Source organism: Pempheris klunzingeri, chromosome 12 (assembly GCF_042242105.1).
Source record: "Pempheris klunzingeri isolate RE-2024b chromosome 12, fPemKlu1.hap1, whole genome shotgun sequence".
Taxonomy (NCBI): Eukaryota; Metazoa; Chordata; class Actinopteri; order Acropomatiformes; family Pempheridae; genus Pempheris; species Pempheris klunzingeri.
Genome location: NC_092023.1, coordinates 22,580,687 through 22,724,201, shown reverse-complemented (window position 1 = coordinate 22,724,201; position 143,515 = coordinate 22,580,687). Strand labels below are relative to the sequence as shown.

General features: G+C 43.1%; 6 protein-coding genes across 7 annotated transcripts; 5 read left to right on the top strand and 1 right to left on the bottom strand.

Moving 5' to 3' along the window:
- Positions 1-3,782: 3,782 nt before the first annotated feature.
- Positions 3,783-6,730, top strand: sdhaf4 (succinate dehydrogenase complex assembly factor 4). Its single transcript, XM_070840606.1, has 3 exons — positions 3,783-4,000; positions 4,457-4,570; positions 6,339-6,730. Exons 1-3 carry the CDS (start codon positions 3,931-3,933, stop codon positions 6,446-6,448), a joined length of 294 nt encoding a protein of 97 aa, XP_070696707.1. The 5' UTR covers positions 3,783-3,930; the 3' UTR covers positions 6,449-6,730.
- Positions 6,731-9,323: 2,593 nt separating this feature from the next.
- cep68 (centrosomal protein 68) lies at positions 9,324-19,827 on the top strand. The gene is made up of 8 exons (XM_070841281.1): positions 9,324-9,439; positions 15,023-15,289; positions 15,603-16,661; positions 17,952-18,132; positions 18,298-18,494; positions 18,850-18,972; positions 19,255-19,351; positions 19,443-19,827. The coding sequence occupies exons 2-8, from the start codon at positions 15,035-15,037 to the stop codon at positions 19,583-19,585; spliced, it is 2,055 nt and encodes a 684-aa protein (XP_070697382.1). The 5' UTR covers positions 9,324-9,439; positions 15,023-15,034; the 3' UTR covers positions 19,586-19,827.
- Positions 19,828-32,558: 12,731 nt separating this feature from the next.
- On the top strand, positions 32,559-42,467 carry LOC139210558 (ras-related protein ORAB-1-like). The gene is made up of 6 exons (XM_070840605.1): positions 32,559-32,845; positions 38,531-38,603; positions 39,037-39,132; positions 39,733-39,828; positions 40,451-40,582; positions 41,217-42,467. Exons 1-6 carry the CDS (start codon positions 32,832-32,834, stop codon positions 41,415-41,417), a joined length of 612 nt encoding a protein of 203 aa, XP_070696706.1. The 5' UTR covers positions 32,559-32,831; the 3' UTR covers positions 41,418-42,467.
- A 2,315-nt stretch (positions 42,468-44,782) lies between these two features.
- Positions 44,783-58,483, top strand: hells (helicase, lymphoid specific). Of its 2 annotated transcripts, none has more exons than XM_070840802.1 (23): positions 44,783-45,000; positions 45,580-45,677; positions 45,943-46,061; positions 46,362-46,484; positions 46,579-46,611; positions 46,721-46,754; positions 46,853-46,911; positions 46,999-47,040; positions 47,130-47,357; positions 47,953-48,135; positions 48,262-48,405; positions 49,079-49,275; positions 49,470-49,563; positions 50,098-50,259; positions 50,439-50,581; positions 50,800-50,944; positions 51,139-51,222; positions 55,377-55,496; positions 55,631-55,747; positions 55,844-56,003; positions 56,166-56,262; positions 56,372-56,444; positions 57,802-58,483. In XM_070840802.1, the coding sequence occupies exons 1-23, from the start codon at positions 44,993-44,995 to the stop codon at positions 57,820-57,822; spliced, it is 2,484 nt and encodes an 827-aa protein (XP_070696903.1). In that variant the 5' UTR covers positions 44,783-44,992; the 3' UTR covers positions 57,823-58,483. The 2 variants fall into 2 exon arrangements, with proteins under 2 accessions (XP_070696903.1, XP_070696902.1); XM_070840801.1 differs by having other exon boundaries at positions 56,372-56,448.
- Positions 58,484-60,152: 1,669 nt separating this feature from the next.
- On the top strand, positions 60,153-99,041 carry LOC139210911 (cGMP-dependent protein kinase 2). Its single transcript, XM_070841115.1, has 19 exons — positions 60,153-60,274; positions 64,815-65,180; positions 69,290-69,456; positions 71,619-71,732; positions 72,073-72,178; positions 77,724-77,787; positions 77,917-77,994; positions 78,814-78,908; positions 79,292-79,360; positions 80,389-80,487; positions 80,692-80,839; positions 82,870-83,006; positions 85,587-85,676; positions 94,025-94,166; positions 94,269-94,432; positions 95,415-95,537; positions 95,940-96,002; positions 96,114-96,180; positions 98,946-99,041. The coding sequence occupies exons 1-19, from the start codon at positions 60,153-60,155 to the stop codon at positions 99,039-99,041; spliced, it is 2,310 nt and encodes a 769-aa protein (XP_070697216.1).
- A 6,583-nt stretch (positions 99,042-105,624) lies between these two features.
- LOC139211127 (uncharacterized) lies at positions 105,625-142,117 on the bottom strand. Its single transcript, XM_070841396.1, has 8 exons — positions 141,955-142,117; positions 129,943-130,772; positions 118,558-118,719; positions 116,769-116,931; positions 111,499-111,626; positions 110,890-111,011; positions 109,827-109,931; positions 105,625-106,700 (listed from the first exon to the last, which is right to left on the bottom strand). The coding sequence occupies exons 1-7, from the start codon at positions 142,031-142,033 to the stop codon at positions 109,835-109,837; spliced, it is 1,581 nt and encodes a 526-aa protein (XP_070697497.1). The 5' UTR covers positions 142,034-142,117; the 3' UTR covers positions 105,625-106,700; positions 109,827-109,834.
- Between the last annotated feature and the right edge of the window lie 1,398 nt (positions 142,118-143,515).

The following is a 143,515-nucleotide window of genomic DNA, read 5'->3' as shown; positions in this document are numbered from 1 at the left end:
CGGGGTGACCCCGCCCCTCACCCAATGTCAGCTGGGATTGGCTCCAGCCCCCACCAACCCTTAAGGATAAGCGGCACAGAAAAAGATGGATGGATTCATGACTTTAAATAGGATTCTGCATTTTTTGCCAATCTTGAGGCCCCCTCTTGACTCTGTATGTTATTGTGCCAGTTCTATTATTTGTGAATACGTGGCACATTTTCTTCTATTAAATTGTGATTCATGGGGCCACAGCAGGTCGTTTCTTCAGTCAAAAGTGAATATGGTAAGCAAGTCACAGAAATATAAATTAAGAACATTAAGGAGAAATCAAATAAAACACAAACTTAATTCACTTATTAAAGAAAAGAAAAACATGACAAGTCATGAAATAAATAATAAAAATGGAGATAGAATATTAAGAGGGTTCTCAAATCAAATTTAAAATTGAGACCTTTTGGGGATACTGTCAAGAGTCTAGATGTAGAAAGCCTCTTCCCCTAAGTTAGATGAATGACTGTGATTCTGATGTTTCACAAGAGAAATGCTGGGTTTGGTCGGTTCATTTGTTTAAATGTTCTGAAATCTTTGGACGTTGTCTCTCCCTGTGACAGGCCACTGTCACTGAGCCTCTGAATCATGGAAACCTCATTTCTGTGCCATCAGACGTTGTTTTCCAGAGTGCAGGTAGCTGAGAAGTAGCATTTTGAGACAGTTGCCACGTGGGGAAGAAGACAAGAACAGGCCAGTCTGCAGGAGAGCCGGCTCTCACGGTATAAGTGTGAGGAGCAAATTTGTATCTGAATATAGAATGTGACAGTGTTTGTTTCGGGTCTTATTTCACAGGGAAGAATTCTGTACAGAAATACTGTCGTGTGTCTTTTCGCGGACATCTGACTTCACCCAAACCTGGATATTTTTATGCACATTATAAGCGTTCTCTGAAAAAAAAAGTATAAATGTAGTTTTTGTCCAACAACGTTTGGGCGTGCTTCGGTGTCGGGTGTGTGTGTGTGTGTGTATTGGTGTGTGTGATGTGACATTCTCCAGGACTGCTTTCGGAAAGGTTGAAGAGGAATGTAAAGGAGAATTTCATCATCCACTCAGAAATATCACTGCAGACCTTCTGGAATTTTTCTCATGCATACAAACACACACACACGCACGCACACACACACACACACACACACACACACACAAACACACACACACAATATTTTACCCTGAGTAGAAAAAGTGGTCACCAAAGCTGATTGAAAATAAAACAAGTTGAGAGGAATACACCACTCACACACATGCATGCACACACACACACACACACACACACACACATACACATAAACAGAATGACAATAAAAGCCGACATTATGTCCTGTCCTAACAGTCTAGATCTATTTTGGGGCCTTTTCGTTCCAACAAAGAGAAATCTGAACGCTCCAGCTCACAGTGATAGTTTGATGTTGCCCCTTTGCCGTCCCATCATGACAATGCCCCGGTGACACAGCTCCTTCATCAGGACATCTACTGTGGAAGAACTCACAAACAGAAAACAAGTCCTGATGTGCCCACACCATCTCCTCTGCTGACTGCGGCCTGTGGACTGCTGCGTATTATACATGTTTGAATGTTGTGCAGGAAGTGGAGCTCGCCGTCCCACACAAGCATCCCAAGCATGACGTGCAGTGAGCATGCAGGTCGCGCAGAAGCTGGGCTGTCTTCGGCTTCCAGGAATTGTGTACAGATCCTTGCAACATGTGGCTGTGATGGCAGCGGGTCAAGGGCACAACAATGGGCCTCAAGAACTCATCAAGGTACCTCTGTGCGTTCAGTCACTGCAGCAGCTGTGCCACTGTGTTGTTTGATAGAAGTGCATATTTTAGAGTGGCTTTTTTTTTTTACTGTGAGCAGCCCAAGGCACACCTGTGTAACAGCCACGCAGAAGTGCTCATTAACACAGATTTGGACAAATGAGTGCACCTTTTGTGTGCACAGACAAAGTCATGGACCTTTTCTCTGGACTCATGAGAAACTGGAGTGAAAAGAGCAGCTGCTCCTCTCATCTCATGCATTTCATAGCACAGCACAACATGAAAGTTGCACAGTCTTTATTTTTCAATAAATCAAACTGTTTTGTGGATCCATAAAATCATTTCCTGTCCATTTGTAACTGTGTTGCAGTGAATCTGATGTTCTCTGTGGAGGACTCATTCCACAGAACAGTATAGACAGAGTGCAGTGATGGGATGTAACTAAGTACATTTACTCAAGTCCTGAACAAGTAAAGTACACGTTTGAGTTGGACTTACTTGTACTTCACTTGAATCTTGCTACGTTATACATTTCAGAGGGTCACCGTGCAAGATGCCAACTATTCACACACATTCACAGCGCAGACTTATTTCAGAATAACCTCAGTTCTTCTTACTAATGATCACATTTGTTTATCACTTCGTATTTGGTCATAATGTGATCACGCCGGGATAATTCGCTCCAGGTGGGATCTGGACAGTAAGAGGTAGAGGAATAGTCTCCTCCGACTTAGGTTCCTCCTGACTGAATGATGTGTGAATGAGGATGTGATGTACAAAGTGCTTTCAGTAGTCGAAATGACTAGAAAGAAGCTGTACAAATACTGAGCGTTTAGGCATTTAAGCAATTTCCTTCGGGATCAATAAAGTTGATCTTATTCTTATTCTTGATCTTATTCTTACCATCTCTAGGTGCTCATGTGAAAAAAAACACATTGTTTCCCTGAATTCCATTATTCTACAAAGTCCAAGTTCTCTTGTTGTGGTGGTGTTTGCTGTGAAACAGGCCTGCTGGGGTCTTCTTAAAGTCTACACTGTATATGTCAAACTCAAGGCCCGCGGGCCACATCCGGCCCGCGATACAATTATATACGGCCCGCGAGATAATTTCATGTGACTATTAAGAATGGCCCGTCGGTAAACAGCACTCCCACCTCTAATACTACAAATCCCACAATGCACTGAACAGCTGCCGCGCTAGTCAGGACCCGTGCAGCAGCCCCTCCTCCTGCAGGTATAATGACACACCGATCAGCGGATCAATACCTCGATCAGCGCTGTTATGGCGCGTTTCCACTAGTACCTACTGAGCTCTACTTGGAGTAGGTACTAGTGGAAACGCGCCATTAAGCTACCCCCCCCCCCAAAAAAAAATAAATGGCTAAACGAAAAGTGGACTTTGAAAACAGAGACTTTCAAAGCAGGTGGGTGGTGGAGTTTTACCTGTTTGTCTGTCGGAGGTAAACCTGTGTGTCTTGTTTGTGGAGCTGATGTGGCCATAATTAAAGAATATAAATATAAGAGACACTATGAGACAAAACATGAGGATAGTACAAAAAATAAAAAAATAATTTAAAATTCTATTTATTTTATTGAGGAAAAGTTGTTTGTAGTTTGGCTGTTTAAATTCATATTTCTGGATAAAATATATATTATTATTATTATATTATATTATATACTATAATAAAAGAGTCACTTTTAGAGTCCTCACTAAATGTTGAGCCCGTTTGGCCCGCGACTTAGACCGTGTTTTAAATTTTGGCCCTTTCTTTGATTGAGTTGGTCTACAGCATTACTAATAATGAGAATGGAGGCACACGCTCATGACTCGGTGAGTTGATCCACAGCCCCCGGCAGCTCGGTGAGCTGATCCACAGCCCCCGGCAGCTCGGTGAGCCTCCTCATCATCTCAGCGCCTTGTCTCCACCTGCTGGTTCCGCGGAAACGTCACACCAGCTCGTCGCGTTGCGGTGATGCAAATTGCGTCACTGAAGCGCGACGGAGGACGAAAACAAACTTGTGTAAGCTTTGACACAGAGACACAGAGGATATATCTTCTCTGCACCAGTGTGTGTCTGTGTGTGTCTCTCTGTGTGTGTGAGAGAGAGCTGAGCCCGGCCTTCACTCTGCTCGCTGCTGGGACATGTCGGTCCTCCGGGTGTGCGCTTCGGCCGGCAGACATGCCGCTCGGCAGAGGCTGGCAGTGGACACAGGTCAGTGTCGGGCTACGGCGCCCATCTTAGCTCATACTGAGACAGTGTCCGCTAATATCACGGCTCTGAGCTCAGGCCACGTTAGTAAGTAAGTAAGTTATCATCTTCATTCAGTCAGCTGGTCTCAATAGAATTAACTGAAGACTCTTCCAGACCAAGACATTTAGACAGGATGAAGAATTAAAGGGGCAGTTACACAAAACGGTTACCAGAATCAATGAGGACGTGAGGTGATGGCGATTTAACATCTGCACGGGTGCCATCAATGAATGACTCCAGTTTGATTGCAGACTGCAGTTCAAGGTCCATGGAGCATGTACTGAAGTAATCTGATGTGGATTTAAGTGAGTGAAGAGATGTTAGGTGGTCTGGAAGCTTTGGAAAGTGGAGGTCCAGTCAGAGCTGGAGGTCCATCACGGCGGTCTGCAGACTGTGATATGCGATGTGTCTCTCCAGGGTGTTCTCGGGCAGCCAGCGGATCGGTGAAGGACAAGGAGCCGCTGAAGAAAGCTAAAACCCCGCAGGGTCGCTTCGACAGCCCAGAGGAGAAGCGCACAGATGTCCTGGAAAGTGAGAGTGATGCTTGGGACTAACTGTCTTTGATTTGGGCACAAACTGCACTCAGGGAATGAAAGATGAAAACCTTAGAATATCAAACAGGGAAGAAAACGCAGAGGGAAATATCACTTGTGTAGTCTGCTTGTCTCCATTAGAATCACCTACAGATCGAACATGAATTCAACTAGAATCAAAGTCTGACCAACTTTGTAGCAGTGTTCAGATGGTCATTAGACACAAAAAGTCCTTCAAATCAGGGACACTTGGTATATATGGAGGTGATATGTTCCCTGGAATAAAAGAAAGAAAGAATTTTTATTTTTCCAACAATTGATCTTTGGCCATAATGTTGAACAATAGCTGCAATTCTTCTGTGACAATGGGCGAACACTTGTCTAGTTCTACTTGTATAGTGACATAAAACAATTCATCAACGGCTTTCACAATGATGTCATTGGAAGAATACGAGAGAGGAGCCCAGTGCATCATGGGAGTCCCCCGGCAGTCTGAGCCTATAGCAGCATAACTAGGGGCTGGTCCAAGGCCTGAGCCAGCCCTAAACTATAGGCTTTATCACAAAGGAAGGTTTTTAGTCTACTCTTAAATGTAGAGAGGGTGTCTGCCCCCCCAAACCCAAACTGGAAGGAGGTTCCACAGGAGAGGAGCCTGATAGCTGAAAGCTCTGGCTCTCACCTCCAGTAGCAGCTCCACACAGCAGCATTCTAGATCACCTTTAGAGTCTTTACAGACTTATATTTATAATAAGGAGTTGCAATAGTCCAACGTGGGAGTGATAAATGTGTGGACTAGTTTTTCTGCATCATCTATAGACAAGATGGGCCTGATTTTAGCAATTTTACGCAGATGGAAAAGGCCAGTTCTGGAAATATGTAATGTGGGAGTTCAAGGACAAATCCTGATCAAAGATAACTCCCAGATTCCTCACAGTGGAGCTGGAGGCCAGAGTAATGCCATCCATAGCAGTTTATGTCCTTAAGACAGACTTGGAGTTTAGTCAACTGATTGGATTCATCAGGCTTTATTGATAAATATAATTGGGTATCATCTGCATAACAGTGGAAATTAATGGAGTGTTTCCTGATAATATTACCCAGAGGAGGCATATATAAGGTAAATAATATCTGTCCAAGCACTGAGCCTTGTGGAACTCCATGTCTAACTTTAGTGTGGACAGAGGACTCATTGTTAACATGTACAAACTGAAATCAATCAATCTAATAAATAGGACTTAAACCAGCTTAATATGGTTCCTTTTATGCCAGTGAACTGTTCCAGTCTCTGTAACAGGATGTGATGGTTAGTGGTGTCAAAAGCAGAACTCAGGTCTAACAAGACCAGTACAGAGAGAAGTCCTCTGTCTGATGCCATAAGGAGGCCATTTGTAACCTTCACCAGTGCTGTCAATGATGCATAGTCCAGTAATAGGAAATCAAATATTATTATGATATTATTATATTATGTGACAATGTTAAACTTGAAGCACTGAACAGAGGTTAAAACTGCATCAGCTAAGGCAGACTGTGCAATGTGGTTGAAGGCTCAGGAAAAGTTAGTAAGTGAGCCTTCAGTTCAGACATGTTTGTCAAAGCGACAGAAGTGAACATTGTACCGTTAATGAATACGAGAGGCAGGTGCTGACGGCGTTAGTTCCACTGTGTCGACTGTAAAGTGTATAAAGAAAGTATCACAGTTGTGGAGGGGGATTATCTTAACTGAAGCAGCATTTTTCAAACTGAATCGTTCTCTTGTCGTCCTCCAGAGTTCCCTGAAGACGTGAACCCTGTGACCAAGGAGAAGGGGGGTCCTCGGGGTCCAGAGCCCACTCGCTATGGAGACTGGGAGAGAAAGGGCCGCTGCGTTGACTTCTAGTTCATCAGCCATAAAGTGGCTCTTTTTAAAAAGTCCGAGTTTGTGATCAGAAGATGAGAACGATGGGATGGAGATACAAACTGTGTTTCTGACCGTGACTGGATTCATAGGAACAGGGAACAAAGAGAATTACAAGCTTCGGACAGATAAACTAGCTGTAGAAGTGTGTCCTGGCTGTGAGTGTCGTGTATTTTGTTTGAAGGTCATGACTGATGGTGACGCTGAGCTCACTGCGTCCTATCCACAACTGTGAATGTTAAGATGATTAAAAAAGAAAGATAATTCCACGTACAAGTTTTGTGGTGCTTGATTTATTTTGAGAGTCTGACTATAAGCTAAATGCATATACTTGTCTAGCGCCTGTCTTATCTTTTTGAACACATTCACCCATTATTCGTACACTGACGCCAGGGACTACCATGCACGGTGCCAACCATCACACACATCTGTTTCACATTAACCTAATGTGTCGTCTTACTAAAGATCACTTAACATTTGATCACAGTTATGTTGACCTCTGCAGCTTAACATAATGTGATCACTCAGGGACACTACTGGAACAGACAGGAGTTTGGAAAACACTTTGAACACAGTTTCTAATACATTCTCATTTTCAGTCGTCTCCCCAGGAATGTTGTTCCAGGTGGGGTCTGTGGGTGCAGATGGAAAAAGAAATACACTTTTCTGCAGTCATTTTTTTTTGGACATCGTTTTCTCTGAATACCATTAGTCTAGTTCAAGTTCTTTTAGTGTCAGATACACAAAAATGACAATGAAGCAGCTGTTGATCTCAGGCTCCATCTAGCTATGTTCATACTGACATACATTACAGAGCATATAGAGGAAAAGATAAATGGACTTATATAATCCTGAATCTGGAAAGTTCACTTGTCACAGCAGCTCAATAGTAGGACAAAAAGAAGATAGAAAAATATAAGAGATATAAATGACAAATATATTATCAACATAAATGCACTATATACAGACACAGGATAAATAAACTGCACATGATGAATATGAATAACTGACTGGTCAATACGTATAATTTCACATCGTGGATTGTGTGGAGTAAAGTGATTACAGTAACAGAGGGGACAAATGGTGATGATAACCAGTAGTGCTACATTATGTTGTATTAAAGAGGGTGAACAGAGGGGGAGAGGGCACCGTCCCCTGAGGTGACCCCGTGCTGCAGATCACCACATCAGACACACGGTCATGATGCTCACTGTACTCCCAATGTTCTCCAGGTGGGTCATCTACCCTCCAGGCCAGGCTGGTAGGCAAACTGCAGGGGGTCCAGTTTTGGGCTCACCAGGGGGCGAAGGTGCCTGAGTAAGAGTCTCTCCATGACCTTCATCAGCTGAGAAGTTCAGGCCACAGGTCTGAAGTGGTTGAGCTCCCTGAGATGCGTGGTCTTAGGCAGGTAGGCTCAGGTTGAAGATGGACTGGGCCACCTGACAGAGGTGGTCCACACAGTCCCTGAGCAGTCTGGAGCTGCAGCCTTCTTAGCCTTCTGCTTCTTTAGCTGCATTCTCACCTGATCAGCTGTTAGGGGGAGACAGGGCTGGGGTGGGGGACAGGTCCATGTTGAGGGGGGTGCAGCTAATGACCCAGGAGCCAGGGAGGAGGGGGTGAGCATTGGCCAGAGAGGCAGAGGTGAGAATCAAATCTGTTAAAGAACAGATTAAGATAATTCGCCCACCTCCCATCACCAGGCTCTGGACCCCTCCCACCACCTTTGCTGTGGCCTGAGATTCTTTCCAGGCCTCTCCAAACCTCTCTGACACTTTTCTGCTGAAGGTGTTCCCCCACCTTCCTCCTGCAGCTGCTCTTACATCTAATTAATTATTAGTTATTAATATTGGTATACAGTAAATCCAGTGTCCTACTGCCTGATGTGGCAATCAGCATAGTGGGTGACGGTGAGGAGAGTGGAAGAGAGGGGAGAGGCTGAGGAGGAGGGATTGAGGAAGAGAGACTGAGGAGGAGAGGCTGAGGAGGAGGGATTGAGGAGGAGAGACTGAGGAGGAGAGACTGAGGAGGAGAGGCTGAGGAGGAGAGGCTGAGGAGGAGGGATTGAGGAGGAATTCCAAAGTTCGATCAGCCAGTCTCTCCTCTTCCAGCATTTGGAAATAAAAGAACTTCTATAGAACTTCACATATGAAGTTGTGTTTGGGGTGAGGAGCCCCACCAGGCTGCTCCTGCTGTGTCTGACTGAAGGCAGACACGTATCATGATGCCTTCACTTGCTGTCAGACTTATTGGAATGTCGACCTAAACCAACAAAATCAACATAACTGGCGCGTATTTTCTGTGCCGTGTCTGCTGTGTGAATTATTACTTCTGTATCCTCAAAACTGAGTTATATCCTACACACACTGTCCTTGCTACATGCACATCATAAATAACTGTGACCCTTCTTTTCTAGACAAGAAGATATTATGTTCGAGCCATAAGTAAAGTAACTGAGCAAACAGCGCCTATGACACTGTGAGGGTTTGCTAACTGCCAAAGAGACTTGTTAGGCGGGTGCTAAATGAAGATGACTTTTAGTACCGGACAGGAAAGGAAAGTTCACAGGAGCACGTGAAGGCAGCACGGGCAGAGGCAGGAAGCAAAGCCGCCGTCTGAGGAGGAGGAGGAAGAGGAGGAGGAAGGCAGGACGCTGCTGCTGCTCCAGCTTCACTGCTAACGGCTGTAAGTGTGTAAGTCTGTCATTAGCATCGTTTTAACACCGAGAGGCTTGGAACGACCGCGGGAGGACATTTTCAGTCAGACTGCTTTGATAGACTTACGATGAGGGACTTCTGGTGTGACTTCCGTCGACAAACACAGTGACGGTGGAGGGTGGTGGGAAAGCGGCCAACACAAGTTACTATAAATGAGGGATTTTATGAAAAAGAAGCCCAGTCTGGTGGAGGGGAAGGATGCCGAATTTACCAGAATATCCCAAAGATTTGCTACAGGGCCGAAATTGGATTACATTTGGTATGTACGTTTATCGACGAGCAAGGGCGCACCCAATTGCAGGGTTTTTGAGTTTAATACGTTTTGTACCGTTTTCTTTGTAGTGACAATGGGATCACGTCCTCTGTATCTTTTCAGGAGAATGGGGAGAATAATTATCATCTGTAAGGTTACATGGTTCAGCTGTTTAGCAGCAGGTCTGAATTAAAGCTTGTAACACTTTTTTGATGGCTGATTCCAGTGTTTTTGGACCCAGTATTTGCAGAACAGCATTTAGATCTGATGTGGTGACACTTCATGGGTCTGTGATTTTCAGATCATCTCCAAGTTTCCTGACACATTTTTTTGAAGATGATGCAAAGTACAGGGAAGTGATGAACTGGTGGAAAAATGAAGAGTGAACCCAAAGTTGAGCAAAGCTTTTTCCCAGCAGACAGACATGTCGATGTGTCAAACACAGGTGTAACATAACCTAATGACTGTCTGCTGTGAGGAAAGAGCCACGGGCCTGCTCTGTCTTTACATCTAGAGCTGGAAAGTAAATGAACAGGAAACAACTCTTTCAAATGATCAATCAGTTGATCTCCTCTGGTTCCGGCGTTTGCAGAGTAAGGCTTTTCTGCTGCAAGTACTGTGTATCTTATATAGTTGTTGCATATTGTAGAGAATCTGACTTGCTGCTGTCTTCAAACAGAAAGTGAAGCTCTGCACAAGCCTAACGTGCTGTCGGTCTGAGTCAGGTGTGCTGGAGGAGGCAAACGTCTAAAACATACTGATTTCAGCTCAGACTTGAGCGTCTTCTGCCGTGATGCTGCTAAGATCACTTCTGTTCAGAGACATGCACTGCAGCCATCACTGTGGCGGTGCACACGCGTGTCTGATGCTGATCAACAGGAAGTGCAGGCTTTAAGGAGCTAACAGTGGTGCAGTACGTCATTATTTATCCCTGCTGCTAGAGAACTAGAGTTCCAGTTCTACAAACGAGCCAGTTTAGTTATTCTTTGTTGTGTTGTAGCATTTGATTGGCGATCCCTCTCGAGTCAAGCACCACCCTCTTCTGGCTCTCACCATGGAAACCAGGCACATCATCACAAAGGGGTTCTACCACCACCCCAAGTCCTGACAAGTGCACTATACATGGAGCTTCAGTCGATACTGACCCACATCCACACATAGTTAATGTCATCTTTACATGAACATGCCGTATTTCTACGTTCTCTGTAGGGGATCTGGTCTGATCACTACAGTAAACCTGCGGAGTTTTTGCCGTTGTATATTTAAGAATATTACACCTTAACGTTAAACACACATATTTATGAAACCATTGTGCAATGTGTTCATTAGGTTTTTGCACCGTATTGATCATTTTTTATTCTTATACTGTGTGTTTTTATACTTGCACTCTATATATGAGCGTTCTTTCCTGCTTTGTACTGCACAATAACTTCCCTCGGTCTGAATGCAGTATTTTTCCTATTTGATCCTCTCCTACCTTATCTGCTGTCTCCACTTCTCTGATGTACAGCATGCAGATTTACACACAGGTGGTACAATTGGGACTTGAGGTGCTCCAGAGAGGATTTTTGGGGCTGATCACTGGAAGCAGTAACAGCCGATACTTATCATGAGGTCTATCTGAAGCCCTCTATTTATCATGGAGCGTCATTTAATTATTGAACTATTGTGAACAACATTGTATATTAAGTGTTAGGAGGTGAGAAAGTGTCATTAATTGACAGCTGTTTATTGGCATGCAACTTGTGGAACATATTTTACTGTCTCTCTGAAGAGACACAACTCAAACCATAGCAGCCTCTGCTTCGAGCTTAACAAATAATTAATAATCCATCCATTATCTATACCGCTTATCCTTCAGGCTTGCGGGGGGGCTGGAGTCAGTCCTAGCTGACTTTGTGCGAAAGGCAGGGTACACCCTGGACTGGTCAAATAATAGGAAAGAATGAAATATATAAAATGTTATGGAATAGAATAGAATAAAAGCTAAGCGTAGTTAACAATAGTTATTTTTGTGTGCACTAAAAAGAGTCATTGATGTGTAAATCCCAAACATCTATCTGTGTGCATTCATTGTATTGTATTGTTGTAATTCTGAGAATTATTCAATTCAAGCTTCAAATGAACCAGATTTTCGAAGGTGCTCAGAAAGTGACTGAACTTTGCACATGCATCAGTAGTGTTGGAACATTCTATGTTTTATGGTTCTATGACATGGGCATATCAGAATGGCTCCACGCACCCCCTACAAACTGTCAAAGCAACAAACTCACCGTTCTGTTGCACCAAGATGTACAAAGTTTGGATGGGATGTTTGTCACGTCCACACTTAGAAGAACGTCCATTAGAGTCAAACCCTGCAACAAACACAGTGTCTGTTAAACGCTATGGGGTTATGATGTCCCTCTGTCATGGATAGGTAGAAATAGCCTAATTACAATGAATATGCTCCCTAGGATATTATCCCACATAAGATCAAGAGAAGAGCTATTTCAGATATTGAAAGATTTCTCTCAAAAGGTAGATTGCATGGAAGCATAGATTAAATATGAAGACTTTATAATTCCCAATAGATATATTATTTATTATGACTGGGCTTGCTATGCTCAGACAACATCAGGCTGACTACATCAAGGAGAGCCCCCTGTGGACACATGGTGTTTTATTGATATGGGTGAACTTCCAGCAGAGATTAAAGACAATCTTATTGTGCTTGGCACACTTGAGATTTGATATGATATTGCTAAACATGTTGGCCAGAGATGTTTGTCATCAGCGCTGCAGCCTTTAACGCAAAAAACAAAGCCTTCTCTTCTGATCCAGGAAACAGTATTTTCAATGACTGGTGAGGCATTTTGTAAAATCCAAGACCTTTCTGTGTCTGTTGCATCAAGTACTGAAAGCTGGTTTAGAATGTCTGGTGAGATTCATCATTTTGTTGATTTAGTCTTTGATCAGGTAGTTCCAGATTTAAATCCAAATGTCACTATTTTGAGATAATTTAACTTGTGCTGGCGTCAGATCAACTGTATCTCTGTCTTCTGATGGTCATCATGCCAGATTAGGCGATCGTGAGGTCATAAATTATTGCTCAATTTCGCAGACCACCCGACACAATCAGGCCTTCAGACCATCTTCCACAACCTGCGTGAGGCATTTAAGTCATCAACCTTTTCCACAGCAGACACTTTAACTTGACAAAACAGGAACAGCATCGCTTAATCTTGAAAAACTGATCTTGAAATATAGATTAAGTTCATGGTTATTAAGATGTTTCATAATAACATGGTTTCAGTGACGTTAGCCAGCGGGAACGCTAACTTGCTTGGTCGACTGTTGTGTCGGCAGCTGTTTGTAGACTTGAACCCAGCTCTTTACGAACTGCTGCTGGGATTTATATTATTGGAACTCATGTTGGTGTACATCATGTGCTGAGTAGGTCTAGGTACCATTCAGAACGTTAAATACCTAGAACATGTCTTCAGCACCAATTTTTACATTACACATTTCAGTGTGGGTCTTTGATTTTATTTTTCAGCTCCTTGCTGTTTTTACACACTCAAAGCAGTTTCTTAATGGAAAACCTATAAACCTACACTGATTTTTAACTTGTCTTGGTGAAGTTGTTTTATGTTTCTACTCAAAGCAGTTTGATAATATAGAAAAGCAAAACTATTCATCCCAACATGAAGTTGTCTAATAAGATGGAATTAATAAATAAAAATGCAGAAAACTAACTAACTAAGAACTAACTTAACTAAGAACCTTCAGATTACCATGTGACCACTCTACTTCCTGTGCCAGAGCCACCGCCTCGCTGCCCTGTCTCAAACAAAGCCAACAGTGCGAACAGAGCTAATGGAGTGGAGTCGATTTCTCACCGGGGCAGCCTGGGGGGGGGCAGAGGAGGTCACCGTGTTTGTATAGACCACATTTGTTTTTCTCAAAGTAGCCTAATGTATCAAAGAAAGGATGCTTTGGGTACTGTTTCTGAAATCTAAGTATCGTATTGATTTATTACATAACCCTCCACTGATCATGACCTCTCTTTCACACAGCTCCATGGTTGCACTTTATTGGACAACTTATTTTTTAGCCATATTTCACGTTTGTCAGCACAAAACGCAGCGAAGCCAGCACCTCTTCCACAAAACACTGATAGCGTGAGCGTGATGTTCCCCGAAGCGATGCTTCCACAGCTACGACCCAGACTGCTGCAGTTTAGTGAGCAGAGCCACTGGACAGCCAGTATCCTTCCCATTTGGGTTGGTGAACACAGGCAGGTCCCAGCATGCAGTCTTAATGAGCTCAGTCAGGTGAGGAGCGAGCATATCATTACACCACCTAGGCCCAACTGGATGCTTATCAGGCCTGCTGCCTAGTGACCCCACAACAACAGGTAGACATTCCACTCGCTAAGCAACCGGAAGTGTGTTTGTGCCGCTAAGAGGTGTGTGTTCATCTGGAATAAATGTTTGCACTATCAGTTTAAATCTATAATCTCTATTTATGTGTGTTCCCGGGTGTCTCCAGGATAAATTAATTTTTTAGATGAAAGTGAGTGTTGTAGCTGGAAACACATCGTACAGCTACACTAAATATGTTTGTATTAACTATGGATCAAATGAGCGTGTGCTTTTTAGTGTAGCCCAACTGATTCTGGACTGTCGATGCAGATACTGATATTCATATTTTGGCGTTCTACAAATCTGATAATGATTTAGTTCATCTTTTTTTCTTTTTTTTTGTCGTGAACTCATACTAGACCACACATACCTTCTTTGTTTGTCCAAGACACATTAGTACAGTACATTTATAGAGTTAAGATTAACCAGCACACTGTTAATGACCTTCAACAGTTCAGCATTTCTTTACTGAGATTCATTCTTACATATCTACCAGTTTATTGTGCAATATAGTAACATTGGCTGACAAATCTGCAGAGCCAGTATATTGCTGTAGCTCTACTTTTTACCCCCTTTTAGTTAATTGTTGTGGTTTTACAGCACTGTTTGGATGCTGTAGAGCTCTGGATATCAGTGCTTGGGTCTGGCTTGGTCAGGGTTCAGAGCTTTTTTTTTTACTTTTGCTATTGCTTGTTTTTTGTTCAGCTGGAAACATCAGATATGTTTCTTGATAAATTATTGGCATTTAATGTTCTGCTGATCGACCAGTTGTCTCACCACTAACAGCTATAATCAAAAGATCCCTGCGTGTGACATCACAAGCGGGGCCAAAACTTAACAGAGCATTTTGTTTTGGGTTGACCATTCAACCTTCTTTAAAATGTTATTATAGGTCATACATTTTCAGTGTTTTCTGCTTCTCTTACTTACTCTTACTATGAAAGTGTTCTGTACTTCTTTACTGTATCATTACAGTGCTCCTGTATGCCTCAACTCAGCAGCATGATTTGTGTTTGGGAGACACGGGACAAAAACATCCGGCACAACAACCGAGCAGCTCCTACAAGGTTCATGATTCAAACCGAAAGAATCAAAGAGAGAAAGCTTAATGATAAAATAACAACTTGTTTTCTGTGTCTTGTTTTGTAACACTCAAAGTCACAAAATTGTTATCTTTCTTTAGTTGACAAGGACAATGGAAGCCAAGGGATGCAGCCAGCGAAGGAGGATGCATCTCCCAGAGTTCAAACACAGCAGGAGATGTCTGAGTCTGACTGCAAAAGAAGATGAAAGAGGGGAGACGGAGAGACAGAACGCCAAAGAAGGGCTACACAAAAATGTCACTATGGCGCCAGCCTCCAGGTATCTGACAGGCAGACAGTACGTCAAGAGAAAGCCCCTCTTCTCTGCAGAGCAACACACATCTATCTTAAAGAAGCACACGGAGAAGGTGAGTGTGGCGGAAAGTTAATGACCTCTTAGAATAGAATGAAACAGTAAAGATGATTCAGCATCTTTTGCATTCTAATAACTCCAGACTGTTTCAGAAATATGCTTTATTATGTAAATGTGATGGTAAATTACATGTCAGGCCCAAGGAGTCACTTTTCACAGCGATCTGAGGACTGACCTAATAATATTTCCACAACACTTCTAGCACTGGTGGAATATTACGGTCAACGTTTTGGCTTTACTGTAACAGTCAGATGAAGCTGACAGTGTCATGGTATCCTTTCTAATTCTGTTAGTTTCCTGCCTTGTAGGACAAGCAGTCGGCCGTTAGCAAAAGAGAAGGAAGTGAGCGACACACTGACATGAACTTCTCGACCAAAGCCAGAGGGGAGCTGACCCCAGAGAGCTTCAGCCTTTCCCACAGTGACACCTCACCAGCCTCCGCCTCCAGAGAAGACCTCGGCTCACCCATGGGTGCGTCAGAGCTCAGGAACAGGTCCTGCCATCAAGAGCGAACTTTCGGATCACCCTTCCCTGGCAGCAGGTCACCTGAGCGAGGCCTCTGGAGCTCCATCCTGGAAGGCCAGAGACTGAACCCTCCTCTGAGGCCGAGACTGACCTCCACTGTCCTGTATCCTACCTACACACCTCGCTCGGGGCATTCCAGGCCTGGCCAGCTCAGGGTGGGTGGGAGAGAGGGGGTAGGTGGGGCAGAGACTAAACTATGCTCTTCTGGAGGACACTCAAATGGATACCCAACATCTCCCTATCAGGCTAACTACTGGGCCTGTGCCATCCCTGAAGCTTCGCCTCCGTCTCCCGACAGGCACTGCGCAGGCTGGGACCCAAACAGGGAGTACCAGGCCCTGCTGGACTACACCTACCCTCTTAGACCAGGACAGGTGGTCAGTGAGTGGGACAGGTCTGAGCTCCAAGGAGAATCTCTCCTCCAAACAGATCCCAACCTGCAAGACTCAGGGATTGAACTGGACCACCTTTGTAGCTCCACCAGTCTGTCAGGGTTGGGCATTACTGTGAGCAGTGTGGGGCAGACGAGAGAAAGGAGCTCTCTCAGTGTGGATCAGAGGTCACCTGATCTCCAGGGCTTCAACAAATCCTCAGACGGGCTGTCCTCCGGTACCCTAACAGATCCCGTGGGTTTGTCCTGGGACAGTCTGGACCGCAGTAAGACTAGAGGTGGCACGAGTGGTCACCACCATCAGCACCGTGCACCACCCTCCTCCACCTCCAGCGCTTATATCCGCTCCACGAGTGTTCTTCCACGCTCCAGAGGTGTGTGTGGGGACGTGGACGAGGAGTTCTGGCCTCTCCCAGAGCAGCTGGAGGAGCTGCAGTTGCTCTCCAGACAGGTCAGTGCTGCGGACAGTCACAGACGTTAAGTCAAGGACCACACCGGAGCTTTAGCAGGAGGAAACAGATTCATTATTACACTTTGAGTTATTCCTCATCATGTATTTACATTTCACTGTGATCTGAAAAGCCACCTGCAGAGACAGAGTAGTTTATTCCTCAGTGTGAAACAGTCACTGCCTCCAGTTATTACTGTGTGTGTGTGTGTGTGTGTGTGTGTGTGTGTGTGTGTGTGTGTGTGTGTGTGTGTGTGTGTGTGTGTGTGTGTGTGTGTGTGTGTGTGTGTGTGTGTGTGTGTGTGTGTGTGTGTGTGTGTGTGTGTGTGTGTGTGTGTGTGTGTGTGTGTGTGTGTGTGTGTTGTGTGTGTGTTGTAGAGTGGACTCATGTGAACGTGTTTCTGTCAGCACGGCCACTATGGTGCATTTAAATTGGTCAGGTTACAGTCACAGCAGTTACTCTTGGTTCGGTCATTCTGGCCACGTGAGACCGACAAACACTGAGTCGTGAAAGGCTTTGACTTCTTCCAGTTATGTGGTGTGGTTCTATTAGGCCTGAGAAGGGTTCACTTTATGGATTGGCTTTGCATCAAAGAATGTCATCAAACATCTAACCATTCATTTCAGTAGTAGGTTCAAACCTAAACCTAACCCTTCGTGGTGTGTGTATGTGTTTTAGCTAATTAACACATTCATTTCTTTGTTAAGTGACTAAAGAAATCTCTTTACAAACAGGCGAAAATCTAATTTTAAAAAGTAGCACAGAAACTAGGTCATGTTTGGACGAAAGACTCAGCATTTGCAGAGACTTTTTCATTAATGGTTTGGATTGATGTGCAACATATCAGTAAATGTTCTACTTGACTAGGAATGTTTAGAGCTAACTAAGGTTTTTGTGCATTTCTACTGTTTTTTTAAAATAATGCTCATTTTACTAACTAAATGATGTATTATCTCATCTAACAGTACTTTTACTTAAATATTCTATCCCTGTTTTAAATGCCATCGAATGATAGTTAGACTGATCTACTAATTTCAAAAAGTTGAGGTGTGTAAATGTGGAAAGGCTGATTTACATCAACAGGAGGAGTGTTGGGATGCAGTGAATAGATCCTAGTTAGTTTGGTTCATTCTTCCATATGATATAAACACACTTTACATGTCCTGTTACATGGATGGCCACAAACATGTCTTCTGTAACGTGTAAAACACTGCAGACCTGCCTCGTCACCTCGTCGAAAGTTTCTGTGTTTCCTCGGCTGAAGACTGAAAGGGTTTGGTCCCTGTGTGCAGGTGAGGGAGGCGACGGCACAGCTGAGCCGGCCTGTCACAGCCAGCTGGGAGTCTCTTGGGCCAGACACCAACACCAATCTCTCCTCCATCACCGTGCCTGAGAAACAGGAAGCTGCAGTTAAAGAGCCAGAGGAAGGAGAAGATGAGAAAGGCCGACTGGATAGTAGTGCAGCTCAGACAGGTATTTATATGGCAGTGTCGAATGGAAGGTCATATTTTGGGCCAGTGCACTCATGCAAATTACAGCTGAACTACTTCCTCTCTAATGGTGTTGCTCCGTGTATATAGTTTTGACTTTTGAAATAAGGTGTGGCCGTCCTTTTTCTGATCAAATGTCATTCAGCAGCTGATCACGGGGACTCGAAGGCAGTGAGGGGGAGTTCTGGTGCCTGGGTAGAACCTGACGGGGGCGGGCTGGGCTGGTCTAGTGTCAGGGAGGCGGAGGCTTTGGTGGAGCAGCTGCGTGGCCTCACTCTGTCCGGCAGCCAGAGGACCAGCCAGGACGACCAGGAGCAGTGTGACTCCCTGATGCAACACATCCAGGTAGAGACACCATCTGACAGGTCACGTAAGTCTGACTGTAGCCCTGAAATCCCACTGGGCTCATCTGTGTCCGGTGTGTATCTTCAGCTGGGCAGGGTGCCAAGCTGCTTTTAGGACTCTTCTGGTGGAATTAACTAGACTGGGCATGATCCGCTCCAGTAGCCGCGGCACAGACGCTCCCAGTGGGATTTAGCCTAAAGTCAAACTGCAGTGTTCCTGAAACTGAACCTTCGTCATGACGCCGAGCGTTTTGACTGTAGAACACTCTTAAGTTCTGCAGGGTTTTATTTTTGATTCACATTGTCACATGAGCATCATGCAGTAAAAGCAGCTGTGGATGTTGTGACTGTTCCAGGTCTTCTGTTCACACCTGGAGCAGCTCATCCAGCGGTTGTATGCAGCGTCTGAGAAGATGGAGCTGCTGGCGGCGCCCACTGTGGACATAGACAGCGTGAAGTTGTCTCTGGCTCAGTACCAGGTGAGGGCTGAGCCCCGAGGCGCTCTAATACTCCACCATGGATTTCACCTGTGGTTTACTGAGGAACCGTTGCTCATCTCTGTTTGCCAGGAGAACTTTTGCTGCTGCTTCTAATAATCCACTTGGTCACTTTTCTGTAAAGTTGGCTGCAGGCCATGTGTCCGTCTGTATAGTACCTGTCGTTTGCAGTTTAAGCTGTTGTCTTTGGCTCTCTGCCTCTACCTCTCTACCTCATACTCATTCCGCTGTGCTGACGGCGTCATGTGACTGTGTCGTTGGCAGAGTTTTCAGAGAGAAGTGAGCAGCCACCAGCCCCTGACCTCCTGTGTTCTGCACACCGGACAGCTTCTCCTCAGCTGCATCAACACCACGTCTCCATGTCAGTCTGTAACCTCGTGACCACAACCTGCTCCAGCATTCGTCTCATTATTTTCCCACCGTCATTCAGCATTCTCTCTCTCTGTTTCCAGTTTTAAGAGAGGCCCTGCTGCTGATTGAGAGGCAGTCTGGAGCTCTGGAGACCCACACCGAACACTTTTTCTCCTCCATCCTGTCTGCCATGGACAGCCTGACCCAGCCCGGTCCAGACAAGCAGAGCACAGACCAGGTTTAGGGGTCCACTCTGTGCACAGACTGTAGGACAGGTCTTTATACAGCCACGTCACGTACTTAACTTATTTTTTCTTACTTTCTTGAGATTCTGTGTTTTAATACAAGACTCTCATTCGTGTTGCAAGTGGAATTCATATGCCGTCTCACTGTGTGTCTGCTGTGATTACATTCACACCACATTTGCTTGGATTTTCAGATGTGCCACCCTGGGTCTGAAGTGAAGTTAGAAAGTCCACATTATAGCAGCAGGAACTGATTGGTACGCTGGAACATGCTGGCAGCAGCTGAGCTCAACGGGAATAAGACAAAACTATTTAAAAGTCTTTTCAACATTCATTTTGTGATTGGATAAACTCCAGTATTTATACATTTGGGGCCATCTCTCCAAAGTCCATCTCTGTTACAGACACTAAGAATGAGAAGATGAACCTCAGTGGCAAAGACAAGCACTTTGACCCCAAAGGATCACGTTGCAGCCATTCTCATTTACAGCTGCCAGCTGAGGTGATCTAGTGGACCAATTCCAACACTTTTAGTACCTACCAGTCAGTCAGACACCAGGATATGCACAGAGAGGACCCAGGGCTAAAAATACATACTATCATATTTGTAGCTTCAAGTTTATTAATGCATCATTTCCAGATGATTTAAGCCCTTCCTGATAGCTTTATCTGAAAATGGATCATTTCTAAGGCAGCACAGTCCTGTGACGTCAGAACGATCAGGAGAACAGCTCTGTCTGTCTTTTCAACATGATCATGTTGGCAGCTAAAGGGAGGCGGACAGTTACAGCCATGCACAGTGTGCTGTACAGTACTGTAGGGAATGACTACTGGCACTATGATCAGGATTTTTACAACCAAAGTTTCTCACAGGGATCAGTGACTTTGACGTTATCAGCTGGTTTAACAAAGTACATGTCACTGTCCACATGTGGGACATAACACACAGAGCCTTAAGACAGACTTCAGGTCTGTTCTCACTACTGTCAGTATGGTGTTTTCTAATATTAACGAGTCTGTTTAATGGCCAGTTCAAATTTTCACACTAAACTGTGGTATGTCTGCGCTCACATACCGTCGGCTGTGTTAGAGTGAGGGTTTCTGCCTCTGCCTACAGTGGAGGTGCTCATAGTTTGGAAAAAAGATCCACCATAACACCTCTGTTCACAGTCTCTATACTACTATCATCACTGTTATTATTAGATTCAAATTGCCTTCTTCCTAAGATACACTACTCACTAAAAGTTAGGGATGTTCAGCTTTCAGGTGAAATTTCAGGATGAACCTAAAATGCATTCTAACCTTTCCAGGTGAACTTAATGTGACCTTCTCTAAACCTTTGAATGCACATGTCCAACTGTTCAGTGTTTCAGTACTTTTTGCACAAGTTGCTGTTCTCTAACAAGAAGCTTAACAGCAACATTCACAACAGGTTTGATCCATGAATCCACCAATACGTTTCCTGCTTCAGTTAGAATTGGTATTTAAACAGTCCTCCTCATCGTGCTGTTCACATTCTGACATCATGAGACCAAGACGACACCTAACAGTTGATCAGCAGCACCTCAACACTGGAGGCTTCAAACAGGAAGTCCTCAGACGGAGGTGTTCACTGAGCTTAGAGGGTCACAGAGTGTCATCAGGAGGTTGTAACAGTGATACAGAGTGACTGGAAGAGTCACAGAAAGGAGAGGAGTGGACGTCCTTTGGCCACATCCCAATTTATTGAGACACTGAAAATGTTTTGTTGTGGTATACCCTCCACTGTTGGTAGATTTTCTTTCAATAAATTGTTTAAGATGAAGAAATCACCATTGCATGCTTCTACCTAAATGCCCTACTTTCATGATATAATATCACTGTAGCATTCACTTTTTCCATTTTCCATATATTTCACCTGAAAGTCGAATATCCCTAACTTTTTGTGAGTAGTGTATTCTGCAGTCCCTCATGACATGACTGGATATATCCACTTGAGTTTTTTTGTCATCTGGGTGAATGTACCGGCCTTTACAACTCATAAAGCTCAAACGTTTCACTGCACTGTAAATTAATCAAAGTCACCGAATAAATCGGATTGTTTAAAATCTTCTTTCTGGTTTGCCATTTTCTGTGCTGTCTGCTGTGCACATTTAGAGGAATGTGGAGAAGCTGCAGCACTGACGGGTTAATTAGGTCCGATTTCTCGACGTTCTGTCTGAAATGCAGATTGTCCCGTGTAGACCCTGATAATAGCCAAACACACAATCATTTTATTCAAAAACTTTATGTTAAGCGTGGTCCAAATGACAGACAGTGCAGCAGTGAGGCCTGGTTACTGGTGTTATCGACAGACTCTTGTTGACCACAACGTAAAGCGAGACCACTGCCAGTTTGAATGAATTATATCAAACTGTTAAGCAAGTAAACTCTTCAAATGATGACGTCTTCTCATTCAATGATCTGGAGGTCTGGCAATAGGATGATACAGATAATATACTGTGTGTGTGTGTGTGTGTGTGTAAATGTTAAATTCTGCTGAGATAAAGCTCAAACTGAATTCATGGGACCACAGACCTGCATGACAAAACCCTACATGTAATGTGGGTGAGACATATTTCATGTTTGATCAAGGTCAGGCTGCAGAGGCCTCCTCTCAGGATGAACAGGGGGGGGGGGGGGGGGGCAACGGAGAGGTGAAGGTCCTGTCTGTTGTTCCAAAGCACCCAAAGAGTGTGACGTGATTTCTGGTTTTAAAGACTGTGAGTCACTGAAGGTCAGACCGGTTGGTTTGTTCCCTGATCGTCTCCTGGTTCCTGTCACTGTTGAGATAGGAGTCCCTTTTGAGCTTCATCCATATCCGGTGGATTTCTTCCAATGAGACCCCGTGATTTGAATCCACACCAGACCTTCCGTTTGTAACATCCGAGGGAGTTTTGGTGTCTGTGTCTTTGTTTCAGGGTCTGTTCCTTGGATTCAGGCTTTGGAATGTACACGTAGGCCATTCTTTGTTCCCCCACGTGGTGAGGGCCCAGCACTTACAATAACTATAGTAGTTACTAACATAAAAATGATAATTGCAGAATAAGAACTTTTTTTCCCCGCATACATTGATCTGTTGTTTTTTTTCTTTCATACTATTCAATTCAATTCAATTTATTTTGTATAGCCCAATATCACAACAGAGTGTCTCATAGTGCTTTACAAAGTTCACTGAAATAAACAAGTGTAAGCGAACAATCTAATAAAGAGTCCAGCAGTCGATGAGGCCAATGGATCAGTCCGATGGATCAGTCCGAGGCATCACCTGCCCTTTATGACCCTCCTTCTTCAGGAAGGAAAAACTCAAAAAACCCAGTGGGAAAAGAGAAACCTCCGGGAGCACCACAGTGAAGGAGAGATCCAGCTCCCGAGGACGGACAGGCTGTAGCCTTGGACAGACGCACATCCATTGGCTGATGGAGAACCAGCGGTTCTCCATCAGCGGGACCAGGACCAGGATCCATAGGAACCAGGGAACCACATCAGCAGAACCAGGACCAGGATCCACAGGAACCAGAGAACCACATTAGCGGGACCGGGACCAGGACCCACAGGAACCAGAGAACCACATCAGCAGGGCCAGGACCAGGACCAGGACCAGGATCCACAGGATCAACAGGAACCTGAGAGATGAGAAAGCACAGAAAGGCTCCGGGGAAGATAGCAAGTTAGAGGCAGACATTTGGCTGACATGAGACATAATGATGGAGAGGAAGAGGAACTTTCACCACAGGATCAGATTACTATTACAACATATGAGCACAAAGCCACAGCAGCATGAGATGCCCCCCCCCCCCATGCTATCATGGATGAGCTGGAAGAGATGTTCATAACTGAGACATTTACGTTGCAACTCTGTCTGAGGTTTAGGTGTAAAGTTACAATTAGGGGTGGGGTCTCCTGTAAGTTTAATCTTAGGCTGAAGGAAACGATTATATTAAAAAAAAAAATTCAGGTTACAGTTTTGTTAGTGTATCCAAAGAGTGACAGCAGGACCCAAAGCAGGCTGATGAGAATGTGCACTCAGACAGCTGCTTTATGCAGACAGGACTTATGTGCAGATTGCAGTTAGATTTGTGAGTTAATCCGGTCATACAAATGAACATTCTGATAAATAGTGAATGGGTAGCAGGTGGTGAAATACCTGCAGCAGAAACAAGTGCATCTCTCTTCAGACGCCGTACGCATGAGCCATAGCAGCGTAACATCATTGATTATTTAAATCTGCAGACACGCCAACAGGATCTAATGTTAATTAATATTCTGTTCCTCTGCACATCCAAAAGGTCACACGCACAGTCCTGGCTTATAAAGTGACATCGTTTGGAGTAAAGTCTGTCCTTATGATGAATCCTACGCTCCATAACAGCTGTCAAAAACATTTTATTTCAGTAGCCTGTTACTTCGTTTCATTTCTGTCATGTTTGTAACACAGTTTAAGGTTTTGCTGCTTATATGGCCCACGATATTTCCTGCAGTGACATTAGTGCATGCAGGGAAACTACAATGACCGAAACAGAGAGGAGACATGGGAGGAGAGAACACCAGGAGAGCTAGTGCAGCTCTCCTGGCAGCCAATAGTGCAGAGTTGAAAATGAAAAATAGGCGAATGGCCTCCAAGGCAACACTTTTTCAATAATATTCAAATTTAGCACTACGGACTGCGACGATCACATGAGCAAAGTTCAAGGGTCATGTTGAAGAAGTATGTCCCAGTTGTCTGTGGAGTGTATAGAGAGTATGTACTCTGTGAGGGCAGCTGCAGTATTTACTAAAGTAAAAAGAAATGTATTCAGTCTGGAACGCAGGGAGTTCCACAGTCCCACACTGATGATGTCATGGCTTTGGCCAGAGTGTTGAATGTCCCTGGTTTGGTCTTGTAATCCCATCAGATCTGTACTCTTTAACAGCGAAAAATGGACAGGTTTAGCAACAGGCTTTGTCCTACAGTTCTGGAGGTGTTTCCGCAGGGGTGCACCCACGATGACCCAACTCTGTCAGAGGGTCAGATGGGGAAACCTGAGAGAGCAACAGAGATAATAACTTGAAAAAGAATGCAGTGTTTAACACCTCAGGTTTCTCCACAGTGGAGCTCCAAATCCAAACCTTGTGACAGTCACATGTTGCCCTATGTAGCTCTATGGAAGCTTTTACTTGCATGACAAGTCATGGATTTGTCATGGAAAAATCTAATAACGGAGGGACTGAGAGCACCAAAGTTGTCTTTTGTCTTTTTGTTCTTGTACCAGAGGAGCGAACAGTTGGCACAGAGACGGTGGTCTCTGTAGAAGTGTGAGCTCCAGAGAGTTCCACACAGGATATTTATACCACACAGTGCGTGGGGTGAATCATCATGATGTACACCAAAACAGCTTATCTTGTGAGTGCAGCTGGGGTAGTAGACTCAGCTCAAACCAGTGCTAGGAGGAACATGTAGTTACATATAACCGGTACTATCACATGAAGGAGGTACAATCAGCACACGCAGGAAGGCACAGTCAGCACATTACAGTTTCCTTCGCTGGGCGGGTTAAAGGGATGGAACATCATGCCTGAGCAATGAGGGACCAGCTGTGTCTGCAGATTTAGCTTCCTAACTGCTAATTCAACATCTAACATCAGCTTCCCTTGGTTTATCTTCCTAGCATTGAATGAAAGATCATACAAATGCCATTGGAGTTGGAAGAAAGAAAAATCAACCAATCAATCTTTATACAACATCAGTTCATAAAAGTGTTATCTCCAGACGCTCTCCATAAAGAACAGGTCTACACTAAACTCTTCAATGAATCAATGAGTCATTGAAAATGTCCAATCTTTGTGCATCCATCCTTTGTGCAGTCTTTTGTAGAGAGCGTTTACCTGTGCATTCTAACAACGCTAAAGTGAACTAAAGGGGTGATTCTGGAACATTGTCTTCAAAAGTTTACATGACAGATTTGAACTTTTTGGCTTGAGCACAACGCTAAAGGAGAGGTGATGATATTTGTCTCAGGTGATTCACCTCAGCAGCTGTAACAAATCTGTGAGGAATTAAATATAAAAATGGCCAAATACTTTATTTTGTCTAAATCATTCCTGGTTTGAAATTGGATAGGGACCACAGAAAGCAAAGGCCTGAACTGACAGACAGCAGGACAGTTTCCACTCAAGTTCTCATTTGTAAGTATACATCTCCCTGTATGTTAAATAATTCAATAAGTGTGTTGATAATGTACCATGATATAAATCTATCCATCTATCTGTTACCGTGGTGTAGATCCTGTGCTTGCTCTATGGTACAATGGCAATTCGACCCTCTAGGCTTTTAATTTGAATTTGCTACACTTCACATCTGCTTCCAGTCTGCCCACTGGCAAAAAGCAAAATAGGACCATCGGAGAACCCCAAAAACCAAATCAATTCAAAAACAAATCATGACAAAAGGAATTGGGCAAGAACAAAAAACAAACTGATTATGGTTGTTTTTTTGTTTTGCAGGCCTTTGGGGTGGTTACCTTGATAGCAGACATTGCAGAGCTGTGGCACAGGAAAGTACAGGTTGAATTTCATCGCAGGTTATTCAATATTGTAATGTCCACTTGTGAAGAGACTTAGCTGCTGACTTGCTTGTGGAATAATCAACACTCACTACGTCTTTCTGTCTTTGCTGCTTGGTTGTTTGAGATGACTTCCCTTTTTGCTGAAGACACTGACAGCCTCTTTTTGCCATGCTTCTGTCTCTGATACTCTCCCTCAGGACAGGACAAGTGGGATTTGCCCCTTTGTGAATTTATTCTTAAGCATTCTCAGCCAAGACTCCTGTGAAAGACGGTACAAAGAAATGGCTTTAGTCTTACACACGCCACATTAAGCTACACGCCAATAGAAGTGGAACCATTCAGTGTGAAGAGCATGCTTTTAACAATTTACTTACATATCCTGTCCTGTGTGATGGCGGAGGAAAGGATGTTAAGACACAGCAGGAGCACAAACGTCATGGTACTGCATACTGGTTGGGCTCCTTTGAAATGAAACACAGAACATATCATTTAAGTGACTAATTGATAAAGTCGCAGAATTTCTCTGTAAATGTTATATATTGAATAAAACTAGCACTGTGGGCTTGGATGGACTTCTGATAGACGCTGACCTGCAGTACATCATGCAGTTCTGTTTAGTTCTCCACTTTCCTTTGCTGTGGGCCTAATGTAGTTCCCTGGTGGTCCCCCCATGACTGAATGAATGCAGAGGAAACCCATTACAGAAACATTCACTCAGGATAAATGTAGTGACCCCTTTTGCCAATCGATCAGGGGCACCTGGTAGCATATGTTGAGGATGTTTTGACGCGTGTAAATTACCTGTCCACTCCACTGCTTGATCCACAATATGGTGCTGTTTATTGCTTTTGTTCTTCGGTTCCAGTTTCCATTAACAGATTACCAATTCTGATTTAAACAAACAAACCTGACACCACTCCACGTCACGACACGGTCTAAAACCGTTTGCCTCTCTTCATCAGCCACACCTGGGTGCATCACCTGGCTGATTATATGCCCTCTCACAAGCGGGGATGCCCCAAGTGGTGGGAAGCTCACGGCAAAAATAAACAAAGGAATCTAAAGCAAAACAAATGAAACACATGCACAGAAATGGCTCTTACAATAAACTTACCATGTGTACGTACAAATTGTGTCAAACAAGACTTGTATGATCTGGGACCTGCACTTTGATCTGTGGGCAGGGCTGTGAAAACTGTTGGAGTTGAAAACAACGAGGAGAGCCGAAACATTGATGACTAGTGTGACTTCACTTCTGTTTTGTGGCTCGCAGATTCTACAACATTAAGTTTAGGGAGCTCATGAGTAACATCTAAATCATCCTCTTCATTATAATCCAAGAGGCGCTCAGAGTCAGATGGACACTAAGTCTATGTGCTTTCTATATATATGGGTTCTATACAAGGCAAAGCAAAGGCAGGATTTCATCCATCCATCCAGACACAGAAACATTACCTAAGTGACTTGAGACTTGACTGGCTAGTTAGAGGGCTAGTTAAGTAATACCATTAGTGAGTTAGCTTGACGTCTGTTTTTTTTTGGGCGACTAAGCGCGTAAAGGCTATCACGCCATTTTTATTTAAACCAAACTCAGCTTTTGAAGTTATAACGTCTTTAGCTAGCATAAGCTTAACACAGTCCCCATCCGTCTCCATGGAAACTGATAAGGTCCCATCTCTTCCTTCACAGCTGGCTCGGCCCCGTACGATCAGTCCACAGCTACTAGGGACACATGGCGCTATGTGTGGCATCTCTCAGCTTTGTGACCAACAAGGACAGGAGATGAGTGCATCCGTCCTGATGATAGCTGGACTGACGGTGAAAAGCATGGCCTCTATGAGACTGACGCTACTGGCTAGTTGATCCAACAAAAACACAAAACTGCAATGGTTATTAGCACGGATACATATATCCAAATATAGTAGCATAAAGATCCTCTAAGAACCTTAGTTCAAATGGGTTCTTTCAGGAACCAGTTCATACTGAGGAATCCTAAAGGTTCTTGCAGGCACCTCCAAGAACATCGAGGAACGCCCAAGTTCTTGGAGTAACCTGAAGGTTCTTCAAGGAACTACTCAGTTTTTACAGCGGCAGGGACCTTTGGACTGTGAAGAACCATAGAATGGATTACACGGTCAGTCAGAGGCAGATGTTGCTGACGTGCCGAGCATGACTCTAACCCTGTGACCACTTTGGATGGCCCAGTACATGTGACATAGCCAGACCCTGGTCTCGACACAATACATATCTGGCACACACTGTTGATCGGACCTCACCCAGGCACTGTGGTATGTCTGATGCACAAAAAGTGCTTTCTGTAGTTCTTACTATGTAGTTGATGCTCACTTTCAATAAAATTCAGCAGGGATGAGTGTAGAGTTAAAAACGCACTTAATTAATCTTTATTTCGAATTTTATCTCAAATGAATTATTTGTAGATAAAGACTTTTTATTGATCCCCATCTGGGGGGGAAATGTGCATGTTACAGCAGCAACATAGGCCTGAATAGAAAAAATAAAGCAATAGTAGGAAAGCAGGACAAAAAAGACTGTATGTATTTACTGTTATTTCTTTTATAAATGTTTCCTGTGGAAATTACATAGCTGCATACTACCCTTTTTGTGCCTCCTAAGCCTCCGTAGTGCCCTTTGCACCTTACATAGCTCCACCTCCCTCACACTGCCGGTTTGCATTGTTTGCATTGCTGAGGGGAGCAGAGGTGCAGCTGAAAAGAGACCAGAAGGCATTTAATGGGTTATATGTCTTCTGCAGGAACAAATAAGTGCTGGAAAACAATCCCTTAAGTCTTTCCTTTCCATGCCCTATCCACCTCCTCCACCGTTACACTTACTGAACTTCTAATAGAACAAGCCCTCATACAGGTATGAAAACAACTGGGGGGATGACAGATGGAAGGGGTATGTCTGAAACCCAACGTTTGGTGTTGGTTTTTACCAAGACTACAACAGTCAGCGATGTCATGCAAGGACTGACAGGGGCAAATTATGAAACTAACTGCACAAGGACCATTCTGCATCAAGGCAGGGAAAAGACAATGCTGACAATATCAAAACTCTTAGTCTGTTGGAGTCCTTCAATGCTTAATCACTGGTGTGACAGAGCATAGTGTGGTGAAGGTGGACCATTCAAAAGAGGCTGGTAGAAGGTAGGGAAAAGGGAATAGGGCAGAATATACGTTGACGAGGAGCAAATGCAGTCATTCTGAAAGTGAAGCCATAGTCCAAACTGAACAAAGAAGAAGTTGTCACGAAAACGGTGCTTCTCCCAGTGAACAAACCCATACTGTATAAGTGATATGGAATGCTGTGCCTCATGATGATATCCCTGAAGAGACACCCCGTGTGTCTTAAATGGAGACAAACAATTTTGCACTGCCCAATTTTGCACCTCTATTTATCTATTATCTATTTAGCTGTACATTTTATTTTATTTTATTTATTATTATCATTTTTTTGTTGTTGTTGTATATACCTATTTTATATTACTTACTTGCTGGTGTGTTTTTCTTTAACGATACTGTTAGCAGTACCAGAGACACAAGAATTTCATGTAACTGCTGAACATGTGACAATAAAGTCTTCTTGATTCTTGATTCTTGATTGGAGGGGGCCTCCTATGCCAAGTAGAGATAGGAACAACAATGTAATGACGGTTCCATATGAAAACATTATGTGCAATCAGTGGTGACTGTGTTTGCCGAGTCAGCAGCCGGCTGGTTCTGGTTCCCACGAAAGGGGAATTACAAAGAATGGCCGAAGGGTTTCGTTCAAATCAACAATGTCACTGAAGTAGAAAAAGCAGCATTTCTGTGAGAAGGTGAGCGCAAACAACATTTCATAAACCTGTGGCGGGAGGGACTTCCACTTGCATTGTTTGCATCAGAACAAAGAGCCGTCCTTGTTGGACATGTCACATGACACTGGACTCCTCTGCAGTTACACCTCACAGCAACATCAAGTCAGGCTTGGCTGTGATATAACATCCAGAGTGTTAAACAACAATGTCTTTAACATTACCTTATCTTAATATTAATACTACGCCTCCCCAGTGCCATTGACTGCATGAATGAAGCAAGTTGTAGCTCAATAAGCAAAGTCACCACTGGAAATGTTCATAATCTTTGTCTTTAAATGAGATCTACTTTTTACCATAATAAAGGGGGGATATATAATTAATCCCAAATCCCAAATGTTATACTCATATTAGCTTATTAACAGGAAGCTATGTTGACCAAACCACACAATGGAGCATACATGCAGGGTGGCTACTCTATAACTCAGCCCCCCCTCTAGCACAAGAAGCCCCTGAAACAAAATAAAACGGAAAATGCACACTAAACCGAATAAGACAGTGGTTGGCAAACATAGATCGATAGATGTCTGATGGCTCTGGGGACAAAGGATCCTCTGTACCACCCAGTCCTCAGCTGCAGTGAGAGGAAGCGTCCACTGCTCCTTCCGTATATATATATCAATTCTTCTTCTAATTCTTGTTCGGTATTTTATTGAACAATAAACAAACAGTATACAGCAATACAGGCAATATGATATTCAGTCCAGTGTTCCACCAGAGGGTTTTTTCATTCCATCACTTACATACAGAGAGTTACCGAAAAGACTGAAAACATTTGTTTCATCACATTTAAGTGACATACTTGATATTCAATAGTTTAAAATACGTCATTGTTATCAAAAATCGAATGGCTCGTACTCATTTGAAAAGCTTTAACAGTGCCGTATTCTTTTGTGAGTTTTTAAGCAAAATACACAAATATCAGACTAGTCGCTTCCTAAGTGACCGTTGCAAAGACATCTGTAATAAAGAACCGTAAAGTGAACTTCTAAGTGAACCTAATTACAAAAGCAGTGTTTGTGGAGAAGCACAGCATTCTTTTAAACGACACGATGATATCAGGGGTGCGCTGGTTAGCACTGGTGCCTCACAGTAAGAAGGTTCCAGGTTTGAACTTTGAGCCTCTCTTTTTGACTTTGCATGCATTTGCATGTTCTCCCCCTCCTGCTTGCGTGGGTTCCCTCCTGGTTGCTCCCACAGTCCAAAGACATGCAGGTTAATTGGTGACTTAGGTGTGAGTGTGAGTGGTTGTCTGTCTCTTTGTGTCAGCTGTGACACTGGGATAGTCTCCAGCCCCACTGCCACCCTTAAGGACAAGTGGTGTAGACAATGGATGGATGGAGGAACATATTATCTCCATTTTATCACTCAATCGACAGACATTCAATTCAATTCAATTCAATTCAATTCAATTTTATTTGTATAGCCCAATATCACAACAGAGTGTCTCATAGTGCTTTACAAAGACATCTGTATGATATGAGATATAAGTGAATTAGGTCTTTTACATATGATGAATTATCAGATTAGACACCTATGACATTTACAAATCAAAATGCATTTATAATTAAATGAAATGTAATTACTTAACGCAAAGTCAACTTATTAGTTTGGTATGTTGTGGGGTTGCGAGACGATAAACATTTAACACAAATGTATCTTTCTGTACAGTTCAATTCACATAGGAATGTACTAAAATACATGTAAACGGACCTGCACCTCTCCTCTTGTCCACCCATCATCCGTCTGATCGGGTCATCCCAGTCAGCTGTAGTAACTTTGCTATGGTCTGTAAACTAAACCTAAATCACTGTACACACTGTCAAATATATATATATATATATAAGACCATAGATTTCACAAAAGAAGTTCTATTATTTTCATTACATCCGGTCTAAAGTATTTGAAAATCTAAGTTTTGCATAAGGTCTTTGAAATCTTCTTTTTTCTGAATTGAAAAATAAAGGTTTACTGTGACCTGCATGGAGACACTGAATGTCTGGAAGCCCATTTCATCCTTATTGTCATTGAAAAGAAACCCACAGTCTGTTTTATTGGCCTGCCTGTGTACAGCTGCTGATCAGTGATCACTGACAACAAGCATGACTCATGACACCCACATGAAACTTCTGGCTGCACCCACGGGGTCCAGCAGACCCAGCCGGTCACCCTCTGTGCTCGGGGCTGCTGTGTCCTGTGGAACCAGCGTCCGGCCGGAAATAAAAGCGCTCTCTTTGTAAATAAAAGCCTCGCTGCAGAGCACGCGCTACTTTCACCAAATGCACGTCGTTGAGGTTTATGTTGGAGTCCGTGTCCGGAAGTGGTGTGTTGCGCGTGGAGGCTGACACGGGACACAAGCTGACTCCTCTTTGCCACGTTTCACTAAATGACGTAATCCCTCCTCCGGCTTGACAGGTCGCTGTTGCGGTAACGACACACACACTCAGACCGAGAGGAGAGGAAGGATTGGCCGATTAGCCAGACATCTAACCGTACCCTGTGTTTATCCGCGCGCGGCTGTTCAACGACTCAACAAGCTGTTTTAAAAAAAAAAAGGCCGTCACAAAACGGAACCACGTATTTTTGTTATTCCCGACTAGAGTAACCAGTTGGCTAATGTTAGCTGTTTCCTCGTTGGAGTTGCAGCCATTTTGGATTTTTACCGAGAAACAACTAGCCGGCCGTGGTTTAGGAAGCAGTGTAAGCTAGCCACCGCTCCCCGTTGCGTAACTAAACAGCGGTGTTTATCAGCAGACAGGGAAAAAAGAGACGTCTCCTGAGAGGATTACACCACACAACGAGTCAGCCATGAATCCCGAATAGTGAGTATGCTGAGGAAGTTTGTGTTGCATCCGACCAGTCAGCAAAGGTTAGCCGTATGCTAACAAGTAAGTTAGCGCTGGCAAACAACTTAATGTTAGCAGTTGAGCTAAGTTAGCAGCTAGCATCATCTGACACTAGCCTTAATGTCCACCTGTGCCTGCCCGAGATACTATGAACAGCGATGTATTTGGAACTTTGGTGTGGATGCTGTTGTAGTTCGGGGTCGACGCGTTTCACACTGACATGACAAATAAAGGACAATGGCACCGAGTTCCAGTTTGACTGCTAATTGGATCGTAAGCCTCTCTGTCTTTGTTCTCAACAGTTTTATTATTGTCAACGACACCAGCTAGAATGAACGCTAGCGAAGTGAATTCGTAAAATCCGAGTGAATATGACTGTAAGGGTTCCCTTTATTTGATCATTATGGCAGATACCTCTGACCCTGGTGCCAGTATTTCCTCACTGCCACTGACTAACAAACATGTGTTGTTTACATCCAGGTGAAAGGCTTTAGGCTTTACCTGGTGCTCACCATGACTCAGTTTGCAGTCATCCGGTGAAGTAATGCTGAAGCAGCCCCTCCACAGCCTCTCAGTCATGTGTAGGTCACATGCCATACGACAAGCCCTCGATTTCACCACAGCAGCATTAAGCAATCAGTCTCTTCAGCTTTCTGTCTGTGGTTGTCCATTCATAAATGGGTGCACCTTAGCACAGAGTAACTGCAAGCTGTTACACAATACTATTACAGAATCAAAAAATGTACAGCCTAGTTGTTTTCATCTTGCCAATACTTTAAAAAAAGTGATGTTTGAGGCTAGATATTCAAAGGCAACGTCCAAGACCTCCTCCAGGCGAGTCAGTGTAGGAAGAGGTGGCATCTTTACCCCTCAGTATGGTTCAGATCATAACTCTGTGTGCTGAACCTGACAAACAAACAAGTACTGAAATCTCTAAATTCTGCAGACTCTTACCAATGACACATTTTGGATTCTTCTGCTGAAGTGGACAGACCAGAGTTAGGAGAGTGATTGTAATTGGATTTGCCAGTTTGCGGTAAGAGAAACTTGGCACATTGAATAAGTTGAGTCTTTACTTAGTTTGGACTTCAGATTTTTTCCAAACTCATGTTTTTGATCAACTTGCTTTCACTGTCAGAGTTGTGATGAATAGGCGGTCCTGGGAGGCAGGATAATACTCAGACTACCAGGCTCAGCTGCCATGTGTACAGTACAGTGTGTACAAGTACAGCTGTACAGTTGTTACTACAATACTTGACTATTAGTTTTGGGTTATTACTAATGTGTGTGAATAAGACCTGCTTCTAAGTTTTTGTGCTGCTGAGATTTACTTGTAACCAGAACACCAGTATACTACTCAAACTAGGAGTATCACAATATCCTAATAAATAACATAAGAAGTCCACGTCTTTTCTTAGGGTTTCACATCTAGGAGTCATAGCAGGAGAAGTCCTTTAAATGGAAACAAAAGTATTTGTATTATTTATTTTGCCTGCTTAGGCGTGACACATTTTGGATTTTTCTGCTGAAGTGGATACTGTGGTGAATAGACCAGAGTGTCGCTACTGCCTCCAAAAAAACACGACGGTAAGGGCCATGAAAACAAGATGGCGGTGCCCATAAAGCCAAATTCAGGGCTTCAAAACAGCAGTCCACAAACCAATGGGTGCCGTCAAGGTGGTTTGTCCTCTTCATATATATAAAGTTTAAGGGAGCTGCAGAGGATCAGTAGGAGAGGGAGGAAACGGAACAAGGATGAACAGTAGCCTGGTTGTCAGACAATCAAAGCAGTTTGTTTGAAGTTTGTAGAGCTGCTCTGTCTATGCTTTTGGGAAGCGAATTATTATTATTACATTGGATAATTTTATATGGGTTTACTTTAAGTTGTGCAGCACATAGTGTAGACTTGTATGTTGGCTGCAGGCTGTCTAGACCTGCCCTGTTTCATAGTTGTAAGGTGGATTGTTGTGTGGGAATCAATCAATCAATCAATCAATCAATCAATCAATCTTTATTTATAAAGCGCCAATTCATACCAAGTTTTATCTCAAGACATTTTCCATTAAGGATTCAAGAATCCCCACATGAGCAGCATCAGATGTTATATTAGGAAACAGTGGAGGAAGAACTCCCCTTTAACAAGAAGAAACCTCGAACAGAACCAGGCTCAGGTGTGGGCGGTTTTCTGTCCGTGTTGGGTGTGGGTTTGACCGGGGGGTGATATTTTACTAATATCAGTAAAAAGTGGCGGCGGCCGACGATCCACAGTAGTGATTCATGAAGCCAGAGAACCACAGCAGGAGGACCAGGATCCACAGGAACCAGAGACATGAGAAAAGCACAGAAAGGCACCGGGGAAGATACCCAGTTAGTGACAGATATTAAAGAGACATGATAAGGATGGAGAGGAAGAGGAGGAGAGAGGAGCCCAGTGCATCATGGGAAGTCTCCCAGCAGTCTGAGCCTATAGCAGCATAACTAGGGGCTGGTCCAAAGCCTGAGCCAGCCCTAAACTATAGGCTTTATCAAAAGGGAAGGTTTTAAGCCTAGTCTTACATGTAGAGAGGGTGTCTGCCCCTTTATTCCTTTGTCTGAGTTTAGCAGTAGAAAATTGCAGGTCATCCAGAGCTTTATGTCCTTAAGGCAGACTTGAGGTTTAGTGAACTGATTGGATTCATCAGGCTTTATTGATAAGTATAATTGGGTATCATCTGCATAACAGTGGAAATTAATGGAGTGTTTCCTGATAATATTACCCAAAGGAAGCATATATAAGGTAAATAATATCGGTCCAAGCACTGAACCTTGTAGAACTCCATATCTAACTTTAGTGTGGACAGATGACTCATTGTTAACATGTACAAACTGAAATCAATCTGATAAATAGGACTTAAACCAGCTTAATGTGGTTCCTTTTATGCCAGTGAACTGTTCCAGTCTCTGTAACAGGATGTGATGGTCAATGGTGTCAAACGCAGCACTCAGATCAAACAAGACCAGTCCAGAGAGAAGTCCTCTGTCTGATGCCATAAGGAGGTGGTTTGTAACCTTCACCAGTGCTGTCTCTGTGCTATGGTTCGCTCTAAAACCTGACTGAAAATCCTCAAATAGATTATTGCTATTTAAAAATTCTCGTCTCTAATAGTTATTGTATGAAGTTATTGTTTCTGTGTTCTAAAGGAATACAAAGATCAATAGAGTTCTGGCACTGTGTCAGCCTGGCTAACGTGCTGAAAAGGAACCGAGCTGTTTTGACTGTCCTTTATTCCTCTGGCATTAGAGGGCCTTTCTAAAGGTTTTAAATGGTCCGTATTTGTATGTCATTTTGACTACTCAAAGTACTTTTACATTCACTCAACCACACAGTAATCTAAGTTACAGGAGGAGTCTTAAGTTTCACAACCATTCACACACTGAAGCTATGCTTGCTTCAGGAGCCAGTGGGGGTTCAGTGTCTTGCCCAAGGACACTTCAGCATTAGACTGACTGGAGCCGGGGATCAAGAACTGTCAAGCTGAAGCATATTCGAGTGGTGACATACTAAAAAAACAGAAGTTTGGTTACAGCTTGGTAGAGCCATTTTAGCAAAATGCCATCTCGTGGTCCTTTTCCATTAGCTATTGTGAAGATGTTTCACTCTTCAACTCAAATAGAAGAATCGATCACAGTTGGAGGCAATGCCCTAAATCTTTGAAATGGTTATGCCACGTGTTAGAGATGCTGGCATCTGTTGATCTGAAGCAGCAACAGGCAGAAATGAATTTCATGCACCCAAAGGGACCGTCCACATCATTTCCTTTGCCAAGACATCCTGATCTACTTGTGGCTGAATGTGCGCATGTCAATGAAGCCATACACAGCAACAGACAGAACATATTGTCCAACTGTCCAAATCCAGATGCCACTAGCAAAGCATCATCCGTCCTGGATGAGTTGCCTCAAATGTCAAAGGAAAGATCCTCGCACCTTCACATGGCTTTGCATTTCACAAAGTCCCACACAGGTGTGCTGACTTGTGCTTCATTAGTATTAGTATTATTATTATTATTATTATAGACCCTGACTTTAGTTTATTTTTGAAGAACATATCTGTGTCTGTAGGTGTCTGTTGTGTTCTAAGTCTCTCTGCATTGTTGTGTGTGTAGGGCTGTGTGATACTGGTAAAAACTGACATTACAATATCCTTTTTTCTACAGTTATATATTGCCATATGAAAAATACAAGAAATGTATCTATATGTGTGTACACACACACACACACACACACACACACACACAATTATCAATTGGACGCTTTAAAACTCTATCCTCTTCTAACAAAACTCCCCCTCCTACTCCTACCACACATGTTTTAACCCCCTGCCATCCCTCCAGAAATCACCTTCACTTTCGGTTTCACATATGTGCCAAAGGCCTCCCGGTGTGGCTGTGGATGATTTAAGTTTTTGTGTGTGTGTGTTAGCATTTCTACATTAGGCCATGGTGCAGCCATAGACTAACTTCTTAACTTTTAACCTGCACCAGGATGAGCAGCCTCTGATAACTGCAACATATGCACTCAAAATCCACCTTACATAACTGACTGCCGGCCTCTAGCATCCTGGTGACATTATCTGCACACCAGATAAGATGATCCTTTATTGATACCCATGTGGGAAATTCAGGTTTTGCAACAGCCATGGCAGGATATATGAATACAGAAATTGAAATCGCAATAGCAAAAAGAAAAAATACACACATTAAAACGAATACACAAATTTACACAAGTAGTAGTGCACCCACTCCTATGTGAAGCTAGAAGTGCACCAATTTATAGGCAGGTGATCGGCAGACTCTGCCAGCAGTTTGCTGTGAGCTCTGGTGAAGGGGTGCACAATTATGTATTGTAATGTCAGACGGACTTGTAGATCAGTCATGGAAGATGGACATGATAATCAACATCTCAGTACTTCAGTAGTTGAGTGGATCGTACCTAACTGGATTTTTTTTTATTAGGCTGCGAAAGTGTAATTCACCACTAGGGGTACTGGATTGAAGTGGGTAGTTGATAGAGCAGAAGAAGAAAACGTGTGTGGAGATGACAGTACAGTGAATGACTTCAAGTACGTCTGTTACGAGTGGCTGCATGTTTTCATAAAAATAGTGATATTTGGTGCCAATAATGCTAACTGCCCCACCCCTAATATGAACCGTTGAGCTGTTCTATCAGCTCAGTAAATGTGTATAAGGCTAAACTCAGAGGTAGAGTGGTACAGCATGTGGCTTCTATTCTGCTTTGGTCCTTTGAGCCGGCATCATATGTCCAATCACATGATCCTTTCTTCTGAAAATGTGCCTGAGCTCAGGACGTTTATTGTCTAGATGTTTCCCCTCCGTGTAAAATGCAGAGCTTTCAGCCTCTCTGCCAAATGATGTAATGCCACTAATGCGGATGAGCATATTTGCATCACACTGAAACTGACATTGAATCAAAGAATGTTTTCGAAGGGTCCATCACTGCTGTGAATAAGCAGTTTGAATCTTTAATCAGACTTGTGTGTGCCCAGGCCCTTTCTATGTCAGCCTTTGATATAATCACATGAATAATCTGTAACTCACTTGGTTACCAATTCCTAAATGTCTTTTAACCAGAGTGTTTTTTTTTTTTTTACCATTTCCTCAGTGACTATTTATTCAAGCTGCTCCTGATCGGTGACTCTGGTGTTGGAAAGTCTTGCCTTCTTCTCCGATTTGCAGTAAGTTTCCCCAAAATAGCACATTCAGTATCACAGTATCTTAATATTAATTTCATTTTCCCCTCAGGATTTAGTTTTTCAGTATTTTACTCCACAGTTATTTCATGTAGACTGTTGAAAGCTGTCTGGAGTTGGACAACAACCTATCCTACCTGTCTTATTGGGTTTCTTATTAACTGAATAAGAAACATCTATTTTAAACAGGTCATGATTCTTACAAATGCAAACTTAAGCCATTAACTTGTCTGTACCTCATTCATCTATAGTGTAACATTCCAGTGTGTATACTATTGAATCTTTGAATGTATCAGCACCGTGGCTACTTCCCGTTAGTGTTAGTACTGACTAGCACTGATGGCACTGATTTTGTGTGTGTGTGGCGAAGCCGGAAGTGAACAGGATGAGCTTTCTAACTGACTGTTTCTCTCTGCAGGATGACACATACACAGAAAGTTACATTAGCACTATTGGTGTGGACTTCAAAATACGAACCATAGAGCTCGATGGAAAGACCATTAAGCTTCAGATTGTGAGTAACCTCCAGCTTTACTTGAACTGCAGTGCTTTCACATCAACGTCCTTCAGTAACCTTGGCTCACAAAGAAAGCCTGATCTGTACCACTTGAAACATTAAAGCAGAAGTCTGCTGTTTTTTTCCTTATAGTCGACACCCAAATGAACAATGTGTTAGTCCATCACTCAGTATATTACCTAAAACTGCTGATCACTGCAGTATTTCCAGATGGAAATGTGGCATTAGTTGGGTACTGTTTTCAGTGGTGGATTAATCCACTTGGGTGCTGTACTGAGTGTTTTGGTGTTTGTGTGATTAAATCAAGGCAAACAACAGTGTGTGTGTTCGTGGTAAAGAAGGAACACATCACTGTGGCTCATTGGTGTTTTTAATAGTTTAACAAAGGAGCTCTGTGGCACAGAGGGCTTTAATAAACACAATACTTTGATCAGCAGGCTTTTGTTTTTTTTAATAAATATGAATAAGCATGGAAAGACTGCATTAATGAGGTGAACCATGAGCGCTGCATGACGTTGTTCTCATGGCTTTCAGACTTATTTAAAGAATGCACTTCTATTGGGAAGCACTAAATACTTGATCTTTTTCTTTCCACAGTGGGATACGGCAGGTCAGGAGAGGTTTCGTACAATCACATCCAGCTACTACAGGGGTGCTCATGGTATCATTGTAGTGTACGATGTCACAGACCAGGTCAGTACACCGTCACACCGTTTCACACCTATGACAACCCATAATGCTGTCGGACACAAGACCAATACTGACCTACTGACCTACCTACTGATCTATGTAAATCACTTCTATGCTCACATCTACAAGCACGCACTACGTCATGCATCAGCATTAAGGATGCTAATCAAGAATCTTCTAGCTGACTGATTCTTGTTAACTGATCCTTAACTGTCAACCAACAAGATTAAAATGTACGATTTAGAATAGACAAATGTCTGTGGGGTTTAAAAACTCTAGCAGCAGCTGAGCAACGCTGCTCACACTGGCTGTGCAGCTGCTCTATCCTGTTTACCATGGGCGCCGACAAAAAGGTAGAGACACCAGAGAGTCGCCCATATTTGTCTTCAGAACATGATGGAAGTTTGTGAAGTGCTCGAAAGTTGATCAGCTGTAGCATCTCTCTGCAGTGTGTTCTAACTTGCTCCCTTGAAGTGTTTCAAACTGGCTTTCTGTTAAAAAAAGAGACAAAAACCTTAAAAACATTCATATTGCATTAAAAGCCTTAAATTTGGCTTAGTGAATGCTGATGCTGCCCTGTACCAGATGTAGCTCAGTGCTAATGTTTATCTGCTTCCTTTGCCAGGAGTCCTTCAACAATGTCAAACAGTGGCTACAAGAGATCGACCGCTACGCCAGTGAAAATGTCAACAAGCTCTTGGTTGGGAACAAGTGTGACTTGACGACAAAGAAGGTGGTGGATTACACAACAGCAAAGGTAAGAAATGTGTGGCTGTCGCATAGGAACTCTTTCGTGCTCATAAGAGTCTTTGCAGGGTCTTGGCTTTAGACTTGGCTTTAGTATGACATGTAGGAGATAACTGACAGATGTCTTATTTAATATGGACACAAACGTGGTCCAGGGAAGTACAATCATGACGATGCTTCGAGGTACACAAAATCAGTTTCACGTGACTTTGTGCCTCCTGCAGTCTGAGTGCTGTAGCCATGGAACCTTTCTCTTTTCTTTGAGTTTGAGGACATTACTCACTGATTTCACGTTCTGACTCTGTGATGCTTTCACTCAAAACCCTGCCCTTGCATTAAGCTATTCACCTTGCTGTAGGTAGAATTTAGTCTTGTAGTTCTAGTCGGTGCTTAAATTGAACATAACGTGCTGGGAAGTGATCTATTTTCGTTTTGTCCTGAATTGTGTTGACTGAAGCCAAAGTGGCTCATACATGCACACATCCCCTGCCATCTTTATATTAGGTCACAGATTACCATATTGTTTGTTCAGTTTCATGTCATTTTGTTCTGATGTTATTTGTGTGATGTTATTTACAAAAGTGGAACCTTTAGAGCTGAAGATGCCTAAACTGCTGCCCTCTGTGCCCCTCTGTTGACTCCAGGAGTTTGCAGACTCTCTGGGTATCCCCTTTTTGGAAACCAGTGCCAAGAATGCCACCAATGTGGAGCAGGCCTTTATGACCATGGCTGCTGAAATCAAGAAGAGGATGGGCCCCGGGGCCACAGCCGGAGGGGGGGACAAGCCCAACGTGAAGCTGACCCCTGGCACTACTGTCAAGCCTTCATCAGGGGGCTGCTGCTGAGAGAGAAGCCATTTCTTCCACTTCTTCCACTTTAACCCCCCCCCTGCCCCCTTACTCTGCAGGCCTGTCAGCCTGGCCACCATCCCTCTCAAACTCCACTGTGTCCCAGCAAAGCCCCCCCACAACCGGACAGGACAGGGAAGACATGATTGACAACATGTCTGTGTGAGAACAAGACGAAGTTGCCTGTATTTGTACTGTAAATAAACTAGTCGCACTACCAAAAACAAATGAAGCATCCTTCTTGTCATACTGTCCTGTTATTGACAAATTCTACTGACAAGCGATCATTCTCCCAGCCCAGACCCCCACACCCCCCCACCCCCATCTCAGCTCTCTCAGAGACTACTCTTTTATTTTGCCCTCTGAATGCAGGTTCATGAGAACTTATGGGAATGTGTGTGTGTGTGTGTGTGTGTGTGTGTGTGTGTGTGTGTGAGAAACTGTCTTTCTCTGCATTCCTACAGTGGGGTTGGTAGATCAATCGGTTTCATTAAGGTTTCTGTTGGCATGGACTTTTTTCTCTCTCTTGTCCTTCAGTGATTATTTTGCTGTTTGTATCGGCGTGCGTCTGTCAGTCTGTCCCCATTCGAAGGTGTTTTTTATTTGTCTCGCCAACCTCTGCACAGCACTGTCTGTCAGTCCAGCATCTAAAGTCCAGTGCAAGAGTATATGTACATAAACATTATGTATATATTATATCAGATCTGATTTGCCAGCTCTGTAGTGTTCAACACATTATTGGGGAAGTCCTGACTCTTTATCTTTGCATTAAATTTGTGGCTGAAGACAACTGTAACTTTGTTGTTCAACATGTAACACTGAAAATAAATATTGTACTACCGGACTGTATGAAATGAGGGGACCTGTCTGCGATTCTTGGTGGGATGTGTAGGAAACCTGTTGGAATTATTTATTCTGCATTCATTTGGCACATCTACTGCCAGTTACATAGGGTCTCTTTGCAAATTGCTCTGTAATTTCAATACAGAATTGCATATCTAAAATACGATGTTCTCTTGTTTTCATAATAAAGGCAACTGAAATTAGTTTGAAAGGACCTCTGGGGCTGGTGTTTGCTGCACGGATAACAGCGTTAGAACAGTGCTCCTTTGCACAGCTGTGTAGAAGGTCGGCTCACGACACAGTGGCCATAGATATGTGTCTGTGGATATGCAAGCCGCTCATTAGCTAGTTAACCTCAATCCTAAACTGCCAACAGTGGCCCAGTTTCTGCTGAACACAAGTCAGGAGATTTCACAGAGAAGCCCACACAGTCCCAGCAGGCTGCGCAACAGACCAGAATCACCAGAGTGTCAGAGAGAGGAAGCATTCCAGTCAGCACTTCTCTAAAGACGTGACGTCTTAAATGTTGCATGGAACGCATCACCAAAGAGAACCAAACTGACCGTCATCTGATTAGACTTCCCAGAACCTTTAAACACAAGAGCCAGTTGGTCCAGCGCTAAAATGTCCACAGTGGGGACGATCACGTGTTCTACCCACATTTGGAATGCACCTTTAGTCAAATGGGAAGCACAGTTATGCTGAAAATGAAAATGTACATGTTTGTTGCTGCACATCATCTGAGGCAGGAGTGTGACTGATGGGACTAGTGAGGCTGCACCACAACCACTTTGATAAGGACACAGTTTGAATATTTTCTCCTCCCAAGGGAAGTGACTGTTAAAGCTGCTCTTATAAATTACAAAAGCAAACAAAGTAGGTATGCAGGTAGGTAGGTGGATATGTATTACAGAAAGAAGGTAAAAAAAAAGTAAAGAATGAAAAAAGGCAAGCCGAGATGAAAGAAAAGACATGAGGGCGGAAGTAAAGGGATGACAAAGTTAAGACCAATGAAAAATCAGCATGGGAGAAAGAAGGGACACAAATGGGGAGAGGAGGGGAGATTAAAATGGGTTAGGGGCAGAAAGAATGTGTCACATTACACATGGACAAATAAAGCAGAGATAACGGAGGGATTCATCTTCAGATGTGTTCTGCTAATAGAGCAGCATGGAGAGGAGTTCACCTGGGATCTTCATGGACCTCTGTTGGCAACAAGCAGGAAGTGACAGAGGCATCGGCTCACAGTCACTTGAGGCCACTTGAACAATGTGGAACAGAGGCCAAAGAGAGAAAGTCTCAACAGTTGGACTGATCAATAGACCTACGGCCCGTGATGAGGAGACTGCACAGGTCAGGTGTAGCTGTATTAGGGAATCTTACATTTACATTTTGATATGTAAAGTCAATGTACATGACATTATTGCCAGAGAGGCAGGGGTGATGGATGCTGTGGTGTCCTGCTTGTTTCTGCTGCCTCTTAGTGGCTAAACATGTTCTTGCATGTGTCAGTGAGAGTTGAAACACAGTAGTTTTATCTGTAATGGAGTGTTTTATTTACTGTTTTGTACATTCAATTACTGAAACTTTCAATTTGAACTCGAAATGGATCTAATGCTGGACGCATTAGATCTTGTCAAAGATCTCCAGTCAGTCAGAACCATGCTCCAGCTCATGAACTGAGACTAACAGCTATCAAAGATTTGGTTTTATTGATACCTTTATTGTCCTGCTGAATCTAACTGCCTGTGAGATAAACTAAGAGCACTTTGTCATTTCTTAGAGGAATTATTTCTTACAACTTTCTTAAACCAGAGAAAATGTAAGCAATAATTCCTCTAAGAAATGACAAAGTGCTCTTGTTTAAGCATTTTCTCTGGTTTAAGAAAGTTGTAAGTAATAATTCCTCTAACTTTCTTAAACCAGAGAAAATGCTTACACAACAGACATGTCAGGTGCGGACTATGAACTGTATTACACAGAGGTGGGGACAAACCGGGGCTAACACACACTCGCGGGAAATATTAGATGAGGTGTGACACATATTTCCCCTCAGAGGGATGCCCGTGTGCTGAAACTGTTTTCTCTGTACATAAAATGCCCTGGTGTCTATAAATAATTCACTCACTCCGCTCCTATCTAATAACTAAGTCTCTTACATGTACTGTGATGTTCGTATTTTCTTCTAAAATACAACACTACCTCCGCTCTAATCACACCAAACCACCCCATTTTAGCGACAGTGGTTTCGTCCTGACGAGCGCGAAACAGAACAGCCCCGCCCACAATAAAACTCCTCGCTGCGTCAAGTGAGCCGAATTGACGTGGAAACGGCGGAAGTACGTCAGCATTATCACCAAAATAAAAGGAAATAACGAGCTCCTGGGGCGGTTCTCGGGCGTAACGTTCGCGTTAGTAGTTTTATTTGGAAAGGAATTGACCGGACGTCCGTCCCTTGTTTCTAGCTGCAGACCAAGCCACACGTCGGGCTCATTGTACATGCCAAACGTGGAATTTAAACTGGTCTGATAGCGAACACTCCTAACTAACACCATATTTTCACACTTTAGTGGGATATACGCGGCCTTAGCCCCCCCACTGACTCTATCGGTGTCTGCTGCACTGGAGTTCAACAACTGCTCGAAAAACTTTCTTTTGTAACCGGAGAAAAAGTTCCAGAGACTGTTTGTGATAACTAGCTCGAAGCGGTGATTCAGCCGTCGGAGACCATGAGCAGGTGAGTGAGATAACCTGCAGTTTTCATGGAGCTTCGTGTTGGTGGAAGTTGACGTCGAGCGTCGTGTCTGAGAGGCTCTGCTGAAGGGGAGTTTGTACAAGCAAACCAAGAATTTGACTTGTCTCTCTATGTACAGTAGGAAAATTAGAAATACACTACAACAATAAGAAAAGAACAATATAAGTACTCCTAACAACATAACAACAACAGTATAGAATCAGAATCAGAATTCCTTTAATCATCCCCAGGGGGAAATTGCTTTTTGTTACACACAGCTCCAAAAGAATAAGAATACACTTCAAACACAAAGTAAAATATAAATATATAAAAGTATGAATAAAAAAAAAAGATGTATTAAAAATTATGTGTGTGTGTGTGTATATATATATACACACACACACACACATACATTCAATGGAGCCCTGCTGGTGTCATCTTTAAAGACATGGATGAGAGAAATCCTCCCCCTGGACTGTAAATGTTCTGATCATGTTCTGCTGATAAATGTGAATGGAAGTGCCCCCCCCCGTAACCCCTCCAGGGGAAGCTCAACCTGTGTGTTCTTTCTCATGCTGCCAGTGTGAAGGAAGAAGCTCGCAGTGTGTCCCCTCACTGCCCCAAGCCTGACGAACCTGAGGGGCCCCTGGGCACCACCGTGGAGACCGGAGCTGCCGACGGTCAGTCACAAGAGAACCCAACCTGTCAGCCCCCAGGGTCCCCCCCTAAAGAGCTAATCAAGTTTTATTAAGTGTCACCATTATGTCATTTAAGGCTGAGCTAATGAGGTGAGGTGTAGCTTGTCAGATGAATCTCCAGCAGGAACAGGGCGCCGTGTCGGGTCGTAGCTGATCAAATGTGATCGGCCTCTGTGTCGCGGAGATGTGGACTCCTTCAGGCGGTGAGCCAGCCGGCCTCTTCACCAAGCCTGTGGTTTCTTTGCAGGTGTCGGCAAGAAACCTGAGAACATGACATCTGCAGTGGTCATCACCAAGGAAATGGAGGAAGAAGAAAAGCAGCTGATGGAGGAAGGGGAGCGGAAAGAAAAGGAGATGAGGGAAAAGGTGTGCAGTCATCAGGATGTGTGTCCACACGCACACACACACATGCACACACTTTTCTTTATCTAAAACCTTGTTTAAAAAATACAAAATCTCTGTAAAACTGAATCACGGCTGGGTCCAATCACCTGTAGCACCGACTCAGATTAAAAAAAAGTTTAGATTAAATTACAACTAAAATGAAGAAAAAATCTCTCAAAAAGTCTCTCATCCGGACACAGTTCTTGTGTTCAGACAACACTTAGAACATAGTCACCAGCTGATATCCAGTCCCTAAATGTCTTTTGTGATGCTCCCCACCAGGCCCGGGAATCATGGGACAGGGACTCTCATGACATGCGGTTCAAGAGGCTGCAGCATTTGCTCCAGAAGAGCAACATCTACTCCAAGTTCCTGCTGACTAAAATGGAGCAGCAGCAGAGCGAGGTACACACTGAGTGAACACACACACACATGTGACACAGCTGGTCCCTGAGCTGAATCACTGCCTCACACTCTGCCTCTCTGCCCACAATTTCAGGAGAAACTCCGGAAGGAGAAGCTTGAAAAGAAGGTGACCGATGTTGTGCTGAAAAACACTGTAGCTTAGCTTTCAAACACACTCACTCCCCGTATTCACATAGATGGATGGATGCTTTACTCAGGCCTGTTTGTCTTTTTAGGTGCAGAACACAAAGCGTGCAGAACCTGAGAAAGGTGAGTTAATTCTCAAAGTAATACGGTTATTTCCAAGTGATTATTAAATCCTGATGTCTATAAATGTGACGTTTTGACTGTTTTCCTTGTTGAACCAGATAAAAAGAAGAGGAGGAGGGACGAGGACTACAAAATCGCAGATGTCATGTCCAAAGAAGTAAGTAGTGAGGTTTCCTTTGACTTGTCTGTTTGGCACATTAGTCCTTTACTCATCTTCTGCTTCTGCTTGGTTTTTGTCTTCCAGGAAATAATTTCACAAGCTAAGAAAGCCAAAGTGGAGGAAGCGGTAATGGTTCATTTTGTTTAGACTCTTCTCTCCTGTGGGTGGATAGAGGATGTTAGTGATGCATGTATATACCAACCTACTGTTCTCAGGACGCGGTGCCGGCGCTGAAGAAACTAGAAGCTGAGGACATCGAGAAGCTGAGCGACTCCAACCAAGACATCAAGAACCGCCTGTCGGAGACGGTGAGGGACAACGCCAAGCACCTCCTGCATCCTGACAGGAAGGTCAACGGCCAGCCGGTCCCTGCCCAGCAGCCGCAGTACTTCACCGGGGGTGTCATGAGATGGTACCAGATTGAAGGCATCGAGTGGCTGAGGGTCAGTAGGGCGCAACCAATGTGGGATTGTGGGAAATGATTATTTGTTTGATTACAGTTTTCAGCTGTTCCCAGCTCTCTGAGTCATGTAGGTTCACAGGGAGCAGCAGTACGATGGAGAACAGGTCTGCTCAGCAACTAGAGATACTACAGATGGTTATCTTCTGATTGTTTTACAGCGCACAAATAAACATGTTCACTATTTCATTGTTTTTTTTAGTCTATACGTTGTTTTTAGGGAAATTAGACTCTTTGTGCCTTTTTAAAAACGGTGGCCTGATCAGACATAACAATACGTCTTTCTCCCGATGTAATACCATGAGGCATATTTCCAAAAACCTCACTGATTACTCAAATGATGTGATCAGCCAGTGTGTGTTGCCCATGACCGCTCTCTACTCCGTTCAGTACTTCATGAAGTAAAGCTGCAGACACAGGATTACAGGATCTCCACATTAGCCTGTGTAGCCTTCGCAGTGAACGATAAATGGTGTGTTCTAGCCAGTGGGGGTCCGCAGTAGAACCCAGCGAGTGCCTGGTGGCGCTCCGTGCTGCTCAGTGTAAAGCAGCAGGCCGTGTTCCCTCTGTGCCGCCAGATGCTGTGGGAGAACGGCATCAACGGGATCCTGGCCGACGAGATGGGACTGGGAAAGACCATCCAGTGCATCGCTCACATCGCCATGATGATAGAAAAGAAAGTGATGGGTCCCTTCCTGGTGGTGGCCCCCCTCTCCACTCTGCCCAACTGGATCAGCGAGTTCAAGCGCTTCACACCAGAGGTAGGAAGATTACACTCATTCAAACACTGTCAGTCTTCAAAGTATTGATACTTATGAAGGCAGAACCTCCCAGTATCGGTGTATCGGCTGTTATCTTGTCTTAGCAGTGTCCTGTGTCCATCCCAGGTGTCTGTGCTGCTTTACCACGGCCCCCAGCCAGAGAGGGCCAAGCTGCTGAAGCAGATCCGCAGGCCTCAGGGGCCCCTCAGCATGTGTCCTGTGGTTGTCACCTCCTTTGAGATCTCCATGATTGACAGGAAACTCCTCCAGGTAGGATCCCTGCTCGCTATCATCAGTCATCATACCAACTATTACTACATTAACTAGTAATTATACCAGTGACCCAAACATGCAGGTTTACTGGGACATTTGTTTTCATAGCAGATTTTCTATGAAGTTGTCTGAAGGCTCTGAAATTAAAGTAGAGCATTACAGTGTGTAGTATGACATCACTGTAACTCCTGGGTTACAGTCGTGGACAGTGAAGGCAGTGAGATGATGTTTGAAGCACTGGTGCTTCATGTGATGGCTGTCAGCTTTATTTTTGTAAAACTACACCTGACACATAACTCTCTTTTAAAAATGTTATATGACTGCCTAATGAAACACAAGTTATGTGTCACAGGCAGCCGATCAACTTGCCAACATTTATGACCGTCGAGCGGCAACCATTAATAAGCCGATAGTTAATTTGATACTCTGCTAATCGTTTGTCAACACTTCTTCTTTCTTTGCCATCTGATTGTTAACTGACTGTTTTTAGGCTGTTGGACATTAGACCAGGCTCCCTTCACTTTTCTGACATTTTATGGACAGAACCTTTCATTGAGAAGATTCATGGTGACATTAATCGATATTGACAATAATTGTACGTTGCACCTGTATGTTACTGTTGTCATGAGTACTGTATGAGAGCCCAGGCCATCTGTGTTCTCTGCTCCAGCACTGCCAGTGGAAGTACCTGATAGTGGACGAAGGCCACAGGATCAAAAACCTCAACTGTAGGCTGGTGCGGGAGCTGAAAATGCTGCCCACCGACAACAAGCTGCTGCTGACGGGAACACCTCTGCAGAACAACCTGGCTGAGCTCTGGTCCCTCCTCAACTTCCTCCTGCCGGAGGTCTTTGATGATCTCAAGAGGTATGCAGAGTTTTGGTCTCTCACAAAAGTTTGATGTTAAAGAAGTTCATCACACTGTTTTAGCTCTGCTGTACAGAAATCAGTGCATCATGGGAAATAGTCTCTTTAAACATGTTCATTTAGATTCAGATTGACGTTGAGTTTGTAAGAATTGAGCAAGCAGCAGGTTTGACCCCTCCACTTTTGCCGTGTAGCTTCGAGTCGTGGTTTGACATCGACACCCTTGGCGAGGCTGAGAACGTGGTGGCCGCTGAGCGCGAGCAGAACATCCTGAGCATGCTGCATCAGGTCAGGGTTTCTAACCATCACCACACGAGAGACGTTTGACCGTGATGCTGTGTGTTTGATATGAGGGCTCAAACAAAAGCACATACACACAGTCACAGAGGTACAGAGCAGTAGAGGATCAGTATTTACCGGAGGGATGAGTAGAGTGAAGGAGGGCTCAGACCACTTCTTGTAACCAGTGCCCCCCCCCAGTCAGGACAAGTCTACTCTTTCATATAGTACACAGTGATCTGCTGTAATGAAACACAAGGCACAATAACAGACTGTGTCATGCTGAGAATAAAGTGTCTCCATAGTCCAGCTCTGACATGATGGTTGACTGTACAACCATTTTCTTGTCATTAAGACCGAAATATGAATTATTCCAATATTAGAAACCTCAGCTGTGTCAGTTAACTTGTCATTTCCATCTGTATAGACTTCTTTTAATTGGATGGTGTCAAAAACACACTTGGATTGGCTTCCCTGCGGTGCGGCTGAGGTTTGTGGTGACACAGAAAATGAGCGTTTTCTAAAGATTTTCTCTGACTTCAGATTCTGACTCCGTTCCTGCTGAGGAGGCTGAAGGCAGACGTGACACTGGAGGTTCCTCCCAAGAAGGAGATCATCGTCTACGCTCCCCTGACAACCAAACAGGAGGCCTTTTACACCGCCGTGGTCAACAAAACTATTGCCAAGATGCTTGGCCAGGAAAAGGTAACACAGTGTAGTAACCAGTGATGTAGTTTCGGGGTGGACCGTAGCCTGGGTGGACCGTAGGCTGGGCTCTGTGGGCTCATTCTCCGCTGGTCACACAGCCAACCACCGTGACACAGCTGCAATATGTCGTTATTGTTGAAAGGCCTTGAAAATGATTGGAATTATGGCTTGTGTAGACGGAAGCTCCTGTAGCACTGACGTCGAGCGGCAGGCCGAAGCGCCGCAGTCGAAAGGTGGTAGACTACGCAGAAAAGGGTGGAGACACACCGTACGACCTGGAGAAATATCTGGAAAGGGTCCAAAAGGAGCTTGAGCTCAGGTCAGCACTGTCTACACACGTCTCAGTAACTGGATATAACTGATGCTTACTCAGCGTCATGAGTTTTATTTCTTTACCTCATTACTATCACATACTTATTTCATTGTTCAGTCCTCTGTTACCGTTACTCTATATTCTAACCTGTGTTTGAAGGCGCTGGTTGTGTAACAAACCCCGTGGCTGTCTGCTCACGCTTCTTTTCCCCTCGTCTCCTCCAGCGCTCCCCCAGTGCTGGAGGTCCAGAGCCCGCTGGACGCTCAGATTAGCCTGAAGCTGCAGAACATCCTCGTCCTGCTAAAGAGATGCTGTAACCACCCCTACCTGGTGGAGTACCCCCTCGACCCTGTGACTCAGGAGTTTAAGGTAACTCGCTAACCTCCACTTGTATGGTGGAGTTCACCATAGCTCCAGCTGCTGTGGTGTGGTGTGGTGTGGTGTAGAGATAGGGAAAGTAGGCGAAGAGCAGGAGTGAAGCAGATGAACGATGTTCTTTCAGAGTGATGTTAAAGAAGCAAAGTTAGCGTGACAGTTAATCATGTTTTCTTTTTGTCCTGCAGATCGATGAGCAGCTGGTACAGAGCTCCGGGAAGTTTCTCATTCTGGACAGACTGCTGCCGGCACTAAAGAAAAGGGGGCATAAGGTGAAATGGGACACTAGGGGCCAAATATGTAACTACATGTCACTTCATCAGCAAAGGTGGAGAATTAAGTGACTAGTGACTAGATGTGTGGCCTGGTGCCATCAGCTATGAAATAATATTGATGTAGTGTCTCATGGCTACGGATGCCTCTCCCTAACATGTATTCAGTAACCACCCCGACCTCACATGTCTGGTCGTGCACATCAACAAATAATTTCCACAATACTGTTTTCTCTCTGATCCTGGTCCTGGAGCCCAGAGACACAAGTGGGGGTTCTATTAAATCACTAAGCCTAGAAAATATAATGAACATGGTTATCCATCCATCCATTTTCAACCGCTTATCCGGGGTCGGGTCGCGGGGGCAGCAGTTTTAGCAGAGATGCCCAAACTTCCCGGGCCCCAGACACCTCCTCCAGCTCATCCGGTGGGACCCCGAGGCGTTCCCAGGCCAGCCGAGAGACATAGTCCCTCCAGCGTGTCCTGGGTCTTCCCCGGGGCCTCCTTCCGGTGGGACATGCCCGGAAAACCTCCCCAGGGAGGCGTCCAGGAGGCATCCGAAACAGATGCCCGAGCCACCTCAGCTGGCTCCTCTCGATGTGGAGGAGCAGTGGCTCTACTCCGAGCCCCTCCCGGATGGTCGAACTCCTCACCCTATCTCTAAGGGTGAGTCCGGCCACCCTGCGGAGGAAACTCATTTCGGCCGCTTGTATCCGAGATCTTGTTCTTTCGGTCATGACCCAAAGTTCATGACCATAGGTGAGGGTAGGAACGTAGATCGACCGGTAAATCGAGAGCTTTGCCTTTTGGCTCAGCTCCCTCTTCACCACGACGGACCGATACAGCGACCGCATTACTGCAGACGCTGCACCGATCCGCCTGTCGATCTCACGCTCCATCCTTCCCCCACTCGTGAACAAGACCCCGAGATACTTGAACTCCTCCACTTGAGGCAAGGACTCTCCACCGACCCGGAGATGGCAAACCACCTTTTTCCGGTCGAGAACCATGGCCTCGGACTTGGAGGTGCTGATTCTCATCCCAGCCGCTTCGCACTCGGCTGCAAACCGCCCCAGTGCACACTGGAGGTCCCGGCCTGACGAAGCCAACATGACAACATCATCCGCAAAAAGCAGAGATGCTATCATGCGGTCCCCAAACCGGACCCCCTCCGGCCCCTGGCTGCGCCTAGAAATTCTGTCCATAAAAACAATGAACAGAACCGGTGACAAAGGGCAGCCCTGCCGGAGTCCAACATGCACCGGGAACAGGTCTGACTTACTGCCGGCAATGCGAACCAGACTCCTACTCCGGTCGTACAGGGACCGGACAGCCCTTAGCAAAGGGCCCCGGACCCCATACTCCCGAAGCACCCCCCACAAGATGCCACGAGGGACACGGTCGAATGCCTTCTCCAAGTCCACAAAGCACATGTGGACAGGTTGGGCAAACTCCCATGAACCCTCGAGCACCCGATGGAGAGTGTGGAGCTGGTCCAGTGTTCCGCGACCAGGACGGAACCCGCATTGTTCCTCCTGAATCCGAGGTTCGACTATCGGCCGTATCCTCCTCTCCAGTACCCTGGAATAAACTTTCCCGGGGAGGCTGAGGAGTGTGATCCCCCTATAGTTGGAACACATCCTCCGGTCCCCCTTCTTAAAAAGAGGGACCACCACCCCGGTCTGCCACTCCAGAGGCACTGTCCCCGACCGCCAGGCGATGTTACAGAGACGTGTCAACCAAGACAGTCCCTGTACATCCAGAGACTTGAGGTATTCAGGGCGGATCTCGTCCACCCCTGGTGCCTTGCCACCGAGGAGCTTTCTGACCACCTCGGCGACTTCGGCTTGGGTGATGAACGAGTCCACTTCTGAATCCCCAGCCTCTGCCTCCTCAATGGAAGACCTGGCGGTGGGATTGAGGAGATCCTCGAAGTATTCCTTCCACCGCCCGACGACATCCCCAGTCGAGGTCAACAGCTCCCCACCCTCACTGTAAACAGTGTTGGTGGGGTACTGCTTCCCCCTCCTGAGGCGCCGGACGGTTTGCCAGAATTTCCTCGAGGCCGACCGGTAGTCCTCCTCCATGGCCTCCCCGAACTCCTCCCAGGCCCGAGTTTTTGCCTCCACAACCGCCCGGGCTGCAGCACGCTTGGCCTGCCGGTACCTGTCAGCTGCCTCAGGAGTCCCACGAGCCAATAAGGCCCGGTAGGACTCCTTCTTCAGCTTGACGGCATCCCTTACTTCCAGTGTCCACCACCGGGTTCGGGGATTGCCGCCACGACAGGCACCAGAGACCTTACGGCCACAGCTCCGAGCGGCCGCGCCGACAATGGAGGTGGAGAACATGGTCCACTCGGACTCAATATCTCCAACCTCCCCCGGGATCTGTGAGAAGCTCTCCCGGAGGTGGGAGTTGAAAACCGCAGCGACAGCGGGTTCCGCCAGACGTTCCCAACAGACCCTCACGATACGCTTGGGCCTGCCGAGTCTCTCCGGCTTCCTCCCCTGCCAGCGGATCCAACTCACCACCAGGTGGTGATCAGTTGACAGCTCAGCCCCTCTCTTCACCCGAGTGTCCAGAACACACGGACGGAGGTCAGATGACACGACAACGAAGTCGATCATCGACCTCCGGCCTAGGACGTCCTGGTGCCACGTGCACCGATGGACGCCCTTGTGCTCGAACATGGTGTTCGTTATGGACAGTCTGTGACTAGCACAGAAGTCCAACAACAGAACACCACTCGGGTTCAGATCGGGGAGGCCGTTCCTCCCAATCACGCCTCTCCAGGTCTCACTGTCGCTGCCCACGTGGGCGTTGAAGTCCCCCAGTAGAACAATGGAGTCCCCAGTCGGCGCACCATCCAGCACCCCTCCCAGGGACTCCAAGAAGGCCGGGTACTCTGCACTGCTGTTCGGCCCATAGGCCGAGACCACAGTGAGAGACCTGTCCCCGACCCGAAGGCGCAGGGACGCGACCCTCTCGTTCACCGGGGTAAACTCCAACACATGGCGGCTGAGCTGTGGGGCTATAAGCAAGCCCACACCAGCCCGCCGCCGCACACCGCGGGCAACACCAGAGAAATGGAGAGTCCAGCCCCTCTCGAGGAGCTGGGTTCCAGAGCCCAAGCTGTGAGTGGAGGTGAGCCCGACTATATCTAGCCGGTACCTCTCAACCTCCCGCACAAGCTCCGGCTCCTTCCCCCCCAGCGAGGTGACATTCCATGTCCCTACAGCTAGAGGCTGTCTCCGAGGCCCAGGTCGTCGGGGCACTCCGCCTCGACCGCCACCCGTGCCACATAGCACCCGACCCCTACGGCTCCCTCTGCGGGTGGTGGGCCCACAGGAGGTCGGACCCACGTCATCTATTCGGGCTGGGCCCGGCCGGGCCCCGTGGGCAAAGGCCCGGCCACCAGGCGCTCGCATGCGAGCCCCAGCCCCGGGCCTGGCTCCAGGGGGGGGCCCCGGCTGCGCCATACCGGACGACGTCACGGTCCTTCGTTGTCTTCTCTTCATAGGGGTTTTTTGAACTGCTCTTAGTCTGGCCCGTCACCTAGGACCTGTTTGCCTTGGGAGACCCTACCAGGGGCATAAAGCCCCAGACAACATAGCTCCTAAGGATCATACGAGCACTCAAACTCCCCCACCACGATAAGGTGGCAGCTCCAAAACACATCCTTCAGCGGCTACCTGGGAAATACTCTAAATATTACTCCTGAAATTGATAGAAACTAAGTATTTACACAGCAGGAGGAGATTCTGTTCATGAGAAAGGAAAAGGGAATAAAGTGATGAAGCAGTTCAAAGGTGCACGTAATGTCACAGAAGTGTGAGAAAAGAAACTCCACTGGAGGTTAAATATATCTGAATGTCGTCAGACAGGCAATAAACATGAAGACAAAGAAGGTGGTTCAAATGTCAAACAACCGTCGCTTTCTATCTGGAATACAATACAGTTGTTCAGAATAGAATTATTAGGCAGAGAGGGAGTTCTTGTAATATAGTCAGCATATCCTGTACTAGTGTTAATTGCCATTGGTGATTGAGTGCAGCAGTCTGCCCTCACTGTGGTGCTACTGTGTGTCAGAAGTCCTCTGCTCATGCTGTTTGTTTGATTTCTCACGAGTGTGTGGTTGATTTGTTCTTGTCCAGGTTCTGATTTTCAGTCAGATGACATCCATCTTGGACATTTTGATGGATTACTGCTACCTGCGGGACTTCCAGTACAGCCGACTAGATGGCAGCATGTCCTACGCCGACAGGGACGAAAATGTGAGTTTTGAACTGGACGAAGAAGACGGTGCACTTGGAAAGCCTTGAGGCTCTGGTATCGATCCAGAAAGGACAACAAACAAACAAACATGTTGCTGTGCACAACCGTGAAATGTCGTCTTCTCCTCCCCCAGATGACCAAGTTTTCCAAAGATCCAGAGGTGTTCCTGTTCCTGCTGAGCACCAGAGCAGGAGGACTGGGGATCAACCTGACAGCTGCCGACACCGTCATTATCTTCGACAGTGACTGGGTGGGGGCACATTACACACCACTGAAACATTGTCATAGTAGTTATTTAAAGTGACCCCAGTACATCATTTTGTGTGATGCTTCCTTCCCCTCGTAGAACCCGCAGGCCGACCTGCAGGCTCAGGATCGCTGTCACCGCATCGGGCAAACCAAACCGGTGGTGGTGTACCGCCTGGTCACGGCCAACACCATCGACCAGAAGATCCTAGAGAGGGCGTCTGCCAAGAGGAAGCTGGAGCAGATGGTCATCCACAAGAGTCAGTGGCTTCACATTTAATACGACACAGCCTCCTCCTGACACCCTGCACTGCAGCAGTAGATCAGTGTTGTTTTCTGTCTCAGTGCGCCACACTGTGAACTGTAAATATTCTCTATTTCTATATATATTCTATCTTCTCTGTTCTTGCTCTCCTCCGTAGATAAGTTCAAAGGTGGGAAGGCAGAGTTGAACCAAAGTAAAAGCTGTATGGATTTGGATGAGCTGAGGGAGCTTCTCAAAGCCAGAGGCACTGAGAGGTAAGAAACCACCCTCCCCTCCAACAAGTTTAATGTCCAATCTTATGTTCAGAGAATGCAATGGAGAATGGAGAGAGTGACGTTTGGCTGTAACCTTTGTTCCACTCAGGGAGGTGAAAGCATCCAGGGGGAAGGTGATCAGCGATAAAGACCTGGAGGCTTTGCTGGATCGCAGTGACTTAGTGGGTGAGGAGAGACACCACGCAGCACCTTTCAGGGAGATTTCCTTGAATAAATCATGGTGGGAACAACACAGGCCAGATCACCACCCCCCCACCAACAACAACACGACCTGTAAAGCTATCATTAACAAATGATCATACTTTGTGTTTAACTGAAGACGGCCTTTGATTATTATTTTTTTTTAATATAGCGCCAATTCATAACCGCGTTATTTCAAGATGCTTTCCATAAAGAGCAGGTCTAGACCAAACTCTTTAAGAGAGATTCAAGAATCCCCACATGAGCAGCATCAGGTATTATATTAGGCAGCAGTGGCAGGAAGAACTCCCCTTTAACCCTAGAACACTAAATTAACAGTAATGGCACGTTTCCACTAGTACCTACTCAGCTCAGCTCGGCTCGACTCGGCTCGGTTTGGTTGCGTTTCCACCAGCACTAGTACCTGGTACCAGGTACTATTTTAGTACCTCCTCGGCCGGGGTTCCAAGCGAGCTCAGTCCAGCTGAAAATGCGACGTCACCAGACTGCAGGCCACTGATTGGCCAGAGAGCGGCGTCACTTGATGAGTCATGAGAGCGACTCGTTCACAAGAATCAAACCTGCCGTTTTTAAAACCCCGGAAACAGAGACCGGGTGTTTTTATTATTTCTGTGAACGAGGTAAACGGATACACGCAAACCAAACCCTCCATGTGCTTAGTTGTGTTTGTTTGTGCCGTATACAAATTACGCTACTGGAGTTTCGGCCCGCCTTGCTATGACGACCCCGCCCACTTTGAGGTGGTACGCTACTGTACTGGAAACGCAGTCGAGCCGAGTAGAGCCAAGTAGGTACTAGTGGAAACACGCCATTAGTGACACCATCACTGACGTCGGGTATATTTTACCCGATTAAAAAAATACTTCTCATCAAAATATATTAAAGGAACATTCAGTGCTTTTGCTGTCTTTTTGTATCCTTGTCCTTGTTTCTAACATGCAGCTGTGAACAAACCTCTAGCCAGTCCAGGTATTTGATGTGTTACCTACCTCAACCACACCTGATGCAACTAATGAGGCCCTGGATTAGTTACATCAGCTGTGCTTGAGACAACACCTGGTTTGCAAATGAGTGCTCAATGAGGGGTTGTGTTCAGGGGGTGGAATCATTTCGAGATTGCAGTCGTACATTTTGCATTGCGTTTGGAGAAACCACCTGTAATGTTAGTTGAGCTGTTTCAGTTGTTCTTGTTTGAGTTTCTAAAGAGGACAAAGCCCACAGATGTGTTTGTAAGGTGCACTTTGCATTTACCTCAATAGCTATGTGGAAGTATTGACCATGATTTCATGAACTGAAGTCAAGTATTTATGTTTCCAGATAAAGACCAGGGGAACATGAAGAAAGAGAAGGTGGGAGTCTTCAGAGTGATCGATGCCAGAGAGTCGGAGATCACTTTGACCTGAGGATGGTTGAAATCGTCCCATGAACCTCTAACCACGGTCCCTCCACCTACACGGCTCACAACTACTGTCACTTTTAGTAGAGACTGAAACTTAAATATCCTGAAACTGCTGTTTGTAGCCTTTAAAGTGTATTATTTTTTTTTTTGTCTTTTACTTTCTTAACTGCCTGTTAGACCTGATAGCTTTTTTTTGTTCTTGTGCTGATATGGTGTTGAAGATGGCCTGTGGTGTTTGGAGGCAGTCAGTGAGATCTGCATGTCAAAAGATGAACTGGGAAAAAAGTTTTGGTTTCCCCAAGTTCCTCAGCTCATCTCCTCCCAGGCAGCGGCACTGAGACGGTCACTGGACAATAGAATCTTCACTTTCAGGAAGCTGTTCACAGAGAACCTTTTTTTTTTGTTCGCTCCATCTGTCCTCTGGCTGTTATGCATGGAGTCTGTGTAAGAAGACGCCGCAGTAGGGACGGGATCTGGTCAGGTCCGTCAGCTTGATTCTCATTGGGCCATTCGAAGCAGTTCTCTTTAACCATGATGTAATCAAAGCACTTTCGTGTTCTTCCATGTCTTTTTATGTAAATAAACTATAATTTGCTGTCATTATGTGTTTCTCCCCCCTCAGAATTTAATCAACAATATTGCTTTGATTTCTAGTATTGAATAGAAATATATATAGAAAATCTGCTTTTTAGTTTTGGCTCCCTTTATGATCTCTTAAGGTGATCTGTAGATCATGTGATCCCCCCCTCCAGCCCCTCAGCAGGCCGACTGTCTCCACCCATTGAAAGCCACCTGAATCCACTCAGGAGTCCACCATTATTCTAACATTATGTATAACTGCAGCTCTAAAGCAAAGCACATAGATGGTAGCAAAGTGGAGTGTGCAGACGGGCTGTAAACGGCTGCTGCAGCCATGTCTGGTGTGAGAAAACATTCAACTAGAAACTATGGAAATCTGTTCTAGTAGGACCTCAGAATACAGGATGAGCTTTAAAAGTGTTCTAGTCTATTAAAGTTTTAATTATGTTCCACCTGTCTGCCCAGTAAGAGGTCCCAGGCCAAGCCCCCTCCTGACGTCAGAGGGGGGGCCCGTTTTGAGCATGCAACCTCTTCCAGCAGGCTGACGGTCCCAACCGCTGAAATCTGAATCCACCTCGCTGTCCTCCATTGTTTTCTGCCTGCTGAGGCTGCAGCACATGTCCTCCCACCGTCTGAGGAGGTAGAGACTGGAGCGTTTACCTAAACATTGAACTAAGACTGTACTTATATCGTGCCTTTCTAGTCTCCACTACCATTCAGGGTCCATGAAGGGTCCCAGGCTTCTTTCATGGCAGAGTCCAAACCAGGACAGTTTGAGGCACCTTGGCCTTTCTGCCAGAGTCACTCTCTCTCCTGCACATTATTTTAGTTTTCACTCATCACTTCCTCACACTACATGTTTCACCCACACATGCACACACCCTCACCACTGATCATACTGAGAAACCACATCCCATCATATTTTCAGTTCATTTTGTGATCAAGATTATTTCTCTTATGTAAATAAATGACTCCTTATTGGCCCTCAGGCTGCGTCTTTCTCCCTCTACCGTCAGTGAGTCATGAGCCATTAGCTACAAGGCCACCAGGGGTTGCCAGATACTTCCACTTCACCAGCAGATCCAGCTCACGGGCACAAAGAACCCTCCCAGCATAGGAAAATGTCATTGTGCTCGTAGACGGCAGCCAAAGAAGACGCAGCTGAATTCTCTGGGAAGTATCAAACAGTGATCATGTAGTCAGTGTTTCAGAGCGGGACTGTCCTCTTCAACACTGTCCTCTGCCACTCTGTAAGTAAACCATGGAAAAGGATCTTTTTCTTGATAAATATTGTGGGAGAATCTGAAGACTGCATGCTACAGAAACCCGACTTGAGACACAGATAGTGCAGTGGCAGGTGTAGCAGGTGCTGTTTTTTAACATTAGAGACACAAACTACGTGTGACATTTTATCCAGCCGTGAGCAGTGAGTAAAAGATGATTCAAGGCAGCACTGTTGGTGACAGCATTCTGCACACCTGAAACAAGATATTTGCAGAGTTTCATTTCATATTAGGCATCATAACGCATTGAATGACATCTTAAGTCAAGAAGAATGGTTGTCATTTTCATTTCTGTAGAACATTCTAACACTTCAGAAAAGAGGCATTAAAGAAACAGAGCACTTTGCCCAGTTGCAGGACTTCCTCTGTGTCAGTCATCGAGTCAGTCGGACCTGAGGGCCATTTCTATGGTGGCCAGCCAAAGCCTGGCCATGGGCAATGGTTCGATAAAAGCCCCACAGGCTGAGGAGAACAGCTGCCTGGCCCCCATCCACACAGACCCTCCTGGCCTGGACACAGACGTCCTCAGGTTAGCATCAAATTCCATGTTCTCTGTTAGTATGCTTTTCATACTTTGATTTCATACTATTCTATTATTTCATCCTATGTGTTCTGTTGAGCTTTTCCTTGTGTATGTGTGTGTGTGTGTGCTTTGTTGCATATACCTTTTATTTGCTCCACTGGGGATGAATTGGGTTGAAAAGATCTTTCAATTGAATTACTACATGGTATTTCCAGTATGTCAGTACTTGTGTATTTCTGATCACAATTCAGGCAACATGCAGCGTACATGCAGTTTAAACACAAACACAATCTACATCTACAACAACAAGATGTCCTCCAAACTGACAAGATCTGTCGTTTATCAGTGCCTTCCAACACAGCTGTTACAAAAAACTGGCTCAGGTTTGGTTCGATTTAGGCTCAAAGTCGATTTGATGTGGGTTTTAAAAATGACTTCGTTAAGGTTAGGAAAAGTCAGGTCGTGTCATAGTCAAACAAAAAAGTTGTTGATTCAGGGGAGGGAACTGGAAACTGCCAAGTTCAGTCCAATCGAATGTGAGCCAGCCGAAGCAAATACAGTAACATGGAGAATGCCCGGTGTCTGCTCTTGGCTCGGGTGAAGACAGGATTCAGACATACAGTGGGGCAAAAAAGTATTTAGTCAGCCACCAATTGTGCAAGTTTTCCCACTTAAAAAGATGAGAGAGGCCTGTAATTTTCATCATAGGTACACTTCAACTATGAGAGACAGAATGGGGGGAAAGAATCCAGGAAATCACATTGTAGGATTTTTAATGAATTAATTGGTAAATTCCTCGGTAAAATAAGTATTTGGTCACCTACAAGCAAGCAAGATTTCTGGCTCTCACAGACCTGTAACTTCTTCTTTAAGAGGCTCCTCAGTCCTCCACTCGTTACCTGTATTAATGGCACCTGTTTGACCTCGTTATCAGTATAAAAGACACCTGTCCACAACCTCAAACAGTCACACTCCAAACTCCACTAAGGCCAAGACCAATGATCTGTCAAAGGACACCAGAAACAAAATTGTAGACCTGCACCAGGCTGGGAAGAGTGAATCTGCAATAGGTAAGCAGCTTGGTGTGAAGAAATCAACTGTGGGAATTATTAGAAAATGGAAGACATACAAGACCACTGATAATCTCCCTCGATCTGGGGCTCCACGCAAGATCTCACCCCGTGGTTTCAAAATGATCACAAGAACGGTGAGCAAAAATCCCAGAACCACACGGGGGAACCTAGTGAATGACCTGCAGAGAGCTGGGACCAAAGTAACAAAGGCTACCATCAGTAACACACTACGCCGCCAGGGACTCAAATCCTGCAGTGCCAGACGTATCCCCCTGCTTAAGCCAGTACATGTCCAGGCCCATCTGAGGTTTGCTAGAGAGCATTTGGATGATCCAGACGAGGATTGGGAGAATGTCATATGGTCAGATGAAACCAAAATAGAACTTTTTGGTAAAAACTCAACTTGTCGTGTTTGGAGGAGAAAGAATGCTGAGTTGCATCCAAAGAACACCGTATCTACTGTGAAGCATGGGGGTGGAAACATCATGCTTTGGGGCTGTTTTTCTGCAAAGGGACCAGGATGACTGATCCGTGTAAAGGAAAGAATGAATGGGGCCATGTATCGTGAGATTTTGAGTGAAAACCTCCTTCCATCAGCAAGGGCATTGAAGATGAAACGTGGCTGGGTCTTTCAGCATGACAATGATCCCAAACACACCGCCCGGGTAACGAAGGAGTGGCTTCGTAAGAAGCATTTCAAGGTCCTGGAGTGGCCTAGCCAGTCTCCAGATCTCAACCCCATAGAAAATCTTTGGAGGGAGTTGAAAGTCCGTGTTGCCCAGCGATAGCCCCAAAACATCACTGCTCTAGAGGAGATCTGCATGGAGGAATGGGCCAAAATACCAGCAACAGTGTGTGAAAACCTTGTGAAGACTTACAGAAAACGTTTGACCTCTGTCGTTGCCAACAAAGGGTATATAACAAAGTATTGAGATGAACTTTTGTTATTGACCAAATACTCATTTTCCACCATAATTTGCAAATTAATTCATTAAAAATCAGACAATGTGATTTCCCCCCATTCTGTCTCTCATAGTTGAAGTGTACCTATGATGAAAATTACAGGCCTCTCTCATCTTTTTAAGTGGGAGAACTTGCACAATTGGTGGCTGACTAAATACTTTTTTGCCCCACTGTATTTATGGTACATTAGGTCAAAGTTAAAATATGATGCAGGATCTGATAAGATAAGATAAGATATACTTTATTTTCCCCGTGGGGAACTTTTTCCTGGACTCTGTCCAGCTGCAGTTTACAATATAGAAAAACAACACTAACAACAATAGAAAGAATTAAAATTAAATAAAAGTGCAGCAGCAGCATACTTCACAGAAGTAAGTATACATGTGTAGAGAAATACATACATAAGAAATGCACACATATACTGTATATACATACACACACATACATACATATATATATATATACATAAGTATGTACAGCACTGCTGCATATATTCCACACACATGAACATTGCACCATGTAGCTTGTGGTTGTTAAGCAGTTTGATGGATGTTGGCAGGAATGAGTTCTTGTAGCGGTTCAGCCTGGTTCTGGGGACCCTGAATCTCCTGCCGGAAGGCAGTAGCTGGAACTCATGTTGCAGAATGTGAGTTGGGTCAGTCACAATTTTCTGTGCCAGACCGGTGACGGACCGCTCATAAAGCATCCGGAGGGAAGGAGGGTTCCTGACCCCCATGATCTTCATGGCAGTCCGCACCAGACCGGTAATTTGTGACCTCGACTGCACAGTCAGGTTGCCGTACCAGGCTGCAATGCCGTATCTGATGATACTTTCCAATGCAGCCCGGTAGAACAACAGCATGATCCTCTGCTCCACTCCATAGACCCTAAGTCTATGTAGGAAGTAAAGACGCTGTTGGAGTTTGGAGCAGAGACTTCCAACAGGTACCCTCCAGCTGAGTGTGTTGTCAATGTGGACCCCCAGATACCTGTATGAACCCACCTGACTGATGTGTTTGTTTTTAATGATGACTGGCCCGTGGTCACCAACAGTCTTTGGATCAAATATCATCTCCTCTGTCTTCCCCACATTGAGCACAAGATGATTTTGGTCACACCGCTGGACAAATTCCTCTATTTCTGAGAAATAGTCCAGTGGGCTACCGTCAGCGTGCTGACGATAGCTGTGTCATCAGAGAACTTAATAATAAAGTTCTCTGGGTGTGTTGTAACACAATCATTTGTGTACAATGTGAAGAGGACCGGGGACACAGCCCTGTGGGGCGCCTGTACTTATCAATCTGGGTTCCGAGAGGGAGCTGTTGACCCTGACTTGCTGTGTGCGCTGTGTCAGGAAGGAGTGATACCACCTCAGGATGTAAGGGTTCACGTTCATCTCTTTCAGTTTTCCCAAAAGCAGGTGCGGCTGCATTGTGTTGAACGCTGAGCTAAAGTCAATGAACAACACACGTGCATAAGCTTTGGGGTCATCGAGGTGTTTACTGACCAGATGTGTCATGCTGTTGATAGCGTCATCAGTGCCGCGACCCTGTTTGTAGGCAAACTGAAAGGAGTCTAAGTGTGCATCCACACCGCTATGAGCTCCTCTGCACAGGATTTGAGCAGAAAGGCAGATATCCCATCCGGTCCTGAAGCCTTTTTTGTGCAGACAGACCTGAAAGCGGATTGGACATCATGGGGATGAATCACCAGCCTTGGGTCCTGCTCAGTCACTGAAATGGACCTCAGGACCTCCTCACATTCAGAGGAGAAGTCCTGGGTTTCGAATCTTAAATAAAAGTCATTCAGCTCCCTTGCCTTCTGAAGGTCATTTAGGGTGCTGAGACCTTTTTGAGCAGGAGTCATGTTGGTGATTTTCTTCATGGTGTCCCACATTTTTTTGGAATTGTTAGCAGCAAAGTGTTGTTCTATTGTCTCTTTGTGTTTCCTTTTTGCTTCTTTAAGCATGTGATTCAGTTCCTTTTGAACCAGTTTGAGTTGGGCTCTGTCCTGGTTCTTGAATGCTCTTTTTTTTACGGTTAATACAGTCTTTAACCTCCTTAGTAATGTACGGTTTGTTGTTGGGGTAAACAGTTATTTCCTTTGTTGGTATAATATTGTCCACACAGAATTGGATATAGTTACAGTCTCAGCAGCAGTGTCCACATCCAGCCCATGAAAGGTATTCCACTCTGTGCAGAGAAAACATCCTTTAAGGGTGTGGTGATAGGTCAAATATCCTGGGTTTCTTTGCTCATCCAACTTTTGGCACATTCCACATACAGTATGTATTCTTGTTTAAATTACACCAAGTTTAAGTAGGTGTTACAAGAGTAAAGAGTTTTGAGAGTCATGTTTCAGTCTGAACTTCCCCGATAATTTACTGACTGACGTGGTCAAGCTCAACATTTCTTGTTAGATGCTTTCCACACTTGTCATGAAGACTGAGGTTGTGTACAGCAATGTGGCTTTGTGAGGCGCTCAGTGACTGAACCAATGCCCATCCTTAGGTTGCGGATTACCCACCTAGAGGCAGAGCTGGTGCGTCGGGAGCAAGAGTTTCAAGCCCAGGGGCTTCAATTGCAGCATCTTCAGAGGGAGCTGGAGGCCAAGATCTCTCAGATTGACAAGCTCCAGGATGCTATTGGCTACAACAACAGCCTGGGCCACTCTCCACAGGCCCTGTGCGACCACAGCCACCACCTCTTCAGCGTCATCAACCAGGGCCCCTGCCGCTTCCACAGGGTGGCTGTGGAGGTTCACCGCAGGCTCAAAGCAAAAGAGGGCGTCTCTGCCGAACCCACCTCAGACAACTTCTATGGAGGATTGAGAGCAGCACACACCTCCATTGCAAAGGCTGTGCGCAAGGACTCACAGTAAGTTAAAGGGACACGACACACACAGAGTCTGTGCTGCAAATGAGAAACATGGCAGCTGCGACGGACCGTACTGGTGACGACTTTTCTCACTGCGGCTCACTCACACGTGATTGTATCAAGCCCACAGTGGGGGGGGGTTGTTTGTACACTTTACGCAGAATTATTACAGGATTATGAGGTGGTAAGTCACAACTCATGATTACAAGCTAAGTCCTATAACTTCTTTGTCTCTGGTGAATGCACAAGGCTGATGTGTTGTTTGACATCTTGCAGTATACACTACTCACAAAAAGTTAGGGATATTCGACTTTCAGATGAAATATATGGAAAATGGAAAAAGTTAATGCTACTGTGATATTATATCATGAAAGAAGGGCATTTTAGTAGTAGCATGCAATGGTAGTTTCTTCATTTTAAACAATTTATTGAAAGAAAATCTACCAACAGTGGTAGGTATACCACAACAAAACATTTTCAGTGTCTCAATAAATTGGGATGTGGCCAAAGGACGTCCACTCCTCTCCTTTCTGTGACTCTTCCAGTCTCTGTATCACTGTTCCAACCTCCTGATGACACTCTGTGACCCTCTAAGCTCAGTGAACACCTCCGTCTGAGGACTTCCTGTTTGAAGCCTCCAGTGTTGAGGTGCTGCTGATCAACTGTTAGGTGTCGTCTTGGTCTCATGATGTCAGAATGTGAACAGCAGGATGAGGAGGACTGTTTAAATACCAATTCTAACTGAAGCAGGAAATGTATTGGTGGATTCATGGATCAAACCTGTTGTGAATGTTGCTGTTAAGCTTCTTGTTAGAGAACAGCAGCTGGTGCAAAAAGTACTGAAACACTGAACAGTTGGACATGTGCATTCAAAGGTTTAGAGAAGGTCACATTAAGTTCACCTGGAAAGGTTAGAATGCATTTTAGGTTCAACCCGAAATTTCACCTGAAAGCCGAATATCCCTAACTTTTTGTGAGTAGTATATATTCGTGCAGGTGCCAGTGATGCCGTGTCGTTTGTCTCTGACTGCCCCAAACTGTAAACTAAATGTTGGTTCCTGACACCCCATGTCTGGTGGTTGGAATCAGTGTTTGCCAGGAATCTCGTAAAATACATAATGCAAATCTAAAATATGCGTGTTTTAGACTACATAGGGAAAAAAATCATGCCAGTATGGCCCAGTATGGCCCAGTATGGCCCAGTATGGCCCAGTATGGGATGTGCAGCTAAGCAGAAGTTAAATTAGTGTAATTACTGGAGGGAAGAAGTTGTTTGTTTACGTCGAATGGTGAATATCATTGCCTCGCATTCTGAATGAAAGAGCACAAACAGGAAGTAAACCGTGCTGATTGAATTCAGACACAAATCTCTGTAAGACGGAGATATGTTTACTACAGAAACAAACAATGTATTATATCAGTGGAAATCAACAAATCCTTCAATTGCTGTCTAGTTTCAATTAAACAGTTTGATTAATTGTGATCAGCCCAAACAGAATATCACTGGCAGGAGAATGAGAGAGTTCTGGCCAGCTTTTGTAATATCCCCCACATCTGAAAGGATACATTAGCATGGTAGGATAATAGAAAGACGTGGAGGGAAACAAAAGGCCACGGGATCTAAATGCAGGGTCTGGGTCATTATGGGCTTCATTATGAGCTTCAATTACACACAACCTATGCTGCCTCACTTGTCTGCTACTCTCAAACCTATTCAGCACCCTCCCTTTCACTGAATGCACTAGCACATCATTTGTGTGATATGGTAATCAGGGACACGCACAAACACATGCTCAGGGAAATCATTTGAATAAATTAAAACTGTACCCAAAATTGTAAGACTATTGGTGTAGCGATCACATCTGCTAAAAAACCCAACGGTGTTAATGCAGCACTGATGTGATCACATTTATTATTATTTCTTATGGCCATCTAATTCAGTGTACCATGAGGCTGACAGCTGGGTTACGGCTCGAACCTGCAAACGAACAGGAGCACGTAGTTTTACACCAAACATCTCTTGCCTCACTTTTTAAAATGCTATTTAACAAACAGTAAGAACTGATGGCTTCCTGTCCCATCTTACCTTATTTGGTGTAAACTAATGTTTATGGATGTGGGTGTTCAGGCAGTGATGATGCCTAGAGGATGTTGTGACAAATATTACATGAATAACATGCCAGCTTTTGAAAAATCAAACTTGGCATAACTGATTCCTTTTCCTCATAATTGCATGAATCTTCTAGGACAAACGTGTGATCTTTAAAAAGGTGCACATGGCGATGGTGTAAGAACTAAATATATATTCTCTTCTCTCTGTAAGAGCAAGCCACATGTACAGTTTACAGTAATAAGAGTAGCAGCTTCACCATCAAAGCTTCATATTCATAGGCTGAATAATGGTCTGGCTCTCTGACTGATGGTTCACTGCTTGTTTTAATGAACACATAGTTGCACATTGCAAACACTTGAACATACCTGAACACACCGTAAGAGCTGGTGAAAGACATAAAATAGACATCTTAATTACACATATATCCTTGAAATGTCTCCCAGTACAATTGTTTAACTTAACAGTCTGTGTATTAGAGAGCTTAATGTGTAGTATAGTAATACTAATACATTTATTTATACTTTAGCTGATAAGATTTAAACTTATTGGAAAAGCAGCCTTAATGTACATGAAGTACTGTTTCTTCTGAGCTGTTCGCTCATATGAAATCAACCGTAATAACTATAAATAACATATTTTCCAAGGCAAGAGCGTTTCCCTTGAACAAACTTTCATAATTCAATGCTAATGAAGAACATGGGGATATGTTAGCTTAGTTCACACACACGTCATATACAGCATCACAGAGTAACTAAAATACGCACAATATAAAATAAAAGTGACAACCCTTGTGCCCTCATCAGCCAGGTGCTAAGTGATACCGAACATTAACCTACACAGGAAATTGTAGAAATGCTCTGATACCCAAACATGTCGTTTTCAACTGATTCAGATGGTTTTTAAGCATCAGCCAAGGTCCTTGAACAAAATGTCACTGGCTTCAGTTATCCATCACGGCCTTAGAGCAAATACTCCCCTGAGTCTCCAGCTGCTGACATCAGGCGGCTTAAAACGGCGATATTCATGAAAGAGGTGTGTGCATCTGAAACTTCTTCTGTAGATCCTGACACTACCTGCTTGCTTTTGGACTTAGAGACTAACAAAGTGTCTTTCTTGCCATTCACACTGCTTTCATTGCATGTGGCTACACATTGCACCTACCACAGCTCTTGTTTTGATTGGGGTGATGTGAATTTCTCTTTCTACTTTTGGCCCTCTCTTTTCTTTTGATTGTGTCCATCCCGGCTGTGTGTTCCCCTTTAGTTATTCCCGATGTGGTTTGTTGTTTGAGCTGCTCTGAGTGTCTGGCCATATCCATGGTCACTGTGACAGTGTTTTATCTGCGATGCCATTAACTATTCTGCTCCTGCTTCTCTCTCCATCCTCACCTCCAAAATCTAAAAATCCAATCCAATCCAAAGGAGATAACTATCTGTGGAGCAAACCACTAGGCTTTATTTGCCAGCAGCATACAGAATCACAATAACTTACGTACAGCTAAACTGAATATCTCTCTTATCACTCTTTTCTGGGCTCAGCTCGTGGGTTTGGAGGGCGTGGAAGGTATCTCGGGGCTGTCTCGCAGCCTCCCCCTCTCGTCCTTTTCCAACTCAATCAATCAGATTTTGCCATGATTTCTTTGAAAGCCTCTCACGCTGCTGCTGTCAGTTGCCATTTCAACGTCAGAACGATGCGCACCATCCTCCACCTGAGACACCTCCAGTTCTCATCACATCCAGCGCCCAGTATCTAGACTCCATCTAGACTGGGACGTTCCTGGTAAACTCATAGTATCCTTACCCCCTTCAAATAATGATGTCACTGTGGGGTATTATAGCCACAGACTCCTCGCATTTCTTCAACTGTCCTGTTGTGCATTATATCAAATAATTCCATTCATGTCCTGTTCTGGGGAAACATTGTTGGCCGATATAAATACAATCGATTTAACTTGATATCGTCTCTGTTTGTTTCTGCTTCTTCTTTCCATCCCTAGCACCAAGAAGCTCATCAATGATGCCATTATGAACAATGACTTTCTGAAGAAGCTGGAGCCACAGCACATGAGGGAGATGGTGGATTGTATGTGTGAGAAGATTTATACGGAGGGACAGCAGGTCATCCAGGAGGGGGAACCTGGAAACTACCTCTACGTACTGGCAGGTCAGCTCAGAAGAATGTGTTTAGCTCTGATTCTTGTCGACCATTTGAAATTACTTTGTGAATTTATACATTTTACAACACCAGTTGGTATAGAAACTAAGTTTAGGAAAAGCCCGAAGGCCAGCCATAGGGGCGGCTGTGGCTCAGAGGTAGAGTGGGCCGTCCATCAATTGGAGGGCAGGCAGTTCGATCCCTGACTCCTCTAAGTCAAAGTGTCCTTGTGTGAAAGAACAGTCTCCTCCAACTTTGATTCCTCCTGAATGAATGATGTGTGAATGAGGATGTGATGGAAAAGCGCTTTGAGTTTACCATTTACCATCGAGGGTCATTCAAATTCAACACAAATTGCGATTTATAGAGGTCTTCATCACATTATTATGTCAAGTGTTTCCAATGTGATAGTGTTGTGGGAGGGAACCCCCAACCCCCAGGTTCTCCTTCCAGGTTCAAAGTTTTTCAAAGTGTCAAAAACCAAAGAGTCAGTCTTCCAAACAGGCACTAGGAGACTTCAGAGTTCAGCGCAGTAGAGGTTTACTGTCGACAACAAGCCTGAGACCTGAACAAGATCAAATCCTGAACAGTTCTGACACACAGTGCAAGGTTCACTTCTTCTATAGCCCAAAATCAGCAGAGTGATCTCATCAGCTAAGCTAAGCTGAGTATTCACTCCAGTTTACACCATTAGATTCTGGTTTCTTCTTACTGTATTTTTTAAAGCAATATATTTAAAACAGAGTATAAAATGTCATATTTGGTTACCTGTTCCATCACCTTTGTTATTTGATCAACACTCCTGTTATACTAAACCATTGTGTTACAACTCTTTATCAATTCATACTACATCTTAATCAACATTTAACCAAAACATTATATTTACATTATGTGATATCTCAATATTTGATACCACAGTAGCTCCACCAAAAAGCTGGTACAGTCACTTTGAGTTTCTCCCTGAGGAAAAAATGATTTATAAGTGTCTGTTGGGCCTATCTGAGTCCAGAAAACTGGAGTCAGACTTTGTAAATATGTTTTCTGAACCAGTGAATTATGCCACACACTCTCTGAAAGATGCCTGGGAGAAGGAACTGGCTACACAGATTGGGGATGATGTTTGGATAAAGGGCTTCAGCAGGACCTGATCTTGTGATGTGAAGGGTTCATTATTCTGAAACTAAATTGCACTGAATCTTTCCTACCATTTCCTCTCTGTAGGTGATGGGTGTAAATCTGCAGAAGACTCTCTGACCTTTTCTTTCACGCCCAAAACTGTATCATTTTTGGTGATACATATTCATGTGGTTCTCTGACATGTTCTGTGTCGCTGTGTGTTTAATCCTGATCCAGAGATGACTCTATTAGGGGTTTCTTTTTCCCTACTAAGCCACAGTGTCTTTGTGTAAAGCACTATTATGTATTGAATGTTGCCATACACGTCTCTTTCCATGCTCAATGATTAGTTAGCATATGTTAGCATATTTACTGGAGTTTATATGACAAAACCGCTTCAAGTAAGGACCATACCGTCTATGGTATGGATGGGAAATGTAATTCTCTAATTTGCATACTACATATGACATCGCCAGATAGAACTAATTTTGATACAAGCTAAATACCAAAGCTGTCTGGCCAAAAAGTGTGCAGGTGCTCCTCTAAGTTTAAATTTGGAGGTACAGCTGCTCCGCCTGCTCCATTGCTCAGGAGCCTATGGTAACTAGAAAGACAAGTACAACTTAAGGCTCTGGAGGTGAAATGCTGTGCCTTAGTTTAAGTGCTCAGTGGTAGATTTGCATATGGTGAAGGTTTGATACGACATGATAGAGAATCTTCTATATTTTGTGCTTGTGCCAAGACAAGCGTTGTGCTAGTAATGCAGCAGTGTCATTCATAAATATAATACAATACAATATAATACATTCATTATGTAATAATTTTTTTTTTATAATTTAGTTTGTTTCTGTTTTCTTGTGTGTCTCTGTTTTCTGCAATGTGGCATGGAAATACCCAATAAAAATGATATTTAAAAAAATATGTCACATTACGACTACTTGGACCACTTTTACTTGTCTTGTAAAGGCAAAGATCTTCCAAAATATACACTCATTCAACAAAGATGAAGATGATCAAATAAGTGTGAACTGTGTGTTGTATGTTCCTCACTACAGAGGGCTTGCTTGAGGTTATCCAGAATGGGAAGCTGCTGGGGGAGATGCATTCAGGCACAGCATTTGGAGAATTGGCCATTCTGTACAACTGTAAGAGAACAGCCACTGTTAAAGGTGAGTGACAGCAATGTAATATTTTGTTTAAGCATGGATTGTGCCTTTGGAATAATCGCTGTTTAACTATAACAAACTTAAATTACTATTCTAAATTAGATTGTACAATTTAAAAATGATGTATATAAATGACTCTACTCTGAACAATAATTTGTGGACTATCTGATATGCACTTTTTACAAAAACTTCAATTGTCTTGTTAAACATTGAGCTCATGCAGTTAAAGTCTCCGGATATTCTTCTAATAGGCTGAGCCCTCCATTCATGAGGAACTGTAACATCCACAGTGATGATAAAGCATTGGGTTTAATGAGTTATTAATGGTTCCACTCTCATCCAGCTGTGTCCCAGTCTCACATCTGGGAACTGGACCGCCAGACGTTCCAGACCATCATGATGCAGAACACAAAGGCCAGACATGAGGAGTACTTCAGCTTTCTGCGCAGGTACAAAAATGACTGATGGGGCCTGTGTGTCTTCTCTCAACTACAAACAAAGTAGGACCAGGCTCTGAACACAGCTTGATATAACTCTTTTAGCTGTAAGACTTGTACTAGTATACTAGCGTATTACAAGGAGATACAAAATGCCCAGTGGGGAAAGCAAGAGTGTAGCCAGTGTGTAGCAAAAATGTAGTTTCAAGTTTCAAGTTTTAGATCTGGCAGTACCTGTTGTGTTCAGTCAGATAGGGTCTTGAAAATGCAGTTACAGGCAGGTTTGAGTTTTATACCTGAACAGACAGCATATGCTGTGTAAAATGTAAATAAAAACAGAATGCAATGATTTGTAAATCTCATAAACCCATATTTTATTCACAATAGAACATAGACAACATATCAGAAGATGAAAGTGAGACATTTTACCATTTCATGAAAAACATTTGCTCAAAAAAGTTGGGAAGGGGGCAACAAAAGGCTGGAACAGTAAGTGGTACTAATAAAAACAGCTGGAGAAGCATTTTGCAACTAATGAGGTTAACTGACAACAGGTCAATAACATGACTGGGTATAAAAGGAGCATTTTAGAGAGGCAGAGTCTTTCAGAAGAAAAGATGGGCAAAGGTTTACCAGTCTGAGAAAAAAAACGTGTCTAGAAATTGTGGAACAATTTCAGAAAAATGTTCCTCAATGTAAAATTGAGAAGACTTTGAAAGTCCCACCATCTACAATACATAATATAATGAAGGTCAATATTGGATGCTCATGATCTTCGGGCCCTTCCGGCACTTCATTGAAAACAGGCATGATTCTGTACTGGAAATCACTGCATCAAATCACTGTCTGTGAACACAGTTCGCTGTGTCATCCATAAATACAAGTTAAAGCTGTATCATGCAAAGAGGAAGCCAGATGTGAACACGATCCAGAAACGCCGTCGTCTTCTCTGGGCCAAAGCTCATTTAAAATGGACTGAGGCAAAATGGAAAACGGTTCTGTGGTCAGATGAATCAAAATTTTTTATTCTTTTTGGAAACCATGGATGCTGTGTCCTGTGGACTAAAGAGGAGAGGGACCATCCAGCTTGTTATAAGTGCACAGTTCAAAAGCCTGCATCTCTGATGGTATGGGGGTGCATTAGTGCCCATGGCGTGGGCAGCTTACACATCTGGAGAGGCAGTGTATATAGAGGTTTTAGAACAAAATATGCTCCCATCCAGACAACATCTCTTTCAGGGAAGGCCTTGCATATTTCAGCAAGACAGTGCCAAACCACATACTGCATCCATCACAACATTTTCTTAGTTTTGTCCTATTTTGAATAAAATGTGGGTTTATGAGATTTGCAAATCATTGCATCCTGTTTTTATTTTTTATTTTATTTACACAGTGTCCCAACTTTTTTGGAATTGGGGTTGTACTATTATTATTACAATATCAAAAAAATACTACTTGCTATATCAAAGTCAAAAATAATATGAGGGATGTGACAAGGATGCCCACTCTCCTTCCCTTTTCGCCATGTACATTTAACCTCTGCCTGCAACTATAACCGAGAACAACCATGTAAAAGAGCAGATCAGTACTGGGGCGCCAGAGGGTTAAGTGGTCGCTGAAGCAATAACTGTGGGAGGAGTTCAGGGGGCTATGGAGAAGGACTTTCGGGTGGCCTTAAGGAAGTTCTGGCAAACCGTTCAGCAGCTCAGGAAGGGAAAGCCGGGCTTGGCTGTGTTCAGCCGTGGAGGAGAACTGCTGACCTGGACTGGGGATGTTGTTGGGCGATGGAAAGAGCACTTTGAGGAACTCCTGAGCCCGATCAACACATCCTTTGTGGAGGTGGCAGAGTCTAAATACTCAGAGGAAGCCTCACCCATAGGAGAGGTCTCCAGGGTAGTTAAGAAGCTCCTCGGTATCAAGGCAGCAGGGGTGGATGAGAATCTCCCTGAGATGCTGAAGGCTCTGGACATTGCCGGGCTGTTGTGATTGACATGCCTCTACAATGTGGCGTGGAGGTTGTGGACAGTACCTGTGGATTGGCAGACTGGGGTGGTAGTCCCCATTTTCCAAAAAGGGGACTGGAGGATGTGCTGCAATTATCGGAGTATCACGCTGCTCAGCTTCCCCAGGGAAGTCTACTCCAGGGTTCTGGAAAGGAGGCTCCGTCTGATTGTTGAACCTCAGATTCAAGAGGAACAACGCGGATTCTACCCTGGTCGTGGAACAGTGGACCAGCTCTTTACCCTGGCAGGATTGGGAGTGGGAGTTCGCCCACCCAGTCTACATGTGTGTAGGCCTATCATCATGTCCTTCTGCAAATCTTATGGGGGATACTGGGTTTGTCGCAACAAGCCATCCGTCTGATGGCTTGTGAATAAAAACTGTCTTTCAACCTGGCCCTCACACTCCTGTATCTCCTGCCAGAGGGCAGAAGAGTGAAGAGCTCTGGGTGATGACCAAAAGCATGAGATTGTGGATACAAGAGACTGAAATGAGAGGGGTTTGGAGTAGAGCCGCTGTTCCTTCACATCGAAAGGAGTCAGTTGAGGTGGTTCAGGCATCTGGTCAGGAAGCCTCCCACTGGGAGGAGATCCCAGGGCAGACCCAGAACTCGCTGGGGATTACATATCTCATCTGGCCTGGAAACACCTAGGGAAAATCTACTTACACTCCTCAGTGACATCTGTTGGGACCTCACCACGTGGGAGAACAAAGAAAGGCCTACATGTAAATTCCAAAGCATGAAACAAAGAAACAGACGTCAAAACTCCATCAGACATTACAAACCTGCACTAAGTGAGAGGTTTGGTTTGGATTCAGATCCTGGGGTCTCACTGGAAGAAGCCCACCGGAGCTCAGGAAAGACCCCGTGATTCGGCCATGACATCACTAAGTCCACTGGGCCGCAAGTTGCTACAGGAGGTGTTCGCTGATCACATGTCTGCACTCTTAAAACCTAGGTAACAGTCGTCCCCACACTCACTGGACGAATAACCGACTGTTCTTGTTCTTATTTATGCTTTTCCTGCTTTTCATTTCTTTTTTGTGTCCCTCACCGGACATGTTTGGGATCTCGAGGAGACCGCAGAGCAACCTGCAGCCTCCCCCCAGTTTACCTGCAGAAAGGAGAGACAGTTCGCTGCTCTCTTTCACTCCCAGTCGACTATGCTGCCACACAAGGATCAGCACCCCCACAGCAGCATCATGGAGCCTCACCACTATCCAAGCTGGGCCAAACCCCGTCAGGCGCACCAGGGCACACACACACTAATCGCTCACAAAGCGATATAAAGTTAGAGGCTCTTGTCTGGGTCCTGTTTGTAAAGATTCTGTTGCTGCTAGTTTCCTTTTTACATATTGTCTGTGTTATCCCATGCAGTGGATTTTGTTGTGTTAACAACCAACGTGAAAAGCCATTAACTTAATTTAACCTAACTCAGGTAAAGGACCAGCGCCACGCCTGGTGAAACAGAGTTCACGGTTACTGTGTGTTTCTGTGGCGGTTCAGACCCTCTGTGTGCTTTCCTTTCGTCTTTCTTTCCTTACTAACCTACACGTGTACACCTACATGCACACACACTTCCACAAATCATTAAAGGTGCGGTTCGTGCCATAGACTGTTGCCTGTATCTTAGATTTATTAGTAATTCGTACCAATAGCTGCTTGTCGATTATTTCAGTAGTAGATGTTTACTAGATGAAGTATTATTGAGTGTGTTGAGTTAAATAAACTATTATACATTTAAAGAGCAGTTGTTTGTGATTATTGTGCACATGTGTTGTAGTAACAGCTGGTTGTGATAGTCATGCTCAGATTCACTTCTGTTGCCCCATTATTATCAATTTCTATAAATTGTATTGATATTAACAAGTGCCTTGTGTGTGTGTGTGTGTGTGTATATATGTGTATATGTATATATATATACAGGTGCTGGTCATATAATTAGAATATCATGAAAAAGTTGATTTATTTCAGTAATTCCATTCAAAAAGTGAAATTTGTATATTATATTCATTCATTACACACAGACTGATATATTTCAAGTGTTTATTTCTTTTAATTTTGATGATTATAACTGACAACTAATGAAAAACCCAAATTTAGTATCTCAGATACTTACTCAGATTAGAATATTACTTAAGACTGATACAAAAAAAAGATTTCTAGAAATGTTGGCCAACTGAAAGGTATGAACATGAAAAGTATGAGCATGTACAGCACTCAATACTTAGTTGGGGCTCCTTTGGCCTGAATTACTGCAGCAATGCGGCGTGGCATGGAGTCGATCAGTCTTTGGCACTGCTCAGGTGTTATGAGAGCCCAGGTTGCTCTGATAGTGGCCTTCAGCTCTTCTGCATTGTTCGGTCTGGCGTATCGCATTTTCCTCTTCACAATACCCCATAGATTTTCTATGGGATTAAGGTCAGGCGAGTTTGCTGGCCAATTAAGAACTGGTCCTTAAACCAGGTACTGGTAGCTTTGGCACTGTGTGCAGGTGCCAAGTCCTTTTGGAAAATGAAATCTGCATCTCCATAAAGTTGGTCAGCAGCAGGAAGCATGAAGTGCTCAAAAACTTCCTGGTAGACGGCTGCGTTGACCTTGGACCTAAGAAAACACAGTGGACCAACACCAGCAGATGACATGGCACCCCAAACCATCACTGACCAACTTTACACTCGACTTCAAGCAACGTGGATTCTGTGCCTCTCCTCTCTTCCTCCAGACTCTGGGACCTTGATTTCCAAAGGACATGCAAAATTTACTTTCATCAGAGAACATAACTTTGGACCACTCAGCAGCAGTCCAGTCCTTTTTGTCTTTAGCCCAGGCGAGACGCTTGTGACGCTGTCTCTTGTTCAAGAGTGGCTTGACACAAGGAATGCGACAGCTGAAACCCATGTCTTGCATATGTCTGTGCGTGGTGGTTCTTGAAGCACTGACTCCAGCTGCAGTCCACTCTTTGTGAATCTCCCCCACATTTTTGAATGGGTTTTGTTTCACAATCCTCTCCAGGGTGCGGTTAGCCCTATTGCTTGTACACTTTTTTCTACCACATCTTTTCCTTCCCTTCGCCTCTCTATTAATGTGCTTGGACACAGAGCTCTGTGAACAGCCAGCCTCTTTAGCAATGACCTTTTGTGTCTTGCCCTCCTTGTGCAAGGTGTCAATGGTCATCTTTTGGACACTGAAATAAATCAACTTTTTCACGATATTCTAATTATATGACCAGCACCTGTATATATATATATATAACAACAAATAACACACACACACACACACATACATATATATGTATACATATATATATATATAGTCCAACAACAAGGAAAATAGCAAAGAGAACTGCTATAACAGGTTGCCTTCAGCTTTGCAACCTCAAGATACAAAATAAAATTAGGAATAAATAAATCAATACTAGTTTATGTAGCAGGCACCAAATTGTGTTCATCAGCATTTCAACAGCCTATTAAATCTGACAAATTACCACATTATTTTGCAATTTCACTACTTAATCCCAGCTCCTATAACGAATGTGTGCATTTGTTTCTCTGTAAGTGTGTCTCTCCTGAGAGGATTGCCTGAGGAGAAACTAGCCAAGATTGTTGATTGTCTTGAAGTGGTGAGTATTTCCCACTTGACCGCATTTTTTTGCTTGTAGTCTTTATACAGCTCTGTTTATGTTTCTGACAGAATGGTTTTAGATTGTACCTAAGTTGACAAGAGAATGACTGACCCTCTTTCTTTTCAGGACTTTTTTGAAAAGGGGGAATATATTATTCGAGAGGGTGAAGAAGGGAACACCTTCTTTATTATTGCAAAAGGAGAGGTGAGATTTTTTTTTTTTTTTTTACTTACGTGACAATGCAGGAACACACATACAGTAAAACAAGACTTATTTCAGTTAATCTGTTGCCCCATACTGAGGGGGTCAGAGCACACAGCACACACAGTCAGTATCAGTCTTTTTACATGTTCTTCTCATTTTAAAAGTGCACTGTCATGTTAGATAATCATCAACAGTGTTCAAAGAACCAAATTATCAAATAAAAAAAGAAAAAGGGCGTAGACTTAATCACAAACTCCACCTTAAGGCCTGAGCCCTGAACCCTCAAGGACTTCTGTGACGTCACCTGGAAAGTGCTTGAGTGTGAGAGGCTGCGAGGGCATGAAATGGTATAAATAGGTAAACAAAAATAGATATCTTGTAAAACTTACACCCTATCCTAACAGCAAGCAAGCGTCAGCGACAAAATCAGTTTGCTTGCCTTATTTTCTGTTGGACTGTCCTAACTAGAGACGAGGTGCAAGGCTTGAGCTGGTCTCCAGCAGAGGCCAAGGTGAAACAAAAAAAAACAAAATCCCAGTCACTTCAATACAAACTGATTCTACTGAAACTACCTGTGGCCAGGAACTGTAGATGGATTCCATTGGTCTCAGCATGCTGGCATAATGGTGGCCACTGGGTCAAAACCAAATAGACACAAAACTTTCATACTGACTGACTTACACTCACACTTATACTCAACAGTGAAAGAATGATTCTCAATTTCATGTTTACAATGATAAAAAACAGTTGACAGCAATATAATACTTAAGTAAAACGGTGGTTGTTGCTGTGCCTCATACAAATGTCTTCTATCTGCAGGTCATAGTCACTCAGAGCACAGAGGGGTTTGCTGAACCTCAGGAAATTAAAACATTGGGAGTTGGAGACTACTTCGGAGAGAAAGCTCTCATCAGGTACAACAACAGCTTCCCAGACGGCTAAGGACACATGCCACAGGCTCACACATAACATTGGAATTGACTGATTTTTGTCTTTCTATGATAGATCTGATCACATTATATGCCTCAATAAGAATAATCTTAAAAGATCAGGTGACTGCACATAGACAAACACTTTACCAGCTGTTTACTTTCAGGTGGTCACGATGTAAAATAGAAAATGTGAAGTTGTAAAATAGTGTCACCCATAGTGGCTGTTATGCATTGAAAGAAATGCATAGGGAAGAAAATAGCTTTTAATAGCTGTGTAAAAGGAATAATGCCTTGTTCATCCAGCTGCAGAAACGATTGTGTGTACATCAGGGTTCATGTTTGACTGACCTTGAACTTGTTTACAGTGAGGACGTTCGCTCAGCCAACATCGTCTGTAGTGAGAACGACACACACTGCCTGGTGGTAGACAGAGAGTGAGTGGCTGGATGTTGTTTACATGGCATGCTGATATCTACATAAACTAGAGCTTTTAGTTAAATGCAATTTGGATACCTGATAATTGATGACAATGTAGAGAATGTTAATAAAAGTAAATGAAATATGTACAACTGCAACATCACGAACTGTTAGTTGTTGTTCCAGCTCTGCAAAACTGATACATGTTATCCTACTTAAAACGTATTATTCAGTAGTGTGGAGGCCCCTTAGTCACAGCTGTAATGAATCTGACCAGGAATTTGGTGTCACTTGTTTCCAACCTCTCTGACCATCTGGCAGCACTTAACAGGCATTGTTTGCCAAGCAACATCCCATGCCAGTTTGTGATCTCGGATCTGATTTGACAGTTTCAAATTACACTATCTTCCTGTAAATTATGCTAATTACCTGCATGGGTGTTCATATTTGTTTTATTAAATACCAAATGAGTCTAAACATACTTTTATCTGGATTAAAATAACTAAACAATTCCTGTAAGATCAGATTCTGTTCTATAACATCAAAGCATCAAAACAGCATGTCTGAAAAACTTCAGTTGCAGACGATTCATTAAACAAAAAATGTTGTTATGTATGTATGTTTTAACATCTATTATATTTCTGCAGGGCGAAGTTAGTTACTTTGTTCTTGTGTTTTGATCTGAGTCTTTGAGTGAAAGCCAGTGTCTAAGATATTGTAGGTGATCTGTGGAAGAGGTTGTAAATGAACAAAGTGGCTTAAACTATCACCCAGTTGGGCACTCAACCTTCCGTCGTTGGACTTCTTGCATCCTTGTGAGTCTCTGCAGATCTTAAAAACAGATAAATAGTAATTTAGCTCATCCATCAGTGTCCTCCTTGGGTTTTGGCAGGGCCTCTTAGGTGACCCAAAGATAATGAGAAACCAGGGGTATAGTCCCATCAAGTCACAGTATATTTTCATACTGCTCAAAGTTGACAGTGAATGCACTGCACAGACACTAATGCTCAAATGAAAGTTCATGTGTTTGCTCTCTCTTCTCCAGCAATTTCAACCAAATGGTGGGAACGTATGAGGAGCTTCAGGCTTACCTGAAGGAATACGTGGAGGAGCTTTCCAGGAGTGACGAGAGGAGAAACGCCCTGTAGGTTCATAGTGAAAGAAAGAGACAACAGTTGTATTCATGCTAATTATGATGATGGTGGTGACTTATCGCACGTCATATAGTCAGTGCTGCATTTCCAGTTTTAGTGGTGATGATTCATTTGAAGTTTAAATTGCAAATGAGTCAGTCTAGCCCTTAAAGCAAGAATGGCCAAATTTATGTCCTGTGTTATTGCTCTCTCAGACCCCATTCTCCTCAGACTGACTCTGCAGAGGCCCAGGAGCTGAGGAGGCTGAGGGAGAGGATTGCTCTCCTGCCTCCACACCAGCCTTTCCTGGAGCTCGAGGTCATAGCCACTCTGGGCATGGGAGGATTTGGACGAGTGGAGCTGGTGAGCTGCAGCAACACTGCAATAGCCCAACTACCACAACTAGTCATGACATGTTGGAGTTCACATAAAGCTGAAGGACTTGAGAGAGACAGATTTGAGTGTTGGTGTATTGGTGAGAAATTAAATAATTAGAAGTCAAAGTATCCTAACTTAGTCTCTAGTATGGGTTAATCTCTTAAAACATTGAATCCCAAACTTCCCATAATACAACTCAATTAGTAACCCTGATGACATCATCACGGTTATTCCTTCAGACTTTCAAATCTACTTCATGGAACAAGGACAAACATTCACATGACATGTAGCTTCTAAGCCATACTGGTAAATCATGAGAGAAGTTTGCCTCAGGGCTTTGTTGGGCCCCATGGTCAGGACTTCATGTTTCTTGTCTTTTGAACAAAAGGCTCCCTCTCTGAACTCAGTTTCCAAGAGTCCTTAAGTTTCATCCTGGACCCAGCTGGACCCACTGCCATTAGTCAATCTGTGGCACATGACCCCCAACTTCCTCATGTCAACAAAAGCAGAGTTCCTCCATTCTTCCTTCTCTTTTCTCTTCTCTCCTGGAGTTTCCGGAGGGTCCACCCTTGTAGCTGTTTCTCTCCTGGTCCCTGCTGGGGGTTCAGCTCCAGCCCTCCTCTCTAGCTCCAGTTTGGCCTGTACAAAGCAGACCACCGTTTTCATGGTAGCGACAAGAAGTCCTGTCTGAACCAAGTTTATTTAGCGCCAGCTAAGAAAGCAGCACACCAACGAACCTCTCTCTTTTCTCTCCAAGAACTGCTAACCAACTTTAACTACATAGCTTAATGTAACTGTACACATAGCTAATCAATGGTTTGACCCTGTGAATGTATTGATTTTGATTTGCTTTAATGTTCAGTGACTTTAATTGTTGTGATGTATTAGTTTACAGTGTAGCCACACCGTTAAGTTGGTTAGTTTTACCCTCACAGACACAGGGTCTTGCATGTAATCTCTTTCCTAACATGACACCTTTATGCCAGGTTGGCCTCCACTGAGACATAAAGCTAACAGCCACAGACATGCATCCTCAGCACATGGCCTGTGTCATTGTCTTCCTCTGATGCATACATCAGAGGGTCTGCGTGGCAGCAATTTGGTATGAAATAACCATTTTATTCTCCTGCCTTTTGTAGTCCTTCTGTCTCAGCATGCACACGGCTGAGCCGTCCCTTCCTTTGCAACCCAGTCTCACTGATGTAATAGTCACGAAATTGAAATTTAATCCATGAATTTGTGAATTTGCCCCAGAAATGGCACAACCCTAACAGGCTTTTTCCAGAAAGGCGCCTTTCATGTCCAAAAGTCAATATTAACTTATTATTTTAACTCAAACCAAGAACTTTTCCTAAACCTAACCAAACGACTGAAAACGTGAAAATGATTAAAAATAACTAACAGACTGAAAATAATAAAGTCTACAACTAAAAAAGCGGCGTTCTCCTGATTAAAGTCCTGGTCTGTTTTTGATGGAAGGCCTGTCTGTGTCAAGCAGCATAGTGCAGATGAGGTGGGCAGGAATTTAGACAAACAAATGGCAAAGAGAATGTAGTTAAATAAGAATATTGGCCTGTTTGCTCATGTCAGAAGCATTAGAATCAATTAATTAGAATCAAGAAATAATTACCAAATCTGAGCAAGTGAACTAATCAGCCAGGCGAAAAGTTCCGCTTCTGAAACGGCTCTGAAATGCTTCCGGTGGGATATGAGACCACACAGAGGATTGAGCAGGACTGCAGTTGGAACGCGACGCAGATGTGCCAGTAGGCAGAGAAAGACTTTCTACCAGAAAGCCCTGAAGGCAAACTTCTCCCATGTGTGAGAATCCTGAGATCCGCAAGGGCCATTACACTGCACTTTCTACACCAACTTCAATATTTAGCATTGTTTGCCAATTTTATTATCAATGTTTAACACATTCAGTCAAGGTTTAGTTGATATTGTCATGTAATTTGTAGCTGTTGTGTCCATTTCTAGTGTTCCTCAGTGAGCTCTTCTCTGCTGTTTCTCAGGTAAAACTGAAGGACGAGGACACCACGTTTGCTCTGAAGTGCATTAAGAAGAAGCACATTGTGGACACCAGACAGCAGGAACACATCTACTCTGAGAAAAACATCCTTCAGCAAACAAACTCAGTGTTTATCATCAGGTGTGGGCCACACACAACATTAAACATTCAGGTATCTTTGTTTCAAGGTTCAGGGTTCATTTATTTGTCATTCTACAACACTGGGTTACACAACAAAATGTATGTTGTAATCCTATTATGCTACATTGAGGGTTGAGGAGCCACACAGCCTGAGGAGAGACGCTGCTCTGTAGTCTGACAGTAAAACAGTGGTACAGGATGAAGAGGCTGTTGTGGATATGGTCTTTTGATATAATTTGGGCTCTGCGCTGGCACCTCACCTCACTGATATCACTGATGCTCAGTACCAAAGATGTACCGGGTGGTTTAATGACCTGCTGCAGAGCCCACCTGTCCTGAATTGTGCTTAACACGTGCCTTTTTTAAAAAGTTTTTAGTCAGGATGTGTTCTATTACTCCTCTGTAGAATTTGACAAGAACTTGGGAATTTTGTTTTCTTAGGTTTCCTTAAGAGGTACGGCCATTTCTGAGCTTTCTTAACCAGGGCGGAGATGTGACATAACCATGACAGGTTCTCTGTGATGCTGATTCCCCGGAACCTAAAGTTGTTCACCCGCTCCAACTTTAGCTCCATTGATGTAGACAGGGCAGTGCATCTTCACCTCCCTTTTTCCAAAATCATTTCTAAAATCTGCTATTTTCAAGGTTTTTGATGCTAGAGAACCAGTTTCTCAAAACACTTCATCAGAATGTGGGTGAGTGCCACAGGGCGGTAGTCATTTAGACTACACACTGCAGACTTTTTAATTACAGGGGCGACGGTGGCTGTCTTGTAGCAGATAGGAACGCTCTCCTCATCTGCAGATATGTGATGTCATTGCTAAAGTTAACTCCTCATGCTTGATATGGTTTTCCTAGGTGGTGACATCTCAGAGCATGTATGGTATATATGTGCTTTAGCATATATGCTTTAACTTCATCTATAAACAGATTTTTTTGGAACGGTTTAACCAATTTAATCAGCTGGTAGTAAGTAGGCAGGAGAAGCAGCAAAATGTGGTCTCAGAGACCACAGTTGGAGTGTCGGGGGGCTTTATAGATGCATGGAATGTTCGTGTAAACATGGTCAAGGGTATTTTTTCCTCCGGTGGGGGTGTGGACACGCTCTTGGAATTTAGCTAAAACAGTCCTGAGATCTGTTTGATTAAAATCACCAACTAAAATAAAAATGCCATCTGGTTGTCATGTAACTGCTGATGACCTCATACAGTTCCTATAGTGTATTTTCAGAATGTGCATCAGAATGAATGTAAACAGTAACAACCAAAGCACTGGTGAATTCTCTGAGCGGATGATTTGGTCAGAATGTTAACATTTAAAACTGTACAGCAGGGAGACATTGTCCGGCTGGGAGCTGTTGTGCAGTGATCCTTACAAGGTCTGTTGTGCTTAATCCCATCTCCGCACCTCCTTTTTTCTGATGTCGGTGAGTTTATTTCTGTCATAGGCAATATGTGATTGGTGGTTCAATCACCAGCTTCTCCAGTCCGCATGTTGAAGTGTCTTTGGGCAAGACACTGAACCCCAATTTGCTCCTAAAGCATAGGTTCAGTGTGTAACTGTGTGAGAGAGAATAATCTCCTCCAATTTAAATTCCTCCTGTATGAATGATGTATGAACGGCTAGATGCAGATGTAGTGTAAAAGCGCTTTGAGTGGTTGAAATGACTAGAAAAGCTCTATACAAGTACAGACAAGTACAGACCAAGAGAGCAAGGGGTTATTTCTAAAGCAAACAGACTATAAGATTATGCTACAATATGAAGTCGTTCATAATCTGAGCTAGTGGAAGCATGTAGATGGTAAATTAACCAACAGATCAGTCTTTCACAAACCTTTTGCATTTCTCAAGGAGAAGATAAAATGGGGGCTGTTCAGTGTGTTGATTACTCAGTGGAGTTGCTAAGGAACCTACTGGGAGAATGCTGCTGACCACTGCACTGAGATTTATCTGCACTATGGCTTTAAAGAACAAAGGCCTTGTACAAGAAGTCTGTTGACTGTCATTCAAAGAGAAAAGTTCAGCCAAAGTGCAATATTCATTCTCACATTTTTCCACAAACACTCCTCCTCCCTCTTAGTTTCTTTATTATCGGCTCAGGTGTTCATATGAGGCCTTAGTGTTAAATGAAATTTAAGAATTAATGTTCCAGTTTTCATGGGCTGAAAGTTCAGTGTGAGATATTTTAGTGCCTGCATCAAGTCTTTGTCCTTGAAGAGCTGCAGCATCAGCAATTGTAATCTTCTTTTAGCTGGTCCATTATGCACCAATAGGAGTGTGTCATTAGCATGACTATCTTTATGAATATCTTTATATACTTATCTATATTTTCAGTGCTGCATTACCAACACAAGACATCACTAACAATACATTACATGAATGCAGTTTCTATTCGACTTTTGCTACCAATGTGCAGTGTATTATCTGGCAATATCATTATTTATTTTCAAAGGTCCTAATTTTAGTTCAGTTTTTTGTAATTTAGTGTTTTATTTTATGCTTTGTTATTGTCAGTATACTATTATTTTTGTTTTTGATGTGACACAGTAATTAACATAGATGTCTCCACATCTATTTCAGGTTATTCCGAACATTTCGGGATGATAAGTTTGTCTACATGCTGCTGGAGGTGTGCCTTGGTGGAGAGCTGTGGACTGTGCTCCGGGACATGTGAGTGTAGGTCCATTTCATACATTCATAACTACAAATGGAATCACCCAGGAATTTATATTTAAAGAATAATTTAAGAACAGACTGGTTGAAACTTTCCACTCTGTTGTTGGGCAGCTGTGGCTCAGAGGTAGAGTGGGTCGTCCCTCAATCGGAAGGTCAGTTCGATATCCGGCTCCTATGAGTCAGCATGTCTCCTGAAGCACCTTCAGTGTGTAAAGGTGTGTGAAAGAACAGTCTCCTCCAACTTAGACTCCTCCTGAATGAATGATGCGTGAATGGGTGAATGAGGATGTGATGTAAAAGCGCTTCGAGTTGTCGAAATGACTAGAAAGGTGCTATACAAATACAGACCATTTAGCATTGTTGAATATTTTAAGCACTTTGAAAAGTCAGTCTTTGCAAGTCCCTAGCTCATCCATCCATCCATTATTTTCCGCTTATCTGGCGTCGTGTTGTGGTGGCAACAGGTCAAGCAGGGTACTCCAGACATCATCCCAAGCAACACTTTCCAGCTCCTCCCGGGGAAACCCGAGGCGTTCCCTGGCCAGATGAGATATATAATCCTTCCAGCAAGTTCTGGGTATGTCCCGGGGGCCTCCTCCTGGTGGTACATGCCCGGTAAACCTCCAGAGGGAGGTGCTCAGGAGGCATCCTGACCAGATGCCCGAACCACCTCAACTGGCTCATTTCAATGTGAAGGTGCAGCAGCTCTACTCCGAGCCCCTCCCGCATGTCCGAGCTCTTCACCCTCATCTGTTAGGCTTAGCCCACGCACCCTACGGAGGAAACTTTCGGCCGCTTAAGTTCGTGGTTTCATTTTTTCAATCATTACCCGGAGCTTATGACCATAGGTGAGGGTTGGAATGTAGATCGACTGGTAAATTGAGAGCGTTGCCTTCTGGCTCAGCTCCCTCTTCACCACAACGGGCCGGTACAGTGCCCTCTTGGGGCAGCAACTTCCTCCCAATCCGGAGGGGGCAATCCTCCGTTTTCCAGTAGAGAACCGGTAGAGGCCGCAGACTTAGAGGTGCTGACTCATCCCGACTGCTTCACACTTTGCTGCAAACTGCCCCAGCGCATGCTGAAGGTCACGGTCTGAGGAAGCAAACAGAACCACATTATCTGCAAAAAGCAGAGATGCAAGTCTGAGTTCTCCAAACCGAATGCTCTCCTCACCTCAGCTGCACCTTGAGACCCTGTCCATGAATATCACAAACAAGATCAGTGACAAAGGGCAGACTTGGCGGAGTCCAACACCCACAGAGAACGTGCTTTACTTTGTGCTGAGAATGCAGACACAGCTCTCACTTTGGGTATGCAGGGACTGGACTCCCTAAATTCCACCAGCACATCAAATGTGCCACCAGGGGAGCTAAGACGCTGGATAAAGCCTACTCCAACATCAAGCATGGATACAGGGCCACCCAGCTGCCCCACCTGGGCTCTTCTGATCACATGTCGCTGCTCCTGATTCCGGCATACAAACCAGTGAAGAAGCGAGCACCCCCCACAACACGAACTGTGAAATCTTGGCCTGACGGTGCCTCTCAGCAGCTGCAGGACTGCTTTGAAAGCACAGACTGGGACATTTTCTGCCACCAAGATCTGGAGGTGTTCACCTCAGCAGTACTCGGCTACATCCAACACTGTGTTAACACCGTCACAGTGGACAGGCACATCCGGGTGTTTCCTAACCAAAAACCCTGGATGAACAAGGAGGTCAAGGAACTGCTGAGGGAGAGAAACAGCGCTTTCAATCTCCGGGGACGCCTCACTGGCGGAGGAGCTTAACCACTTCTTCGCCCATTTTGAGGCTGAGCCACCAGCAGGACCCACACTGCAGCTGACATCCCTCCACAGCCAGACCTTCACTGTGCAGGTACAGGAAGTGAGGAGAACCCTGAGGGCAGTGAACCCCCGAAAAGCTGCTGGACCTGACGGTGTGAGGGGGAGGGTGCTGAAGGACTGCGCTGACCAGCTAGCTGGGGTTTTCACCAGCATCTTCAATCAGTCCCTCACCCAGTGCTCCATCCCACCCTGCTTAAAGTCCTCCACCATCATCCCTCAGCCAAAAAAGAACAGCATCAGCAGCCTCAACAACTACCGGCCAGTGGCACTCACCCCCATCATTATGAAGTGCTTCGAGAAACTGGTTCGGAGTCACATCACCTCACACCTGCCACCCACACTCGACCCCCACCAGTTTGCTTATAGAGCCAACCGGTCTACGGAGGACGCCATCGCCACCGCTCTGCACACCACGCTGACACACGTGGAACAGCGAGGGAGCTACGCAAGGCTGCTCTTCCTAGACTTCAGCTCGGCTTTTAACACCATCATTCCGAGCAGACTGGTGAGCAAGCTGGGGGACCTGGGTCTGTCCCAGCATCTGCTGTTGTATGATGGACTTCCTGACAGACCGCTCCCAGAGGGTGAGAGTAGGACCCCACCTGTCACCGGCTCCCCACAGGGCTGTGTGCTAAGCCCCCTGCTCTACACCCTCTACACCCACGACTGCACCCCCACCCACCCGAACAACACCATCATTAAGTTTGCGGATGATACCACGGTGGTGGGTCTCATCTCTGGAGGAGACAAGACCGCTTATAGGGTGGAGGTGGAGCGACTGTCAGTCTGGTGCACCACCAACAACCTCATCCTGAACACCTCCAAGTCGAAGGAACTGATTGTCGACTTCAGGAGGTGTAAACTGGACATACAGCCCATCATTTTAAAGGGGGACAGGGTGGAGATGATGCCAGATTTCAGGTTCCTGGGCACCTACATCGGTGAAGACTGTCTCATTATTCTGTCTCATTAGTTCTCCTGTTTTATAGGAATCTTGTCTTCTTATGGGTTCTAAGTCTGGAACTTGTAACAGATATGTGGGGCTTGTCTGGGATTGGCAACACCCATGGTTAAAGAATGTCGTTGATCCAGTGATCCCTGAACCTGTGGACCAGTGTGTGATACGTCATCAGAGCAAGGGGCTAATCCAGGGAATCCAAGGCGTCTGACAGGAACCCATTCACGACCATGCACGGGTGAAAGTTGATCGGCACAGTGTCGTCCACCCTGGCCAGCTTGCCCAAGTTTAATGTGCCTGCTAATTTCACCCCATTTGTGCTGCTGATCGAAGTCAACCATCCAGACCTGAGACTGAAGCAGCTAGACCTTGGCCATGGCCTTGCTGAGGTGCACTGCACAAGTCGACCCAGAGTGCAACCACACCTAACTTAGCATTACATTGGTTGGCTTTACAGTGCTAGGCAGTATCCATCCAACTGACAAGATAGTGGAAACAGACCAGACAGATAGCTTTGAGGTCAACACTCACCTGTTAACTTAAGCCTGGAAGCACTGTAAGGATCTTGCTCCTTGATTTCTCCAGTGCCTTCAACACAATACAGACAGCACTTCTGAGGGACAAGCTGGAGAACACCGGTGTGGACCATTGGCTCACATCCTGGAATCTGGGCTACCTCACCAACTGTCCACAGTATGTGAGGAGAAGGGGTTGTGTGTCAGACATAGTTGTCTGCAGTATGGGGGCCCACAGGGAATGATGCTGGCTCTGTTCCTTTTCACCCCCTACACTGCAGACTTCTCCTACAACTCGCAAACCAGCCACCTGCAAAAGTTTTCTGATGATTCTGACATTGTTGGTCTCATCACTGATGGAGATGACAGGGAGTACAGAGGACCACCTCTGGATCAATGCGGGGAAAACCAAAAAACTGCTGGTGGATTTCTGCAGACACACACACATGCCCCGCCTTGATACCAGTGAGCATCCAGGAAATAGACATCGAGATGGTGACATCTTGTTGTGTTGGGCCCTCACCATGTGGGGGAACAAAGAAAGGCCTACGTACACATTCCAAAGCCTGAAACAAAGAAACAGACGACAAAACTCCCTCGGACGTTACAAACTTAAACTAAGCAGTAGGTCTGGCCTGGATTCAAATCACAGGGTCTCATTGGAAGAAATTCACTGGACCCCTGGAAGATCCCCACAATGCGGTCATGATGTCAGCAAAGTTACAAAACCAGCGCGCACCTGAGCCACACAGCCTTTCCACTAAGACGCAAGTTGCTACAGGAGGTGTTCGCTGATCAGACGTTAACCCTTTAAACCTAGGTAACCACGGCTTCCCCTCATTCTTACCTGCAGAAGGGAGAGACAGTTCACTGTCCCCCCGAGAAAGAGAAGGATAACTTCTACGCCCTGCTCTCTTTCACTCCCAGTTGACTACCGCTGTTCCTACGCTGCCACCTGAGGATCAGCGCACCATTTACCCCGCCGACACAGCGGCATAATGGACAATCGCCACAAACTGATACGAAGTAAGAGGTCTTATGTCTGGGCAGAGACAGTTAGTACGTTAGTGTGTTGTTACTGTACGTTTGTGAACTATAAGCTAACTTTCCGGACCGTCCTGTTTGTAAAGATTCTGTTACTGCTAGCTTTCTTTTGTTCATGTATTGCCTGTGTTATCCCGCGCGGTATTTTATCAGTTAAAGGACCGGTGCCATGATCAGTGAAACAGAGTTTACCGGTCGTGTCGCTGAGTGATAAAATAGACGGTGCGTTTCTGCGACGGTTATGACCCTCTTTGCTTTGAGTGCCTTCTTTTCTTCTTTCTTTCCTTACTAACCTACACATGTACACCTACACACACTTCCACATAATAATTCAAGCCATTTTACGCTCTGGTGTTCCGCCTAGTGTTAGACTGGTAAATTTCAGTCTTGCGGGTTCGCTCAATCAATCAATCAATCTTTATTTATATAGCGCCAATTCATAACAGCGTTATCCCAAGACCAGGTCTAGACCAACAATTCAGGAATTCAAAATTAAGGATTCAAGAATTCCAACATGAGCAGCATCAGATATTATATTGAGCAACAGTGGAGGAAGAACTCCCCTTTAACGGGAAGAAACCTGGAACAGACCCAGGCTCAATATGGGCGGCTTCTGTCAGGGTCCATGTTGGGTGGAGGTTGGACAGAGAGAGAGAGAGAGAGAGAGAGTTCATCCGCCATCTTGACGTGAATGCGTCACTATCCTGCAGTCTCCTCCTCACCCCTCTCTCTCTCCCTCACACACACACACACACACACACACACACACACGCATGCTGTATGCTTGCCTGTATTCTTTTTTTGTTAGACTTATTAATAATTTGTACCAATAGCTGCTTATAGATTATTTGAATATTAGATGTTTATCGAATTAAGTATTATTGATTACCAATCGTTGTGCTGACTTAAATAAATTCTATTATGCATTTAAAGAGTAGTTGTTTGTGATTATTGTGCATATATCTTGTGGTAATAGCTGGTTGTGATAGTCAGTGCTCAGATTCAAGCCTTCCTGTTCACTTTTATAAATGTAAGATAGTGTTTAAATATCAACATTTTAAGTGAATTTCTTTTGAGACTGAATTCACAGTTTGGCTATTAGTCCCTTTTATGACTTTGTTGTGACATCAGCCATCTTATATGGGGTGGTCTGCAGGACAGGAAGACTGGCCAAGCTCATCAAGAAGGCCAGCTCTGTCCTGGATTGCGCCCTCGACCCAGTGGAGGTGGTGGGAGAGAGGAGGATGATGGCAAAGCTATCATTCATGAGACAGAACAAGTCCCACCTTATATAGACACACTGACAGCACTGGAGAGCTCCTTCAGCAACAAGGAGGGAGCAATGTTGCAGGTCCTTCCTTCTTGGCAGCTTCTACAACCAGCGTTGCTCCTAGTAGCCCACACACACATCAAAACAGACAATGATATCACTTTAATGTACACCAATGTACAATATATTTATTCCCTCTGTGGAATATATTTATTCATCTTTTACCTCACTTCACAATGTGCAATACTTTTTTTATACCTATACCCCATTTTTTTAATATTCCCCCTATGTATATTGTTTCTATTTTTATACTTCCTCTTGTCTAACTGTACATATTTTTATATCTCCTCCTGTTTATGTCAATGTCCACTAGTTTATTATCCATTGTTTGTATTGTATTGTACTGAACACTTTATTTTTGTTACCCAATGGTGCTGTAACGTTGTATTCCCCCATCATGGGACTAATTAAGGAATCTCTTATCTTAAACACTAGCTCAGTTGACTAACAGAGTGACGATTTATTATTATGGACATTATCCTGCTTATATAATGGTAATTTGGACCAGCCTTATATTCACTGTTGGAAATAGCTTAGCTGTCACAACAAATTTCAGACAGAGGCTATAGTTACTCCAGCCAACACATTAATTTAGAAAGGCGAACTGACAGTTTCACCGGAACTAGTTAGTAGGTATACTTTATTACTTTTTAATGGACACCCAGCTGCCAATCAAAATCAGGTATTCACCCAAACCATGGGATAAACATGAATAAAGCAGAGCAGGAAGGAATAAAGCTACAACTTTTTGTACAATCTACTCTAATTGGAAGATGACACAAGACTACTTTCCATCCAAATGTAACATGAATTTTAAACTTCAAGAAATGTGAAACAAGATATCAATGAATGCACATTTCCATCCACTACTGTTATCCAAATATTAGGAGTTGGTGTATTAAGATAAACAGACGGTGCTAATGTTCCTTTATATCATTGCAGAAGAAGAGGACACAACAAGATGGTGAAATTTAGAGCTATTGTCAAACCTCTATCAAGAGAAACCCATAATATGGAAAACATGATGGAAATATTGACATTTCTGGTTGTTTCATGCATTAACCTGGACACTGGATATTGTTGGGTGGTAGAAAGAACACTTTGAGCAACTCCTGAACCCCACCACCACATCCTCTGAGGATGAAGCAGAGTCTGAATACTCAGGAGAAGCCTCACCCATACCCCTGGCAAAGGTCTCTGCGGCAGTTAAGAAGCGCCAAGGTGGCATGGTGCAAGGTGATAGACAAGATCTGCCCTGAGATGCTGAAGCCAGCGGCTAGGTCTTGGTTGACACACCTTTTTCAGTGTTGCATGGAGGTAAGGGACAGTGCTTGTGAAGTGGCAAACTGGGGTGATGGGTCCCATTTTCAAAAAAGAGGACTGGAAGGTGTGCTCTGGGTAACGACTGAAAGAAAGAGATTGCAGATACAAGCAACCGAAATTAGTTTTCTTCGCAGGGTGTCTGGGTTTAGCCGTAGAGATAGGGTGAGGAGCTCAGAGTAGAGGTGCTGCTATTTCACTTCGAAAGGAGCTAGTTCAGGTGCTTTGGTTATCTGGTCAGGATGGCTTGTGAGTGCCTGGTTTCTGAGCCGCATAGTACTAGGAGAAGACCCTGTGGCTGACCTAGAAGTCGCTGGAGGGACTAGGAACATCTTAGTATCCCCCAGGAGGAGCTTGAAAACATTGTTTATCCTTTTGCCATGGCGAACCGACCCCTGACAGGTGGATGGATGAATGGATGGATGGAGGGATGTTTCCATTGCACTGTGTCACATTTTGTCATTTACATCGATACACCAACGTTCCCATTTTAGCCAAGTGTTGAAAGGTGTTTGCCACATTTGGCACACAGTCTTACATTCAAGATTGCTTTGAAGGACCAGTGGTGATATTCATTCTGTTAGAGAGTCTAAACCATGGTATGCAAAATGAATAATTTGACTGTCGATGGGTGCACAAAATAGTTCAGCCCCACCCTATGGGGTTCTGTCACCTTCCACCTGCTCACTTCTCTCAGGCCATGTACTTTCCTCCAGCTCCCAAGATCTGCAATCCTTGAGCTATCCACCAGATTTCCTCAGGCCTTTTTTTCCTTTCACCTGACTGCCACACTCATCCTCACACCTGCTCCCACTTTTCCCATCAGCCTTGTAGTTGCCTGGCCTGCTTGGCTCACTCTCTCACCTGTTTCCACTTTCTCACATCATTACATGCAAGATTGTACAGTACATGCATTTGGTTTCTAGCCTCTGTATTGTGGTATACTGTGTATGTTACCAGGAACCTGAGATTAATTGCATGCCTGTTTTGAACATTGTCTGGTGGAATTTAGATTTCCTGCCTGCTCCATTGTTGGATTTCAATCCAAATCCAAGCAGACCATTGTCTGCTTCATGAATCCCCAGTGGCATAAATTGAACAGATCCAGAACATCAACTGCAAAGGCTTGAATCTGTTTGGGGAATTTGTTTCCTGTTATCTCTCTGCTATCCGTGTCTGTCACAGTCATGAAATATCGATGATAATCACTTAAAGAAAAACATGTTCTTTAAAATTCACAAGTGATGTGAAACTGGCCATTATTCTACCCTATGTATATTCACCGGATACATCATGCCCCTCATTTGTTGATCTTTTTGTAACCTACCAGGAGTTATTTTGATGATCCGACAGCCAGGTTCTGTACTGGTTGTGTCTTAGAGGCCTTTGATTACCTCCATACGATGGGCATCATCTACAGAGACCTGAAACCTGAAAACCTCTTACTGGATGCTGAAGGTTATGTCAAAATAGTAAGCCAATTTATAAATATTTCTTAAAGCAATGTCCTTTAAAGAATGTTATTCATTCTGTATCAGCATTATTTCAAGACATTTTCCTCCATATTTCCTCAGGCAGACTTTGGCTTTGCTAAAAAGATCGGCCTTGGAAAGAAGACCTGGACATTCTGTGGGACACCAGAGTATGTGGCCCCAGAGGTCATCATGAACAAAGGCCATGACTTTGGAGCTGATTGCTGGTCCTTGGGTATCCTCATATTTGAACTTCTTACCGGCAAGTAAGTCAGAAAGACAGAATCTCCTGCTGTTGAGATTTGCATTAAAACTGTCATTTGCTTTTAACAGTCTCGAATGCCAGGACCATGAGTTCTTTTTTGCTGCAATTAATTTCAAGTACATTGGATGACACCCAGAGGTGGGTGGAAGGTTAAATTGAGTATCATCGGCATAGCAGTTCAAACTAAACCAATGATGATATATTTTCTGACCCTGATGTAGATGATGCATAATAAGGGTCTTGGTTGACAGGAATAGGGTTGAATTAAGAATCACTAATTCTAATGTTTCCTGTCTATGAGCTACCAGATTCATTATTTCCAGGTAATTGAAGCCCAAAAACTGTGATGAGTTAAATACTGTTGTTAAATGATAATCAGGCTTTTTACATTTTTCAGTTCCACCAATCACGAGATGATAACACATAAGCAATTTAGTTAGTTATCTCCTTGATGAATATTTGGTCTCAATACCTGAAATCCCCCAAAGTCCTCTGAGTTCATTGTTAAAATAGAATGCAGTTCAGTAAGTCAGTCAACTGATGCTGTTTGGCTTCTTTTACATGTTTCTTTTCCAGATGTGCACGCAGAGCAAACAATCTCTGACTCTTGCATTGCAGCCATCCATTTAGTCTTGCATGTTTTTGAAAGAAGAGTTCAAAATTCTGGGAAATATTTTCTTATTCTTTTAGACAGTGAGATGAGGAGATGGATGTCAATCTTATGTGTGTTAAGTGCAAAGCTGGAGTCATGATGTGGTTAGCCAGGCTTAGCATTAAAACTTGGAATCAGGCAGCAACAGCTTGCCTCTCTCTGACCAAAGATAAAAAAATATGCATGTGCTGTTCACCTTGTCTTCTTAATCTCAGAGAGAAAGCAAATAAAATTTCCCAAAATTGTGAGCTCATCTTTTGGAACTGTGTAGTTCTTGTTAGTTTTTACCTCTGCAACAAAGAGAAAATCTGAACACCTGTTTTTCCTCCAGCCCACCCTTTTTTGGCTCAGACCCCATAAAGATTTACACCATGGTCCTCCATGGCATTGAGAAGGTGGACTTCCCCAAGAGAATAGGCAAGCGACCAGACGATCTCATCAGGAGACTCTGCAAGTATGGTGATCACAAACCATGATCAGATATGAGGATAATACTGCTCAGTTTTTTTAAACAGATCAAATCAGTGTGCACTTGGTTGTGTGGAGCAGACCAGGTAATACTGTTTAGAATAATTTCCTGATGATGATGTTGTAGAATTGTTACACCAGAGCTAAGAACATCAGTTAAGAACATCAGCTGAAGTGGGTCAAAGCCACATTTTATCAGGTGTGGCAGCAGCTCACACTGGAGCTGGGCTTATTAAACATGTACTTCATACATGAAATGATGTGAACAAATTTAATCATGTGATTGTCCTGGTTAAGTTTCCTGGCTGTTTCTTTTTAAACAAAACATCCACAGGGTAACTAAACTTGACATTGAACCAATATAAACATCTCTTTATATTCCTCTCAGGTTAAACCCAGTGGAGAGGCTAGGGAACAAAAAGAACGCAATCAGTGACATCAAGAAACACAAGTAAGTTCCTAGTGGGATTAAGAAAACTGTTAAGAGACCTTTCACCCAACAGCCGTGTGACTGAAGGTTACTTTTTACAGAGTATAATACTTTTTTTTTTCTTTTTTCTAGGTGGTTCCAGGGCTTCAACTGGGAGGGTTTGAGGGGTCACAAGCTGCTGTCTCCGTTGAGGAGAGAGGTGAGACAATGAACCCTTATTTCCCAACAATAAACAAGTAGAGGCCGACAGTCCCCCAACACATCAGTGGAAACATTTTGTCAGGATGTCCATGTGTGTGTGTGTGTGTGAGACAGCGGTGTGTTCAGATGCATCAGCCAGTAGTTCCTATAAATTCAAGTATTTTTTCTCATCTTTTATTACTGAAGCACATGTACAATGATACACTGCTGTGGATTAAGGTAAATGGACCTTGAGAAGATCCCTGCCCACAACATCTTCTAACCACCCCGCCAAACCTGCCAGACCAAGCACCACAGCAAATGGTGCTACCACCTCAGGAAGAGAAGGAATAAGAGCCAAGCTTACCCAGCTTGGACCAAAGGCTATACTGAGCCTACTCCTGGCAATGTTGGAGGAAAATAAACTGGACAAATAAGACTCCCTCTATCAATGGAACTGAAGATGGAGGAGTTGACTAGTTTTAGGTGCCTGGGAATCGGAATCACAAACAAATTGTCACAGTCACATCTCCACTGGCTAAGAATTGTCCAACTCTGTCAAATTTATGAGCCTTTTAACTTTCTATTCAATCAATTGCTTTGATCTCTTATGGAGAATCTTGGCATGATTATCAAGAACATAAAACTGAATAGAAAATTTGAGAATATGAAATAAAAATGAATTCAAATGCTGATAATTTGTAGTTATTTAGTTATGGAATGTCTGAACTCATTTTATCTGTTATAATCTCATTTACAGCGTTGTAAAGGAATGCAATGACTAGGTTTTATTTTTCATTCAAGGTTTTAAATCTCAAGGAATCAGGAGGTGTGCCTTTATTTTCAATCATGTCGAGAGTACACATCAATCAGTCAATCAATCTTTTGTTTATATAGAGCCAATTTATAACAAGACACTTCCTATAAAAGAGCATAAAACCAAACTTTTTAACTAGGAAAGACCCAACAATTAAAACAATTCTAAATTAAAGATTCAACAATGGCAAGGACAAACTCCCCTTTAACAGGAAGAAACCTCAGGCAGAACAAAGGTGGGCAGCTTTCTGTCAAGGATTGTGTTGGGTGAGGATGAGACACAGAGAGAACCATAATAATAAGAATAGTAATTACGTTACTGATAATAGGAACATGACTATTAATGAGCAATATAACACAGTGAATGACATGGAAATAATGAATATATGAATAATAATAACAGGACTAATATTAGTACAAAGTGTTAGCGGACGACGATCCACAGCAGTGATTCATGAAGCCAGAGAACCACAGCAGGAGAACCAGGACCAGGATCCACAGGAACCAGAGAACCACAGCAGGAGAACCAGGACCAGGATCCACAGGAACCTGAGAACCACAGCAGGATAACCAGGATCAGGATCCACAGGAACCAGAGAACCACAGCAGGAGAACCAGGACCATGATCCACAGGAACCAGAGAACCACAGCAGGAGAACCAGGACCAGGATCCACAGGAGCATAAGAGATGAGAAAGCACAATGTTGGGATCAGTACTCTGCCTGACACTGGCTTCAAAATACGCTGAGGGTTTGCACCATTTCTGGGGAAATTTGAGAAAAGTCTGAAATAATGAATGATTATCAGAGCTAATTAATATTCATATTCATTGGTGGGACTTACTGTGAAGTCCACTTTGATTGGGACACCACCTTGTTAAACAAGGAAAAAGATTTAACTTTGAGTTACAACTTATACAGGAAATAGGCTAGTGGTTTTTACGAGGTGATTAGTGATCAGTTCAGGGACATTAAACATAGGAGCAGGGAATAGAGAGTTAGTTAGACGGTGATGATTTTATCATTAGGCTGTTTCCCCAGTTTTCTTGTTTCGACCAGTCACCTGCATCATTTTGTCTAATACTGGAGGAAGCATCACTGCTGCATGAGTTGCGTTCAGTGACTTAACTCCACCCTTACATGGAAATCACAACGATGTGGCTGGAGAAGTTGGTGCACGCACGCAGTTCAAAGGTCCCAGAAATATTGTGGAAATGGTTATGAAAAAGGTCCTGGCTTTGGTTAAACAGTCGATAGACATCGTATCACTGTTGACTTGCAATATTTGGTTGGCTGCATGTACCTTGGTTCTTTCACCTCATCTGGCAGAAGTCAGGTTGAATCTTTGACTCACTCTTCTCTACAGAATTGGTAGAATTCAACCATCTGTTTGTTTTCTTGCAAGGACTTGTCTTATCGGGGCAGTCCACACATTTTCAATGGGGTTGAGATCAAGAGTAAACCATTCCAAAAGTTTAATTTTAGCTTGATTAAGAGATCCCCAAAGCACCCCAAAGCACTTCCGATGTTTGTTTTGGGGCATTGAATTAATCCCAGTTGCATATGAGATTTAACTTTTTAGCTGATGGTTTCATGTTGTCATGAGGAATTGAGGCAAACTTCTTTCTACAGTGTACCACTTCCACTGGTAACAAACAAGCATCAGAGCATGATACTACCACCACCATGTTAGTCACTGTTCTAAAGTTGAATGCCTTCCCTTATCACCTTACCCTACCACCTCCAAACATCTCATAATTGTTTCAAATTTCTGAAAGAAGCTAAACTGTTGCATGAAGACTTTTGACCAATGAATAAATATTATCTTCAGGTAATATTAGCACTGAAGTGGCCACATTACCAGGATAAGGATGTGCACTGAAGTCCAACTCTGCCAATGAGCAAGTTGTGAATGATCCCATGCTGATAAAATATAATAACTGGCTGATTATTGTCCTTGTTTCTGCAGCTTAAGGGGCCAATGGATCACAGTCACTTTGACATGTTTCCCCCTGACACAGAAGTGCCTCCTGATGAGCTGTCTGGGTGGGATAAAGACTTCTGAGGACTCTGATCATATAGAACCGAAGCACCAGCAGTGGATCTGGGTCATGAAGCTGCAGTGGGTTAGGAAGCTAACTCCTAAACGTTATCTTCGGCTTTCCACTCTCACAGTCTTCTCACTGAAACTGAACAGGTAACCTGGAGGAGTGCGAGGTTCATCCTGTCAGATTTACAGACTTTACCTTTACTGTAAAAACTACAGGTAAGCGTCATTACATTCATATGAATGAGGTAGAGATGTAATGTCAAACACCTTTTGTAGCATGGTCCCCTTCTGGCTGTAAAAGGGTTTAGAGGATTATTTACAGCTGCATGTCAAGTACGCTGAAATGATTGTGTTCCATCAGCTCAATCCTGAGAAACATAAGGGGACTATGTGGTAGATAAAACTTCCTCAATCAACCCTTTACTGCTGCAGGAACTTCTGCTCTCACAACCTAACAAGAAAGGGCTTCCTTTTGTTGTCATAGTATTTTACAAATCAATTCATTTCAGCTACACTACTGTATGTGCCATTAAAAGGCTGTTGTGGGACCAAGAATGTCATTTTCAAGAGATGTTTGGTATGCGGGTGAAGCAATCAATCTGGGGCATCACAAGCGAGTTGGTGGTCCAAAACAAGTCAAACATATCGAACTGCATCGTACCTTCATCTTATTTTTCTATTATCTTGTTTCATCTTTAGAATTTGTCTGCATGCACTGATTGGCTGAAATCTTTTGGTCGGCCTATTGGTTACAAACCTCTGACTCCAGCTCCCTCTGAATGACCTCCTTTTCCCAATGTCCTGGACATGTTGGTTTGTTCAACCAGTGTTCCCTACTGTTTTCATTATTAACGTACTGGTTGTCATAGCTGACTCAGATGCACTGATAAAATTGTGGTTGCTGTGGTGTTTGTTGTAGTCACGTTTGTCATATCATCACATCTGCTGGACCTATCATAATAGACACTAGTACTGCCAGCAACCACTATAAGTACCTTTTACTTCCTTTAGTATCACATCCTTAGCAGTGGAAACAAAGGCAGAGGCTATAACAGTGACAACATGTTACATTTTATTAGGTTCCCACAATAGAGGGCTAACTGTGACAACATCATACCATTTCACTGAAAAGCCCACACTTTCTTTGCCTCAGCATCAAGTTTAGATTTTCACTACTATGATGTAAACCAGCAGGCTTCTAATCTAACACAATGTAATGTAGTCCACTCCCCTGCCCACGCACAAGCTTTATTTAATAAAGACACTCTGGCATTTACCCCGTGGATTGGACCAAATTAGAAGTTACCACCCATATCTTTGATATCCTTAGTGATACAAACAGGTCTGGTGTTGTGCTCAGCGGTGACTATTACCCAATAGCAACCAATGAGGGCTTTGTAAATAGGATTAAGAATGAGGACTTACAGTAATAGCAGTAAGAAATAGCCACAAAATGGCCACAAATTTGGATGAGATCGGTTCAGCTTTACAATTTCCTAAATAAAAAGCAGGGTGGACCTCATAGTCTCTTCTTCCACTGTAAATACATTAAAGCACCTGTAGGAACTAGGAAGTATTTTATTGATACCTGAATCATACTTCAAAATCACACTGTAAATCACAGCTGGATGTGTTACCAGTGCTTCATTTGTGTGCTCGTATGACATCCTGTTCCCTTTTTACTTTTGCTGCTGCAATAGCAGTGATTCGAACCTCCATCCCACCCTGAGTTATTGTGGATTTGCTTTGTGCTTTGTGATAGACCATTTATGTTTCGCTAGACTACAGTCTACACAGACCATCTCAGATCTGGATCATTCAGGTTATAACATTTTTAAATCTTTTTCTTTTTCAGTGTTTATTTCCAGCCTTGGACAATTGTGGACTGTTTACTACTACTGAAATGCCTAATTTCTCTCTATTGTATCTGCATTTGAAATGAACTACTGTGCCGTGGTCATGCTTACTTTGTCTCAATAAGATATTTTTGATATTTTCGTAAGTTTTAACATTGATGCTGATGTTGTTGATTACCTGAATGGCCTAATTTAAAGATTTCTAATACTGGCACCAAGAACAGAACTACCCAGTACTCAAAACTGTGACTTACTTTTTCATTTGTTTCACTGTGGCTTGGTTACAGAAACATTCAAAAGCTGACTAGATTTGCCTAAAGTATGTTGATTTGCATGATCCAAATCCTAATTAAAAACTTATGGAATGTTTGGAAAAATGTTCCTGGAAAGGTGTGACCTCCGTCTGTTACAACAGAACCAAGTGAGCTAGAGGGATGATAATACATCAGAACACCCTGCAGGACTACAGGTCTGTCAAACACCAATGTTACGGCCAGACGCACACACAAGGAAACAAAATAAAATGCTCAACACGAGGCAAACAGATGATAAAAAGGTTTGTTTGCTGCACAATTAAAAACAGACTCAATCCAGAACATACTCACTGACTAGACTCTAACACTACTAACGCTGACTAAGGACACTGGAATACACGACACAAAGGCACAAGATGGTCTGGCACAGGACAGGGGAAAACGCAGACAATATATAGACCAGGGAAGGGGGCACAGGTGGAAACATTAAGACAATCACAGGAGGGGGAAACACACAAGGGCAGGAAGGCCTTAGAAAGTTGAGGGAAAAGTTGAACGGCATAATAAAACAGGAAAGACATAACACGTGAACTGAACTTAACAAACTTGACGAGACATAACAAACATGTGCAGACCCAAACCGACAACGAAACTGCTGGCGAGTATTGTGTCTGTATATTAGTGGTTGGCACTTCGGCAAGGCAAGGTGCTCCAGGCTCACTGCACTACAGGTGACCCTGTGCTCCGACCTCTTTGATGAATATGCATTTATGTGGGGGACTGTATGTATGTGTAACTAGGAGGGATATGCGAAAAGACTCATTTCATTTGCCTTGTGTACTGACAATAAAGTATTACTTTATAGTATTTATAGTTTTATAGTACTTACTAATATAATATCTATATCTATATAATCTATATACTATATAATTATAGTATTATAATTATATTATATACTATATATATACTATATAATCTATAGTTCTTACTTATATATATATGTTATACCGACAATAAAGTAATGTTCTTCATCATCTTCTCAATCTTCTTCCTCTGAGCCATAGAGCCCATTTTTGTCCAAAAACTATTAAAATTGGGATGTACCCGAGAACTGACATGTCACAGAGCTTCGTGGAGCTTCTGCCTCCTGTGTGTTCCAGGGTGGGAGGGAAACACTCGTTTAAAAACAATAGTGGACAGTGAGGTGGATTCAGAAGGTTTTCAGTGGGCAAAGACTGTCAACCTGCTGAAGGGCAGAAGGTCACCTGATCAACAGATCCCCTTATGACATCATAAGGGGATGTTTTCACACACATTCACTGAAACGTGGAGCAGAAGAAAAATAGAGAGGATGGTCTTTTCTCATGGTCTGTCAATTTTAAAGACATTAAGAATGCATTTTGCATAATATATGACCTTTAAATTTTCTTAAACTGCGGCTCACAGACTCAAGAATGAACTTTCAGGTTCAATATTAACTTGATGTTTTACAGCTTTTCATGTCTCTATGTAATAATAGATCATATTTTGTAACTTTGTGAATGTTTTGCCTTTTACCTGCGTACCATGTTATGTGCTGCAGTGGGTGCAGTAATCCAGTGGGTGACCACATTTGAATGCATCGCACACATTTGTTCTTGAATTCCTCTGGAGGTGGATTACGTCAAACAGTCTGCTCATTGTTTTCCTCCCATAGCGACAGTCTGGGTTTGTTTGTTTGCTGGGATATTTCCACAGAACCGAGGGTGGTATGTCAGCGGGAAATCTGAAGGAAAAAGCAGGCACCAGAGAACATCATTGTACTGTAGTGTTGCCTGTCAAAGCTAAGTTCTACTTAGCTTGATGCTTGAGACTGTGATCGCTCACCTCACTCACTGGAGAAAGACAGTCGGTGCAGCAGCCACACTGTCTGTGACAAGTGTCTGTCTGACAAGTCAAAGTGCTTTTACATTACACCCTCTTTTACCCATTCACACATCATTCATTCATTCATTCAATGAGGAGGAATCTAAGTTAGAGACTATTCTTTCACACACTGAAGCTGCTTCAGGAGCAAGTTGAGGTTCAGTGTCGTGCCCAAGGACACTTCCACATTAAATAAAGAGGTCATTTGTAACGTTCCCCAGTGCTGTCTCTCTGCTAAGGTACGCTCTAAACCCTGACTGAAAATCCTCCTATGAACTATCGTTATGTAGAAAGTCACACTGATGATTGGATCTTAGAGAGATACACTGTAGGTCTGTAGTGGGCAAATACGCTTGGATCAAGAGTAGGCTTTTTACGAAAATGTTAAATTACAGCTACTTTAAAATACTGTCGTACATGGCTTTTTAATAAAGACACATTAATCATATCTGACAAAGAAATGTTAAAGAAGTAAAGAAGTGAGCATGGGACCTCTTCCTGCAGCCTAGTTGAGACGGGGTCTGAGAGACAAGTGAAGCCATTTTCATCTGATGACATGTAGTCCAATAATTCAAACATTACCATAGGTACTGGTCCGATAAGATAGGATTTTGTGCAAAGACGATTAATTGTTATTAATTCATGTTTAAAGGGATATTCCACCATTTACTCACATGCTTTGGCATGTATCCCAGGGCAATATAGTTACTATGGTTTAGAGTTGTATTCACTCATATGTTGTATATTAAGCAATAAAAGCAAAGTGATTATTTCCTGATCACTATGATGCTTCTATTGAAATCTATTGCTGTTGAGCTGCTGTGAAATCAAACTGAACATGTCATTTGTAATTTCGTAAATTTGAGTAGAAAACAAAAGAAAACACAAAGTTTAGAGACTGAGTACTTGCTCCTTGGACAGGTTAGGATCACTCCTTGGAGGCCATGAGATCCTGTGCGATAGTTCTCCAGGGATGATTTACTACAGCAGCATCAGCAAAACATACAATAGAATTATTATACTGTGCTGTGACTGCCCACCGCTCCAACATTAAGGGCAGCTCCAACCCCCTGCAACAATCTCCTCAAGGAGATCGATAAGATGACGTGTTTTGGTTGTAGTTACAGACTGTGGCCACCTGAGGTCAGTCAAGATTAATGTGCTTTTCATTTATGTGAACAGGAATACCAGCATTCATGTGAGACTTTATGGTAACTGACACAAACATCAGTTTAACTTCATTGATATATATGACTTTTGCATGAATTAGCAGGAACATCACAGGCGTAACCACCAATGGCTCAGTTACATATAGGTGTGTCAATAATTTGTAAAGGTGGACAATTGTGGACAGAGCCCTGGAAATGAAATGGAGTGCAGCCATCCCTAAATGTATTAATTACATCTAGGTTTGTCAAAACTTTGTGGCAAAAATTTTGAAGGTTACCTTCAATACAAAGTTGACACAGTTCTATATGTATATCTACATGTGCCTGTCAATCACAGAGAGTCTTTTGGTCAGTTACTGGGAATACTCTAATTTAATCTAATACTGCCTATATTATTATGTATTATTATGTACGGGAAATGACTTTATTTAAAACACTGGCAAGCAGTAACATGCAGCAACCTGAAACTGGATGTCAAATAAGATGAATACATTGACTATACATGTAATGAGTGCCAGACTAATATTGTAGTGTCAGTGTGTACTGTTATTTGTTCTATTTTCTTTTTGTTTTGTTTTTATCTTGAAGCAAGTCATGTCTTTTATTATAATCTATATATGATACATCCATCCATCCATTGTCTATGTACCACTTCTCCCTAAGGGTCAGGGGGGCTGGAACAGTCAGCAGGGGCTGACAGGGATTTACTGCTCATCTAAAGAATAGAGTGGAAAGCTGACATTTTCCAGTGCTCCACATATATTTAAATTATGGCCACAGTGGTCGATTCATTCTGAAAGTATTAAGGAACGTATTAATCACATGAATATTATTAAACTGGCTCACTCACTCCGTAAATTGCATTGGTCACAGGGTTATTGTACGGCCTTTAGGATCTTAACCTTTGACTTCCTTGTTTTAGGTCATAGAACCTTTTCAGTTAAAGAAAGGGAGAAAAGTTCCACCTTTGCACTGGGCAATGACGGGGACATATAGGAATTTCACTGTGGCTCAGAGGTAGAGTGGGTCGTCCATCAATTAGAAGATCGGTGGTTCAATCCCCAGCTCCTGTGAGTCAGCGTGTCGAAGTGTCCTTGGGCAAGACACTGAACCCCGACTTGCTCCTGAGCTTTGAGAAGACGCTATAGAAACACAGACCATTTACCAGCTTTTTTTGGGCTTTGCCTTTTTCTTACTGGATTGTAATAATACTCCAGCTGCCATGGGAGCAAAACCAATGCTGGAAACAAAAATTGCATCACATATAAATATTTTCTTTTCATTTTACTTTATTTTGAAAAATAGATTTGAGTATTGATGTAATATACATACTGCAACATTACAGGTACAGTTGTCTGACGCTCTCCTGATAAACATCAGGAAAACAATTTACACAACAACAGCGTTCCTCAGAACTCCTCAGACCGCTTCACAGTGGCCCTTAATGTTCCATTATCAGTTTCAGAAAGTTACAAATATTGTAAGACATAACCAGCCAGCTTTGAAAAGGGAGGGTGGGGGGGGGGGGTTCAGGTGTTGTTAAATGATCCAGCAAGCACTTCATTGGAAGCATGCCATCGCCTTCATAGCATTTATGTGATTTCATGTGCAATAATAATAACAACAGTAATAGTAATATGTCAAAGTCGCCAGTGTAATTATCATAAGATATTATATATTTCCCTCCACCTTTATTTGGTTATCCTTAGATTTTCCCTTTCTGTTACTATAACTCATGACTCCTGCATCTTGTCTGGTCCAAAACAAAAGAATGTGAAGATAAATCACAACATTTAACTTGTCAAACGCAACACACACCATTTATGCAGTATATTCTCTCTCTCTCTCTCTCTGTCTCTACATATATATATATATATATATACTGTATATATATCTAAATGTTACTATAAGCTGCTGTTTGAAGGATTGAGACGACCTGACATGTTATGTTCAGCTCATTCTGTATGTTAACATGATTTACAGTGGAACTCTGCAGGGTTTGTTTCAGGCGCTCTTCATGTACACTTTAGTTATACAACCTCACACACACACACACTGCTGTACAAAGGAGTCATTATTCTATACATGTGTCTACATCATACAAAATGAAAACTTCTGATATACGTATGTTTCACAATATTTGGATTGTTCCAGGATTTTACAGTGTCCTAATGTAAGCATAACTAGTGTGAATAGTAACTACTAATGTGTACTGCAGCTCAGATATACCACACTGTAGATCACTTTAGACATACACAAGCCTCGTCTTCTTTATGTCATCAACATCATTTATATTTTTCATGTACTCTGCAATACACCTTTAATGAGTCTCACACATAAACACCCTTATCCCCACTCACAGGCAGCACCACCATAACCACTAGAAGAGTCGTCTCCTTTAAATCCACTGTTTCCTTTCCAGTCTTGAATCATCTCTGTGCAACTTCCTTTTGTCTTCCTCTTCCACGTGGGAAACCATCTGGATCTGATCTGGGGAGGAGACAAAGATGGAGATACATGGACAGTAATTATCACCACACTGAAAAGCAGCCCAGAAGTGTGGGGGCGGTATCAACACCTGCATCCTGAGTCCATGTCCTGTCTCATATTAATGGCATTTGCGTGGCATTTCTTATTATTTACAATGGCCACCGTTTTCTCTTAGATGTCCCCTCTGCACGTGGACTGTAGATACTCTGCTTTGAACAATTATTTCCGATGGATTATGTTTGTTTTTTCCTCCAATCAGTTATCAAAATGATGTCTCTCACTGAGAAATCCAGAATCCATGAAGATACAAATGTTTTCATTTAAAAAGTTTAATTACTGAACAAGATTTCTACTGGACTGGTATACTGTATGTGTACTAGAGATTTCATGTTTCCACATAACAACAACTACAATGATAATGATAATAATAATAATAATAATAATAATAATAATACACATAAAAACCACCAACAGGTAAGGAAAAGCCTTTGTTGCTATATAAATAAAGATTGATTGATTGATTGGTTGATTGGTTGGTTGATTGATTGATTGATTGATTGATTGGTTGATTGATTGATTGATAAGGTAAAAGTGAGCCTGACTATGCAATGTTTTAAAAATAAGCAGTAAAATATTAAGATCAATTCTGAACCAGTGAAGTGCTCACTTTTCTTAGTAATTTCTAAAAGTCTGGCTGCAGCTTTTTCTATCAGCTGCAATCTATGAATGCTTTCCCTGGTGATTCTAGTATAAAGTGCATTGCAACAGTCAAGTCTGGAAGAGATGAAAGCATGAGAAAAGGAATGACCTGATAATGGTTAGCCATCTATGTTGGGCAAAACAAGATTGTACCACCATAGTCACCTGAGCATCAAAGGACAACAGTGATAGAGACACCTAGGTTATGGGCCTCTCTCTGAACATCATCAGAAAAGACTGAGGAACGGTAGTTAACACTTCTAGTACTAGGGCCCTGTGGTGATTATCATTTCTTCCAATTTGGAGTTAGTCAACTGTAGGACATTTTTCTATATCCAATTTGTAAAGTCAGCCAGGCAGGACATAATGTAGGAAACATTAGTGGTAGCAGACTGTAACAGGAAATACAGCTGCGTGTCATCTGCACAACTATGGGGATGGACGTTATGTCTACGCAGGGCTTGCAACAAGGGTAGCATGTATTTGGTGAATAAGAGGGGACTCAAAATAGACACCTGGAGGACTCCACAAAAGAGTGGAGCACAGGAGGAGGAGGAGGCATCCCCAAGCATTACGGAGAGTGGTAAATGGTCTGTATTTGTACAGCAACTTTTTAGTCATTTCAACTACTCAAAGCACTTTTCCATCACATCCTTATTCACATGTTCACACATCATTCATTGTGTCAGGAATCTAAGCTGGAGGAGACTGTTCTTTCACACACATTCACACACTGAAGCTGCTTCAGGAGCAAGTTGGGGTTCAGTGTTTTGCCCAAGGACACTTCGACACACTGACTCATAGGAGCAGGGGATCAAACCACCGACCTTCCAATGTGAGGGACAACCCACTCAACTCTGAGTCACGGCCGTCCCAGAGAAGGACCTGTTCGATGGACATGAGATGAACCATTCCAGAGCTACATCACTGATACCAACATAGTTCTTCAGATGGCTGATCAAGACATTATGGTCCACTGTGTCGAAGGCTGAGCTGAGGCCATGGAGAATTAAAATGCAGTACAAGCCTGTGTCAGTAAGTCATTGGTGACCTTGGCCAGAGCCGTTTCAGTGCTGTGAAGCGAGTGGAAACCAAACTGAAATTTGTAAAAGAGCTGATTTTTCTGAAATCTTTGATAAAAATGACAAATTACTTAAAATGGAAGGGTCCAAAGAGGGCGTCTTTAAAAGAGAATAAACAGCTGAACATGTTTGAAAGGCAGGTGGATGATTTAGAAAGTGCTACAGTGCAAGTTCTGCCAAATCTCCATGAAAAAAACACACCTGTCTGTGGAAGATTCAACAGGCTGGGCTGATCTTATGTTGTAGGACTTTAGGTCTTTTAAAGAAGCAAGTGAGACACTGTTCTTATCCTTGTTCCATACACACTGAGCCTCCCTGCTCTGCTCTTGAATCTTCTCAATTCCACATTCATCCATGGCAGAGAATATGGTTTCAGCGTTTTATATCTCACAGGAGCTATAGAATCTAAAATATTGAAAAATGTGAAATGTGAAAGACACTGCCAAGCTGAAAAAATCGTCTTTGAGGAAGTAAAAGCAGGAAATAGAGCTTGAATTTAGAGGGCGCAGGCGAATCACTGTCATGGGTTTGTTTGGTCTGTTCAAAACGCAAATTCGCATCATCCAGACAGAAGCCTCGAGAGAGGACCAGGTCAAGTCAGAGCCCTTTGTCAGGACTGGGCTGTTTCACATATTGAGTCAAGTTACAAGAATCTAAACATTTGATGAAACCCAAAATTAGAAGAACTCTGATCAAATATCTGAGGAAGACCAGAAGTGAATTTGCTACCCTGTTCCACTGGGTAGCATGTTCCTTCATTACCATCAGCACACACTGTCTTGCTCTTCCAATTGCTCACTTGAGCAAACCAGGAACAAATGGGCTTGGGGCTGAGAGCCACAGACAATGTAGGGAAGTCGTGTAGTATTGAGAGACAGAGACAGATCTAATGGGATTTGTTTAAAAAAAACCCTGCTGAATCTTTCATTTGTCATTATTCTGATTTACATTTTCATTTCTGTCAAATTTTCTTTTCTCCAATTTTATTTTCTCATTTCCTGGTGTAAATGGCCTTCCAGAGTTGATCGGTTTAGGTGGAGAGTTAGAAATGGTTAGATGAGACCAGAATCTCATTCAATAGTTTTCAATATGTATTACAGTAGTTTGTTGCCACTTCTATTTCACAACCTCCTGTTTGTAAGAAACTTGGTTTAATGCGGCGCAAGCTAATCTGAATTTGACCTGTACCTGGTAATATTATCCCATAATTTCATAGTTTGACAGATTTTGTAGAAGTAGAAACAAATAACATGATGGTTGGTAAACGTTCAGGTTGTATCTGATGATACATGAAGTGAGAAAAGTATGGCCTTGATGAGGAAAGACAAAAAGTATTCTGCACTACCTGGATGTTTATTGTAGCCAAGGGATGTCCAGTTTGCTCTGGTGACCCAAGGCAATCATGGAGTTCCTGTTTCTGACAGCAGGTTGAACTGGCCCCAGGTCAGGCCTGTAGAGAAAAGGAAGCAGTTATTACTGGTGGACATCTGGAACACTCTTTCAGTTTGCTATGGTGTAAACTGAAGGAGCAGCTCAGCCTGGGAGTATGAGAAAACATTTATTGTCCATTATTCCCATGCTTTCAGAGGCGCTGCAGCAGGCCAGGTGTATATTTCAGCAGGAGCATGATGTTCTTTCTGATGAATCCGGGCCTGCAGCCATATCTCAACAGGCCTCAGCTTAAATCCATGGGGGAATTCTCCCACTCCTCCAGGCATACCTCAGGCCTGACTCTCCGCTCTCCTACTCTGCCCATCTGGGTCTGTGCCAAGTCCCAGGAAGGACGAAGGGAACCGCTGAGAGGCCAGCAGCCCTTCACCTCCCATCAGATTCCTACACTCTACAAACTTTCAAATACAGAAAAGCCACAGTTCAGCCACACCCAGAGCCCTCCAGGCAAAAATTAATCTAATAGTTCCTTTTATCTCCATCTGCCAGGAACATGTCACACTCTTCTTCTTGCCAAAAATGTACTGAAGCTGTCAACACTTTTCCACTCCAAAAAAGCCTTCTTTTCTCCCATGCTGGCTTTTATTCACTACGGTCCCTCAACAATTGGCACGATATTAGGAGAATATTGTTATATAATAAAATATACAAGCAGCCTAGATTAACCAGGAAAAACAACTCTAGATAGAAAGTAAACTAAAGTATTATGGACAGGATTGTCCACAAACATCTGACTATATAGTGAATGAAAACACTGTTAACTCTTCTGTCACATACTGTGACAAATAATCCACTGTGGTTCTTAAAGTAATGCTCAATATGTCATTTGAAAAAAGTTAGGGTGATGTAAATGAATGAATTTTTGATTGGTTGAATTTTATTTTGTATAATGCTGGATATGGTCCTTGCACAGTTAGAGTATACGCAGCACAAAGCGCAGTCTGTAGTGTATCCCTCACATGTAGAGCTGTGGGCAGGACATCTTCAGTGAGGTGGAGGTCAGTCCCAGCCTGCTCGGGTGCCTTGGCTTGGTTTTCCTCACCAGGTCCTTGACTCTGCTCCATGTGTAGTTTTCACTCAGCTACACACAAGAATGACAAATAAACACACCTTTATTTTTACCTGTGACTGTACGCAGTCCCGCTGTGTATAAAATTTACATTGCATTCTGTTTTTACACAACTTGTAATCAAAAATGACAAACAGTTACAGAAAGAACAAGACACTGATTTGGCTTGTCTTAAAAGATTGTGCCAGACTGAAGGAAGGTCACTGGGCCATTAAAAGAAAACTGTTTTACTGCTTAGAGAACAACATACTCAGTAGGTCTCATTGCCAGTGGAAGAGGAAAGAAAAGGTAGTTGCAAAAACCACAGAAAAACTAAATAGGTAAATCTACATCCACAATCTATCTTGATCCCAGCTCAGCACAGCCCGAGGTTTGGCGTGTCAGAGCCCTGAACCCTTAACATCAACAAACGTATTGGATTATTAAAAGGCCTTTTGTTTAACAATGCCAAAAAAGAATGTGATTCTTGCAGTGGACTTAACATGTGCACATAACTCACTCTGTGCTGGGGGATGGAGAGCCCTTCAGTGCTGTCCCCGAGGAAGGGGACGCCCCCTTCCGTGTAACTCCTTCGGTTCAGGCCTGCCCCCCAGAGTGGGATGGGCGTCGAGCCCTCGCCGCTCATGTCTGAAATACAAAACCACAAACAAGAAGCAGTTGCAGTATGTGCGTGGGAGAGTTGGTGTGCGAAGAGTGAAATCAGTGTTCAGTGTGTAGTTCATTCCTTTAACAGTTATGTGGAAGTGCACTTAACTGCCTCTTGGCAGTCCTTCATTGTGTGGAGAGTTGACAGCAACTGAGTGGATGTGTTGATGACGTTTGTCTTGTGACTGGCAGGAAACCAGAAGAAGACAAACATCCACACTCTTTTCTCCACTCTGTTGTTGATATTGCAGATGCTACATTGGTGAACCTGCAGACCTGATTCTCCGCACAGTGGACCTCCTTCACAAACAGTGCATACACACTAATCTGTGCTTAAATCGTGCGTACTGATGTTTTACATGCAAAGCTGGGATTCATCAATATCTTCTTTCTGGAATATATGTTAGTATGTTTGGTTGTTAGAACTGCCTCAGACCACACATGAGCACAAATGATGAAGGCTCGGCTGTCATAGAAAATAACAGTGTTGGTTTTCATAGTCTCTATACACTTAACCCTAACCCTAATGATCAGCTCCTCCCACCAATTTCTAGAAAAGTGTGTCTTTTCTGGCTTCCACTTTGGACTCTATAGTTTCATTTCATCCGTCGTGAAATTCTTTTGCTTCTCTGCTTTTATGATAATCTGGAAAACTCAGAATAATCCCTTCACTTATACTAATTACTAATTAGTCACGGTCATCACGTAGCAGCAGGAATGCATCTCCACATTCAGAATGGGCACTTGTACACATTGCAGCTCAGCAGCAGTAACTTCAATGTAACGACCAGAAGCACACAGAAGAAAACGGACCCAAATGCTCGACGCGAGGCAAACATGATAAAAAAGGTGCACAATCAAAGACAAGGTACCAGAAACAGAAACAATCCAAACAATACTTACTGAAAAATGTTAACCTGACTAGAGTCTAGCACTCTCAACAAGATAATGGCTTTTAAATGACACTTTTCACACATCAGACAGATAAACTGTAACACAGACCCAAGGTTTATCCAGTCAAATGTTTTGGAATAAAAAAGCAGAGTCCTGGGTTACACCAACTCTGGTGGGACATTTACATTTTACTGTAAGTAAATGTCTAAACTCTGTGTATCATACAGTGTCAACTTGTTTGAAATATTGCTTATATGGTCAGCCCTGGACCAATTTAACATGCCGGTCTCGGGAACTTCTGCCTCCAGGCAGAAATAGGGGTGTGACAGTATGCTGACACAAATAGCTGTCAGTTTAGAATGATTCTGATTCACTAATATAAACACGGTGGTGAGAACAAAATTGACGAGAACATTCTGTGTGCAATGTTAGTGAAAACCACCAATTGAATTCATATGAGACAATGACTGTGGTGTGCATGGAAATATGTGTCAGTAACTCATCTTGTATATTTTGTACTGTTTTTATATTTGCACTATCCTAAAAAGGAAACAATTAAACAAAACCTGGTAACCTCATAATGTTGTTAGTGGTTCACATGTTGGTAAGAATCTACACATCCAGCAGACAAGGAACAAGACGGTATTTTGAATCCAAGCCAGTGACTAAAAACTCCATTTGTGAACTGCCCAAAGGATTTTCATTTTGCCTAATTGTATTTGCCCCCTGGTACGTGTTCCTTTGCAATGATTTTCTAGTTCATAAAGCACTTACCTTATTGAACTGAACTGCACAAAGACCTTAAGAAGGTGGTCGGGGTTGGCAGCAGGAGTTCAAAGCACAGGAGTCTGACACCAGAGACTGGAATTTGTGTCACATGGCCAGGGTGTGGTTAAGTTTTGTGTAACCACCAACATTTTCCACCATTATATTACATTGTTTTCAAGTTTCCATTTAACATTGTGGTGTAAACAACGGAAACATATGAGAGATGTTCAAACTCAGATTGATGAACAAAATAATAATAATAATAATAATGATAATGATAATTATAATGATAATAATGATAAGAAGAAGAAGAAGAAGAAGAAGAAGAAGAATGCAGGTTGCATTACCTTTTTTCTAAATGTATCTCTAAACTTTAGGAGTCAGTGTTGTTGGAATTGTGTTTTTGGCCACATGGCCCTTTTTTTCTCTTTCCGTATTACTTTCTCTGGTCTTCACCTTCTGTGTTTTTAGCTGCTGAATCCACCACTGTGCTCACCAGCTGATCTCGAACCACCTGCCTGCTGATGGGTGCTGGCTGAGTAGTGAACATTTTCATCTTTTGCTTTTTGCTGAAAACAGCCTCCTGCTGCTACTGGAATGGTGATGAGGCCCTCATTTCCAGACCTTGGTCTTTTAGTTAAAGGTACGATATGTAACTTATTTTAGAAGCATTTTTGTTACATTTGTTCAAATTCTTCCAATCATTTCATTCAGCCAAAATGAGCAGAAGAACAAGAGAGAGCTGCGGTGCTCAAATGTGTCCGGTGACAGATTGTTGTCTAGTGAGCTAACAGCACAGAGCTCCGCCTGAGCCCAGTCACCTCTGAGCTAAAGAAAACACCGTGATCATGATGGCTTTTTCGCTTGTGTTTCTATAATTGTGGCATTTAACAAAGTTGCTTGTTTGTCTGAAAAAGCTAAAAGAGGCTATCAGTCAGGAGTCAGCACACGATGATGTGTTGTGGGGAAGCAGCTTTGGAAGAAGGCCTGTAGCTACTCTTGCTACTCTTAATGTTAATGTTGCCAGTGTTACACATCCTGCCTTTAAGCAGCAGTTAGACATAAGTGGTCACTTACAACATACACTACTCACTAAAAGTTAGGGATATTCAGCTTTCAGGTGAAATTTCAGGATGAACCTAAAATGCATTCTAACCTTTCCAGGTGAACTTAATGTGACCTTCTCTAAACCTTTGAATGCACATGTCCAACTGTTCAGTGTTTCAGTACTTTCTGCACCAGCTGCTGTTCTCTAACAAGAAGCTTAACAGCAACATTCACAACAGGTTTGATCCATGAATCGACCAATACATTTCCTGCTTCAGTTAGAATTGGTATTTTAAACAGTCATCAGGAGGTTGTAACAGTGACACAGAGACTGGAAGAGTCACAGAAAGGAGAGGAGTGGACGTCCTTTGGCCACATCCCAATTTATTGAGGTACCGAAAATGTTTTGTTGTGGTATACCTACCACTGTTGTTAGATTTTCTTCAAATACATTGTTTAAGATGAATAAAATGACCATTGCATGCTTCTTCTTAAATGCCCTACTTTCATGATATAATATCACTGTAGCATTAACTTTTTACATTTTCCATATATTTGACCTGAAAGTGAAAGTGTATGTAAAAAAAAACATACTTTTCATTTTAGCGTTTAAAGCTGTGTTTTGCACATTTGGTGTGTGAGGTGAAGTGTTTGTTCACACGTTGAAAGCATTTGATTACATGTTGAGGAGGGAGTGATGACTACTATGACAAATGGTGAAGGAAATCAGCGCGGGCCTGTTTTTTGCCTCTGTTCATCCTACTCCCCACTTCTCACATGTCCATGTAAACACACCTCCCCTTATCACATCACTGGCATTCTGCTAGACAAAGAAAGCCAGGGCTCCAGCTGTGTCTCGTGTTTTTGTGTGTGCGTACATGAAACTCAGTCAAAAAAAACTTGAAATGACTCTGTGTGAACTTTCGCATTGCCTTTTCCCCTTTCTACCTCCTAATTCCACGAACCCAGTAGAAATACTGTTGATCCTGTTTTTCACTGTCTCTAAATCATTAGCTTCTCCACTTGTTCCTGTGTAAACAGTCTGCGGCTGATGTAAGACAAAAAAGCTGAACTCCATGGTACAACATTTAACCTTAACCCAGGAGGAGCCATCCACTCCTATTCACTTCACTTAATCTGGGCCCCACATCTCTCCTGACTTCTCAACCTCTTCTCCAGATCCAGTTTCCTGCCATCAGAGGAAGAACCAAGGCATTCCAAAGGCCACGGGACATTATCTGTTCCTGTCATGAGCAGGATACCAGGAATTCCGCCCGTGTCCCACTCGAGTTATAATTTCAGCTTCCCCACCCATAACATTTGGGTAGATGACTGTGTTTACCTGGAGCTGGTTTCTGATGACAAGGTAAACACCAAGGCAGAAAAACTTGTGGGGTGGCTTCAGGGTCAGGTTGTGAAACTTAAACACAGCTAAGCCTTTTTAATAACATAGCTATTAGATCAATTTCAGCAAGGAATCAGACAAACACTGAAATTAAAACATTAATACGTGGTTGTGCACGTGTGTTTTTGATGACACATCCCACTGGAGCAGGTTATTAAGTCCTGATCCTACTAGTAATTATACGCTAATGGTTAATGAGGGGTGGTTTCAGTGCCAGCCTGCATTCCTCCCTAGAGTTCCTCCCGCTGCTTGCTGGTTCGTTCATTCCTGCTCCCTCTGATAACATCAACGTCCATCATTTCTACCGGTTATGGTAAAATACGTGACTGTTAGGTAACGTTGCTAAAAAGAAATCTGACAAAAACACAAACAGACAATTTAGCCAGAATGTCTGAACCACCACCATAATTTCACCTCTTTTGGCCATTCAGAGCAGATATACACAGTATGTTTAAGGCTGTTACTGTGGATGTAAACTGCTGACACTTCTTGCAACTTTCTTTGTTTGAAGCCTACAGAAGCTTTAAGTACAGTACGTCAAAGTTGAAGCTGAAAGTGGATCTGTGAACTGCTATGAATGTTTAGAGTTTGGATAGTAATTTTACTTCCCAGTGAATTTCTCAATGAATTTGATCAACCTGAGGATTTGTTTACAATCTGCTTTGTTTCTTGCCCTGTCAATCGAGTTTTTACTGATGTTACTGTGACATCAGGTCTTTACTTTGAGGACAATGTAATGACTTTCTTTCTTTTCATTCATCATATGTAGTGTGGATTTGTATACTGAAGACTCTTTTCTTTGTCTACAGCATGTGTTCCTCACATACTGTGCACAAAGGAAAGGATACATTAACACAGTGATTGGACAAAAAAAATCTCTGAAGTCTCTGAAAGTGTTAAAAAGACAAAATCAAGCTCCAATCAAGCACCATAAACGACATCTGACAGTTTCCTATTTATATGTAGACTTCATTTTCCAGAAAACTAAGTGATCAATAGCCTAGCATTACCTCTCCTGGTTGATATGAGTGGATGCTGGGCGACCTCAGCGATGGTGGACAGGTCAGAGAGGGTTCCACTGGGTGACAAGAACTCACTTCTGGAGTGTCTCTTGTGGACATCCTGGAAGGCCAGGCTGGCTGCACCACAGCAGCAGTGCTGCTGGAAAAAGTCCTGTTCAGACACAACAACAGCTTAATATTGCATCATTATTTACTGAATATAGGTGTAACTGTGAGACAGCAGTTCAAATGATATTGGCCAGTGTTAACCTCAGTGTTGGAGCACATATTGTATCTTACAGTTGCCTTTGCTCGTTCAAGGCAGTTTCACAGGAACTAAAGTTGACCTGTGCCACTTGTAGTATGCTGTACATAGAGAGCAGAAGTCCCTCCCCTTCTGGTGTACCACCATGGAATCTTATTTTGGAAAAAATATGTACAACAGTACCTTTTTGAATTGTGCGATTAATTATGCATGTGCTGTTTGTCAGTATAAAAGGTAACTGTTGACGACCGTTCATATTTTTCCATGGGACACACTGGAAGGGTGGGATGGAGTCTCAATAGAAATTGTACTTTTCTCTGGAACTTGGTTGTTCTCAGAGGAAAAACAAAATTAGTAGCTTGTGTGCAAAAAATGACAAATGGAGTAAGTAATCTGTGCAAACACAATGTGCCTCTACTGCTGAACAACATCAACTGTTGCATCTCAGCTGTAAAACCAAAAACATACTTTATACTAATATAGGTGTGCGTCAGTATACTGTATGTTCATCCTGTGATTATTGTACTTGAGGAAAGAAAAGAACAATGCAACCTCTGGGATGACTGCATCCCAGAGTTTCCATCCCTCCACGCAAACTGACAACTGACATTAATATTGAAGACATCAAAACTATAAAGGAACACATAAACATAACAAACCAGAATATGTTTGATATTTTAGATTCTTCACAGTAGCCACCTTTTGCTTTGCACACTCTGCATTCTCTCCTTCAGTTTCATGAGGTCATCTGGAATGGTTTTCAGGCAGCACATGTGCCCTGTAAAAAGTAAATTTGTGGAATTTCTTGCCTTCTTAATGTGTTTGAGACCATCAGTTGTGTCCTGCAGAGGTTGGGTTTGACAACTGTTCTAATTTATTTTATGGCAAGAACCACTCAGCTAAGTAAAGAGAAACAACAGTCCGTCATTACTTTAAGACATGAGGGTCAGTCATTGTGGGAAATTTCAAGAAATCTGAATGTTTCTTCAAGTGCAGTCATGAAAACCATCAAATGCTCTGATGTAACTGGCTCTCATGAGGACCCCCCAGGAAAGAAAGACTAAGAGTTACCTCTGCTGCAGAGGATAAGTTCATTAGAGTTACCAGCCTCAGAAACCACAAATTAACATCACCTCAGATTAAAGCCACAGAAATGTTTCACAGAGTTCAAGCAGCAACATCTCAACATCATCTGTTCAGAGGTGTCTAAGGTTTCTTCCTGTTAGAGGAGTTTTTCTTGCCTGGTGTTTGCTCATGTGGGATTCCAGAATCTTTTCCTTTGAATTCTTCAATCATTGGTTTTCTTTTGACCCACTCTATATGTAAAGTGTCTTGAGATTAGGTTTGCTGTTTGTTTGGAACTATATAAATATAGATTGATTGATTGAGAGTAACTACTATTTAACTGCTGTGATATAATGATAAGAGCTGATATTGAATGAAATAGGGAGAAATAATCAGGTGTAACTCCAAGATGGCAATTCTAATGATTGCAAGCTAGATCCTGAGAAAAAACAAGTAGCAGTCACACACCTCTTTGGTCTTTGTCACCCTGCTCTCCTTCTTCAGGCTGCAGATCTGCTTCTGCAGCTGAAGGTTGGTCTCTTGCAGCTGGCCAATATTCTCGATGAGTTGGCAGATGTGCTCCAGGTAACCCAGGCCTGAACCCAGAGGGTTGGAACTTGCCTGCTGTGCCTGGACAAACAGAGATTGTTGATTAAGGTACCAGGAGTAAGCTGGGAGAAAGAGTATTAGTAACTCTTAGCTACATGTCTTACAGGTCTTTAGAATGATGTGGAATCCGGAAGGATTTCAATATTTTGGCATTCCTGATATAATTGTATTCATGCCAGATGCTGCATGAGGATGCTGATTCACCCTGTACATCAGCATATTATTTGTCTGAATGGAAAATCCTCTGAGAACATCAGGCCACAGCATTTCTACAGACACTGATACACAGGGCTACCAACGCTGTGAGACAAGGAGACCTACCATGGCACACCAGTTCAAAGATAGGAGAAAAACGTACATACTCTAAACCTTTGTATACACCTTTCTAAGCCATGTTGAATAGGGTAGCCAAGGACGGGCACAGGCCCAAACCAGGGTGGCATTGAACACGACATTTCAGAATGACCCGTTGCTATTTCTAGTGCCAGCAAAAAATTAATTCCTAGTCTTCTCCACGGTACACACTGCCTCAAGAAAACTGCCATATGCTCACACTGACCCTGAAGCATTACAATCTTGGACAGTGTTACAAACTTCATCAGTGCAGTGTGATAAAGATTAGCTTGCTTTAAGCAGTGCGGGTGATGACTGACTATTATGTTTTTCTCATTTCCTTACTGCTTATCCTGGCAGTATGCACTTGCTGCTGAGACCATTTGGGACTACAGTACTACTACAGTACTACCACAGTACCACTACAGTACTATTACATATAATCACTCAACAAGGTACAAGGTTATAAGGTTCATGCAAACCCCTCCTGTCCTGGCTTGTGTACAACACAGCCAATTTGTAATGTTTCCATTCAGGATGCTTTCTATTGCTCCTCTGTAAAAGTTGACAAGAATGTGACATTTGACAAACTGGGAATGAGAACTGTTTGAAATGACGGGACAGCTGGGTGCTGCAGAATAACACTTTTGGTGAGTAATCCACAACAACAAGGTGTTGAAAATATCATTATTATATTATTGAATTCATTAAATGTAAGGGATGAAAATGTACATTCTGCTTAGTTAGCAGCACATTATATAACAGGCACTGGGAGTTTTTTTTGTTGTTGTGTGTTTGGACTGGCCTATATTTGATTGTGGCGACCATGCCACTGGCAGTTAATTGAAACCTGGATTTTATCTGACCAGCTGTTTCCAGTTGTGGAAATATGTGCACAGGTAGTGTGCATCGGGCTGGACGAGTGGCTGTTCTTGAATTGCTGGAGAACCAGTTTCTCAAAGCGCTTCATCAGATTCTCATATTCACTCTCTGCTGGGTATTTCTCATATCCGCTGTGGATATTGACAGAGCCTGTATGCCAAAGAGACTACTTTGGCTTTAGAGTCTTCCTGATTCATTCATGTGTCAGAGTCAAACAGCGGACCTCTTGTTAGCCTGCTAGCCTGCCAGCCTGCCAGCCTAACCACTACAACTGTAGTTCTCACACACTACCAGTGCCTCTTCACCACTTTGATCACAACAAGCACACAGCCAGTACACACTTATTGTTGCCACTGTTCGTGACTCATGAAGTTATTGAAGTTGAATCTCCATGGGTGGTGTTGGAAAATTAGCTAAAATAGAAAGATATTTTGGTGGGAAGTTGAGACAACAAGCGTTAGTTGTGGTTTGTTTGGGTTCATAGCTTCCTTCTGTGTTGTTGCATTTTCTCACTTTGCAGCATTTCAAAGTATCGTGGTATCAAGGTAATTTATTTTACGAGTTTGAATATGCTTTATTGCATCACAAAGAACATAGCAAAGGGTGGCAAAGGCTGGAGGCCTGTTGTGTTTGTGTCATGCTTGCACGGAAGGTGCAGATGGTCGTGTTTTTCAACAATATGAAAAAAAGAAATTTTGAGCAAATATTGATCCAATAACAAAAGCAGGATGTGAACTCAGGCTGGGGTCTTTCCCCCTCCTTCCTATGCTGCTGACAATGAAACTCCTGTCAGGCAACTGTGAACTGTGATGGAAACACTGGCCAAACAAAAGGCCAACCATAACAGGCTGCGGGATTGACATCACTCATTTCCACTGATGGACAAACCCTCCGTAGATCATACCGGCTTTTGACCATGAACCTGTTCCCACACGGCACTGTACAGCGACTGGAACTTTGCTGTTTTGAGCCATCGTCACTTCTCTAATCAACCCAGTCTATCTACATCAGGCAGCTTTTTTAACAAAAAAACTGTGAATAGCCCACTGTACCCTGCCTGCCCAGCAGCAAACAGCAGAGGACTAAAGTCAGAGATTAGCTGGTGAACCTAGTGGAGCATTTAGCCACATATTTCTCAGAAGTTGATGGACAGCCCAGTGGATACTGGATTTTAGGAAAATGCCTACAGCAGCATGTAGATTTTGGGTATCTAGTACAGCCGAATTAGTATCTGTGTTAAGAAAAATTAAACATGTTGGTTTATGTCAGATATTTAAGCAAATATTCAAGAAAATGAGGTTGTGGGATGGCAGTTCTCACAGTTTACAAAGTAGGGTCTTAAAAAGTTATATCTATCTATTAATATATCAAATATCTAGTACAGTCGAATTAGTAATAACACTGCAAATAGATCTATGATTTATTTCAGTAATGTAAATGATATAATAGTATCATAGTAATAACAAATGTTTTGTAACATAATGTTAAGTGGATGTGTTCACCTCTTTATTCAATTCAATTCAATTCAATTTTATTTGTATAGCCCAATATCACAACAGAGTGTCTCATAGTGCTTTACAAAGTTCACTGAAATAAACAAGTGTAAGCGAACAAACAATCTAATAAAGAGTCCAGCAGTCGATGAGGCCAAAGGATCAGTCCGGTGGATCAGTCCGAGGCATCACCTGCCCTTTATGACCCTCCTTCTTCGGGAAGGAAAAACTCAAAAAACCCAGTGGGAAAAGAGAAACCTCCAGGAGCACCACAGTGAAGGAGAGATCCAGCTCCCAAGAACGGACAGGCTGTAGCTTTGGACAGACGCACATGCATTGGCTGGTGGAGAACCACATCAGCGGGACCAGGACCAGGATCCATAGGAACCAGGGAACCACATCAGCAGAACCAGGACCAGGATCCACAGGAACCAGAGAACCACATCAGCGGGACCGGGACCAGGACCCACAGGAACCAGAGAACCACATCAGCAGGGCCAGGACCAGGATCCACAGGATCCACAGGATTTATAATCAGTCAGTGAGTGTCTGGATGGCTGGGTGGTTGAATCGAGGAGGAAATAGTCCACCATATTGTTGAGCGATGAACACTGTCATGTTTTTATGTTGAGAGATGTTTAACAGGAAGTGGCAACAAGAAAAGGAAGGGTATACATATATCTTATATATGCTTCCTCTGGGTAATATTATCAGGAAGCACTCCATTAATTTCCACTGTTATGCAGATGATACACAATTATATTTATCAATAAAGCCAGATGAACCCAATCAGTTGAGTAAACTTCAAGTCTGCCTTAAGGACAAGGACCTGTGGGTCCTGGTCCCGGTCCCGCTGATGTGGTTCTCTGGTTCCTGTGGATCCTGGTCCTGGTTCTGCTGATGTGGTTCCCTGGTTCCTATGGATCCTGGTCCTGGCCCCGCTGATGTGGTTCTCCACCAGCCAATGGATGTGCGTCTGTCCAAGGCTACAGCCTGTCCGTCCTTGGGAGCTGGATCTCTCCTTCACTGTGGTGCTCCCGGAGGTTTCTCTTTTCCCACTGGGTTTTTTGAGTTTTTCCTTCCCGAAGAAGGAGGGTCATAAAGGGCAGGTGATGCCTCGGACTGATCCATCGGACTGATCCACTGGCCTCATCGACTGCTGGACTCTTTATTAGATTGTTTGTTCGCTTACACTTGTTTATTTCAGTGAACTTTGTAAAGCACTATGAGACACTCTGTTGTGATATTGGGCTATACAAATAAAATTGAATTGAATTGAATTGAATTGAATTAAAGTCTTGGATGAGCAGCAACTTTCTGCTGCTAAATTCAGATAAAACTGAAGTTATTTTGCTTGGCCCCAGACACCTCAGAGACACCTTTTCTAACAACATATATACTCTGGATGGCATTACTCTGGCCTCCAGCTCCACTGTGAGGAATCTGGGAGTCTTATTTGATTAGGATTTGTCCTTTACCTCCCACATTAAACAGATTTCTAGAACTGCCTTTTTCCATCTACGCAATATTGCTAAAATCAGGCCCATCATATCCACAGATGATGCAGAAAAACTAGTCCATGCATTTGTCACTTCTAGGTTGGACTATTGTAACTCATTATTATCAGGCTGCCCCAATAAGTCGTTAAAGACTCTCCAGCTGGTCCAGAACGCTGCTGCTCGTGTTCTGACGAGAACTAAAAGAAGAGACCACATTTCTCCTGTACTGGCTTCTCTTCATTGGCTTCCAGTACAATCTAGAATAGAGTTTAAAATCCTTCTCCTCACCTACAAGGTTCTTAATGGTCAGGCTCCATCATATCTTAAAGAGCTCATAGTACCGTACTACCCCACTAGAGCTGTGCTCCCAGACTGAAGGTCTACTGGTGGTTCCTAAAGTCCTCTAAAGTAGTGCAGGAGGCAGAGCTTTCAGCTATCAGGCTCCTCTCCTGTGGAATCTCCTTCCAGTTTGGGTTGGGGGGCAGACACCCTCTCTACATGTAAGAGTAGACTAAAAACCTTCCTTTTTGATAAAGCCTATAATTAAGGGCTGGATCAGGCCTTAGACCAGCCCCTAGTTATGCTGCTATAGGTTCAGACTGCCGGGGGACTCCTATGGTGCACTGAGCTCCTCTCTATTCTCTATCCTCCTCTTCCTCTCCATCATTATGTCTCATGTCAGCCAAATGTCTGCCAGCCTTTCTGTGCTTTCTCATCTCTCAGGTTCCTGTGGATCCTGGTCCTGGTCCCGGTTCTCTGGTTCATGAATCACTGCTGCGGATCGTCGGCCACTCGTCATGTTTTTCAATAATATCATACTGCTAATCTTTTAGTCACATTCCTATTGTTAGTGTTATAGTCACTGCTAGTACGCTGGTTGCTGTTTGTGTTGTCTCTCTCTCTCTCTCTCTCTCTCTCTGTCTCTCTGTCTCTCTGTCCAACCTCCACCCAACACGGACCCTGACTGAAGCTGCCCACATTGAGCCTGGGTCTGTTCCAGGTTTCTTCCCGTTAAAGAGGAGTTCTTCCTCCACTGTTTCTCCATATAATATCTGATGCTGCTCATGTGGGGATTCTTGAATCCTTCATGTTGAATTCCTGAATCGTTGGGTCTCTCTCTAATTAAAGAGTTTGGTCTAGACCTGCTCTTTATGGAAAGAGTCTTGAGATAATGCTGTTGTGAATTGGCGCTATATAAATAAAGATTGATTGATTGATTGATTGATTGATTGATATACCTTCCCAGAGATGGACCTCACTTCCTTGGAGATAGCTGTTGATGAGGGGCAGGGTATGCAAGCAAAAGCTAGTCTGGCTGGGACAGTCCTGTTACCAGGCCTGGGACTGATCTTATCTACGGCCCAACAGAGACTACTGAGTGATCTGCAGAAAAGAGAGCGGGCTTCAGGTGGTAGATGGTAGATGGTAAATAGTCTATTTTTGTATAAAGCCTTTCTAGTCATTTTGACTACTCAAAGTGCTTTTACATCACGTCCTCATTCACCCGTTCACACATCATTCATACAGGAGGAATCTAAGCTGGAGAAGACTACTCCTTTTGTGTGCACAGACTCATTTTTAAACAGACAAACGAATAAACGTCATGCTGCACTTCCTCTGAGTTTCTGCTAACCCCATGAGTCAAGGGGTAGTAATGACTAACTTTTCACAGAACAAAGTCACAAAGTGCTTCATGGGGGTCAAAGAAAAAGAAAAAGAAAATATATATATGACCAAATCATAAATCATCATGAAGATAATAAAAACTGTAAAACAAGAATCAGTCATAAGAAGGAACAGATCTAAAACACACTAAAATACATCAATCATAACCCATAAACGACAGCAGGAGGCGAGAAAAAGGCCAGTTTGAATAAATGTGTTTTCAGCTGCTTTTTAAAAGCATCAATCGAGACAGGAAGGGAGTTCCACAATGTCGGAGCCACCACTTCAAAGGCATGATCACTCTTTGTTTTTAGTCAAGTGCGGGGGACTGACAGTAAACCCTGGTCAGAGGACCTCAGGGACCTACTGGTGATGCAGCTCAGAGATGTACACTCGTGCCTGAATCCTGATGGGAAGCCAGAGAATAGGACGGGTGTGATATGAGTTGATCTGTTGGACCTGGGTAGCAGCCTTGCAGCAGCTTTCTGGACTCTAGTCTAGAATGCATGTCTCAGTCATGCAACCATTGAGGTGACGAGGATGTGGACAGCTGATCATCTGACACATTTGGATAATGCTAAAGCATGCAATCCCTGAACAGTGTGTGCTTGTATTGGCAAGAAATACGGAATCCAGTATTGTCTGTGGTTAACATAAGTGGCTGACATCAGATCAGGAATCTCATATGTTGTCTTAAGAGGAAGGAAAATGATAACGTGTGCATGGAAGCTAGTAGCAAATTACATGTTGTGTATCATCATCTGATAATACATAATATGCTACAGTGAAGTGTGGCAGAGGCCAAAATATCATTAGATAGATAGATAGATAGATAGATAGATAGATAGATAGATAGATAGATAGATAGATAGATAGATAGATAGATAGATAGATAGATAGATAGATAGATAGATAGATAGATAGATAGATAGATAGATAGATTACTACCAGTGAGGTAGTGAAGTCAGTCAGTGAAACCAGTAAGAAATTAGTACAATTGCACATTGTTAAAAACTGCACATCATTAAATAAAAAAAGCTGAAATAAAATATAAATAAATAAGGCATTCTTGCACATTGTCCGGGGGGAGGGGTCCCTAGAAACAAAGAGAAAGAGAGAGGGAGTGGGTGGGTGGGTCATGAGCCACTGCCCTTGCCTGAGGTGTTGCACAGTCTGATGGCTCTGGGGACAAAGGATCCTCTGTACCACCCAGTCCTCAGCTGCAGTGAGAGGAAGCGTCCACTGTGGCTGCTCCTCTGCCCCCCCAGGGTGCGGTGAAGAGGGTGGCTGACATGGTCCATGATGGCCTGCAGCTCCGCCACCATCCCCAGTGAACCCAGGCTCCTACCCAGCACTGAGCCAGCCCGGTGTTCTCAGCTGTCATGTTACCTCCCCAGCAGACGGCAGAGTAAAACAGCACACTAGCCCCCACTGACGGGTAGATCATGTGCAGCATTTCACTGCAGACACCAAAGGACCTGAGCATCCTGAAGCTCTGTCCTTTTCTGTAGAGGACATCTGTATTCAGGGACCAGTCCAGTTTGTTGTCTTCCTTTGAATGTTGACTGGGGGAGGTGGGGGCTTAGACCTGCAATAGTCCATGATCATTTCCTGGGTCTTGGAGGTGTTCAGTAGGAGGTCATTCTTCTCACCAGGTCCCTGTAGTCCTCTTCCTGTCCCTCCCTCACACACGCCACAATAGCCAGAATATTTGTGGATGTGGCAGGACTCAGAGTTATATTTAAAGTCTGATGTGTACAGGATGAACAGTGACAGAGACAGACCAGTCCCCCTGTGGAGTCCTTGTGCTGCTCATCACCGTCCCAGAGACACATTTCCCCAGCCTGACGGACTGTGGTCGTCCTGTCAGGGCATCAGTGATCCAGGAAGGGAAGGAGGGATCCACACCTGTCTTTTGGAGCTTGTTGAGGTTGAATGTTGTTGAAAGCACTCAAAAAGACATGATCTTCACATAACCACTGAGCTCCTCCAAGTGAGAATAAACACGGTGGGGCATAGAGAGGAGGGCATCTTCCACATCCTCTGGAGGGGCTCCACCATTTGAGCTGCACAGACCTCAAGCAGTCTTGGACACATACCATCCGGTCAGCTGCTTTTCCTGGACGCAGCAGTGATCCAGAACTACACCTTGATTAGAGCCAAGTTTCTACTGTGGCCACAACACGCAAAAGGTTCTCTATAGGACCTATACATAAAATATACCTTTACATAGATTTACATAGCCAATAATATAATATGATGGTCTGTTGGGTATGACAGCTATAACAATGACAATGCTGCCCTCTTGGCTAGGTCTCTCTTGATCTCAGTGAGACTTTTTACCTGGTTAACTAAATGATATCCTCCTCTGGCTCTCACTTGTAGATGTTTTCATAATCTCTGCTGCATCCAAAATGATTTCCTGAACATGACAGTGTTGGAAAGGAATGAAGGCACCAGATGTGCGTGAAGCACCCAGATAGAGGGAAAGGTACAGGTAGATCGCATTCGCTGCTTGTCTCAGCCAGACACCCGTCTTCTCAGAGCACACAGATAGCACTCAGGTCGGAAATGTAAGACACCATGTACTGAAGCTGCTCTTCTGCCTAGTTTTAGTTTTGGCGAGTTAAAGCTGCATTTAAGTTGTTTCATTATTACATACCATAGTGTAGACCTGGTACTAAAACTATTTTAGTCTCATTTTTGTTAGTGCGTTTTGACATTTGATGCCCTCAACTCAGTTACAGTTGTTTGTGACTATTATTCTTACTATAATTACTATTACTATTATTAGTGCAGTGTTGTTATCAAGTGTAATAACCTGAAACACTGTCTTTTTACCAGGACTTCTTGATGAATGAACTGAAAACAACCCTGACCTGGCAGGAGCACTTCTAAGCAGTTCTCACTTATTTTGTGCTGCTGAGGAATTCCAAGTAACCCAGAAGCATCCAGGCTTTGTATTCTGATTACATTTCGCACTAGCACTGATTAATTAAGTGTGCTTTGAAAGTGTGAGATCAAACACACAGCTAAACAGCTACCATATGATTGCTGTTACTAATGTTGTAAATATGACAGCTATGCAACCAATAATATCTCCAACATCTGAACCTTAAGACTTGCAGTGATTATAGTATCCATTCTTGTAGTATTAAATGAGAGGAACAGAATAAGAGTAAAAAGACACATGGCTAAAGACAGAGAAAGTCCTTCATGTTTGAAAAAAAAATCCAATATTCCCCTGCTATGGAATACAAAGTCCCATTTAGCAGGGAAAGAAATTACATTATTAGCTGTGTTGACAAGTGACACCCCCTTACTGCCTGTCAGCACTGTACCCCTAGAGTTTGTCATGCTGGGCCCCTAAAAGCCACTGCCATACACCATTACCTCACAGGGACCTATAAAAGAGCCTTTATCTGGGCAAATATGTGAGTAATTTGAGATATTTGACACCTATTTGATGTTTCCAGGTAGGCTGCCAAGCAACACGGGGGGGGGTCCAGATGAAAGAGGGGCCGGCGGTCAGCAACAGTATCACTAGAAAAATCTCCAGTCCTTCGGCACAGATGAACAGGTGCTGCATGACATGTAGGTCTGTGGAAGAGGTGCCCCACACTGTAACACCCGTCCTCTCCACTCACTGCCTCGGCCTGACTGCAGGCAGGCCCTCGTGTTTTGGTTTGCCTGATATGCCAGCAGTAGTAATGGCCTAATCTTATCTCTGAGCTCTGTTTGGAAAGGTTTTTGAGGAAGAGAATGTGGTAGAATATCTGTAGGTTTGAAATGTAGCTTTGAATCAGCTAAAGCTGTTTAAATTATTAGTAGTTAGTATGGAGATACTTCTATCTCATTGTAGAGGTGCAGAATTGTTTTTTCAGATTTGCTGCTACTACTGGATGGATTGCCATGAAATTTAGTATAGACGTCCATGTTCCAATCAGGGTTGATTATAGTAACTGACCCCTAGACTTTCTTCCAAGTGCAATCGTCATTCATCATTTGGTTTATTACCAAGTACCTGCAAAATGAATGATATTGCCATGAGGCTCATCTGCACCTTGCATAGTGCTAGTTACCAAATGTGAGCATGCTATCATACACAAACAAAGATGGTAACAGTGGTAAACATTACATGTTGTTAGCATTGTCACTGTGAGCATACTGACGCTAGTATTCGGCTCGAAGTAAGACTTGCAGAGCAGCAAGCATCGTCGTAGACTCCTGTTCTATGGCACCCAAGCTGTAGATCGGCCTGGCCCATATTATGTATTGCACAGTAATGCATCTTTGTTTAATGTATCTACCTGAAAGATCCAGTATTGGTCAGATGCAGAAGACTGCAGCCCATTTTAGTGTCTCAAACTTGTAAAAAAAAAAAAAATGTAAACAGAAATTTTAATAATACCTATACTTAATTTGCTCTGTCAAACTGTATTCTATTTTGGGAAATGATACGTTTACTTTAAAGGTGCTTTAAACCTTGCAATTCCTACAATTTGTCCGTCTCCAGTCTCCCGGATTCATGTGGAAAATGTAAGGCTGTTTCAGATTCTAACTAATAGCTGCTGGTAATTAAAGGCATTCAGGGCTGACTGTGATGCTTTCAGAACATCAAACAGGTGATTATGACTTTGTAGCTTCCACAGCTGCCAGGTGCTCTCGCTGCAGAGACCTCTGGATGTGAACGAGAAAATAATTCCCGCAGGTTCTTATGAATGAGTACACCTGTCATTGGCACAAGAAGAGGACAAAGCACCAGTACAGCTTCAGTGCTTTCTTACATGCTTTAGTTCACCTAATAAGATATATAGTATAGATAAGAAATATGTGAAAACCAAAGGACCTCCTTGTGTTATTCACACCTATAGATTCAGATGAGGTGATGGTGAATCACCTGGTGACATAGATGCTGGGAAAAGCTTAAAATTAGAGATAATGATAGAGGACATGAAATGAGTTTGTTGCTCACCCAAAAGGAATTTTCCTCAAGTCTGGAGGAACCATGATTGTCATTCAACAGTTTTACAGACAAATGCAAAGAAACGTCCAAGATGAATGCTAAAGGTTGTTACTAGTGTTTGAATTGCACAGCAACATGTAGACAGAAGTGAAAACATCTAGCAAGAGCTTGTTTGAACAGAAGATATTTCTATAGCTGTGTTCAGGGCAGGAGCTAAGCAGATGTTACTGCCCTGAGGAGCTTTAGTTGAAGTACCTGCAGGAGTTGAGAATGTTTCAATAGCAAAGCTTCACGCATATTCTGAAGCTCATAAAACCAGTCAAAACCAATAATCAGTAACTTCAAATGAAAGTATAGAAATGCCAAACATATACCTATTAATCAGATAATACTCTGATTCTCTTACCTCACTAAGTCTGCAGCATTCGTCCATGTATTCGTCCAGGCTGTCACTGGTGGCACTCCATATAGGCTCTGGCTCAAAGTCATTGTCCATCATGTCATCACAGGCTCCTGTTGAGGACTGCTTCCCAGGCCTCGTATCCTCTAAGCAGGTCCTGTCAGTTACAGTACTGTTCTCCTCAAGCTGTTCAGACATCTCCTTATATCCTTCAAGGTTAATTCCTGGAGCTCGACACAGGCTCCTGTCCATGTCCTTGCCTATGTGCAGTTCTACTGTCACAGCTAAAGAACTGAGTTCCTCTGAGTGTTTGAACACATTGTGCTGAGTATCCACAGCTTCACTCACATTATTATCCACCAAGTCCTCGTCTTGTTTAATCACAGAGCTCTGTGCGTATGTGACTAGTTCATCAGGCGAGGTGGTAGGGTCAGAGTTTAAGTTGCAGGAATCGCAGGAGGACTCTCGACTGTGGACCACAAAGCTCTGCTCAGAGCTTGTCGGGGTGGAGGGAGAGTTAGCTCCACTAGGCAGCTCCACTCCAGAGTCCTCTGACTCTTGTACAAACTTGGATAACCTCGGCAGCTCAGAGTCTGAGAAAATGGCAGACAAATACTCTGAGCTGGTAGACATCTGAGGCTGCCCAGGCTTGTCATCAAGGGGTGAGAGAGCAGAGACTTTGGTAGGGTCCGAGATGTCCTGCACAGAAACTGACACTGTGGAGATGGTGGACTCAGAGTCATCAGCTGTCAGGAGCCTCTCATGGAAGTTGCTGAAGAGCTTCATTTTTGTCAGGACAACCTCACCGTCCAGCGAAGCATCTCTGTCTCTTTTCCCTATCAAACAGATGAAGAAAAGTAGATTTATTCTAACAGCCCCGCCTCAACACTGTAGTCTCAACAGACAAGACTCTTAGATAAGGCCATTAGAGGTCTCACCTGAACAGAAACCATTGTCATTTTTAGGCCTCCGTTTAAACATCTGATACTGGTGTTTTTCATGGGTTCCATTTGCATTCCCATTTGCAGATCTAGCTGCCAGTTTGCAAAGTTTTCACACATTCTAAAATGTCTCTGACATTCCTCAAAGGAAGCAAAAGACCTTGAAATACTTAGGGCCCCAAACTTAGGGCTGCCAGAAAGTAGATTTGCTTGACTTTAGGTATTTCATCAATAGCCAGATTATACAATACCTGACTGATGTACAGCTACAATTCAATTTAAGGGAATAATCTTTCATGCTTTTAGGTGGGAGAAAGTCCTCTTTACAAATAGATGTTACTTTGTATGAAGAGTTTGTAAAAGAAAAGGAAAAAAAAGAAGATGTTGTGAACAAAACGCTGTACCATGGTTTAACCAGACTGACACCTGAAAAAGCAAAAAGAGGCAAAGATCCTTCTGAGGAACTTTTAAACGAGAATATTAGAAATCACCTCTAAGCTCTTTGGAAAGAGAACTTGGAAGCAAAGTGTGTGCAGATTTAAATAGAAACAGGCTCCTGTTTCAATGTAATGAGGCCAATAACAAGCTGGAATTAAGCTGTTTTTAAAACTATGTCAGAGAAATAGGTTAGTCAAGAATTAGCACTTCTGGAATTGAATCACAGAATATCAGAATATCGGTCACACAACCTCAGAGACTAAATTTCAAATGTAAATAATACATTTAGTGTCTTAATTATACTGCTTTCGTCTTTATATTAAAATAGCCATTACTGAAGGAAAAAAGAAGAAGAAATCTAACTGGTGACTTCTGCTTCCAAACTTTTGACCTGTCAGTGAGCCCTATCTGACAGCCCAGTTCAGACCATTACTGGTCAGTGTGGGCAATTTGATATGACTCTCTGTCAGTCAAATAATAATTTTTCTTCCCTTCTAGTCTCTGACTTTGAAGGGAAGAGACAAAAAGTAGTCCCCCTCTTTCCGAAGGAAAAAGCAGGATTCTGGATTAAGACTAGTTGTTTTATTTGTTTAGTCAACTGTGTGAACATAAAACTATGTACAGTTTTGGAAGAATATCATTCCAGAATGCTCGATCACACTTTAACAGTAGTGGAGGTTGTTGAACTTCCTGCTGGGTGAATTGGAAAGCTTGTCAAGGCGAGTATAAAAGAGACTAAAATGAATCAGATGCTTTTTCCCCCCTGAAGGGACCTCTGATGGAGGGAGTCCTTGGAGGGGAATTTTATCCACTGCATGTTGTGAAAATTAGAATGGAAGTAGAAGCCTTCGGCTTATTGATAATAAGTCAGAAATGCACTGTGCATGCATGTATGTGTGAGGTTAAGATGAGACAGAGAGGATGCTGTGGCTGTAAAGAGAGGAGACCTGCACCAAATGATGAATGAATCACAAGTCATTAGTTAGAAACTGGATGATAACTGAGTGGAACTAATTGAAGGGTGTTACGTGGCACAAATGAATATCTCAAAATGTGAAATATCTTTAAATTGGACCAATGCAAATCATCATCAGAGACATCAAATCAATAAAAAAAGGAAACTCAGGTTTATATATATACAAATACAGAGCCACAGTTCCTTCTAAATTATTACTATCATGTTTAGGCAGATCTGCCTAAACATGATAGCACAGTGTTTGGTGCCATGTCAAGATGTAAAGGCACTGAACCAGTGGTTAGCAGTGGTTCTTTGCCCAGAATGACACTTTACAATGACCCCTAGGTATTCTTTATTTAACTGTGACCACAGTTGCTCCATAACATTAACCACTTATTTTCTTAAACCCAAACTATAATCTTTACCTGACCTAACAAAGTGGTTCTGTGCCACAGCCACACATTACACACTTCAAACACAAAGGACCAAAAAGTTTTGGAAGATAAATGTGATACTTGCTGGATTACACCACCAATTTTATTCCAAACATGTGCTTAGCAGAACATACAAACATTCAGATGCACTCCTTACTAAGGTCAAATCTCCATTTCAAGCAGCACACTGGACAACACAGATTCAGGGAGAACAGAAGTTATTACTAGATTTTCAAAAGAATTTTTCGTGACCTTTTGGAGGAAATTAAATTTCCACTGTTGACTCTCTACTCTCAGAATCACATTGTGGCCTCATAAAGGCAGAGAATGTGACGATGGTCCAGTGTCACTTAAAAACTGCACAGTAAAGCTTTAAGTTAATTTTTGAATGGTTTATGTATTTATTTTCATCGTAGACACTGTTGTGATGTGGTGCACTCTAGTAGCAGTAAATGATCTGTATTCATATAGCTGCTTTCTAGTCATTTCGACCTCACATCCTCTCATTAACACTAAACCCATTCACACGCAGGAGTGAAAGGGTGTTCAGTGTCTTGCCCAAGGACACTGTGACAACAGTCGGTCACAAGTTTCTTATTCAAATGAGGACTTATTATTTTTTTAATGGCTCAACTCAAGCTGTTGACTCCCACATTGTTTTTTTCTGTGTAGGCTAAAAAGCTGATTTCCTGTTTGTGCCAAAGTAGTAGAAATAGAATTAGTAGAAGAAGTAGTAGGAAAAGTAGAAGAATGCACCCAGCTATTTCCATTGTGGCTTCAGCAGGCCACCACTGAGGCCCATTGTTTTTCCCAATGACCTCACTGTATTGAGTGACCTGAAAAGCCCACTGTGTGTTTATGCCTATGGTAGCTTAAATTGATGTTTACTGTCTCTTGAGCAATCACTCTGAAGCCACTTAAACCCAGAGTGTAATGTAAAATGACTGAGAGTCAACAGTGATGCAAATAATAATCATGAAATGCGAAATGCTTCATCTGACAGAGGCATGACGGATCCATGGCATTACCCATTCATGAAAGCCTTTTTCTTACAGTCCTGCTTTGACATTCTTTTAAACAAATGTTTCTCAGAGGCAAAGCTGCTCAGCACAACAACAGTTTTACATCAGTGAATCTCAGATCATCAAAGGCGGAGGAAATTAATTCAATTAACAGGAACTGCAACAATCAGAGGATTCGCTCACAGAGGGACAGTTCAACTTGGCAGAACCTTTACATGTGAGATGGCAAAGCTGATATTTGAGGTCTAACCAATCTAATCTAACAGTCTAACCAATAAATTGGCAGCAGCTGATATATTGGCTGATTTATTGTAGACATATTAATCAACGGTATATACTGTATATGTGAATATAAGCTGATAAGTAAGCTATTGCAGAAATGCCAAAGATATATTTGAGGTCATTTAGAAACATGACATGGTCTGTCCAATTACTCAGTCTAGAGAGGCTGGGTTCGCAGGTACAGTAGATATGCCTGTAAAACATTTGAACTCAGGTACGTTTGGGATTTTCAAAGTAATCCACACTACATGTAACTGTGCTCAAGACCCTGAGGTCAATACATGAACCTGAATGCTGCCAAGGAGTAATGTAGCAGTATCTAACTATTGAAGACAGAGTCGGATCGCTCATCTCACAATAACCCAGAATTGTGGCGCTGATATTAGACCGCACTGTTTTCAGTCACCATCATGATAGTTTGCTATGCCGTGCCATTCTCCAGGTGACAGTACACAGGCTAGGCCACCCCAGAGATCCATCCGGGCATCCACCATGGAACACAGTTTTATGTATGAATATTTAATACTGTTTCATTCAACGTGTCAGTCTGTTTGTCGGTATCTGCTGACCCAGACTGTGTGACTGTCCTACACTGACCCAGTTCCTAGCTGGTGGGAGGTTGTCATGCTTTTAATTGGGCCATTCTTAAAGAATAGAAAGCATTCCTCCTCCTAAATCCCCCTGAGGATTTGACTCCCCTGTACCAAGGAGGTCAAAAAGTGACTCACCAGGCCACCTGGAATCTCAATAATGCAATAGATTGTAATGTACCTTTCCAGGACTATGAATATAAGTGAGGCATGTATTGGAGCAAAATTCCAACAGGGAATTGTAGGTCAGAAGCTATCTCAGATCTCAGTCAGATGTGAAACAGATGCCGTAGGATGTTTTTGTTTCATCGAACTTGATTTTACCTTCCCAAGTGTTAAATCGAGCGAGAAGTAAGCGTATTTTTTCATAAGCATCGTCTGTTTGGAGCCAATTAAATTTGTGGGCCATTAGAAAGAATGCAGGTTTAAGTCACCTCAGCTTTGGCTTCATTTTCCAGACTTAAAGGCTCCGTCCACTTATTCTATAAGCCTAAAGTTTATGATTAACAGTGAGGAGATTGATTGCTTTTGTATTCTTCAATTGACTGAAGTCATCATCCTGTTTTCAGTTCTGTTTGATGGTTCATGATAATCAGCCACAGCTCACTTAGCCTGCACAGGTGAACCTAAAGCTGTTCATACTATCGGCCAAATCACTGCACTGCAGAGAGCAACTTTAATGGCAGTCATTGGCACACATCTGTACAACCCCTTGTTACTTTCAATATCTGCATTATGAAACAACACATGCTGACATGTGCACCAATCATTCTGTCTGCATTATCGGTGCATGGACACTAAAATACGCTTACAAAAAATTGTGGTGACAGCTAGAAACAGCCCAGCTCTGTGAGGCTGTACTTAAACACAGCGATACTTTAGGCTAAAGCTGATGGCGGGGTCGTTTGTTTTGCAGGTTTTTAGTCATTAAACAAAGTATTGGACAAATTTAAATTTTGACCTGATGAAAAGTAATAGAACTATTTGGGGGATGGGGGATAACAATCCATCCATCAGTCATGGAGACATTTTACTCAAAACCAAAATGTCAATTATGCTTGATGTAAAGTTGGGATCATAGATGTTATTAGAATATATTGTCAGAGGACCATGAATACAACATTTTGGCCAATTCATCTAGTAGTTAGATGGAAAGTCAAGGGTTTATCAATAGAATCTATTATCTGGGAACCATCATTGCCAGAACTAAATTTCATGGCATTCTATCTATATAATTTTTGAGGCATTTCATTCTGGGCAAAAGTGGTGGCCAAGCGGCCAGCTGACAGACATTGTCACGAGCCATGCAAGCGTGGTAAAAATAAGAATATCAAATGTACATCTATGTCATAACATCCGCACCCACCACATGTTCAGCCTTACCTTCCATTCCACCAGATAAAGGACGCACTATTTGCCATGACACTGAATGTTGGCAATGTTGGACGTAAATCAACACTGAATGCAGTTCCTGGGGATACTCGGCCGAACGAGCCGCAGCTCTATAGAAGTCGTTTGTGGTATCTTTTTTTCTTTTCTCTTTTTTCTTAATCATTTTTTCATGTAACAGCACCAAGAAGAAGCTGATCTGTTTTCAGTGATAGAACAGCCCAAGAGTTTGTTCTCAAAAACCATGAATGTGGAAATAACAACAGATCAGACTTTTTTTGTACTCACTGACTTGCCACTCCATCTTAGCTTCTTTATTTCCATATATAGTTTTTTCAGTACATGCCTCTTCCTGTGTGTAATAACAAGGAGAGCAGGTTGACTTTAATTGCAGGCTGTGCTAGGCCAGCTAGGCTGTGTAATTTGATTTCTTGTTTGTGATAATCCCTGTCCTTCCCTTCAGTTCTCTCTGTACAACCACTGTCAGTTGGACAGGTGTCCCCTGATCCAGCTGTCCTCAAAAAACAGATATTCTACCTGATTGTCTAAACGGGTGACTCAGCCAATTCCAGTCTCTGTGCTTGCCTAAAATCCATAACATGTAATTAGAGACAGTCCTCCTTCCCCTTCCTCCTTTCCTGCCTCCTTCAGTCATTTCCCATCATATGCATTCCACACTATAGGTGACACATTGAAGCGAGTCCCTTACAAAGTCAAAAGGAGGTCTATTCTTCATGCCTTTAATCCGTTTACAGTTATTGGCTTTGCCTGCAGTTTTCAACCTCAGATTTTGAGAAGCTTTTTCAGATACTGCATGCAAGCAAGTATAAGCTCACGGGCTGAACAGTTGGCTTCTCACACTCTGAGCACAGGCTGTGACAAGCCAGTTATTTTTACAGCACAGGTGTGTCCGCTCCCTGTTATCAGTCTGAGTGGTGAGAAGTCAAGACTGACCACTGCTCTGCTGGAGCCACCCCGAGAAGGTCTGAGTGGGGGAGCCCAGGAGTGGCTGCTTATTGTTTCGGATAGACTAATGTTAAAGTTTTCTCTGTCTCCCAGTCTCTGTCTGTCTGTTCGTCTGATTAACTTCACAGTTGGCGGGTGTATTGCTGAGGATCCAATAGAGTAGCTATCGGCCCTTTGTGAACGGGCACTGTACTAGTTAGTTATTTAGTTTTCTTTTATTTCTGTGGTTAATGAATGCAAAATCTCTGCTTAATAATCAGATAACAAACTATAATTAAATCAAAAACCTTGAAACTATATAGACTATAGCACTTTTAGTTAGGGAACTGCGTAGTGGGGCTGCCAACATAAAGGGTTCTGGCAAAAAGTTCAACATGGCACAAATTTTGTGCAACTGCACATTCTATGTCCATTTGACGTGAAAAGCACAGGAATGCATAACATATAAATAAATAAATAATGACTGAATTACAATTAGAGTCGTGGTTTGTGCATGCTGGCTCACTGTCACTCTATCGTGGCTCACTGGTACACCTGTATGGAACAGAGCCATCACTGATATCATTAGTAACACCTCTGCTTTTCCTACTATGACCGGCCAGACGTCTGCTGGGGAAAAGGACTGTTTATGGTGGAAGATGGAGCAGCATATACAGGCAACATGACCAGCCACTTCAGAGTTTTCATCTCATTTACACAAACTTGACCAGTTTCTGTTTATTTTGCCCAGACAGCCAATGTACCAAGGGCACAGGTATTAGCTGTAAGCAACAGAGACACCAACACTGTCTGTGGGAGAGTGTTTGGTTGTGGTTTAGCTCAGCCTGTGATTGAATTTAGAGCTCAAAGTGACTCTAGTTCTTTTCCTCTGCACTCTCCTTTTTCCTCTCACCTCTGATCCTTTATGAAGCTGACTCATAAAACCCTGGATACATGCAACCTTTTCGCTCTCGGAACAATTTCATCAGCTTTCCTCATGTCTTTGTGTGAGTTTGTGCCATCCTGAGTTAGTTCACGCCCACATTTCATCTTTCCATTGACTCTGTATGCAACCAGTCTGCCTCTAAAGAAGAATGAAATAAGCCAATACTTGTCAGATGAGAGAGTAAATAAAATGACTTATTGTCATCTACACAGTTAAAGTTTTACATGTACTTTTAATACACAATTTCAGACACACACACACACACACACACACACACACACACACCACTGATAATGACTATACCCTGAGACTAAAGCACCATAATTTGCGCTATAAGGAGCTACAACAGGAGACATAAAGCAGATGTGTGATGAGCCCCCCCCCACACCCACACACACACACACACACACACACACACACACACACACACAATCTCCCAACTATCACCACTCTCTAGGACAAGGAGAAGCAGGACACCTTTGGACTCATCTCTCAACACGTGGCTCAGCTGGGATCTTCCACATTTTCTTTTCCATGGCATCATCAAACCTAAGGATGAAACCCAGACTCCCTCTCTTTATCAAAGTTAACGGGGGCCCCCCAACTCTGTCCTGTCTTGTCAGAAACCATTAAGATAAGGCAAGAATGTGCAGGAGCACTGTAACTCAGGTCAAACCTCTCTCAGGTCAATTCCCTCTTCCCATTCCACAAAAATACAGGACGCAGGGGTGTAAGCAGCCAACTTCACTTCAGCTCCAGTTTTCTCAGTGAGTAATTGAGCAAGAAAAACGAACGTTACTGCTCTACTTTATTTCATTCTCAGGTGAGAATGAGCTGCAAAGGTTTGTGGGTACAAGTATTTAACAGTCAGTAAAATTCAACATTTGATGCATCTAGAATAAAAGAACTGATTATGAGGAACAAAGGAGTTCTGTTAAAACCTCACATTTCCAGTTATTCCCAGGTATTTTCATGTTTTTATGTCAGCTGAGGGAGTGAGAAGAAGGAAAAAAGGAAAGAATAAATAGGAAAAATCTGATATTCTATGTGGCATATGGTGAATGTAGAGTAAGCAGTCACTCCAGCACTTAAATGTGCTGTATTGATATTTATTAGTTTAGATTTTAGAAGATTTTTAAATTGAGATTTTATCAATAAGTTATATAGTTATAAGTTATATAGTTATAAATATTTTTTTCTCATACAAATGCTATTTGTTTTTCTGTCAAACTACAGTCTATAAAATATCCACTTGAGTAGAGAAGAGAAAAAGTCTAGTGGGTCTAAATGAGTAGTAGTAAAAATAGGATGGGAGATTAGTGGAAAATAGAAGTTAGAATTGCACTGAGCCATATAACATGATTTCCTTTAAAAACTGAAGGTTGTCATTAAATGCAAGGAGGCGCACATGAATGTACAGTTGGTCTGTGATGAACAATTAGACAGCCATTGACAAAAAACCAGAATGCCATAGCTACTGTGTTATTCTGAAGGAGATGTGCCTGCTATGGGAGGAGTGATGGAAAGCTAAAAACAGTGAATCTGACTATTGAACATATTATTGAAAGTATTTTGTTTACAGTCTTCCACATCTGCATCATCAGTCTACATGAGTCAGAATAGTAATTTGTATATACTGTGATTTTTTTTTTTGTCTTTTCTAGTTATTCTATATATGTGTCCATCCTTGGAGAGGGATCCCTCCTCTGTGTCTTGGACTTGTGGGAAATGGTCTTCATTAAAAAAAAAGAATGATAAATTAAAAATAGTACAACATTTTTTATTAATTCATACGTTGGGTGTGTGGGGGTGAATGGCCCTGCATACAGTAGATACATAATGCAATTCACTTCAATGATGATTCTAGGTTATATCCGTAGTCATTTGTGTCTTTACAGATTTCAATGTGATGTTTTCTTACTTCTAGAAGAAAGCCAGTAAGTTCCTGTTTCCATTCATCTCTCAATATCTACATTTTAAACTAAAGCAAACTCCTTGTAAACTAAAACTGCAATAAAATAAATGTGAAGTGAGCGTATCACCTCCTTGCAATGCTACATACCGACTGACATATCAAGCACCATCGACGGCCTCCTCTGAGCAAACCTCTCAGCCCCCCCATGTCAGTTGATGGAGAAAACCCTCTCTTCTTGGTACATGTATCACACATTGCATATTTCTTACTTTACTCACCGCAGCAACTCAAATTGCTGATGTCTGAATAGTGTCTCACTAACCCTCTCTTCCCTGTAGTTACAAAATTCCACTGGATCTGCCTCATGTTGCATATTTCAGGCATTAGTGACCAATGATGAGAGAAGCTTTAGATATTCATGGGTGTTGCAGTCTTGCAGTGTCATGACACAAAGAATATCAGATGTCATGTTATGTTACAGTACACACAAATTGCCAATAAAAGCTGTTCCTTTCTGCACTGTATACAATGTAAACTTGATCTTTACAATGGCCTTCCTCTTCCTACTCTGAGTAACATGGCAAACAATGTGACTGCTGTCTAGCAGGCGGCATCACAGACACAACAATGAGCAGATTTATGACCCCTCCCACAACAATACGGCTGGAGGATTTGCTGATTGGGAGGTATGGAGGCTCACACTGTAAGTAAGTTGACAGTGATATCTGAGAGAGGCTTGCACATGAAGCAACCTGACACCAGGATCACAAAGGGAAGAGAGATCTCTCAGCGTGCTGACTATGACATACTGTATTATATACAATTTGACACCCATTAAAGCTCCACTAATCAATATATTTATTAACAATTGATCAAATGACATGTAATTTGAAAGGGATCGCTTATAGCGAAGAAACCAGAGAGAATGATTAACTTGGGAGCTTTTTAACCTCTTTGAGAGCATTGTTGTTGTTTGCTTATCACTGATCAATGCAGCTTTAAAGCTGTAATAGTTTTGTGTTAACAGTGGCTCACATGACACACAGAAAGATTTTAATGGCAATTACAAAGCAGCAAACTTCTCCAAACATCTCCAACTGTACAGTTTATCAAAGCTCTTAGCCACTAATATCTATTTGAAAACTTTCAGTAACTTTTGAAAAGTGGTCTTTTTGTGCTCAGTTTGTCTGCCAGGCTGCAAAAGTGCATTGTTCGTGATGGCTTAGCTCATTAATCAGGCACAAGCAGCAGCAACCATTGTAGGCAGCAGAAGTATTCAAAGACATCAACATAATTCCCAGCACCATCAGGCAGCTGCTTTCAGTGAAAAGGCTGTACACCACTTACCCAGCAGGCAAAGTCAGCAACTACAACATAGTGGAGCCTTTAGTTGTTTAACATTTTCTAGGTAAGACAGTGTAGACCTGTACAAACAGCTCCACTAACTCCTACTGTCCTGGCTCTATTTGCCAAGCAGACATTAAGAGCAGTGTTACATTTACCAAGTAAGACATAAAGAGCCCTGAACTGCATTGTTGTGTGAATTGCCCTTTTTTAAAAGCTGCGCCTCCATCTCATTCTCTTGTTACAGTAGACACATGGAGGCAATATGTGTGTTTTGCTGAGACAATCAGAGCAGACGCAGTATTTACGTTTCACAGTTTTCATTAAAACCACTTGTTTAAATGAACTGCGGAGACTAGCAAAGTTTTATGATTAAAATAGATGAAGAATCAGGTCTTAAAACGTGGTTTTGGAGCTGAATGTTAAAAGTTAATCTGGCCTACAGTTTGGGAATCCAATTAAACTCTTAAACAGACTGAGTCACACAAGGAGGCTGCCAGAGTCCCTCGACTAACAACACATTTGCTTCCCATCAAAATATCCCTGTAGACCCACAATTAAGTAAATCCTTTCCACACTTTCACACTCATTCAAGTGTCCCCTATAAAACTGTGGGTACTATACACAGCACAGAGGGTGCTAAACATCCCTCTTTAATGAATGTCTGTTGGAGGTACCTTCTGTTTGTGAAGATGTCTGTCGATGAGATATCAGAGATGTGAAATAAAACACCCTGTGACAGAACTCAGCGCTGCATCTCAAACTACTGATACTGCTCTGAAAAGACATAGAATAAGATAGAGGGCGACTGTACCTTTCCTCCAAGGAGCCAGGATGGAGAATGACTTCTGGCAGCTGATGACCAGCCTGGACTTTTTCCCCTTCACACTCATGTTGTTGTTACAATCCTTGAGGTTGAGAAAAAGTCAAATGTGCTGTGAAAAAAAACAAGGAAAACGTCCTCAGAAACGTCTCATTGTGTTTTTTAAATAGGTCGGTACTGCCTTGGAGTTCTGTTGTGGAAAAGGAGTGTGCTGTTGGAGTAGTAGGTGTGGAGGTTGTCCTGAAGCAGGGTCATGATACCTGCGCTGCCTCACTCACTGGACTGCCTGAGCGCTGGTGTGTGAATGCACCTAAATTGCAGAGTAAAGGGGGCTGGCTTCCACCAGCAGCAGTCAGACACATAAGAAGACCGGGAGGAGGAGGAGAAGGAGGAGGAGGTGGAGGAGGTGGAGGGGAAGGGGGATGAGGGGGAGTGGCAGCCGACCGGAGGGAGAGAGGTGGAGGAGGAGCGAAAAGTTTTTGAAGGACTGAGATTTACATTCAGCCTGGGGGAGCAACAAGAGCTGGAGGAGGAGTTAGAATGAGTGAAGATCACAATCACACTTTAAAATTTACAGCAGTTATGAGCCTCCCTACAGACCACGGAGTTAGGCCAAGCTCACAGTCAGATTATACAAGCAACATTATTCACTATGTTACTGTTACCACTAAATACTTTAATACTTTAAACAGATCAGTGAATAATGATAAAGATGAGTTTGTAGACCTGCAATTTTTAGAAATCTAATCAGTGAGCCACTCTGTCAACCACAGTTAGCACCAGCTAACGCTCACTGTCAGGTTAACTGTACGCTGCACTACACTGTAAATGATTTCCCAAATTTGAACAGTATCTTACTGTAATATGTACTGTATGTTACTGTAAACAGCAAAGCATTCTGGGTAAACATTGGGTCACTGCTGTAATTGTTCTCGACTGTAAATCCATCCATCCATCCATCCATCATCTATATCACTTATCCGTCAGGGTCGTGGGGGGGGGGCTGGAGGTGAGAGGTGGGGTCACCCTGGATACCCCGGTAGATATAACCAGTGTTAACATTAACCGTCAGAGTTAACTAAAGCTAACAGCTTCGCTAACATCGTTACACATTTTCTAGCTTAACTACTGATCCACAAAATAACATTCAAATCTGAAACTAAATATTTTTGTCCATTTCTGATTATTAACTCTATTGACTGTCTTTTTGTGTTCTGGTGAGCTTTTAGAGTAGAAGTGGTTACCATAAATATCATTTGAATTGCAGTGACTGTGTCAAGCAGCTCCACTTGAATCAGGAGGAATCTTTGTAAAGTCTGACATGTTTTCTGTTCTTTACACCGGCTGAGTTTGATGATCACAACTGAAATGTAACTCTGCATAATTTATACACTTGTAAGAACCAACACGTACACAGGGACACTGAGCTACAGTCAGCATGACAAAGTGACAGTGATCACGATAGAGAAAGTGGTAACGTTCCTGTTAACGTTAGGTGGTGTTAAAGGTGTATTAGGATGTCAGACTGAGGACACCAGTGACACCGACCTTC

Excerpts from the sequence above, each read along its gene's own strand:
- sdhaf4 (XM_070840606.1), top strand. The coding sequence starts at position 3,931 with ATGTCGGTCCTCCGGGTGTGCGCTTCGGCCGGCAGACATGCCGCTCGG. Across the intron at positions 4,001-4,456 it reads GAGGCTGGCAGTGGACACAG|GGTGTTCTCGGGCAGCCAGC; the intron begins GTCAGTGTCGGG and ends GTGTCTCTCCAG. Across the intron at positions 4,571-6,338 it reads GCGCACAGATGTCCTGGAAA|AGTTCCCTGAAGACGTGAAC; the intron begins GTGAGAGTGATG and ends GTCGTCCTCCAG.
- cep68 (XM_070841281.1), top strand. The coding sequence starts at position 15,035 with ATGGAAGCCAAGGGATGCAGCCAGCGAAGGAGGATGCATCTCCCAGAG. Across the intron at positions 18,973-19,254 it reads TGTCTCTGGCTCAGTACCAG|AGTTTTCAGAGAGAAGTGAG; the intron begins GTGAGGGCTGAG and ends TGTCGTTGGCAG. Across the intron at positions 19,352-19,442 it reads CATCAACACCACGTCTCCAT|TTTTAAGAGAGGCCCTGCTG; the intron begins GTCAGTCTGTAA and ends CTCTGTTTCCAG.
- LOC139210558 (XM_070840605.1), top strand. Across the intron at positions 38,604-39,036 it reads GCCTTCTTCTCCGATTTGCA|GATGACACATACACAGAAAG; the intron begins GTAAGTTTCCCC and ends TTCTCTCTGCAG. Across the intron at positions 39,829-40,450 it reads TGTACGATGTCACAGACCAG|GAGTCCTTCAACAATGTCAA; the intron begins GTCAGTACACCG and ends TTCCTTTGCCAG.
- hells (XM_070840801.1), top strand. Across the intron at positions 46,912-46,998 it reads CAGATGTCATGTCCAAAGAA|GAAATAATTTCACAAGCTAA; the intron begins GTAAGTAGTGAG and ends TTTGTCTTCCAG. Across the intron at positions 47,358-47,952 it reads AAGGCATCGAGTGGCTGAGG|ATGCTGTGGGAGAACGGCAT; the intron begins GTCAGTAGGGCG and ends CTGTGCCGCCAG.
- LOC139210911 (XM_070841115.1), top strand. The coding sequence starts at position 60,153 with ATGGTGGCCAGCCAAAGCCTGGCCATGGGCAATGGTTCGATAAAAGCC. Across the intron at positions 60,275-64,814 it reads CTGGACACAGACGTCCTCAG|GTTGCGGATTACCCACCTAG; the intron begins GTTAGCATCAAA and ends GCCCATCCTTAG. Across the intron at positions 78,909-79,291 it reads GGAGAGAAAGCTCTCATCAG|TGAGGACGTTCGCTCAGCCA; the intron begins GTACAACAACAG and ends ACTTGTTTACAG.
- LOC139211127 (XM_070841396.1), bottom strand. The coding sequence starts at position 142,033 with ATGAGTGTGAAGGGGAAAAAGTCCAGGCTGGTCATCAGCTGCCAGAAG. Across the intron at positions 130,773-141,954 it reads CCTGGCTCCTTGGAGGAAAG|GGAAAAGAGACAGAGATGCT; the intron begins GTACAGTCGCCC and ends TCTGTTTGATAG. Across the intron at positions 118,720-129,942 it reads AATGCTGCAGACTTAGTGAG|GCACAGCAGGCAAGTTCCAA; the intron begins GTAAGAGAATCA and ends CTGTTTGTCCAG.